This window comes from Cannabis sativa, chromosome 8, assembly GCF_029168945.1.
Source record: "Cannabis sativa cultivar Pink pepper isolate KNU-18-1 chromosome 8, ASM2916894v1, whole genome shotgun sequence".
Taxonomy (NCBI): domain Eukaryota; kingdom Viridiplantae; phylum Streptophyta; class Magnoliopsida; order Rosales; family Cannabaceae; genus Cannabis; species Cannabis sativa.
Genome location: NC_083608.1, coordinates 37870948 through 37992581, shown reverse-complemented (window position 1 = coordinate 37992581; position 121634 = coordinate 37870948). Strand labels below are relative to the sequence as shown.

General features: G+C 35.2%; 9 protein-coding genes and 1 non-coding gene across 11 annotated transcripts in view; 6 read left to right on the top strand and 4 right to left on the bottom strand.

Moving 5' to 3' along the window:
- Window positions 1-5344: 5344 nt before the first annotated feature.
- Window positions 5345-7652, top strand: LOC115701056 (protein trichome birefringence-like 1). The gene is made up of 4 exons (XM_030628747.2): window positions 5345-6110; window positions 6232-6406; window positions 6504-6685; window positions 6888-7652. The coding sequence occupies exons 1-4, from the start codon at window positions 5617-5619 to the stop codon at window positions 7369-7371; spliced, it is 1335 nt and encodes a 444-aa protein (XP_030484607.2). The 5' UTR covers window positions 5345-5616; the 3' UTR covers window positions 7372-7652.
- A 135-nt stretch (window positions 7653-7787) lies between these two features.
- On the bottom strand, window positions 7788-11213 carry LOC115701061 (uncharacterized). Of its 2 annotated transcripts, XM_061102896.1 has the most exons (6): window positions 10803-11088; window positions 10308-10407; window positions 9929-10085; window positions 8958-9681; window positions 8381-8553; window positions 7788-8253 (listed from the first exon to the last, which is right to left on the bottom strand). In XM_061102896.1, exons 3-6 carry the CDS (start codon window positions 10013-10015, stop codon window positions 8059-8061), a joined length of 1179 nt encoding a protein of 392 aa, XP_060958879.1. In that variant the 5' UTR covers window positions 10016-10085; window positions 10308-10407; window positions 10803-11088; the 3' UTR covers window positions 7788-8058. The 2 variants fall into 2 exon arrangements, with proteins under 2 accessions (XP_060958879.1, XP_030484611.2); XM_030628751.2 differs by lacking the exon at window positions 10308-10407 and having other exon boundaries at window positions 10803-11213.
- Window positions 11214-12926: 1713 nt separating this feature from the next.
- On the bottom strand, window positions 12927-16117 carry LOC115701066 (uncharacterized protein At1g03900). Its single transcript, XM_030628758.2, has 8 exons — window positions 15619-16117; window positions 15181-15212; window positions 14606-14706; window positions 14417-14489; window positions 14254-14285; window positions 13808-13898; window positions 13609-13723; window positions 12927-13510 (listed from the first exon to the last, which is right to left on the bottom strand). Exons 1-8 carry the CDS (start codon window positions 15724-15726, stop codon window positions 13196-13198), a joined length of 867 nt encoding a protein of 288 aa, XP_030484618.2. The 5' UTR covers window positions 15727-16117; the 3' UTR covers window positions 12927-13195.
- Window positions 16118-32974: 16857 nt separating this feature from the next.
- On the top strand, window positions 32975-35567 carry LOC115701053 (ABC transporter G family member 10-like). Its single transcript, XM_030628744.2, has one exon. It carries the CDS (start codon window positions 33343-33345, stop codon window positions 35356-35358), a length of 2016 nt encoding a protein of 671 aa, XP_030484604.2. The 5' UTR covers window positions 32975-33342; the 3' UTR covers window positions 35359-35567.
- A 1606-nt stretch (window positions 35568-37173) lies between these two features.
- Window positions 37174-38828, bottom strand: LOC115701068 (transcription factor bHLH30). The gene is made up of 2 exons (XM_030628761.2): window positions 38255-38828; window positions 37174-37864 (listed from the first exon to the last, which is right to left on the bottom strand). Exons 1-2 carry the CDS (start codon window positions 38528-38530, stop codon window positions 37430-37432), a joined length of 711 nt encoding a protein of 236 aa, XP_030484621.2. The 5' UTR covers window positions 38531-38828; the 3' UTR covers window positions 37174-37429.
- Window positions 38829-43642: 4814 nt separating this feature from the next.
- LOC133030596 (uncharacterized) lies at window positions 43643-44434 on the top strand. The gene has a single exon (XM_061103389.1). It carries the CDS (start codon window positions 43643-43645, stop codon window positions 44432-44434), a length of 792 nt encoding a protein of 263 aa, XP_060959372.1.
- An 11815-nt stretch (window positions 44435-56249) lies between these two features.
- LOC115703463 (small nucleolar RNA R71) lies at window positions 56250-56356 on the top strand. Its single transcript, XR_004009225.1, has one exon. It is a non-coding gene; the product is annotated as a small nucleolar RNA R71 (small nucleolar RNA).
- A 17458-nt stretch (window positions 56357-73814) lies between these two features.
- On the top strand, window positions 73815-77660 carry LOC115701054 (ketol-acid reductoisomerase, chloroplastic). Its single transcript, XM_030628745.2, has 10 exons — window positions 73815-74400; window positions 74761-74853; window positions 75205-75270; window positions 75367-75507; window positions 75654-75881; window positions 75979-76096; window positions 76175-76314; window positions 76465-76632; window positions 76786-76941; window positions 77067-77660. Exons 1-10 carry the CDS (start codon window positions 74116-74118, stop codon window positions 77421-77423), a joined length of 1752 nt encoding a protein of 583 aa, XP_030484605.1. The 5' UTR covers window positions 73815-74115; the 3' UTR covers window positions 77424-77660.
- Window positions 77661-90700: 13040 nt separating this feature from the next.
- LOC115700222 (senescence-specific cysteine protease SAG39-like) lies at window positions 90701-92187 on the bottom strand. The gene is made up of 2 exons (XM_030627787.2): window positions 91731-92187; window positions 90701-91429 (listed from the first exon to the last, which is right to left on the bottom strand). The coding sequence occupies exons 1-2, from the start codon at window positions 92185-92187 to the stop codon at window positions 90834-90836; spliced, it is 1053 nt and encodes a 350-aa protein (XP_030483647.2). The 3' UTR covers window positions 90701-90833.
- A 27356-nt stretch (window positions 92188-119543) lies between these two features.
- Window positions 119544-121634, top strand: part of LOC115701047 (inactive TPR repeat-containing thioredoxin TTL3) — a 3981-nt gene continuing 1890 nt past the window's right edge. The window contains exons 1-2 of the mRNA XM_030628736.2: window positions 119544-120960; window positions 121397-121592. Coding sequence (XP_030484596.2) covers window positions 119933-120960; window positions 121397-121592 — 1224 coding nt within the window. The 5' untranslated portion in view covers window positions 119544-119932. The remainder of the gene's footprint in view (window positions 120961-121396; window positions 121593-121634) is intronic.

Here is a 121634-nt window from a genome sequence, read left to right as displayed (position 1 = left end):
CTTTAAAAACAAAAGTAGGAGCACTCTCCCACATCTTTTTTTTTTTTTTTCCTTTTTTTACTTTAAAAACAAATATTAATTTTTTTTTTCTTAATAAACTTTCAAAAAATAATTTTAATTACATTGCTAGTTATTTTGGCTCAAAAAATATACTATACTAACTTATTTTTCTAAGATGAACATTTTAATATGTGGGAAGTATATATTTTTTTGTCATTAAAAAATATCATTTTAATTTCTTATATGTATATATATATATAATTATATATAATGGAGTTTCTTATATTTTGTTTATTTGCAGTTAAAATATTTTTTTCTCTTCGAGAGAGTCTTTCTTCACAAGCACAAAATTTTCACTATCATACTACTAAAATGATTCCCTCCCGCCCTAGAGTTGTTCTTCGTTGGATCTTTTTATTTCTTTTGTAGAGAGTGATCCTGAAGTTGTCATGAATTCATTCTATTCTTTTTCTAAGAGTGTCTCTGAGTGGGTTAATTTTTAGATCTATTAGATTCTTGTTGTCTGTCTTTTTTAGTGTATGTCTTCAACATGTAATACAAAATGGTAATACTGTAGCCCATAGTGAGTAAGATATGCACTACGAATGGAAAATGAGGTTTCTTAGTTGGAAAAAATTCTCTCCTTATTTAATAACCAAGACTACAAAAGTCAGAATTCGCGACGGTCCTAAAAACGCTTTTTTTAGGGGACCGACACTATAAAAATTAAGTAACTATTTAAAACCGTTGGAAAAATTAGTATTCCTGATAGTTTATAACAGTAATTACAAGAATAGGCGACGCTTTTAATTATAATTTGTAAATTTATTAGGCCATATTATATCTGAGGGTTTAAAACTCTAGTAAATCCCAATAAACTCTCACTTGTACTAATATAAAACAAAAGTGCATTTGAATTTAATCTCATATACTTGATGTCTTGATCAAATGTAGTATTTGGCATAATCTATGTAATAGGATATGATAGGTTATATTCAATATCAACCTTCTCTACTATCATATTTTCCTTAGTCACAAAATTCATGATCTTCCCACTACGGGCCTTGTCTCGATTTCTATGTTTTGGTACTGCAAGCTTCGCCCGGATGAATTGGGTTGTGTGTTAGTCATATTCCTTAGGTTTTCTATAAGTTCCTCTCATGCAAGGCATTTTCGCTATCAACTCAGTTCTCCTCAACTTTGATCAACTGAATGACAACTTAATTCAGCTCAAAACAACTTTTTTCAAGCGAATTCAGACAAATTGCACCTTGTAGGAATGGAGAGCTTCAGCTCAAATAACTCACATGAAGATCTTTTTTTCAGAGGGCTTACCAATGGAGTTTAAGGATTTCCAACAAGATCTACTTCCTTAAACTGAGCTTTACAAGAGAAGAATAAAAAAATTGAAAAAAATCAAAATTTTTTAATTTATTTTCACCAAAAAATCAAAGAACACTAGAAGAACTGATGGAAGCAGTATTCTTAGGCTCTCTATTATTACTTTGGGCATTAATCTCCTATATTCCAAAGCCAACAAGGAGTAGATTTAAATTTAAACTTAAAAAGAAAGATAAAGAGAGAAAAATCTGTCATCTTTTCTCTTTTCCCTTCTTTTTTTTCTTATCTTTAATTTTCTAATTTTCCAATTCAAAAGGGAATAGGTTTTAAAATTCCTAGTCCCACTAGAAGTCATTGAAGAATAGAAACAATTGTTGAGATTGTCAAAATTGATGTCCACTTGGTAGTTTCAAGAGAAACGAGATTAGTTCGCGTCATCAAGTCAACCTCACGCAAGTGTAAAGTTGACTTAGGGGAAAAATATTTACCCAGAAACTGATCCTGGTGACGTGGAAATCAATGTTTGACACGTGAAAGGAAAGAAAGCATCCCGAAGTTGAGTAGTCCCGAGTCATAGCATTCCACCTGGGAAGGGGCCCTAGCCTTGCGCCCAGGTTGACTCTAGGAACTCTAGAATTGGTGTTTAGATCCTACCAAGTTGTTTTAAACTCACCATCTTTCACTATTCTAAACCAAGAAGACAAGAAGAATCCAAGTCAAAGGCTTGGGAACTGAAAAAAGATGAAATAGCACCCCGAAAGTCAACCTTGGCGCCTAGGGTTTTCACCCAATGCCCAAGTTGACATTCTAACTAGGGTCTCAATTTTTGGGTTCGTTTTAGTGCAAATAGAGCAAAATTTGTACTTTGACATGAATGAGACATGTCATGAACATATTTGAGGCACCAAAATTAAAATTAGAACACATTTAATTTTGCGCACCTGAGGCACCAGGCGCCTTAGGCACCTAGTGCACCCAGGCGCAAGTTGACATATTTTTAACCTAGGACACTTCCAATCACAATATTGAAGAAGTATCTCGAGCATATTATTTTTCTCCATCCAAAACGAAGAATCAAGTGCTTTCGAGAAAGAAAAAAATCAACCCAGAGACTAAAACGAGGACCCAGTGCCCAGGTTGACCTAGGCGCTGGGCCCAGCGCCCAAGTTGATACTTTGTCAACCAAGGTCATCTCCAATAGCAGTTCAAAAAAATTCCTCTGGGCAAATCCTTGTTTTCATTAATATTAATATTTGGGTGCTTTCGGGAAATAATGGAGTCATTTGGGACCCAACGTGTAAGTTGATATTTTGTCAACCTGGGCCACTTCCAACCAGATTTTCGAGAAGTCTTCCAGGCATATTCTACATTTCTATAAACAACAGAGATACGAGTGTTTCCAAGAATCAAACGAAACCAACTAGTGGAAAAAAGTTAGACCTAGTGCCCAGGTTGACATTTTGTCAACCTAGGCTATTTTTAGTAATTTTTCTCGAAAAGTATTTCGGGCATCTTTTTTGTTTTCGTAAATGACGAAGATACAAATGATTTCGAGAATAAAATGAGATCATCTGGGAATTGAAACTGAGACTCAGCACCCAGGTTGACGTGGGCACTAGGCCTTGCACCCAAGTTGACATGCTACTTGGTTCGCATGTTTTCGCTCATCAAACACAAATTCTTCTTTGGGCATTCTTCTTATTTTGGTCAAAAACAGGATAGGAGACCTCGTTCGCAATATCAAATTCCTTATAAGTGTTAAAACGAGCCCCAGGAAGCACCCAGCGCCTAGGTTGACTTATGGCCTAGTGCATTGGGTTGTGCTTATCAGAATTTGATTCCATCTCAAGCATCTAACTATTTTTTCATAGTAAACGAGAACTACAACTTGTGACATGTCAAATTCAGACTTCGATATTTCATCCTTTCAACAAGGTGGAGTATCGGCAAAATTAAGAAGTTTCGAGTCTACCTAATTTCACTAAAAAGTGACATCTCTGAGAACTGGTAAACAACTTCACTAAAACTAAGAAATTGGCTAAGTGATGTCAGCATATCACTTAAGCATCAAAATATACAAGTCTAAGACATTTTTTCACTTACCCAGTGTTTAGGTTGACTCCAGGATGTCAACCTGGGCACTAGACGTCAACTTGGGCACTGGGTGCTGAATAGTTTTTAGTAAAATGGCCATAAATCACTCAATATTGATCTGATTGCCACGATTCAACTTGTGTTTTAAAAATCTTTCAAAGCTCTTTCAAGTCATGTATCACACTTATATCACAATTCTTAATATTTTGAGTTCAAAATTTGTGCCCAAGACAGGTGTGATTTTTCCTACAAATCACCTGAAAACAATCCAACGCACGAGATTCAAACTCCAAAATTGACGATTTTCATCAAGAGTCAATTTCACCGTTAGATTATCATCAATGGAGAAGATCAACCCAAAAAGAATTTTTTATATTTTTTGTATTATTTTATTAATATTTTAATAGGACCCTCTTCTCTATAAAATAAGAGCTTATCTAGCTCATTTTTTACATTCTTCTAAGTCCCCATAAAGTTAGAGCACTTTCACTCTCAAAAAATTAGAGCTCTTGCCTTGGTCAATTTTCTTATAATTGTCGTGAGAAATAAAAACTGAAAGTTAACGTAGTTCAATACCGTCGCAATACGGAAAGTAAATTACTATAAATTTCTTGTATCTTTATTTACTTAAACTTATATTTCTTCTTGTCAATCTAGCGCAATAAGTGTTAGCCAAATTTTTGCATTTAACAATATATTTACATATAATTAAAGAGTGCAAGAAATAATGTTTTTTTTTATGCTGAAAAAGAAAATAAGAACTATTTATTTTATTTTAAATTATGTTTTTATGGCAAGAGGAGAAATTGATGAATACACGGCCTTATCTTACGTACGTACAGATCCATCTTGGTCAATCTCAGATTAAGGGATATTAATTAATCTTTGTTTTATATCTGTGTAATATTGTTGGGTCACCTATATATACAGCTTCTGATAATTAATAATTTGAAGCTAACTAGCTATTAAACCATAGGAATGAAACCCTTCTTTTTCTAAGGAATAACATATTATAAAGTATGATCGGTTATATCTACCATTCACCAAACACATATACAAGTCAAGCCACAGACTTACAAATCACTTACGTATAATTAATATATTTATATTATATTATATATATATATATATATACATACTTACACATATGAGAAGTTTTACGTGAACCAATCATTTGTGTTCAATAATTCACATCCCTTGTATTTTTCACACTTCCACGACATTTTTAAATCCCAAGTCATCATTTGGCCGTACAACAGTGATCATCCTTTACTATTTACAACATTTTTTTTTTAATAATAAGTAAAGATTATGTCAAAACCTACTACTTTAACAATAAACAATTAGAAGAATATGCCCTCTAAATTAAATTACTACCAATTATGCACTCAGAATTAGAATAATTAATGCATATATTGTAGATAATTAGAATCCGATGATGCATATAAGGTAGACAAAGTATATACAAATCTATATATAGATTTAATTAATTTACGCATTTATATATATAGGTGTATGTCATAGAAATTAATTATCTATCTATACTATATATAAAAAAGTGAAGTTTGGGTCCAAAATTTGGTTTAAGTTATTTTGTTTGTTTGTGGTTTTGTTTGTTAGTGCATTAGTTCAATTACTCTCCACTTTGTTAATAAATTATTTTACATTAATCAATATTTATAATTTATTTTCATATTTTGGACCAAAACCTACTCTTTTATATTTAGTATATAAATTAATCAATATTTATAATTTATTTTCATTATTCCACTTTTAAATAAAACATTAAGAGATGCATTAATTAAAAAAAAAATCTTAACTAGTTGAAATTATGAAACTTGACCAGAGTTTCCTTAATTCGGCTTTTGTTCTATTCTTCAAATTAAGGCTTGCAACATCCACCAAATACAAAAAAGAGAAATATAATCTTTACCTAAGCCGCCTTCACCTGCTACACCTTCATTACAAAAACATATAAATATATACATATATATATAATATATGTGCTACGCACATAATTCAGGACAGTTTTTAGATATATATATACTTACAAATCAAAGTATATATATATATTTATATATTTTCTTTTTGAGTGATCACTCTCGCTCTCTGTCTTTGAACTTGACTTTATTTTCAACCAACAATATTAACTGAAACTCTCGAGCTCGGTCAACTTTAGCCATGGAGACTACATCTATCATCAAAGAAGGGTGGAAATGGTGCAACTATTTTTGCATCATATGCTGTATCATCTTTGTTTCTCTTTTCAACAGTAATCCCTACAACTCAAGCTTTTTTGATGTTCAAGAAATGAGTTTATCACCACCATTAGCGCCCAATGCATCGTCACACACTAACACTAGTACCCTGCCATTATTGGAGATATCAAGATCCCTTGGTAATAATAATGAGCAAGGCAACAGTAGTGACCAAAGAGAAGAACATTTATCAAGATCCATTGGTAATAATAATAATGAGCAATTCAGTAGTAGTGACGAACGAGAACATTGTAACATGTTTGAGGGAAAATGGATTTATGATCCGCAGGGAAGTCCTCTCTATGATAATTCGCGGTGTCGGTTCCTTAGCGAGCAAGTTAGCTGCAGGAGAAATGGCCGGTCTGACCATGAATATGAGAAATGGAGTTGGCAACCAAAAGGGTGTAACCTCCCAAAGTACGAAATTATATCTATCTAATTTGTTCAAGAACTTCTTTCTTTGTTTCTTGTGTTTTTTGAATGGATTTGTTTTAGTGTCTTGAAAAAAGATTAACAAGGTTGTTTGGTTTCTTTAAAGATTTAATGGCACGCAAGTATTGGAGAAGCTAAGAGGAAAGAGAGTTATCATTGTTGGAGACTCACTTAACAGAAACCACTGGGAATCATTGGCTTGTCTTCTCTACAGTTCTTTACCTCCTTCTCAAGCCTATGTTAGCCACGGTAGTAGCTCCTACAAAGTCTTTAGAGCAAAGGTAATATAGTTTGATCATTGCTTTCAATGCATAAATTGCTTTTTGAAACGGTGTGTTTGTTGACATGTTATGTTTCTTGCTATTTCATTATTTATAGGAGTATAAATGTACTGTGGAGTTTTATTGGAGCCCATACCTAGTGTATACTGAAGTGAACAAAACTAGTGGAGAACGTTCTCTGAGACTTGATAAACTTTCTGACTCCACTAAGTGGAAAGGAGCAGATGTCATGGTATTCAACACCGGTCACTGGTGGGATCATGGAGGCAAACACAGAGTGTGAGTATTGTTCACGTCTTCTCTTTTTGCTCTTTGGATTATCCTCTGCTTTCTCTGTTTCAGTCTTGAGATTTATAAGATATTAGCATAGATGCCCTTGAATTTTCTTGAAATGAGCTACTTGTTACCAAAATTTAGACGTTTTTCCTTTTGAAAAAATTATGGTTAAAGAAGCCGTCTTTAAGGTAATAAAAATGTGCAGGAAAAACATGTCGAAAACCTGGAAACAAATGGAGGAGGAGGGTGAGTTCGAATTACAGATGGCCATGGAGACTTGGTCTCGTTGGGTTGATACAAACGTGGATGCGACCAAAACAAGAGTCTTCTTTCGTAGCATTTCACCAGAACACAAAGGAAAAGTATTTTGCTACAATCAAACACAACCCATCATGGACGATTCTTACCTCCCTCCCTATCCGAAACGAATTGTAGAGATTGTGGAAAGAGCCATTCTGACAATGAAGACTCCAGTAACTTATTTGAACATCACCAACTTGTCTGGGACCAGAAAAGATGCACATCCAAGTATTTACAAAGCAAAGCAGGGAATGAAATTGATGGAGTCTCAGCATAAAAAGCCTGAAACTTTTGCTGATTGTAGCCACTGGTGTTTGCCTGGAGTACCAGATACCTGGAACAGGTTACTGTTGGCGATTCTCTTGGAAACCCCAGACAGCACTAGTTAATATTTAGTTGTTCCTTTTTTTTTTTTTTTTTTTTGGTTCAGAGCAGTAGTCAAAAACAATAAAAGTTGTGCATACTAGTTGGAAAGCTTATGCCAAAATCATTCCTTGATCTAAAACATAATGCATAGCTTTCCCATAATAAAGTTTACTCATTCATTTGACTTGTACGTGCACAGTGAAAAATGGAATCAAACCATGCTTCCTTACTTCACTACCCTCTTGTCTACTAATACTGTGTTTAATATGATTCAATGTAATTCATCAGCAAGGATTACCTGTCAGTTTTTTACTATATAAAACACTGTTGCCCATTTAGGCAGCTTTGAATGAATAAAAACGAGTATAGGGTATGGCGTAAGCTTCATTACTCACTAACCTTAGCTAATCACGAGTTAAAGCATAGAGCAGATAAGGGGGACCAGCAAACGAAAGTACTTACACAACATAATAAGGTTGAGTCAACAAAGTCGAAAACAGGGTAGACACTAGAGTAGTTTTTTATCAGGTTCCTACAGTAAATGGAACTAGCAAACACTCTCGATCATAGGAGTCTTAGTTGCTAAAATTTATTTACCATTTTAGGGAGCTTTGCCCTGTTTACTATATATTAAGCAGGATGCCAAAATATGGCTCTCAATGCTAGTGTCCAGCAAAGCAAGGTAGAAATATTATTTACACATGGTAAATCTAAAGAAGTTCCCATTCAGATTCACAAGAATCACGCCGTGGTAATATATTCGTCCCTGCATTCATCGTTGCTGTTAAAGCCTCTCGAGATTCTTGACTCAATCTTTTGTCATCCTCATACTGCAAGGCAAGCTTTTTATACTCCTGCTTTCTTGATGACCTCATTCTAGAATATAGAGCTTCACGAATTTTCTTCTGAAACCGAACAAAAAGGATATATATATATATATATATATTAATTTCAGATGACTAAATAGGGTGTGTGTGTGTGTGTGAGTGCATGTATCGGTATGCTTGTCTGTGTGAGCAAAATGATAAGAACCTTGTAAGGCCTCCATTTATGTTCTGGTTGAGGAGGAAAACTTAGTTCATTTTCATAAACCAGCACACAAGTTTCCTCAAGTTTCATCTTATCACTTTGTTGAACAGTCTCTGCTCCGTTTTCAGTAGCAGTCTCAGTTTTACTTGCATCAAGATTCCAGTCAAATAATATCCCTGAAGAATTTAACAGCGATCAGTTAAAATTACAATGAAAGAAAGGAAAGATATGGAAAGTACCATGCAACCATACCCAAAATAGTTTAAAGAAAGCTAAAGAAGACATAATATGGAAATAATTTTGTACTTTGAAGATTTCGTAAATGAAAAATACTACAAATTTTATAAGCTCTTAAAGATTGACATCAGACATGGAGAACATACAATATGACATTATTGAGAAGAAAAGAAAATGCATTGTGTATAACATTTGTAGGGGTGAGCAAGGTAGTACATGGATGAGATGCAAAGGCATCCTCATCAGTACATTTTAATGATCTGCACTTGCCAATCTGGAAATCAAAACAGAGCAAGCAAAGAGACAAAAACAATAAAGTTATATACACCCAGGGAATAGTTACCATTTGATTCTGCTGATAAGCCACTATTGAGTTGAATTAGCATCTCCTCTCCACTGTTTCCAACTGAGTTCAGCGAGATGATCTCAATTGATGATTGACAGTCCTCAGATATACATTCCTTTTCATTTTCAATTTTATCACTACTTTCTACCACAGAGTCAAGCTTCATACCATCCTCCATGAATGGGATTGTCATTGTACCCCTTTGATCCCTTGAAGCTTCATGAATTTCTTTTATAAATTCACAGCATGATACTCCGCTCAAATATTTTTCTGGTCTGCTTGTATATGATACATCAGTTAACTTTTCTTGACTTAGACTAACACCCATGTTTGAAGTATTGCGCTCATCAAGATGTCGTCTTGAACCCAACTCAGAATATACGCCTTTTACACAATCCTCAGAAGGTCTACATGAATCATCTACATCATCACGTACATGAAAAGATGGTGCAAGGCCAACATCTTCGCCAATATCAGGAGTTATCTTTGATGTCTTAGTTAACTGCTCATCATCAGCCTTAGCATGCTCTTTTTTCTTCATTACATTTGGTTTTCTACCATTTCGTTCACCAGAATCTTGTTCAATAATAAAACCACATGGTGATATTTTCTCAGAATCTAAGGAAGATGGTGGAAGCAAATCTTGCAATACATCTGAATAAAACCTTTTCATACTAGCCCCAACAGTCTGCACCTGATTCTCAACATATTTGACTGTATCCTGTCCAAAAAATAAAGCATGGACCGCAACAATGTTAATGTTAATGAAAGTATAAGGGTCCCTAGTTCATAATTGCGTACCAAATATGACATTAAAACTTAAATATATTCATAATAGATGAGATAAGGGCTCTCATAAACTATCTTCCAATAACAAATAAACAATCACATGAGAACAGGTCAACAAAAGGGGAAAAGGAGGGACAGTCATGATATAGATTAGCCTGCAAAGACCATGAAAAGCATACCTGGTACATAATTTCTTCCACCTCTAAGCACATAGCTTCAAATTTCTCATATACATTCCCAACCCAAGTTATTCCTTGTACATCCATTGTTGAACTTTCCAAAATTCTGCTATTCTATACTGATAATTAGTTTCTTCTCTGAGTGGATACTTTTCATCTGAAAGAAATTTCAAAAAGATCAATAGAAGCTTCAGCCGAAAGAATTCTAAAATCTTTAAAAATGGTTTTAGTGCAGCAGAGAATAAATGTAATGACCAGTTTAGCATAACAACTGATACAAGTCAGGCACCATGTCAAAAGGTAGAACAACTGTAATACAGAAAAGAAAATTGTATCAATAGCATCTAACAGATACTGCTGAAAGAAAACAATTGTCAACCTTAGTATAAACAGAAGCAAAGAAAATGGGTTTTCCTCCCTAAAAATTCCCAGCCTCAAAATCACATCATTCCATTAACAACCACTTGAACCTTGATTCCCTGTATGAAAACCCTAAATCATTATACTATTCATCCCTGGAAACTTCATATTTCCACTAACAGAAAAAGTACTATTTAGTACTCTCCTGTCTATTTGGCAGATAGAGCTATTTATGGACAATAGTACAAAGATAAGAGCAATAAGAACCACACGAAGTTCAGGAATAACAAGCCACTTAACACACAAAACATTACATCAATATCAAATTATATATAAAAAGTTAATTTACAAATGCAATTCAGTACCCAAAGTATAATTTAATCAGAAAAATAAAATATAAAAAAAAAATTATCAGCAAGAACACAGGAAGAAGAAAGAAAAATCCCTTTTGTATATTTTCTCTTTGATAATGAAGCTTTGATGATAACTCAGAAAATTAAAGCTTAAAACTTACACGTAATGAAAGATGAAAGCCCAGAAGCCAAAAGCTTGTGAAGTCATAGATTATGGCTAAAACCCAGTTTAGCTTTGCTTGTAAAGCTCCTAGGTATGAAATATGATCACGCGAAGTAGAAAGAGAATATATATAAATATATATATTATGTGTGGATGATTAGAGGAGGGAGGGGAGAGAGAAGCAGTAAAGCAACAACATTATACAACAAACTACACAATAATAGTCTTTCAATTAAAGAATCAAATCAAATATCCAAAGTAAAGGTAAAAGGTGGCTTGGGCTTCTTCGACCTTACATCTGACACGTGTTGATCAGAAAATAACTAAATAATAATAAAATGGTGGAATTGTTTTTTTTTTTTTTTTTTTTGAGGAAAATGATGGAATTGTATATGATTATTGAGATGAGAAACTGATAAATGAAATGACGTAGTAATTCATTTAAGCCTAGTGGGTGTGGGTCCCCTTCCCCTCTTCAGTTTCAGCAACTTGGAGTATTGGAGTCTTGATAGTGGCTTTATTAATTCATTTGTGCCTTTGAAAGATTGGTTTGGTGCTCGTGTCAAAAAGGTTTGGTCTTTAATGGGAAAGGTTCAATTATTTTTTAATTTGTATATAAAATGGTATTTTTAATAAATTAGAGGCTTTTTTATATGAAAAATTAAAATTGGAAACTCAATAAGTGGGAGTACTAGGAATTGACCCCCCCTATCTTCACAGGGCCAGGTTCTCATGCCCTACATCAATACAAAGTGTCATATAGTGGGAGAGGCTTGTTACTGAGGAGTAATGCATGCTTACTGTCTAGCAGCGTGCTGTTTCATGCCACACCCACAAAGGGTCATTTTGTAAGATGAGTAATTGAGTATGGTGCTTACTTGATCACCTTATTGAGGTTGGGTTGGGAGATACCTTGGTGGTGACACTTTCTATTTAGCTTTATTTGTAAAAAAAAAATCACTTAGCAAAGCTAATATCATATATGTTTCTTGAAATTTTTTAAAACCTTTCAGGAGTGACTTGGTGACTTGTGAAGCACTTTGTAACCAATTGTATACTTATTTACCTTATTAAGGTCATATAATAATAAAATGATATTTATTCATACTTCTTTGTGTATGATTTTATGCTGTCTGTGTGTTGTCTTTGTTAAGTCATTGTGTGTCATTTATCTATGTGTCTACTTATAAGTTGTGTAAGATTAATTATTAGAATAACTTATGTTGTGTTTGCTCATACATTAATTGTAGTTGCACTTAATATATATCGTGCCTAACCTTTGAGTTTGTTTGCCTCTCAGCATGTTTCGGTTGACTTGCTAGTTCGATGTGCCAGCAAGTGTCGCACGTCTCATCTACTTGGGAGTGTCTAATAGCTAGTCCGTGACACCTAGCACTACTTTAAGATAGCGTCTTACAAATTATAAATCACAAACTTCTCACACATTAAAAATTTTGAGAAGTAATTTTTTTCTAGTTCTTAAATTTATCAAATTTTCTAGTTAATAATTATAGTCTTTCCCTAAAATTATTGCATTTGTGGATTTTATTTCTAAGAATTCACTTTGAATTATAGTAATAGTAATTGTAAATGTATCTTTTTTTTCTTTTTCTTTTTTGAACATTCCATTTATTTTTATCATTAAGTTGGTATGTCTAAAAATTTCAAATTGTACAATATTAACATCACATCAGTATTAAGTAATACAATAACAACATTAACAAGCAGTTTAAAAATGATAATCAGAATACAACAAAAGAAATACATTTGCAATGATTGATATAATTCCAATGAAATTTTTATAACATAACAAAGTTCAAAAGTCAAGATTCTATGAAATTCTAATAAAGATGATCTTATTTCTCCTTGATAATATAATTTATTGTGAAATCAAGTTATTATGTATAATTATTTATCAAATACTTGTCAAAAAGTTGTTTTGAACTTAGCTTATTAGTATTTACTGTTGCTGTGACTAATCACTATTAATAACCTATTCAGACATCTTTCTTTTTTTTCCTTTTTAACAAACTGCTAAGAAAGTCACTTATTTTCTGACTTGATTAGCAAAATAAAGCAACAATAATTGTCATATTTAGGTTTATAGGGTGAAACAGTGAAAGACACCAAGTTGCAATTTATGTTTATTTTTTCTGGTTTGCCAAATTGTACAATATTAGAAATTTCTATATCACTTGGGTTGGGTGGGCAGACTTATTTGTCTCAAAGTAAATTCACATTGGTAATATTTAGCCTGATATACACCAAATCAACAAGATCTTTGAGGGTGTTAAACCACCACAAACACCAAATCTAACAGAAAACCACAGTGAAAGAAAAATTCGGGTATTCTTAGTATGGTTATGTATGTTCCCCCCTAATATTTAAATATTAACCAGCAGTTTGAAAATCTCCAAAATCATCATCTGGTACATCTGTGCTTTGATTTTCTGATGAATCTGTATTGTTCGAATCATCTTTCTTTGGTACTACAACTCCATCTTTAGAAGCTTCCTCGAGATTGAAAGATGTTGGAAAGTTCGGAGAAGACTTCTGACCAGTAGCAGAAGGTGAAAGCGGAGCAGGGGGAGGTGGCGGAGGTTTGATACAAATCTTGGGCTCTTTTTTGGTATCACCCTTATTCTCAGGTGATGAATTGTTCGAACCTTGCTCAAAAAACTTGGACTTGACATTTTGACCACTTCTCTGTTAAAACCCAAACCAGATATTCAATTAGCATACTCCCAAGGAATATTCAGTCATCATTATAAAGACATTTACAGGGAAATAAAAATGCAGTTTACATTGTTTTTTAATTGCAGAACAAGAGTCTCGCCATCTTTCAAGCTGTAATCAACTGACGATGTTCTCTGAAATTCCTGCTCCATCTTCTCTGCAGTCTTCTTCTTGTCCAGGTATCTTGAATCAAACAGGATGGTATTAGTTGATCATTAAAAAGTTGGACAAAAACCATAAGTTTAAAAATTAGGAAGGGGAGGATACTTCATATGATCATGCAGAGCAGCTTGGAAGTCATAAGCTTCTGTTCTTTCTCTAAAACCAATGCCAATAAAAGCATGCCGAAGACGACCATCTGCATAAATTTCAAACTATTACACTGATAGATGAAAACCGAACCCGAAATGAAAACTGGCAAAAAGTGGCATCATCGAGTGGGGTTATTACTACCTAGAGAATCAAATCCAAAAAATTCGGTTAAACAGTTGGAGAAAAGAAGATTTAGAAGGGCCATTGAACATCGCTAAGGTATACAAAAAGTTTCTTCCAGAGAAGCAATTATTCAATTATGATACGTAATTGATTTTGTTGACAGATAAATTTAGAGTATACAAAAGAAAGAAATCCCTATGTTATTTTGTTTCACAAAATTTTGTCTCCCATGGAACAAATGGAAGATCTCAAATTATAATCCCAGGAAACTAACTCACCAATGTTCTCCTCCACTCGAAGAACAAAATATCTGCATATAAAACAATAAATATTTAGACATTCCTACAGATAAATTTCAATGAAAATAAAACTGAAGTACCACAAGCTGAAGAAAAAATGATTTCCAAGTATTGAAATGAGGATCTAATAAAAGAGCCTAACCTACTGCTATCGATTACAGGTTCCACTGGATGCGGCTCTCCGTTTCTCAAAAATGCCCGAGCATATAATTCACCTACCATGAAAAATAGCAAGTTACGGTAAAATAATCAAACATATTAATATATGAAAAAAGAAGAAGATAACAATGGATTATATCTCCATCTTAGAATAAGTACAGCAAATTCTCACCAGTCTCCTTATCTTCAAGTCTGATGATGCACTCCTCTCCTTTGCTACTGACTTTCAATACACCCTGCCATGCCCACTTGTTCACATCCCACTCATCAGCCCTGAAATGAACTTTTTGGACATAAAAATCCATCTATATAATATAACAAGTGTAAGATTATTTCAGTAGGTTCCATTGCTGAAGACTATTTGCAGCTTATTTAAATTTCTTTTTTACAGGGTTATGCTGAAAAATATATTACCCAAAATGAACAAAATAAAATTCTGCATATGAAACAATGATAATCAAGACACAATATGGTTATGGTCTACATGTTACCGAAATTTCAAAGAAATAAAGAAGCAGACCTCGAATAACAGGTTTTAAAAAGCACTTCTACTGTTCTACAGTTCACATTTACAATATTAACATTGAATTTAGTTTTTGTTTTCGTTTTTTTTTCTGATTTGGGCCTTTCTTTGGCAGATCATAAGATGTTTAGCCTAGTCCACGAAATCTTTTTTCCATCATTTCACACACAATGTGTCTAATGCATAGTAAGTATCCTCAATTTTAATAAAAGCATAACAAAAACCTGTAGGAAGCTGCTGTTTTCCTCGGCGGTATCTGCAGAAAGAGCATAAAAGAACTCAGCTTAACACTTTCACATTCATTAATATTTAAAAAGAAAATAAAATGGAAGACTGAATAATTGCCACTATCAATTACTTGACCCACAACATTCAAATTATTATGTAATTTATAATGACATAACATATCAGTAGTTCAAGCAAATAAATGTTGCCCACATTTCAAGTTATCAACAAGTACATAAAGAACCCTATGATCCAATCTCCCAAAAACATCTTGTTACTAAAATACCACAATCAACTAAAAAGCTTGAATCTTGATCTTGTAAACGAAATGCATGCAATTATAGCTGTTCAATCATGAGGAAACCTCATCAAATTATCAATTAACAGTTAGGGTCGAATCTCGAAAAACCCATTGAGGAAAATCCAATAAATCTTACCATATAGACATAACACTCGGAGACTTGATAGAGAACAAGCTCCAAAGCCTCCGTGTCCTCCTCTTCTACCCTTTCTTGATCATTTGGACCCTTCTGTTCTTTCTCCATTTCGGAAAGACACCCAGATTGATCTGATTCCAAGAAGAACTTTCCTGAGGTCGCAATTAGATGGGTATTTCTCGAAACCAACTGGGTTTTTCACGAATTAACAAATCGATGTGAAGAAGGTTCGGTCTCCCTATGTGTGTCTACTCGGTTTTACTAAGACCATCATTAGAGACTTGTGTAGTACTATGTTACTCTTCTAAACAACTGTACGCTCGGGAACCGTTTGATCGATGGATAATACAATCAGAGCCGTCAGATTCTACAACTTTGTGTTGCTTTAGGGAAGAGAAATGACGGTCCTGATGGGGTTGGGACAGATGGGTTGGTACAACTAGAAGATTAGCTTTGCTTGAATTTTAAGGAAGGCAAATTACAAAAACTAGCAACACACTTTTGGATAACATCCTTCAAAATATACAACTAATTATTTATTTTATTTTTTTTAATAATTAGCAATTTTGCCTTTGAACTTTCGACAATACTGATTTTAGCTCCTAAAATATAGGACTTGTTAAGAATTCTTCCTTGAATTTTTACATTTATAGAAATTTAGTTTTTATGTTAAGTTCCGTCCCATTATTTCGTTTAAATGATGACGTGTCTTTATCAATTAGCAACTTTGTCCCTAAACTTTGATAACTATCAAATTGTACCCCCTCAAAATAAAAATGAGAAAGATTCAACATTTTTTTAATAAATCTTAAAAAATTAATTTAAATCTTAAGAAAAAAAATTATTTTGAATAATTAAGAAAATTAAAAAAAAAAGAAAAAAAATTAAAATTTTAAAACTAATTAAGTGATATAAAAAAATTACTTATTTTTTATTAGAAAATTCATTTAGATATTAATATAAAATATATTAATAATTTAGTTTTTATAAAAACTAAATTTTACGAGAACAAACTTGAGAATATTTTATTTTTATCAAAAATGTAAATCTATTTAAGTAAACATAGCATTTTTTAGTTTAATTTATAACTTTTTTTTTTAAATAATTTTATATTTTTATTGAATTTTTAATTATCTTTCTTTATTTATTAATATATGAGTTTATAAATATAAATAAGTTTGATTTTTTCTTCAAAAATTTTAGTTAATTTAAATTATTTATTAGATTCTTAATAATTTTAGTGTGATTTTTTAAAATACGTATTTATACATAAAATAAAGTTTGAAAATATTTTTTAGAAATAATTTAAGTTTTATTAAATAAAATTAATATTTTTTAATTAATTTAAATTTTTATTATTTTTTTCTAAATTAATAGAATATTATAATTGCTTTAATAAAATAGAATATTATAATTTTTAAAATTATTTTTTTTAATAAAAGGGGGAAAATTGTATTGGCAAAATTCAGTGAGTAAAAATATTAATTTTTAACGGTAAAAGAAGCGGAACCTAACAGAAGGGGCATAATTATGTATCTATTATATTTTAGGGAGAATTTTTAACAAGCCGTATATTTTTTAGGGCAAGATCAGACAATGTCAAAAGTTTTAAGAGTAAAAATGCTAATTATTCTTTTTTTTTAATCTCAAATGTTAACATTGCTCCATATATATTTATTCTTTTCAAATATATTAACTTTCTTCAATTTTTTAAATTTCTATACATTTTATATATATAATATTAATATATCTAGGTATAAAACCAAAAGCAATTAATTAATATATGTTGCTCCAAAATTCGCCCAAAATACGTGGACCAGTCAAGAGGGGACACGTGGATCAGATAACTTGGAAAGATTTGCTAAGTCTTTTTATGCCACCAGGAAGCGCTATTAGCATGGGTCCCGGAGGAGACACCCGGAGTACAAGTTACTCCTGGAAGCTAGTATAGCGTGAAGGCCCTCCGGGATGTGTCAGGTCTCTCCCGAGAAATCAAGTCGCATTTAATGCCGCATGGGAGGAAGCGTGTTGGACCGTAACACGCAATAAAGTCCGACGGCACAACCCCCGAACAAGCGGCTACAAGAATGATCATTTAAGTCTAGCGACGGCTACTCTGCGAAGAGTCACGTCAATCATAAGACAAAAAGGACATTCTCCATAAAAACCCTACAGCACCTAGGGATTTGACCATGCATCACCCATGGTATATTCATCGGAAATGCCCAACTTTATGGATACTTACAGACACATGTGTAAGAACAATTCTAGGAATTATCCCACCAAAACACTATAAATACCCCCTCAAAGCTCATTTAATGGGGTCGGAGAATCTTGGTTGCAAAAGAGCAAGAAGAGAAAAAACTCACCAAGAACATTCTCTGTATTTAAGAGAAAAACATTCTCTCAAGTGTAGAATCTGTATTAAATACATCCATTAATAGCAGTGGCTTGTGGACTAAGGCTCATTAACGCCCCAACCACGTAAAAAGTCTTCATTTCACTTTCTTACAGCTCATTATTATAATTATATTTTAATAGTTGCCGAAAACCTCGGTTAACATTTTGGTGCTTTCATTGAGAGCTGAGGAAAGCTGCTTCACAAAAAGCATTTAACTTCACGATAATGGTGGAGACAAGAGCTACACGTCATCCTCGCCCTCTAGAAGACGCTCAAGATCCCAATGAGGAAGATGTAGCCTCAAGGGCAGCAGAGGAGTCCGAGGAAGAAGAAGAAGGAATAGTTCCCGATGAAAACCACGAGGAACACCTTGACGAGTATGCTTATGATGATGGAAGCTACCAAGAGCTGGTGCTCCTCAGACAAAAAGCTATCGATCATGAAGCTGAGATCGAAGCTCAGAAAGTGCAAAATCAAAAAATGCATGAAGTGATGCTAGCCATGCAGAAAGCCATGGAGGCAAACTCGGTATTCACGTGCATCCCAAGGCGATGGCCGCCGGACTCGACGGGGAGCCGCCGACGTCTTCGCCTAATTCCAAGAAGAAAGGCTAGGGAACCTAGCCCTATAAGGCACCCGGCTGAGGAAAACCACACAAAAAACCCTACTTCTGCCCCTGGTCGAAAGAAAAAGGCGCAGGATCCGCGAAAGGTCCGCTCGGATTTCCCTAAAGGGAAAGGTCCGCAGAGGGGCAAGCCCCAAAGAGGGAGTCTTGGCCCTCAGGATCGAGGGGACCGAAAAGCGTTTCCGTGCACCAGAACCGTGGGTAGGGGAAGAGGAGGACAGAGATGTCCACCCATTGATCTGAGACATCAAATCAATGGGAATCAAGGTGACCTCCGGGATCACCTTGACCAAAAAAGATACGGACCCGTAGTCTCCTCGGGTGCATCAGAACGAAGGGATTATGGCGAGCTTGCCATACTTCGAAAAGATATTGCCCGAGTCTCCCGGAGGCAGAAGGGAGATGACTCCGACTCGGACAGTGAGGATCGGGAGCCTTGTGCCAAACATATCCTGGAGGCGGAGCTCCCTAAAAACTTCAAGATGCCCGAGATGGCGGCATATACTGGGAACTCCGACCCCAGTGATCACTTGTCACGATTCAACCGAGTCATGACGGTCATGCGGGTCGGCAATGACGCCAAATGCTTATGCTTCCCCCTCACTCGAGCGGATCGGCGGAGGAATGGTTCAAGAAATTGGAACCGGGATCGGTAGGATGTTGGAACAAACTCCAAACCAACTTCCGAGACAATTTGTCGCCGCCGGGAAGGTCAACTTGGAGGTTAGTGCCTTGACCAACATCAAGCAACCGCCCACCGAGACCTTGAAGAATTACATCAAGAGGTTCCGAGAGGAAGCCTCGAAGACCAAGAAGGTCGACGACGGACAACAGCTTGCGCTTCTCCAAGCAGGAATCCGCACTGGGACTCCCTTCTGGAACGAATTACAGCAAGAAGGCGCTGCTAGCCTTCAGGATTTCCGAAGCGAGTCCAAAAATATATTAACCTCGAAGAAGCCCGCATCGTGGCTTACGGAGGCTATTATCCCACCGGATAGCAGGATACATGCCGGGAGTATCGCCCTCGGCATCGTCCCGACCGCGACCCCTCCGATAAGTGGCATACGGTTTTACGCTACTCCCGGATACGCCTGTGGCCAAGCTTTGCCCCCGCATCTTCCCATTACGGCAACCCGTCCGGGTGAATGGACGGACTCCTTCACGAGCCGCCCCGACCGCTAGCTTAACGTGCCCTACCCGGGGGTCGAGAAGCAAAAGGTCTTCCAAGGGCAAGACCCGAACGGAGAGAAGCGCCAAAAGAAGGGGTACACACCCCAATACACCCAAGTACACGAGCTCACGGACTCTCGGGAACGTGTATATTTTGCCACAAGGTAGAATACGCACTACGGAGACCCCACCATTGTACAGAGACGGCTCCGGAGAGATCCGAGTAAAAGGTGCGAGTACCACAACGACATTGGCCACAGCACCAATGAGTGTAAAAATCTCAAAGATGAGATTGAGAATCTGATCCGTTTGGGCCACCTCTATGAGTGGATCAAAAATAGGTTGTCCCACCTTAACCCGGGGCAGGTGGCAGGGGGTATGCCTTCGGGAACACCGGGGTACAGCAGAGTATTGCCTCCACCGCTCCCGCAGTGTGACACCCAAGATATACCCGGACTACCGCCCCGGCCTAATGGACGGGTAGCCATGATCTCCGGAGGTCCCCATATCGGAGGAAACACTCGAAAGGAGCGAAAGAGATATGCCGAGGCCGCAAGACACAGTGAGGTGTGGGAGGTCACTCAACTCCCAGCTCAAAGGCCTCGGCTAATGGACCAACCCATAACGTTCACGGAAGAAGACGCCAAGACGGTGCGTTGTCCTCATCACGACCCGCTGGTCGCGTAGACCCCCATCGCAAATAAAGTGGTGGCTAGGGTCCCGATTGACAATGGAAGTTCCGTGAACTTGCTCTTCAAAGAAGCCTTCACCGCGATAGGGTTGGCCGACCGGACCTCTCTCCTAGTGGATCGCGGCTCACGGGGTTTAACGGGACAACGCTAATCCCGATGGGAAAAGTCGGGCTCCCGGTTACTCCCGTGCCCGGATACCCCCAAAGCACATTCAAGTATTGCACCTTCGTGGTGGTAGACCGTCCAACAGCCTACAACGCAATCTTAGGCCGACCGGCCCTCGTCGACTTTGGTGCAATAACTTCAATCCGACACCTATGCCTAAAATTCCCTACCCCGGAAGCCGGAGTCGGAACGGTGAGGGGAAATCAAGGAGAGGCCAGGCAATGTTATAATGTTGCCACCCACTTGCCAGTACTCATGGTCCGGGGCCCCCGAGATAGAGAAGGCCGAAGAAGACGAGCCGGATCCTCGCATAGGATCCGAAAGGGTCGTAGAACCAATGGAGGACGTCGAAGAAATACCAGTGTGCGACGACGACTCCACCAAAGTACTCCGGATAGGGAGAAGCCTAGATCCGGAGGAAAAAGATAAAATAATAAAAACACTGAAGGGCGCCATCGACATTTTTGCATGGCGCCAAGAAGACATGACCGCATCGGCCCTCATGTCATCACCCATGTACTCAATGTCAACCCGGACATGCCCCCGTACGCAAAAAGAGACGCCCACTCTACTCGGTGAAAGCCGAGGCCTTAGAGAAAGAGGTGGATAAACTTTTGTCCAATAGCATGATCCGCGACGTATACTATCCGAATGGCCGGCCAATCCTGGCCCCGGTGCCCAAGCCAAACGGGACTTGGCGGGTTTGTATAGATTTCACGGATCTAAACAAAGCCCGCCCAAAGGATCGCTTTCCGCCGCCCAGATCGACTCGCATGGTGGACGCCACGTCCGGATTTAAGCCGCCGTCTTTCATGGATGCCTATGCCGGGTACAACCAAATAAAAATGCATACGGCGGACCGAGTGCACTAGCTTCAGGACCGATAAGGGGGTATACTGTTACCTAGTCATGCCTTTCGGACTGAAAAACGCTGGAGCAACCTATCAAAGAATGGTTAACCGGATGTTTAAAAGCCTCCTGGGACGAAACATGGAAGTATATGTAGACAACATGCTCGTCAAATCCAAAGCATGCAACAGCCATGCAAGCGACTTAGAAGAATGTTTCGAAGTCGTCCGGAGATACGGCATGAAACTCAATCCGAAAAAATGCACCTTCGGGGTCAAGTCGGGAAAATTCCTGGGCTTCATAGTCAGCCAAAGGGGGATCGAGGCGAACCCGGAGAAAATCCAAGCTCTCCTGGACATGCCATCCCCCAAGAAACATAAGGACGTGCAAAGTTTGACCGGAAAGGTAGCCGCACTGAGCCGCTTTATCTCACGGTCCACGGACAAGTGCATACCCTTCTTCAACATACTGAAGAAATGCCAAAAGTTCGAATGGACAGATGAATGCGAGGAGGCATTCAAAAGGTTAAAAGACCACATGGCCAAACCTCCTATCCTATCAAAACCCGTCCTTGGAGAAGACTTGTTCCTTTACTTGGCCGTCTCCGAGCATGCGGTCGATCGTCGCACTGGTCCGGGAGGAAGAAAAAATTCAGCACCCCGTGTACTATGTTAGTAAACGCATGGTAGGAGCCGAGACAAGGTACCCGGTTATTGAAAAGTTAGTGTTCTGCCTCCTGATGGCATCACGGAAGTTGAGACCATACTTCCAAGCCCATCCGATCAGAATTTTGACCAATCATCCACTCCGGCAAGTTCTCCAGAAGCCTGAAGCATCCGGAAGACTCCTCAAGTGGGCAATGGAGCTGAGTCGGTTCGACTTACATTACGTGCCCGGATTTCCATAAAAGGCCAAGCCTTGGCGGACTTCATCACCGAATGTAATGAAGCCGAGGCAACACCAATACACGGAGCCACCCATCCCCACTTGGAGAGTATTTGTGGATGGAGCTTCTAATGAAAACGGTTCGGGAGCCGGAGTGGCTCTGATATCACCTACCGGGTTGCGGCTCCGGGCGACTCCGATTCAACTTCACGGCTTCGAATAATGAAGCCGAATATGAGGCCCTGATAGCAGGGCTAAAATTGGCTAAAGCTGTAGGAGCCAAGAGGGTGGAAGTCTACAGCGATTCTCAGCTGGTCGTAAACCAAGTTTCCGGAGAATACTAAACTCGCGGCGAAAGGATGGCCGCGTACGTAACAATAGTCCGAGAACTGCTCCACGAGTTCACGGACTATAAAATAGAAAGAATCCCCTGAGAAAAGAACGCTCACGCGGACTGTCTGGCTAAGTTAGCCTCGGACAGCGAAATCGAAGAGCTGGGGGTAGTACCAGTGGAACGCTTGGCAGAGCCAAGCATCAAAATAAAAGAGACCACACAAACGGTTGGGCAAGAACCCAGCTGGATGGTCCCCATCATAAGATACATAACCACAGGTGAGTTGCCCCAAGAGAGGGCACTGTCTCGAAAGATTCAGTATCAGGCTCATCGTTATGTAATGATGGATCAAATTCTCTACCGGAGAGGACTCAGCATGCCTTATTTAAGGTGTGTATCGGACCCTTAAGCTAGACAAATCATGCTGGAGGTCCATGAAGGGTTCTGTGGAGATCATACGGGAGGACCCAGCCTCTCAAAGAAAATATTGAGGCAGGGATACTTCTGGCCAACAATGAAAAAAGATTGTATAGATTATGTCCAAAAGTGTGACTCGTGCCAAAGGTACGCGAACATACCGAGAGCTCCTCCAAATGAGATCACTTTGATGACCAGCCCACGGCCCTTCGCGGTCCGGGGCATAGATCTCATCGGGTCTCTACCTACGGGAAAAGGAGGGGTAAAGTATGCAATAGTAGCAGTGGACTACTTCACCAAGTGGACAGAGGCCGAGCCTATGAAGACAATAATCTGCTAAGAAGGCGTTGGACTTTGTTATCAAAAACATAGTGTGTCGATACGGCTTGCCTCACAAGATAGTCTCGTACAATGGAAAGCAATTTGATTGCGAGGAATTTACCGACTTTTGCAACCAACACGGAGTGGTAAAAAGCTTCTCCGCGTAGCCCGCCGTACAAACGGCCGGGCGGAAGCGATCAATAAAATCCTAAAGGTCACCTTGAAAAAGAAGCCGCCGGCTGTAAAAATAATCGGCCCGAAGAATTGCCAAGGGTATTGTGGGCCTACGGACGACCCCCGTAACCACAACCGAGTCACTCGCCGTTCTCAATAGCGTACGGTTGTGAAGCAATGGTCCCGGTGGAAACATTATTCCCATCCCACGGGAGGACGACTTACGATCCGCCACCAATCGTGCCCCCGCTCCAAGAAGCTCGGATCAAGTCGAAGAACTCCGGATGAGTCCCAAATACGGATGGCCGCTTATCAAAAGAAGGTGACCAAGTATTTTAACTCCAAGGTTAAAAACGAGAAAATTCGCTATTGGGGATATGGTCCTAAGAAGGGTTTTCCCACCACCCAAGAACCCGAGTGGGGGTACTTGGACCAAATTGGGAAGGACCATATGAAATCGAGGACGAAATCGGTTCTCGGCACTTACAAACCGAAAAGAATGGACGGAACTACCGTCCCAAGAGCCACGGAATGCCGATCACCTCGTAAAATATTACCGGTAGCGAATTAAACTTAGAGTTTGTTCAAAGGGTTTGTACCGTCCAAATGTATGCCTCCTCTATATTAAATAAAACCGAGTGCCTTAAAAACAAAGTTTCTATGCCACTCGTGGGGTACTAGGGTATACCGCACGGACAAACAAAAACAATCTAAGTAAAATATCCTGACCCAAAGGGCAGTCAATCTAAGTAAAATATCCCGACCCAAAGGGCGTGTCAATCTAAGTAAAATATCCCGACCCAAAGGGCGGGTCAAAAAATATGCGCAAAAATAAAGAGCGTAAGTATAAAAACCCCGAGCCAAAGGACGTTGAAATATATAAGTGTGAAAAAAAAAGATCGCATATATATAAATAAAAAAAATATCCTAGCCCGAAGGGTAGGTCATACACATGTAAATGGCCCGGGGACAGGCCTTAAGATATAATTGTCTCCCCTTCAAATAAAAGCTGCCGCCTATATGTAAATTGTTCTAAGGCGAAAGAAATATGTACAAACAAAAAAAAGTTATAAGAAGAACGGTAGAATGCGGGTCAATAATACGGCGGCTCGGTCGGCCGCCGGTGGAAGACGAGGTCCAATCCGTGCCTCAAGCTCAGCATCAAGCCTCTTCTTCTTTTCCCGAAATTTGGCAATCATGTCCTCGGGTTTGGGATAAAAAGTAAGCTTGATACTCTGATCATTGGTGGCCCAAGCCATGTAGACACCATCATCAAAGCGCTTCGGGCACCGGCGGGGAGACAGGAGAAAGGAGCTCAGCCCTCTTGGCCTTCCTGGTAGACTGATCTTTGTAGTCCCGAAGCTCCTTCAACTCCGCAGCTAGAGCGGCCTTGGATTCGATATCCGACTGGTGAGTCTCCTCTAGAGACCTCACCTTGGCGGCCATTTCATCCAAAGCCTCCCTGGCCTCCCGAAGATCTCGCCTGGCCTTCTCGGCAGCCTCGGTTTGAGCCCTTAGTTCCTCCTGATGATGGGCCTCCATCCTGCCTCTCCGCTGGGCCTCGGCCTGGATCATGGCCTCCGCCTGAGCCTCCCTCCGGGTGGCCTCCTCCTCCTTGGCCTTGGCCTTCTCTTCCTTGGCCTTGGCCGTCGCCGCTTCCTCGGCGCTCGGCGGCCTCCCCGGTAGATCTGCCTCTCCGCTGTGAGGTCTTGGAGGACCTTCCTGACGTCGTTCATGTCCCCAAAGTCGGACAGAGCGAAGCCATGGTTTATGATGTTCCTGGAGAGGCGACCAGCCTCAGCAGCAAGCTGAACCATAACGGGGTATAAGGAAAAATTTCTCAAAGGAAGAAAACAAAATACAAACAACAAAAAGGAAACGCAAAAAATTGCAAAGTACTTACCACTGTGAGGGAATGGCTGAGGTCCTGGACCTGGAAGATGGAGTTCAGGGAAGCGCAAGTGGCAAACCGCTTGGGCGCACAGCGTGTAAGCTGAGAAGCGAACTCACCGGTCATTTCCGCGGCAAAGGGAGCCAAAGTGGGCCCTAGGAGGGGACGGAACCAGTCCGTTAAAGGGTCCAGGTTGAGGTTCCACGGATCATGATAGTCCGGATGGTTGATGCTCGCCTCAACCTCAGCTCGCAGAATCCTCCTAAGGGCCTCCACCTCGGCATACCCCCGGGAGTACTCGTCCATAGCGTAGTTGTGTTTGGCTATATGCGAAGCTCCTGCCTCACCTCATCCCCCGGAATCGGGGTAAGATCAATGTGAGGAGGAGCAGGATTTTCCTCCATCGGGGAAACCCCGCCGTCTAGGCCATGAGCAGGAGTGTCGGCCCTCCGAGGCCTCTTCGGCTCGTCCTGGGCAATCATCTTGCCCTTACGCTTGCGAATCAGAGCCACTTCAGGCTCCTCCTCGTCCACCTCTGCTACCACTGGAAGGGCTTGAGGCTCTCCAGTACCCTCGGCGGCTTCCTCCAAGAAGTCCCACCCTTTCCCTTGGCCTTCTCCCGGAAGCACCTCCTCGTCATCCACTAAGTCAATGGTTTCGGGAGGAGCGCCGGAAGGAACCTTCAAGGAAGGAGCCGGGGGAGAGGGGGTGAAAGCCGGAGGAGCCACGGGAGTATGAACCCCGGCAAGCTGTTCCAGGATGGCATCCATGGAGGTACCTGTTCCAATAAAATAAGCAAGTGTTAGAAGTTCGTGAGAAACTGCTTATAAAAGGTGCAACAAATAAACTACTCCTACCCGAACTTCCTAATTCGGCCCTAGCAAAGTCCCGAACTCTAATGCTGGCAGCATCATCTCCAAGATAACTGTCCGAGGGCCGAAACCACCGGACGATATGTAAGCCGACGGACCTAAGGGAATAGGTTCGGAGGGCCGAGCCCCATCCGGACCGACCTAGGTAATCTCCTAAGTTCGTAAAATAAAATTCCTTCAAATGATCCCCCCACCGGGTCGACGGCATCTTAAACCTACGGAGACGCTCGTCAAACCCTATGGGCCTATGACTGGTATATTCATCAACAAAAGGAACATAGCGAATTATCAAGGGAGACTTACCACCGGCACCGGAAGTGCTAGCACCGGGAGCACCCGAGTTTTGTTCGGGGGCTGAAGGCTGAGGCCGGAAGTCTCGGTTCTCGAAGAACCTTCAAGACGAAGGGGCCTCCCGCGAAAGGACCCCCAATCTCTTCTTGAAGTATCTTGTCAAAAAATTTAGCTTCGGACTTCACGCCAATGGCTTGGCTCCTTCGCACCACCGACTCCCCACGCGAAGCCCTCTCCCGCAGGCACTCGGGCCTTAGAATACGCCTTCTCCTGGGCCTTCCGGTAGAGATAATCTTGGTACTTCTTCTCTGCCGTAGCAATGAGCTCATCCCGGAAGGCCTTCTTCGCAACCGGCGCCCTCACATTGGGGCAGATGACCTTTGAGAGGTTGGAGTCATCCACGGATTGATGAGAAAGGATAAGTTTAGCCTTCCTGCAATTCTCCGTGGTGACCAGGCCCCCGACATCAAGATCGGCATGATCGTAGGAGGCGAAGGCTTGGGCCCTTCGAAGGAAAGCCTGAGTGGGGAGCGTCCGCTGGTAAGGTGGGATCCGCACCCACTCCGTGAGAAGCTCCGGGTGGTCCACGGCCCTGAACCCGGACGAGAAGAAAAATCGGTGGCGGTACTCCTTAACATGAGTCTGCCTATTATATGGAACCATCCCCTCGTTAGCGGGGGTGGATCCGAACCCGTAAAAACCATCCTTAAGTTTGTCCCCTTTCTTGGGGACGGATACAAGTTCATAAAAATATAAAATTTCCGCCGGGCTAGGAGACCCCCAGCCGCGGGCGGTGTAAAAAATAAATAAGCCTGAGAGCAGGCGGTAAGCTTGAGGAATAAGTTGGTATGGCGCAAGGCCGACAAATACAAGAAAATTCACAAAATAATCTTGGAGCGGGAGCATGGCACCGGCCATCAAATGGGTCTAACTCCAAGCCCCGAAGCCGTCATAGTTGTGATTAGGCGTCTCCGAGTCACGAGGAGGCCGGTGGAAGGTCCCTGAGGTAGAGGGTTTGATCCCAGCCACATTAATGATGTTCTCCAGCTGGTGAGGGCAAGTCAGGGTCGATCGAAGCTCGGCCGCTTCCCAACCAGTGGCGCGGGACTTGTACCCTTCCTGGGCAACGGGTCCCAGAGAAACCTCCTCCAGGGTGGCTATGTTTTTCCCTTTCTTCTTCGAAGATTTTGAGCCGTGAAGCGGACATTTTATGTTCGAGAAAAACAAAAAGAAAAAACCCAGCAGTTAGGCCCCATACCAAACCCTAAATCAGGAAAAAGGGAGTGGGGGTCCCCTAACCGCTGGAAAGAGGCCCCCTCCGGACACGTGTCACCTGGGAAACTCAGGAGAGAATCCCTGACCAAGTGTCGGGTGCAGTAAAATCGCAGAAAAGTGGTTTTGCAAAAAGGAAAAGAAAAGAGAAAAGCCTTCCTATGCCCTAAGCAACTGCTAAATGAAGAACACATGGCCTTCTTCAAACAAAGTTGTATGCCTACAACAGAGGCATGACAATGGCGACTCTACGACTAACACAGTAAACATAAAGCAGAACTCGAAGAACTTAAACACTCACACACCCAGAAGCCTCTAAGTGCGAACCCAGAAAACAAACGAAGTAAATGTAAGCATGTTATTATCTAAAGATGCAAGAAACTTACAGTTGATTGTTGAACTGGGGGTACTGAGTGTGGTTGAGTGAGAGTTGAGAAGCACTGGCAAAATCGAACACTGGAAAATTAAAAGAAGTGTTTAAGTGTTAGAGCAGTTTGTGCTACTTTGAGGAATTTTCTCTCTGAGAAATTCGAGCAGAAATGGCAAGGAATGGAAAGTAACCGAAATGAAGGAAAGGTGGTGGCTTTTATAGGCCAAAGTGCATGAGGAACAGGCGTCTTCACCTACCAATCGCACGGTGGGGGAAACGCACGATTCGAATTCCCAAAAGATCAACAGACCAGATCACTCTACCATTAAGGCGGTGGAAACGTTTGAGTATCCGTCTGACACCATCAATGCGCCGCATCAATCATGGGGCGTGAAACGAATCGACCTCTGCAAAAGTAAATCGCCGCATTTAATGCCATTATTAGACACACCTCCACGCGCCCCCAAGTCGTATCAGAAGACCGAGGAGGCGGCTGGAAACATTCCTGCAAACAAGCATATTGCTGCATTAAATGACATCATTTAATGTGCCCCCACGCGCTCGAGGCTCGAGCTAGGGAAACGAGGGGTCAACCGGAGACACTTGAACAAGCCTTGGTTTATTTTTACTAAGTAAACAAGGCTCGGGGGGTAAATGTTGCTCCAAAATTCGCCCAAAATACGTGGACCAGTCAAGAGGGGACACGTGGATCAGATAACTTGGAAAGATTTGCTAAGTCTTTTTATGCCACCAGGAAGCGCTATTAGCATGGGTCCCGGAGGAGACACCCGGAGTACAAGTTACTCCTGGAAGCTAGTATAGCGTGAAGGCCCTCCGGGATGTGTGAGGTCTCTCCCGAGAAATCAAGTCGCATTTAATGCTGCATGGGAGGAAGCGTGTTGGGACTGTAACACGCAATAAAGTCTGACGGCACAACCCCCGAACAGCAGCGCTACAGTAATGATCATTTAAGTCTAGCGACGGCTACTCTGCGAAGAGTCACGTCAATCATAAGACAAAAAGGACATTCTCCATAAAAACCCTACAGCACCTAGGGATTTGACCATGCATCACCCATGGTATATTCATCGGAAATGCCCAACTTTATGGATACTTACAGACACATGTGTAAGAACAATTCTAGGGTTTATCCCACCAAAACACTATAAATACCCCCTCAAAGCTCATTTAATGGGGTCGGAGAATCTTGGTTGCAAAAGAGCAAGAAGAGAAAAAACTCACCAAGAACATTCTCTGTATTTAAGAGAAAAACATTCTCTCAAGTGTAGAATCTGTATTAAATACATCCATTAATAGCAGTAGCTCGTGGACTAAGGCTCATTAACGCCCCAACCACGTAAAAAGTCTTCATCTCACTTTCTTACAGCTCATTATTATAATTATATTTTAATAGTTGCCGAAAATCTCGGTCAACAATATATTTAAAGTAATTAATAATATTTTATAAATATAAACATAAATAATAAATTTTAAAAATCTTTAAAATTAATAAGAAAAGAAATTTTAGAACATTTGCTATAGTGTATTTTTAATTTAATTATTCAAATATTATAAAAAAAATATTTTTTTTAAATAACATTTATTAAATAAAAAAAAATTAAACATCTTGATCATTACAGATTCTATTTACCAGAATGCTAGATAAATCTAGCACCCCATTTAAATTGAAAGTGAATGTCCACTTAGCTATATTATGAGCTACAAAATTAAAAAATTTACGAACACTAAAGAAATTACAACTCAAAAATCACTGAGAAATTCTTTTACAATGAATACAATCATTATCAATTTCCCATCTACCAATTTGGCCTTTAAGGACTTTGATAGTAATTTCAGAATCACTCTCCACAATAACAAAAGAAATGTCTCTATGTACCGCCATCTCAAGAGAAAAAAGACATGTAGCTGCTTCACCTCTAAGAAGATCGAAAAATTGGTACCTTTTAGTAGCTATCTACAAAATTGCTCCCAAGTGGTCTCTAGCCACAGCTTCAGCACATAACTCTTGATGTTAAACAATAACCTTGTGAAGTTCATTAATCTTACTACCCTTAATTGGTTCTGCAGCGCTAGGGACATAATTAGATTGGGGGGGGGGGGGGGGGCTCTCTACATGGCTTGAACAAGGTAGGCCGATTTGGAAAAAAAAAATAGACCATTCGTCTCCTTAGTCCAAATCCAAAAATCACTACCCTGGCTAGAAGGTTTCCCACCTTCCAAAATAGCGCTCATCGTGGCTTGGTCAAAAAGATAAGTAAGCTTTGGAAGGTCCCAATCCCCATCCTGCCTTCAGAGATCAACCACAAAATTGAGACCAGAAGTGGGTGTGCCATTAGACGTCGAGAAATGATTATCGTTATGGGTCACCCAAGGGTCCTCCCACATCTTAGTGTCCTTACCGTCAACAATAACTTTACAAGCAACACGTAAGAGAATATCTCTAGCCATGATAACCCCTTTCCAAAACCTTAAGAGTCAGAGTTTTTATAGTTACACTGAAGAAAATGTTGCCCTCTAAGGTATTTGGCATTTAAAACTTTGCAATATAGCGACTCATTCTGAGAAATCATTTGCATGCTCCATTTAGAAAGTAAAGCTTGGTTCATTTCATAAGTCTTTCGAAACCCCATGCCTCCACAAGATTCGGGGAGATAGAGCTTATCCTAGGCCTTAAGGTATATCCCTTTATTACCTCTTTCGTAACCCCATTAGAAGTCTCTAACCATACTGTTGATTTTAGAGGCAAGTTTAGTGGATATCTCGGTGGTTTGCATTGTATAGACCGGAAGGGATAGCCCAGCAAATTTAATCAGAGTAACTTGTCCTGCCTTTGACAAAGTCTTAGCTTTCCAACCTTGCAGCTTAGAAGTTACATTGTCCATAATGAAATTGAAATCAACATCTTTTTGCTAGGATATAAACATGGGAAGACCTAAATATTTAATGTTACTAGTTGGATCCTTTACTCCTAGGAGGTCTTTAATCCCTATCTTCATGCATTTACTTGTATTATTGCTAATAATTAAGCTTATCATAAGCTTTGACCAAATTAATTTTTATTGCAAGAAAGTTTTCTTTGCCCTTTCTCCTTTTAAAGGAATTGATGATTTCTTGGATGAGCACATTGTTGTCTTGGATATATGTTCCTTCCTAGAACAAAAGCCATTTGGGTTGGGAAAATGAGGCGAGGAAGGATCGACTTGATTCTATTCTCAATAATTTTTTTAGATCACCTTATAGGTCACATTACAAAGTGAAATAAACCTGAATTGAGAAACCTTCTTTGGATTCGCTACTTTAAGGATAAGAACAATATTAGTAGCATTGATTCATTTCTGTGTGATTCCCGATGTGAAGAATTCCAAGACAAAGTCACAAGAATCCTTTCTAACCGAATCTCAATAGTGTTTAAAAAACAGTACAAACATACCATGAGGTCCTAGAGCTTTATCACTCCCAGTAAAAAAAATTAAAAAGTTCTTTTAATTTCCTCTCTATCAGGGACAAGGGATAAATAATTTTATTCAAGTCCTGACAAAACGGTCATGGATTAAATGATCAAGGCAAGCAAGAGTACTTGGGTTGGTTTCAAAAAAGATGCCTATCAAGAAATTGGTGAAATCCTGAATAATACGACTCCTACTAGTGCACCAAGTACTATTTTTATCTAGAATGTTATTGATGGAATTTCTCCTACTATTGATAGTAGCAGTGATAAAGAAGATCATTTAGAGCATTTATCACTATCTTTAAGCCATGACATCACAGATCTTCACTTCTGTTAGAAAAAAATTATAATTTTATAAATATTGGGTAATTATGCTGCTAAGAATAAACATTGAGATTATATCACTTACAAACTTAAAACTTTAGGTATACTATTTAGTATTTACTCTAATAATAACAATAATAATAAAAAAAAAAGTGTGCCCTGCATCAAAAATATTAATAATTGATTACGTCAAGGATGAAATTAGTGATTCATCATTTTCACCAATAACATAGACCGCAATTTTGAGTTAAGAAACACAGCCATTTGGCCATCATACATATATATATGTACAAGGTATAAGTGTGACCTAGAAACTGCCCTTACAAATCCAAGACTTATCCTCATCAGCCATCACTCCTTCCTTCCTTGGTTTTACCAAAACCACAACCCCATTCAATTTTTGACGACCGTTTCAGAACAAAGCTAATAACTGCAAATTCAATAGTCACGACTCACACACATCACATATGGCTGAAACATTCTACTCAAACCAAAATTTTCTTTCATCATTCCTATATTATTACTAGGTCAAAATTTCAAACTAACATTTCACTTACCCTTTTACCTAAACAATAGCGTTTTTAGTATCTTTTGTCAAGTGGTTTGAAACTCTCAAGTTGTTGTCAAGTGGAGCCTATCGCCTAGTTTAGTATTAGTACAGTTATTATTAAATAATACCGTTTTTATTTAATAATATTCACATGTATATTACTCGTAAGTACTATACTGCAAGACAATTTAGTAACATAATTATGAATTTGATGACAACGATTGAAATTAGAAAAAACTAACATTTTTCTCTCGTTGCAAAACATTAATTACTATATATCATGAATTTCACAAAATAGTACTATTTTTATTATTAAAACAAAAAGACTAACGTACTTAATGCATTATCACATGATTATAGATAGCAGCTACTACCTATGGATTCTATATTTACTATAAAAGACACACAATACAGCGAACAAGTAATAAATATTAATCACATTTAACAGAATGATTAGTACTTTTTTTTTCTATCATGAAACGTTACCAAAATAATTTCCCTAAAAACAATTCTCTTCTCTTTCTCCCCCACGCAATTTAAATGACCTTTTGTTTATTTTTATAAATGGTTTCTATAGATTTTTAAAGGAGATCGAATCCAACCATAGAATGGAACACAACAAAGGCTTATTAAAGTTGTAAATTTTCAATGCATGCACACGTTATCAAAATATACACTTGCAGCCTTTTTAAGGTTTTGCGTGTTCAAAGCAGAGTCAGTTTGGTGTGAATTAGTTCATCTTCTCCTCTCTACTCATTCCTCTCATTCCATCATATATCTGATATCACAGTCTCAAAGCTACTTCTTCATGGACTCACACTCATCGCCAGCCAAGAACTCGGTTTATGTCGCTGGAGGCGGCGAGAAAACCCGGTACAGAATTCGAACAGAAAGACTCTCCTACAAGCTGTCACGCCAAGTTGACGAGTACAGCACTTGGTTTTTCAAGAGAGAAGTGAGCCCAACTACTTATATTTTGAAGAACGTAACATGTGAAGCTAGACCTGGTGAGATCACAGCCGTGGCTGGGCCGAGCGGAGCCGGAAAAACTACTCTGCTTGAAATACTTGCAGGAATGATCCCTTTGAGCAGAGTCAGTGGCCATGTTTTGGTCAATGATCAGCCAATGAATGTCAAGAATTTCAGGAGAGTTTCTGGCTATGTCACTCAAGATGAAGCTCTTTTCGCTCTTCTTACAGTTGAAGAAACGCTTATGTATAGTGCTCGGTTGAGGATGCATGGTGGGTATGAGAAGGCCGTGAGCAGAGTGAAAGAACTGTTGAAGGTGCTTGGTTTGGAGCACGTTGCCGGTGTGAGAATCGGTAGTGAATCGAGCCGGGGAATCTCTGGTGGCGAGAAACGACGCGTTTCCATTGGTGTTGATTTAGTTCATGACCCGGATGTTCTTCTTTTGGACGAACCAACTTCGGGTTTGGACTCTGCTTCGGCTCTCCATGTGGCTTTGTTACTCAAAACCATGGCTGCAAATCAGGGGAAAACCATCTTGTTGACTATTCACCAACCGGGTTTTCGAATTCTCCAGCTGTTTGACCATATTCTCTTGCTCTCAAATGGTGTTCTTCTTCACCATGGCTCTCTCCATATGTTGGAGGAGAGGCTTAGCATTGCTGGTCATACCATTCCTCGCCATGTTAACGTGCTCGAGTTCGCCATTGAAGTGACAGAAACTCTGTCTTCAGTCATGGAAGAAAGTGAAATAGATGATAGTGAATTTGAAGAACTGAATGACTCATTCAGAACAAGTCCACTTTCAGCTAGTGATATCGAAAAGAATCAATTTCTCTACGCGAATACACCCTTTCGAGAGGTTTTGATACTGAGTCAAAGATTCTTCAGCAACATTTTCAGGACCAAACAGCTCTTTGTTGCTAGAATAATTCAGGCATTGCTTGCAGGGTTCGTACTTGGTAATATTTTCATGAAATCTGCACATGATCATGATCCAAAAAGAGTGGTATTCCAAACCCGAATAGGGTTTTTCGCATTCAGTCTCACCTTCTTGCTTTCTTCCACAACAGAAGGATTGCCGATTTACTTACAAGAAAGGAGAATCTTAATGAGAGAAACATCCAGAGGAGCTTACAGGGTATATTCTTATGTGATATCAAACACGTTGGTTTTTCTTCCATTTCTGTTAGTTGTTGCTGTTCTTTACACTACCCCAGTCTACTGGTTAGTCGGATTAAGAAAAGAAATGGATGGTTTTCTCTATTTTTCACTGGTGGTTTGGATGGTCATTTTGATGTCCAACTCTTTTGTGGCTTGCTTTAGTGCACTGGTCCCAAACTTCATCACTGGAATGACCTTAGTCGCAGGGATTATGGGGTCTTTTTTTCTGTTTTCAGGCTATTTCATAACGAAAGAAGATTTACCCAGATATTGGATTTTCATGCATTACTTGAGTTTATTTAAGTACCCTTTTGAGTGTTTTATAATAAATGAGTATGGAGGAGAGAAGGGAAGGCAGAGATGCTTGGCAAATCTGGGAGACCAATGTGTCTTGTATGGAGATACATTTTTGGAGCAGAAAGGACTGAAAGAGTACCAAAAATGGAGTAACTTAAGTGTGATGATGGGATTCATTATTGGGTACAGAGTACTTTGTTTTCTTATTCTGTGGTTCAGAACTCACAGAACCAGGATTTAGATGTTAGAACGTATCCTGTCAGTTTGTGTAAAATAATCACCAGTTTATGATGATAACTATACTAATAATGAAGATAGCTTTGTGTGAAAGTTTTTTTATATTTCTAGCCTATTTAGCCTTTGTAGCAGCCACTGTGACTATCAATATCGATGTCACACAATCCAGATTGGACAATTGCTCTAATCTTCTAAGTGAAATTACATGATCAATTAACTTGGAATATTAGAACAAGTTTTCAGCCTTCATTTTTATTGTCTTTCCATTTGTTGTTTTTATAGAACAAGTAGAGTAAAAAAGTGTTGTTGAGGAATTAATTCAAGTCCCACGTTGGAAGAAGGATAGGCAAGAGTTGTATTAGATAAGTGTTTCACTTACCCTAATGGTATGAGGTATTTTGGGAAGATATCCAAAAATAAAATCGTGAGAATCTAGTCCCAAAGCGGATAATATCATACTAATGTGAGAGTCAAGGTGAGGGACCTAACAAGTGGTATCAAGCCAAAGGTTCAAGAGCACTAAGATAGTGAGTTGTATTAGTGATGTGTGGGAGAAACCCTCAATGTGATGACCTCTGATTGAAAATCTATATAGTGCCTTGTATTGAAAGTCTATCTAATATTGTGGTGGTCAGGCGGCGTGTCTTGTTGATGATTACAGTAGTACAAGATAGAGATTGGTGTTAGGACCTGTGTCGAAAGTCTTCCCAACAAATGTGATGGTCAGGCAGTGAGTTTTGTAGGAGGCTACGAGTATGTGATCTTTAGTTTGAGGGAAGGATTGTTGAGGTATCAACCTAAGTTCCATATTGGAATAATAGGCAAGAATTGTCTTGGATATAAATGTTCCACCTACTCTTTTAGTACGAGAAAGGTCCCAAAAACAAAACCGTGAGAGTCTAATTCAAATAAATAATATTCAACCTAAAATAATCACCCAACAAAGTGGTAGAACGGGACCTAAAAAGTGTTAAGAGTGTACAATGTTTTTGCAGCTAGCACTGTTTATGCTTACTTATTTTACAACATTATCATTATCTTCTACCTATTTGAAGAATTAATGCTTTATTTCAACAACATAAAGTTGCAGTTCAATAATGAAATGAAGGTCTCCAAAAGACTTGCCAATATTAGAAAAATTAATATCCATGGTAGTAAGTATGAATAATTAAAATTAGACTTATGAATGAAAATAGTCTCATAATTAATAGTAATAAAAGCAACAATGACAACTACCTGACACGATATGGGTAAATGTGGCAATGGTGATGAAGTCTCTCTGATCTGAATCACGGCAGCCATACAGCTGTTTCATCAAAGGTTCTAGGAGGCAGTCGTATTGTATGTAATGTTTTTGAAACTCGGAATCTTCTTATCAAATTAATCATAAGTCAATAGTTTTATTATTATTATTATTACTGCTATAAATGATGGTAGTTGAGACTTTATTAACATTCGTATACTAAATTAGTGAAAATTATTTCATTCTCTGTTATGCAAAACAGAGTATTTGTGGCTAGTTAGGTATTAAAGTAGGACACCATTATAAAATTATGGACTTCAACGTGTATAAAACAGGTCAGAGAATAAATAATATTGATACATCATCAGTAATCTTGATGATTGTACTTATCCATCCTAATACATTGATCATGGTCATACATTTAAACCCCTGATTGTGACTATATTTTGTAATAATAAAATAAACATTTGTCTTGTCTATACGATTTTCCTTTTTCAATTAAAAATGTAATTAGAGATTTTGTTAGTTTACCATTGTGTTAACAAATTCAGAATAGACATCAAGGGCAAGATTCCATATGCAAATTATGTCCAATACAACAAACTTTCTTTCTACTATTCAATTCATATTACAACAAATTATTTTTTAGAGAATAAGACATTGGAATATACATCTACATGAATATACTAAAGAAAGAAAAGGAAAACACAGATATTTCTAACTATACCAGTATCAATATCATTCATGTCTGAAGTATATGCATTTGGTTGACTAAAATCTATGCAATTGGATACATACATACACCAAATATCTCCTCATGAAGATAAACTCTTTAAGGAATGAATACAGAAGCTCTTCTCTTCTTGTTAGAAAGTGTAGCTCCAATGAACTGTTCTGAAACAGCAAACTTGTCGAGTACAGACCTAAGAGCCTGGTAGATAGACCTTGCATGAACCTTGTCTTCGTTGCAGGCGGTTATAACAAAGACATTCTTCATTCTACATCCTAAGGTTGCAATCTCAGCCCTCATTATTATCAGTTGTAAAGCATCAAGTGCTTGTCTTAAATCAGATAGAAGCCCAGGTTTATAGTCACAACTTAGAGATACTCTAATTGAATAAGGCCTTCCTTCCATTTCATCCTCAGGCTCCACTTTTACTTCATCAAAATCTTTAGGTATAGCACAATCTTCACTCGTTTCTGCTGTTTTCCTCTTAAGATCTTTCAAGTGGCTTATCACTTCGGCAAGCAATGATGCCTTGTCCATCTAAGAGTTAGAGCTAACTATTCAGCTACCCAATTCCACACTTTAATATTTAAAACTCTGAAAAAAGAGTTCACCAAAAAGTCTGCTAGCCATAACTATATATTTATATTTATATCATCCAATCCAATGTGTACTTATCAATGCCTAATCTGTTTTTAACTTTAATCAACTATAAACTGTGTACTTGCTTGAAAGTTTGAACTAATGACATACACAGAAAAATTCGAAATTTTTAGCATCTAGTTTCGTTGGAAAAAGGGAGCCAGTTTTGATGCAATGAATTTAAAAAAAAAAAAAAAAACACAAAAACAATGTCACAAATAAGCTGCATTGGCTCATCACAGATTCATAATAGAAAATCAAACCAGAAACCATAGGAAAAACACGAACCTTCTTTGCACCAGGTGTTAGGTTCCGAAGGGTATCAAAATGTGAATTTATTCTAGCCCTGCGTCTTTTCTCTGCCTCGCTATGGTTCTTCAAAGCCTCAATAGTTCTCTCGGCCGACACCCCTTTTCGCTCCAACTTCGCAGGAGCCTCTACAAGCTCTCCTTTCAAGCTATCCAAAACCAACCCACATCTTATAGAAGAATTTCCCAGGTATCCATCGTTTCTTATCTCAAAATCAGAGTTAGAAACGCCTGAACTCCACGAAAAAGGTTCCATGGCAAGGCAACAAGAGTGAAAAGTGACCAAAGAAAATTAACAAACAGTTAATGATCAAAACTTCAGATGAGGAATGGGACCAGAAGACAGGGTTAAGTGTTAGTGAACAGGAGTTTGAGAGCCAAAAACACGATCTTGTACGACGTAGTTTTGGGTTTATATGATTGCTACTAACTATATAAGTTCCAAAGAAGAATGCTTGAATGGAAAAAAAGTCACCATTTACTTTTATGTCAAGTAATGGTTAAGATGTTTTGACCGTTTCTCGTAATGTAAAACAAAAAACAAACCCAATAAAGAATTTGTGAGCTAAGCAGCAAAATTGGAGGCTTTGAAAGTGGTCAGTGGTCAGAAACAGTGTCCACTATACTATCCACACCACGAGGCTTAAAATATAAAGCTAGTGCTTTTTTCTTTTAGGTTGTTCACATATACACACATTATTTTATTGTGAAAAAACACACATTATTTTAAAGAGTATTACTATATTCACCCATCTATATAAAGTATCATTTTATAATTGGACAATAAATTATAATATTTATTAAAAGAAAGTAAGTAAGAGTTAATATTAAATTAAGTCCATAGTAATATTACACTTCACAAATTTATAAAATTCAGTACTTAGCATTTCTCATACCCTCCTTCTTTGCTTTCTTTCGCTTTATCTTCACCTTTTTCTTTTCTATTTATTTATTTATTTTTCATTTGAGCACTTATATATACATATATGTCATTATTCCTTCTCTTAGTTCTATCACACTAATTAAATAACTAACACACTATTATTACTAGATGAATTAATATCATTTGTGTAATTTTAGTGTAACATCTATGTTCTATCTTTAAATAAATATATTTTTTTACTTTTTATTTTTGTTAGAATTTTAGAATGAGGTGAATGGGGTTCTATTTTAAAATTAATTGGCAATGGGAGGAGTAACTCATTCATCTTATATGTCACAATTTATTTTTACAAATTAGCAATGTAAGACTAACTCATAATAATTTTTGTTTAAGAAATACATTTATTGATTTTAAAATGGTGTGAATCTTAAAATGATATGGGGAAGTGTATGATTTTAATAAAATAGAGCAAGTTAAAAGTAGGGACAATGAAAGGATAAAGGTAACACGTAATACAATTTTGGAGAAAAAACAATTCATATTAACATGATCCGTGAGCGTGAGCAAAGTATCAAAACTTAAAATTTTTAAATAAATGTTTTTGACAAAACTTAGTTGTAAATGACTAGAATGTAAGTACAACATAAAAATTATAAACCGATATTCAAAAGATCCTTACGCAAACCTAAGGCCATAATTTTCGCTCATTGTTATGCGGCGGCCACTAAGATTTAAATTTGCTTTGGCGTTTTAGTAAATGCTAAATTACTAATTTTGAAATAATTGTGCTATTTATCTATATGACTTTTAATTAATTTTGTCTTTTTGGTAATTGAGCCAGCTCATGGCTTTGCAATGGCCAATTGCCCCTTTCTTCTGTTTTTTTTTTTTGATAACACAATTGCCCCTTTCTTCACCAACCCACTTTCCAACTTTTTAGCTTTCTATATTATTATTATTATTATATTATAATATGTAAACACAAAGTTTAATTGATTAATTAATTAATTTCTTTAATTGAGATAAATGTACACTCAGATATACGAAAACCCCGTCTTCTTTCTCTGAAGAGCTTACAAAACTTTTGGCGTTTTCACTTTTATTTATTTTTTTTAGGGAAGGGATGTCCTTAAGCGAAAAGGAGAGCCTCAAGATTACAAGGGTCATCACCAATCCAAATAGCAGTTTCATCTAGCTCCAGAAATAACTGTGCCAGATTGTGAGCAAATGTATTTGTTGAACGATTAACATAATGGATTGTGGCATTGGGGAGGTGAGACAAAACCGTCTGAATTTGCTTGATAAGGTCTCCAAAGAGGGAGATATCTTCTTTACTGGCAGATAACGTGTTTGTGATCCTTTTGCAGTCCGTTTCTATTTGATGAATAGGAGAAGATTCTTCAATGCACGAGGGGAGCACTTTGAGGATGGATTTTGCTTCGAGAGTTGCAGCTTCTCCTCCTCCTTTATATGGGAAAGCAATTGCTGCAACAACTCCACTTTCACTGTTACGAATTACACCGCCGAAACCTACTGAAAGTATTTATAGACATAAAAAAATTAAATAAATTGAATAAATAGAATGAATGAATTATAATAATTCTTTTCTTACTATTTCAAAATTAATATATAAAACTCTTGATTTTTTTTTGAAAGAATAAATAATAAAAATTTAATTAAAAGCATTCTATTAAATTGATGTTTTAATTCAAGGACTTTATGATTATATATATATATATATATATACTAAAAAATTTATCACATGCATAGATACTTTTATGAAGAGCCATTATACTACGGATTTTATTGATATAGACTATCTCTATATTGAGCAAAAGCTTCCTAATAGTATCAGTTAAATACAATCTAAAAGTAACTTGAAAGTATCATTATAGAGTTTAAACAAAGTCTACCTTTATGTGAAACATAGAGAATTAGTCTGTTGAAACATGGGCTTGCCTATAACAAACTCCTCAGCTCTGTAGAATTTTCATCTTCCAACTTCAATGAAAAACAAACTTAGATGTAATAATCTGAGCATCCAAAGTCTATAGCATAATCGGTTGCAGAAACTACAAAGCTTGATTTCTTCATCTATCAATAATATATATGTATATATATACATGATAATATAGAGACAAACATTTCGTTTCAATAAAATCTCACAACATAAAGTAAGACAATAAGAGAAAAAAAATCACATGAAAAAAGAAAAATAAAACTAATAAATTTGAGATTGACCATCACATAAATAAGAAAAAACAATAACTAATTACAAGCAGAGTTTATCAACTACAAAATTACAATAAAGATCATACGACATGTGGAGATTTAAAGATTGAGACACAATCTAGCATAATCGAAAGAAAGAGAAAACCCTAAATAAGAATAGATAAAAAGAGAGATATGTTAAGAAAAAGGAACAAGTGTGAAGGGTGATTGTTATCAGAACTTTTGCCTACGCCAGAACTTCGTCGGGCTTCGCTGGACAATGTACAGATGCGAAGGCTGGTTATGATGGGTTGAGTGGTCTGCAGTTAGTGATTACTTCATCGGCCAATATATAGCTTGTTTTGCCATGTCGTTATGGGTGGGAGAGACACAAAAAATAAAAGAGAATGAGAAAGGTCAGAATTTGTTTTAATAACGGATATTACTAATAAAATACTTGTAATTAAAAGCTAAATAAAAACTAAATTAACTCAATTTGTGTGTGTCGCTCTCTTTTGAGTGTGTAAGATTGTCCTTTTGTTGTTTTTTGGTATTGCTTTTTTGGTACTGTTTCATTGCTACTTCATGGCGTCTAGCAGTAAAAATGATGGTGATCTACAAATGAAATGGGCTGATATGTGCCTGGAGGACGAAGAAGAAACAAAGGTTATTTTTGAAGACGACGATGATGATGAAAGGGAACCCGATTTAGATGATCGTTGGTGTTTGATAGGAAGACTATTGACAGGGAAAGTTTCGGATTTCCTTATCTTCCAAAACATAATGGCAGATCTTTTGGAAGCCCGGAAAAGGCATGTATGTGAAGATTTTAGAGCAGAACCGAATTCTCTTTCAATTTTACCACGAAATCGACATACAGAGAGTTATCAACGGTAGTCCATGGACTTATGACAGGAAACAACTAATAATTGAACGCTTGAAACCGGAGAATAATCCTAAGAATGTTATGCTGAATACACTTGATATGTGGTTGCAAATATATGACCTCCAAACTGGATTTCGAACAGAGAAAGCTGTTCTTGAGGCAGGGCGATACATTGGCGAGTATTTGGAGTCTGACCCGAACAACTTCACGGGCGTTTGGAGGGAGTATTTCAGAGTGTGGGTGCGGATCAATATTACTCACCCACTGAAACGGAGAATGAAATTTCGACGCAGAGGGAACGATTCCTATTTTTATGCAAATTTCAAATATGAGAAAGTCCCCACATTTTGCTTTATTTGTGGATTGCTCGGACACTCAGAGAATTTTTGTCCTAAACTCTACGATACACCAGCAGATAAGATTGTGAAGCCCTATGGAATGTGGATGAAGGCTCCTAATCGAAGGCAGAATTTCCTTACCACCTCACCGTGGCTGCGATCGGGGAAGATGGCGTCTCAGACTGATAATGGGGTGCCCGAAGATGAAGCATTCAACATTAATTCTCCCTCCCAATTTCTACCTGAATCAAAGAAGACAACTCACCAAATGGATTCGGCTTCTAATCCCACCGTGAATGAAGGGACAGTTGTTATCTTGAAGGAAAATGGTATTAAATTTGCTTCTGACTTGGAATTTGAAATATCAGAAGGTAAGAGAAAGAGAATGGATTCTTTATCCATTGGGCCTGGTGCTAATTCTAGTGGGCCGGTTGATACAAGTGGTTTTGTCACTTTGATAAATACCCCAAATGTTGAGGGCAACTCAAAAAACGTTCAAAAGGTGGGTGCTGGTGTCCAGGCCCACCAATCATCATGAATACACTAAGTTGGAATTGCCGTGGGCTTGGGAACCCACGGGCCCAACAATTCCTAGTAGACATTTGTTGTCAAAAGAAACCCAAATTTGTATTTTTGTGTGAAACTCTTTGCTCTAAGGAAGTGGTGGACCGAATGAAAACTAAATTGGGCTTTGAATCTTGTTTTTCTGTTGAAGCAATTGGAAGGTCTGGTGGGCTGGCATTTTTTTGGAAAATTGCTGAGGAAGCCCGTCTTCTTGGATACTCTCAGAATCACCTTGATTTTGAAATCACGGTTACTTGTACGACTTCTTGGCGCTTCACCGGATTCTATGGCGAACCCAACCGTTCCTTGCGACATCGGACTTGGACTCTCCTGCGCACTCTTTTCTCCGAATCGCACCTCCCATGGTGTGTCATTGGTGACTTTAACAACATTGGTAATCAAGCTGAAAAATGAGGAGGACGTGCTTATCCCACTGCTCTTATTGCTGGATGCCAATCCGTTTTGAGCGACTGTTCTTTACACGACATGGAGCTCCGTGGATATCCCTACACCTGGGAACGAGGTCGTGCGTCTGGAAACTTGGTTGAGATTGACAAAGCCTTAGTTTCTCAACGATGGCTTGATCAATTTCATCAGGTAACTCTGTCTAACCTCCCTATCTCCTCTTCGGATCACACTCCTATATTGTTGGAATTTCATGACAGCCCCCATAGAGATAATTATCATTTTCGGTTTGAAAACTCCTGGTGTCGTGAACCTATGTGTGCTCAGATTGTGAAAGCTTGTTGGGAAAATAATAGTCACCTTTCTCTGCTTGATAAGATAAAAGTGTGTAGTTCTCAATTGGATAGTCGGGGGAAAAATCTTACTGGTAACTTTAAGAATCGGATTGCTAAAAGTAAGAAAAAGATGACTGCTATGAAACATTCTGGCTTTGACAACTACTATCAGGATTATGTAACTGAGAAAAATAATTATTTTGAGATTCTTGCTCAGCAGGAAATCTATTGGAAGCAGAGATCCAAGCAGTTTTGGTTAAATGCAGGAGACAAGAACAGCAAATATTTTCACGCCACTGCCAGCTCTCGTAAACGAAACAATCAAATTTACCAGTTGCAAAAGTCGAATGGGGATTGTTTAGGTTGGGATACCGGTCTAAATGAGGTGATTTCTGATTATTTTGTTGATCTGTTTACAGCAAATGGCACCTTTCAAAATACTGTTGCTAATGATATTAGGTGTAGTATTGATGAAGATCAAAATAACATCTTACTACAGCCTATTTCATCTGATGAAGTTAGACATGCCCTTTTTTAAATGCATCCTGATAAGGCTTCGGGGCCTGATGGTATGGGGCCAGGTTTCTTCCAAAAACACTGGGATATTGTTGGGCCGGACATAGTAAACATGGTCACTGATTTCTTTGCTTCTGGTGTCATTCCTATTGATCTGAATATCACAAACCTTGTTTTGGTTCCTAAGAAGAAAAACTTTGTCTCCATGAGTGACTTGAGACCGATTGCCCTTTGCAATGTGCTATACAAAGTGCTCTCTAAAGTCATTGCCAACCGAATGAGGGGTATCATTGATCAGGTTATCTTTGTGAATCAGAGTGCTTTTATCCCTGGTAGACTTATTTCTGATAATGTGATGATTGCTTTTGAGGTGATGCACTATTTAAAGCGGAAGACAAAAGGTAAGAAGGGATTTATGGCGCTTAAACTTGATATGAGTAAAGCATATGACCATGTTGAGTGGGACTATCTCCATGCTGTTATGTCTCATATGGGGTTTCATTCAAAGTGGATTGATCTTGTTATGTCTTGCATTACTTCGGTCAGTTATAATGTCATCCATGGAGGTCATGTTGTTGGCCCTATCATTCCATCCCATGGTATTCGGCAAGGTGACCCCCTTTCCACTTATTTGTTCATCATGTGTGCTGAAGGACTTATGGCGCTTATTGTTGGGTTTTATGCCCTAAATAAAACTCTATACAATCTGATTAGTAATCAATATAAGAAATTTGAAGTGATTAATGTTTGCATGAATTTTACATGCTAATGGTTTAATATGTTTATTACATTTACACACAGAATCAGTTAAATCCAGATCATATGTTTATTCACAATTACAGTATTGTCAACACAGTAGAATGTGATTATGATGATATGAATCAAAAGACTAAGTCCCTATTTTATCAGTGTTTTGGATTTACACTAATGTAATAATCAGCGATGATGTGTACTTACACTTGGAGTAAGTGTTATGTTCTTTCCAGGACATTAGTAAAGTATACTAGTTTCGAATGTATGGAGTATACATTGGACTGGACCGATATTGCAACTAAGTTAAGATATTACAAACTTACCGTTATATATATCTTTCCAAGTCAATATCAGTAGTTGATCTTAAGATTAAAAGAATCTAAATCCAGATATGCTTAGGCTCAACTCAGGAGTACTATTCATGTTCTTTGATTTATTAGTTAAGCCTACTTTTGGGTCAGGGTGATACGTATATTTTGGGAACATGATAGTATGATTGAGTGGGAGTACTGAACATAAATATAGAATCTATAGCTTCTACTGGTGTATAGAAGTCAAGTGATGATTCCCTTCGAGCTTAGCAAATAGAAGTAAATGGATGAGCTCTTGTTTAAGTGACTAATTCTTAGATCACTAAACACCATTTACAGGTAGCTAAGTGTTTTAAGGGGCAAAATACATTGAGGGGTGAGAACGGTAAAATTATCCCATCTCGATGTAAATCATCTATATAGAGGATCTTTGATCACAATAAGATTATAACAATGGTTAAATGAGATAGCATATCTATATCGTGGAACATATAATATGCTCTAAGTCTGAGAGTGGATTCAACGAAGAATTAATAAGTAGGAATTTACTTAGTAAATTCGGTTCACTTATTGGAAGCTCAGCATATAGATCCATGGTCCCCATTCTAGTTGAGAACATACTGCTTGTAAGACTCAATAATTGATTCGTGATTAGTCAATTATAATTCTAAAGTTAGACTATGTCTAATTTGTGAATTTTCACTAAACAGGGGCGAAATTGTAAAGAAAAGAGATTTTAGGTTTATTTATTTATTAATGGACATTATATGTCTAATTAATAATTAAATTAAATGACAATATTATTTAATAATGTATTTTAGTTATTAAATAGTTAGTTTTGGCATTTAAAATGTTAGAATTGGAAAATAGGCGTTTTTGAGAAAATAGAAATAAAATTTAATAAATCTGCAAAACTAAGTGAGGCCCATTACTTACACCTTGGCCGGCCACTTTATGTAGAATTTCAAATTGATATTATCATTATTTTAATGCCAAATAATTCCTAACCTAAACCTAGTAGTTGCCTATAAATAGAAAGTGATGGCTCAGTCAAAATAACAAGTTTTCATTTATTCTTCTGACAGAAAATTCTCTCTTCAGAAAAACTGAGCCTTCCCTTTTCTATACCTTGGCCGAACCTCTCTCTCTCTCTTCTCTTCTTCTATATTTCGAACCTTAGTGATAGAGTAAGTGCCCACACACAGCAAGTGGTAACTCAATCATAGATTGGAAGACTGTGAAGGATCAAACACAAAGAGAAGGACATTCGGGCTCAGATCTTGATAATACTCTGCGACAGAAAGGATACAAGGGTTAGAGATCTGAGTGGAAGAAGACATTAATTCCGCTGCATCAATGTAAGGTTTTCTTAACTTTATATGTGTTTATTTTATCGTTTTAGAAAGTTCATATTTAGGGTGTTAAACAACATACTTGTGAGTAAATCTAAGATCCTGGTAAAATAATTTCCAACAACTGGCCTCAGAGCCATGGTAATTGTTACGAATTTTATGTTTATTACGCAAGTGTACGCAATCAAGTAGTATCTCACGCAAGTGAGGTCGAACCACAGGGAATTGGATTAAGTACTACTGAACTATACTTATGATTCTATTCGGTAAAATAATAAGTTTGCAATTTGAAAGTAAATAACTCAGAAATTAAAGAGAAAATAAACGAAGATTAATCAAGATGAGAGATTAGGGAGGTGAATCCTGTTGATAAGCTACCAATGTTAATACCTAATTGCTATCCTTATCTCAATGTGAATGACAGATTATAAATTAACCTAACTCTTTTCAGATCTTTTAGGTTCTAAATAATATGTTCTCTAATTAACTTCTTAATTAAATCAACACAAAATCAGCATTAAGCAATAATCTATTAGTCACTGAGGCTATGTAAATACTTTCGTTTTACATCAGAACCTAGACTATCCAAATTTTAGCATTCTCAATTCTCACTTTTCAAATTTCGAATTGAGATCATTAAACATGTAAAAGGTGATCAAGCTTGCACATGGAATTAAACACAAATAAAGATAGTATTCACACATAAGATGAAGGAATGGCAATTATTTATTAACTAGGCATAAACTTAAACAACAATCATCATCCTCCCTTATTGGGAAATTTAGTTCATAATAACTCTAAGAACATCCATGATTAATTCAGAAATAAAAACAAACATAAAGAAGAATTAAAAGGGTAAAAGAAAGAAACTAAAAGGTGGTATCGCGGGTCTTCAAGATAGCTTCCTCTCCACTTGCCTCCACTATTAGGTCTGTTTTTGCTTGATTCTGACCTTCAGTGTCGTATTCCTTATATAGGGATGAGTGGTGTGCCTCCAATTGAGAGAAAAATTAAAATTAGGTCAAAACCACGACGTCCGTACCAAGTCGCGACTAGCCCTTAAGCTGGTCGCGACTACAGGCAAACCTCAAAAATCGAAGGTTCTGCCAAACCTCGAAGTCGCGACTAGGGTCGCGACCAGGAAAAAGGGTCGCGACCTGGCTCAATTGAAGTCGCGACTACTGTAGCTTCTGGAGACGAATTTTTCCAATTTTTTCCAATTTATCCCAGTTTTTCGCCATTTGACTGAATTTGAACTTTAACACTCCGGGAACCTGAAATAATAAAAATCAAGCGTAAAACTGCTCCAAAAGACACCAATAGACGAGATCATGCTAACTTTAAAGACCCGAGACATAGGCTAATTATAACCTAACAAAATCTCCCAAACTAGATTCTTACTCGCCCCCGAGTAAGATAAAAAAAACTAACTACGCTATCAGATAATTACTATGCTGCTGACTCATGCTCTGTTTTCTACTTGCATAAACTAGAATTTTGATCCTACTAACTCTAACAATTAACTCGGATGCTCCATTAATAACACTATGTACAACTGCAACAATTTACTCAAATGTGAAACATTGATATAAAAGTTTTACTCTTTCCATTAATTCCACAATCCGATAACTCATAAGCTTGCATGCTTACCTTTCTCCACTAATGTTGACAGTGTTCTTCGGAATCATTAGGTCTTTTAAAGGCTTAAGTATAATGGCTCAGATATTCAGAGATAGGTAAAAGACAATCTTTTTGGCTCAACATATCATAAGCACACAAATAGAACCCACAAGCTTTTCACTTTGTTGTTTTTTTTCTTTAGAAATCCCATAATGTTCCCCACATTTACCAAGATTGATAGAAGATATCTCTATTATTTTCCCAACATCACTGAGTCTCTTTTTTCAAACACATTTTTTTTTTCACTTTTTATTGTTCTCTTTTTTTTTTTTTTTATCAGTGACATTGAAGTACAATTTTTCCTCTTCTCAATCTTACAAGTTTTTCTCCCTCTCACTAAGTGTTTCCTCTCCCCCAAACTAATTATGTAGCTTATGATATCATGGATAACATGGTGAAGAAAAAATTAATAGTGTGGTTGCAAAATTTTTCAATTCAACGGGTGAAAAACAAAACAGGTTTAGGCTCAAAAGGTTCACTAGGGATACACATTATTATGGTAGGCTTGAAAGGCTCAAACTATCCAACAAATGCCTAAGTCATGTTCCAATTGAACACTATCAAGGATTTCGCCTCAAAAGAATAAACATGCAAGTTCTAAGCTATCATGTTAATCTTACCACAAACCATAGTAAAACAGTTATAATAATTTTCACAGATTGAGTAATTACAATTAAACACAGGTTTCTAAGCATCCAAACTAATCCAAAGAGTTAACAGAATCAAGCACACAGTTATTTTACAATTTCAGAACACATCGCACTAATCAGCAGTATACAACTATCATCAAGCTTATTGCCATTCCTTAACTAAAACAAAAAACTAAAACAGAAAACTAAAATGCAGAAATTAAAGTGCAGAATTTAAAATTTTTAAGTCTCTCCCCCCAAACTAAATATTACATTGTCCCCAGTGTATACAGTAATATGCAGAGAGAAGAAACTTACCTGAGACCCTTTCAGAAAGGGTTGGGTGGTGGCGGCTGGTCATAGGGATAGAACCGAGGAGGTTGTGCTAAATAGTTCGCGTCATCAATCCCAATATTCATTCTGTTGATAAGAGAGTTGAGTTGCTGAACTTGTCCCTCATCATAGATACTCCTTTGCACCATGTATTGTTGCATGTGGTTGTTCTGCTGAATTATATAACTCAGCTGTGCATGAGTGTATTGTGTTGTAGGATCGATGGGCCCAGGCAATTGTAGGGGTTGCTCCTCTTCTTCTTCAACACTAGGCTCGCGTTGCCGCCTACGCCCTTGCGGTGCATCAGGTGGTGGCTGGCCATAGGGATGTGGCTCTTTCAGCCTGTTGACTAAGGCGATGTCCATCTTGCGAAGTGGCAACACCGTGTTGTCATACTCTAACTGGGGAACTTCATATGCCCCGCAGAGTTCTGTGATAACTCCTGCCAAACCAAAACCACCTCCCGTGGCTCCTTGCACGATTTGCTCAATGCTTTGCCTTATGACTTGTCCAATGTTAATGTTGTACCCCTTCATTATGGCGTACACATATTTCAGGCGATCCATTTGGACATCGGAAAAATGCTTGTTGGGCACTAACCGAGCACTCACAAAGTACAGCCATGTTTTTGCCACCGGGTTCAGCTCACACCGGTATAGAATATTTGGCGACCCCTCAGTGCCATCATTGTCATGGAACCTCAACCCAAGAAATCCCACTGTCTCCGCCACATCCACCATATCAAACTGCTCTTCCTCCTCAAAAATTCGGAGGCGTTGTTCTTCCCTAGTGTAATCTTGGACATAGAACATCACATTAAATGCATCAGCAGTAGCGAGAACTTTCTTTCCACACACCTTCACTTCCCCATTCCGGCGGTCGGGCCAATTCGCAAGGAATTCACAAGCCATAGTAACATTAGCCCAACCCCGAGCATCTACAAAGCTCCCCCACTTCATTCTTTCTATTTGAGCTCTGATTGTTTCAAATCGAGGTTGGCGCCTCAAGGGATTTTCTGGGAATTCAATACCCCGATCTTCAATATAAGCCCTATTCTTTAGCCTCACGAAGCGATTTTGGGCCTCAATGTTTCCAAAGCGGGTCCTATCAAAACCCGTTGGTGGTGGGTTTGAAGACGAACCCTCCTCTACATTCCTAGTCCTCTTGGGTGCCATTTTTTTTCTTTGCCCCTTTTTTTTCGAATATATATATATATATATTTTTTTATATTTTCTGAAACTTTTTTTTTCTAAAAATTGGGCAGCACTTCCCCTTAATTTTTCTCTATCCCAAAAATAAAAAATTCACTCAAACAATATTCTCAAACACTCAATACCACAATACAATAATGACAAACCCAATATCAACAATATTTTTGCACAACACACATTTATATCACTCAAAATCTAGAAAAAGTTAATCAAATTCTTTAAAGATTGAAAAAAGTGATACTTACAAACCCGAAAAAGCTTTACTCCACCTCCATTGTTGAATGTTCTTGAAAGCTTGAGGTTGAAGTTGAAGACAATGGTGATTTTTGGATTTGGGCTATTATGGGTTATTTTTGGTATGGGTTTTGATGATATGTGTAGATTGTTGGGTGAAATTGGGTTTTTGAATGGATTGGGTTTAAGAAATTTAAGAAAAGATGAAAAGATTGAAGATTGGAGATGAAAAATTTGAAATTTTGAGATGAAAAGGGGTAGGGTTCGGCTGAGAGGATTTAAATTTTGAAATTTTTGGTGTAGGGTTAAATGAGGGGGAAAAATTTGAATTTATAGAAAATTCGTAAGCAAGTCGCAACCTGGCCTAGGGCAAGTCGCGACTAGCTTACGATTGATTTTTATGCCTCTCTGGAAAATCAGGAAGTCGCGACTGGGGTCGCGACTTGGAAAATAGGTCGCGACTTGGCCAAAGGCTAGTCGCGACCATTGGGCTCCAGGTCGAATTTTTTTTTTCACGCTTTTCATGATTCAATTAAAAAAATAATGTCTGGTACTAATCTAAAAATTGAAAATACTAACAATACTAAAGCATACTAAAACATAATCAAAAGTCTGAAAAAAATTAAAGAAAAACACTTGGGTTGCCTCCCAAGAGCGCTGTCTTTATCGTCATACAGCTGGACGCTGAGCCTTGTACTTCAAAGTGGCGCCAGGATCATGGCGGACTTGGCTTGGTCAAATTGACCTCCCAAGTAGAGCTTTAAACGCTGTCCATTAACTTTGAAAGTTACTGGACTTTCACCTTTTAACTCCACCGCTCCATAAGGAAACACCTTGACCACCGTGAATGGTCCTGACCACCTTGACTTCAACTTTCCAGGAAACAGTTTCAGCCTTGAATTAAAGAGTAACACTTGCTGCCCTGGTTGAAACTCCTTCCGTACTAGACCTTGATCGTGCCACTTCTTAGTTCTCTCCTTGTATATTTTTGCGTTTTCATAGGCTTCGTTTCGAAACTCCTCTAGCTCATTCAGCTGTAACAGTCTTTTCTCCCCTGCAGCTTTTAGTTCCATGTTAAGAGTCTTCATGGCCCAAAAAGCTTTACGCTCTAACTCCACCGGTAGATGACAAGCCTTTCCAAACACCAACTGATATGGGGACATGCCAATCGGTGTTTTGAAAGCAGTTCTGTATGCCCACAATGCATCATCTAATTTTCTTGACCAATCTTTCCTTGATCTTTGCACTGTTTTCTCTAGAATCATCTTAATCTCCCGATTAGAAATTTTAGCTTGGCCATTACTTTGGGGATTGTATGGTAAAGCAGTTCGATGTCGGACACCATATCTTGAAAGAAGTGCTTCAAACTGCTTGTTACAGAAGTGACTCCCTTCATCGCTTACTATTGCTCGAGGAGTACCAAACCGAGCAAAGATGTTCTTTTGTAGGAAGCGGAGAACTGTCTTACCATCATTCTGAGGTGTAGCTGCAGCTTCGACCCATTTAGACACATAATCGACAGCCAAAAGAATGTACTGATTGCTAAAGGATGAAGGAAAAGGACCCATGAAGTCTATTCCCCACACATCAAACAATTCAACTTCTAAAATTCCTGTTAAAGGCATCTCGTTGCTTCTTGAGATATTACCTGTTCGTTGACAATGATCACATGCCTTTACAAAGGTAGTAGCATCCTTGAATAGCGTTGGCCAAAAGAATCCACTTTGCAACACCTTTGCAGCTGTTCTATTTCCACTAAAATGTCCTCCACATGGTAAAGCATGACAATGATTTAGGATAGAATACATCTCCTCTTCAGGCACACATCTCCTAATTATCTGATCAGCGCAGTGCTTGTAGAGGATTGGCTCTTCCCAATAGTAATGTTTCACCTCAGAAAAGAATTTCTTCAATTGTTGACGCGAAAGCTCGGGAGGAGTTATTTTTGCAGCCAAGAAATTAACATAGTCAGCGTACCACGGTACCATCAGGTTTTTCCTCACACTAAAGAGTTGTTCATCAGGAAATTGCTCATTTATCTGTACCTCCTTTGTATTCTGACTCTCTTCCAGCTCTAATCTTGACAAGTGGTCTGCTACCAGGTTTTCGGTGCCCTTTTTATCTTTTATCTCTAAGTCAAACTCTTGAAGTAGAAGTACCCACCGAATCAGTCTTGGTTTTGCATCCTTCTTGGTCATAAGGTATTTAATTGCTGAATGATCTGTGTAGACAATTACCTTATTTCCAATCAGGTAGGGTCGAAATTTGTCACAAGCAAACACTATTGCCAGCATTTCTTTCTCTGTAGTGGCGTAATTTAATTGAGCATCATTCAGAGTTCTACTAGCATAGTAGATTGTGTGGAATACTCTGTCAACTCTTTGACCCAAGACCGCTCCAATGGCATAGTCACTTGCGTCGCACATCAACTCAAACGGCAATTCCCAATTTGGTGAAGTTACTATCGGTGCTGTAATCAATCTCTCCTTTAAAATCTTGAAAGCTTTTAAACAATCTTCTCCAAACTCAAATGGAACACCATTGACAAGTAAGCTAGATAAAGGTTTTGAGATTTTGGAGAAGTCCTTGATAAATCTGCGGTAGAAGCCAGCATGTCCTAGGAAACTCCTCACTCCTTTTACAGAAACTAGAGGTGGCAAATTTTCTATTGTTGAAACTTCAGCCTTATCCACCTCAATTCCTGCCTTTGAAATTTTGTGCCCAAGAACAATTCCTTCTGTTACCATAAAGTGGCACTTCTCCCAGTTTAACACCAAGTTAGACTTCTCGCACCTTGTTAGCACTTTTTCCAAATTTTCCAAACAATGATCGAAGGAAGAACCAAAAACTGAGAAATCATCCATAAAGATTTCAATACAAGATTCAATCAAATCTGAAAAGATAGCCATCATACACCTTTGAAAAGTAGCAGGGGCGTTGCACAAGCCGAAGGGCATTCTTCTGAAAGCAAAGGTACCGTAGGGACATGTGAAAGTAGTCTTCTCCTGATCTTCAGGTGCTATAGCTATCTGGTGGTATCCAGAATATCCATCAAGAAAACAGTAATATTCTTGCCCCGCCAATCTGTCTAGCATTTGATCAATGAAGGGCAAAGGGAAGTGATCTTTTCGTGTTGCTTTGTTGAGTTTCCTATAATCGATGCAGATCCTCCAACCAGTGACTGTTCTTGTAGGAATCAACTCATTCTTTTCATTCTTGATCACCGTCATTCCACCTTTCTTTGGGACCACTTGCACCGGGCTAACCCACTTACTATCTGAAATAGGATAAGAAACTCCAGCATCCAACCACTTAACTACTTCTTTTCTGACAACTTCTTTCATGGGTGGATTGAGTCTTCGTTGAGCGTCAATTGTCGGTTTGGCATTGTCTTCCATGAGAATTCGATGCATCACTGTTGAAGGACTGATTCCTTTGACATCACCTAGTGTCCAAGCGATGGCCTTATTATGAGCTCGGAGTACCCTCAGAAGTCTATCAGTTTCCACATCAGAGAGAGAAGCTGAAACAATAACTGGCAGCTTTTTATCTTGACCCAAAAATTCATACCTCAAGTGACTAGGAAGCACCTTCAATTCAAGTTCTTGAGGCTTTTCAGTAGATGGCTTTAGCTCTTTTGGAACTGCTCCCAATTCCTCAAAATATCTTATGTTCAAGGGCCCATAGGAATCAAGCCACTTCACATAACCCATGACCTCTTGTCCCTCTTGCTCCGTCAATTCATCTTCAGTTAGACTTAGTTCAAGAGGATCATCTAGCAGCTTTTTCTCACCCACCATTTCATCAATCAAGTCAATGAAGAAACAGTTATCACTTGCCTTTGGGTACGTCATAGCCTTTAGCACATTAAAGACCACTTCTTCTCCTTGGACTCTCAGCTTTAATACACCCTTCTGAACATCGATCAAGGCTTGGCCAGTTGCCAAGAATGGTCTCCCAAGAATGATTGGGATATTGCTATCTTCTTCCATATCCAAAACGATGAAGTCAGCTGGAAAGATGAACTTGTCAACCTTAACTAACACATCCTCAATGACTCCTCTAGGATGGGCTAGTGATCGGTCCGCCAATTGGAGAGTTACTGTTGTTGGCTTTGCTTCACCCAGCTGCAATCTTTTAAACACCGATAGAGGCATCAAGTTAATGCTGGCTCCCAAGTCACAAAGTGCATTTATTCCCTCAATTCTCCCAATAGTACAAGGAATAGTGAAACTCCCTGGATCTCTGAGTTTAGGAGGGAGTTTCTTCTGTAGGATGGCGATGCACTCTTCAGTTAGAGCCACTGTCTCATAATCCTCCATCTTTCTCTTCTTTGACAGGATTTCCTTCATAAACTTCACATAACTTGGCATCTGCTCTAAAGCTTCAGCAAAGGGAATGTTAATGTGAAGTCTTTTGAAAACTTCTAGGAATTTGGTGAACTGCTTGTCTAAGCTTGACTTTCTAAGCCTTTGAGGGTAAGGTATTTTCACATGGTGATCACTATTAATTGGTGGAGACTGCTGTGGTTGTGTTGGACTATCAGTAGCCTTCGTTGAAGTGGGTGTTGGGGTTGACATTGGTTGAGCTTCATTCTCCTTTTCTCCATTCACTAGTTGTGGCATTTCAGGACCATCATAATTTTTACCGCTTCTAAGGGTAATTGCTTTGCAGTTTTCTTTGGGGTTTACTTCAGTTGTGCTAGGCAAATTCCCTTGAGGACGAGTTGCTACTTGAGTTTCTAGTTGGCCCATCTGTGGCTGTAGGTCTTTGATTGAAGATCTAGTTTCAGTCATGAATTGAAGCAATAAATCTGTTTGCAAACTAAAATTTCCACCAGAGGTTTGTTGCTGATTAAACTGTTGATTCTGATTCTGGTTCTGATTTCGTTGCTGATAGAACCCACTGTTTCTTCGGTTATTACCCTGGTTGAACCCATAATTGTTGTTGTTCTGTGAATAGTTTCCAATGGCTTTAGCTTCATCCATTGGCAAATCATCCACATCTGCTTGACACTCTGAAAAGTGATGTCTTCCTCCACATAACTCACACACAACTTGGGCTTGTTTAGCTTGCCCTGCAATTATCTTTGTCAATGCCTCAACCTGAGCTGTCAACTTTGTGATGGCATCCACCTCTAACACACCAGCTACCCTCTTTGATTAGCTTCTTTCAGTTGGCCACTGCTGATTATTTAGAGCCATCTCCTCCAATAGATCATACGCCTCATTAGCACTTTTTCTCATAAAGGCTCCACCAGCTGCTGCTTCTATTAGAGTTCTAGTGTTTCCTACCAACCCATTGTAGAAATTGTGGACCAGCATCCACTTCTCTATACCATGATGAGGGCACTTTCTGATTAGATCTTTAAACCTCTCCCAAGCCTCATGGAGAGATTCATTGTCTTGTTGGCAAAAGTTATTGATTTCTCCTCTCAGCTTTGCAGACTTGGCTGGAGGAAAGAACTTTGACAAGAATTTCGTTGCCAGATCATTCCAGGTGGCAATAGAGTTTGGTGGCAAGGAGTTTAGCCAACTCTTGGCTCGTTCTCTGAGAGAGAATGGGAACAGTCTCAATCGAATGGCATCATCACTAACTCCATTAACTTTAAAAGTTTCACAAAGTTCCATGAAGTTAGAGAGATGCAGGTTAGGATCTTCAGAAGGGAGGCCACCAAACTGAACTGAAGACTGCACCATTTGAAGTATGGCAGGTTTGATCTCAAAGTTATTTGGATCCACTGCCGGTGGCCTGATACATGACTGCACTCCCGTCAGAGTAGGGAGAATGTAATCTCTCAAGCTGCGGCCATTAGCTTGATCTTCTACGGCGCCACCATTATTACCGTTATTACCTCCATTGTTTGTAGCATTAGCAGCCATGATTTCTGAAGTTTCAGCAGTTGCTGAAACTCCTTCTTGCCTCTTGTTCTTTCAGTTTCTCCTACAAGTTTTTTCGATTTCAGGATCAACTGGTAATATGACAGCTTGTCCTTGACGTCGCATACACTTATGATTCCTGAAATGGATCACGAAAATATTGCAAGAAAAAGGTTAGAAAAATCAGCAAGAGACCTATACCAAAGTAGAAGTTAGTATAATTTGTGTAATATTAATCTTTAAACAATTCCCCGGCAACGGCGCCAAAAACTTGTTACGAATTTTATGTTTATTACGCAAGTGTACGCAATCAAGTAGTATCTCACGCAAGTGAGGTCAAACCACGGGGAATTGGATTAAGTACTACTGAACTATACTTATGATTCTATTCGGTAAAATAATAAGTTTGCAATTTGAAAGTAAATAACTCAAAAATTAAAGAGAAAATAAACGAAGATTAATCAAGATGAGAGATTAGGGAGGTGAATCCTGTTGATAAGCTACCAATGTTAATACCTAATTGCTATCCTTATCTCAATGTGAATGACAGATTATAAATTAACCTAACTCTTTTCAGATCTTTTAGGTTCTAAATAATATGTTCTCTAATTAACTTCTTAATTAAATCAACACAAAATCAGCATTAAGCAATAATCTATTAGTCACTGAGGCTATGTAAATACTTTCGTTTTACATCAGAACCTAGACTATCCAAATTTTAGCATTCTCAATTCTCACTTTTCAGATTTCGAATTGAGATCATTAAACATGTAAAAGGTGATCAAGCTTGCACATGGAATTAAACACAAATAAAGATAGTATTCACACATAAGATGCAGGAATGGCAATTATTTATTAACTAGGCATAAACTTAAACAACAATCATCATCCTCCCTTATTGGGAAATTTAGTTCATAATAACTCTAAAAACATCCATGATTAATTCAGAAATAAAAACAAACATAAAGAAGAATTAAAAGGGTAAAAGAAAGAAACTAGAAGGTGGTATCGCTCCGGGTCTTCAAGATAGCTTCCTCTCCACTTGCCTCCACTATTAGGTCTGTTTTTGCTTGATTCTGACCTTCAGCTTATATATGGATGAGTGGTGTGCCTCCAATTGAGAGAAAAATCAAAATTAGGTCAAAACCACGACGTCCGTACCAAGTCGCGACTAGCCCTTAAGCTGGTCGCGACTACAGGCAAACCTAAAAAATCGAAGGTTCTGCCAAACCTCGAAGTCGCGACCAGGGTCGCGACTGTGAAAAAGGGTCGCGACCTGGCTCAATTGAAGTCGCGACTACTGTAGCTTCTGGAGACGAATTTTTCCAATTTTTTCCAGTTTATCCCAGTTTTTTGCCATTTGACTGAATTTGAACTTTAACACTCCGGGAACCTGAAATAATGAAAATCAAGCGTAAAACTGCTCTAAAAGACACCAATAGACGAGATCATGCTAACTTTAAAGACCCGAGACATAGGCTAATTATAACCTAACAGTAATTAATTTGCTTGCAACAAATTTGGACTTTAAAACGATTGTTTGATGTTTTGGATGGTATCATGTTGTATTGAGTGTTATATGATGATTGATTGATGTTTGTGAATTTTCGTGAAAAATAATTGAAATTTTGTTTCTTGAATTATTTTTATTGGATAGTATGGAAAAAATTAAGCAAGTTACTTTTTTACAGAACTCAATTTCGATTTAATTTGAATTAGTTATGATTTTTTAAAGTTTCGGAAAAATTTCAGGATTGAGCAACAGGGACACGCGCGCGGAAATCATGCAATCTCCTCCCTGCGCCGTGTCCCCTCACCCAAGCATCCCTCATACCGTCCGTACAGCTCGCATTTTTTTTCGTTTTTCTTCGTTTTTTCATGCTATTTCATGGATTTAAGCTCTGATTTTTTGTGTAGTTATGTATTTATACATTTACTATTCCTAATTCAATTCTAATTATCATAATTAATTTAATTAATATTTTTTAAATTTAATTCATTATATTAGTGTAATTTGAATTTGAAAATAGTAAAAATCTATCTTTTTTGCTTAATTATCTATCTTATTTTTAAATTTGATTATATCTTATCTTATTTTTTAAATTTAAGGTCAGATATTAATTTTTTAAATTAAATATTTTTTTTAAATAATTTGACCTTATTTAAATTTAAAATAAGATAACTATAATCATGATATTTTAAATAGTTGTAAGATATTTTGCTAACTTTTAAATTTTGTTATTTTATTTATTTAAATTAAATCTAAAATCTGAAAAAGATATTTATTTATCTTTTTTAATTTTTTATTTAATTTTTATTTATAAAATAACATTTAATTTTTTAAAAGTAATTAGCAAATTTTGAAATGATATTTAGGTTAGTTAAAACCTAATTTTTTAAAATTGTAGGTTTAATTTTAAATATTATTTTATTATTATCTTCGAAAATAAATAAATATTTTTTTTATTTTTCAAAAAAATTAAATATTAATTTTATTTATTTATTTAATTATTTTATTTTCGAAATTTATTTATTTAAAATTAAATAAATCCTACATCGAACTATCCAGCTAACCTTGTTGCAGGAGTATGTGGTTTTAGCTTGTTTGTAAGTTTTTTAAAACCTATTATTACTTGATTGTAAATAGCTATGGTTAACTTGTTGACAGATCCAATGATCTGATTTTAACTCATGGCTCCCTTGGTCAAGTAAATAATTTGTAACAGGTAAATTTTACAATCTTCTTTCATCTGTGTATGACCTAGCAACATGATAGGATCCATCCAAATGTGTGCCTGTGTGAGCCTATATGTTTATTTTATTATATAGATGCATATAGGTTCTTGCTAAATAAAATGTCACACCCTGATAGATTTTATTTAGGTCCATTTAGTTTTTGGACCTATTCAATTAATAACAGTTATTTATTTTAAGGTTAAATTCCTCTCTTTTGGGCCTTGTGTGAGAGTTGAGAGCCATAGAATGGCTACAACATACTGAACCCAGCAACCCCTCACATGAACTACCCCAATTGTGAAGGCGAATTTGCCTGATTTGAATAACTGTGCTAGGTTAATTATATTAGTTTGACCTAATAAAATTGAATTAGCAACATAATTAACTTTTAAAATATATGAAAATTTATTTTCATTTTAATATTTTAAAGTTAATTTTAAGAAAAACACTTTTAGTTTTATATATTATTTCTAGACAAACTATTTGTATTTTTCTTGTATTTAATTAAATAAATACTTTTAACTAACTAGATTCTTTCTGGAACTTATTTAATTAAATATTCCTATTTAAGTTATAAATTAGTTATATTAACTGATTTTTCATATCTAACTTAAATTTGAATATTTTATTTAAATTTAAAATTAAGTTGAGGAATCCTAGGCATTAGTTATTAAAGATTCTTAAGATATTTTTTAAGTTAGTTTTAAACTTAAAATAGAATATTTTTCAAATTAAGTGGTTACAACTTAATTTTTGATATTTAATCAAATTTAAATTTAAAAATATTTAAGTTTTAGATTTTTTCTATAAGAACTTAAATAAGATACTTTTTTAAATTTTTTTGTTGAAAAGATACTTAGTCAAATAAGATATTTTCTAGATAGTTATTTCTAGACTACTTATTATTTCTAATATTTAAATAGGAAAATATTTAAATAATTAATTTTGGTACAATTTATTTTAAGTATATTTTTTCCTAGTATTAAACTAGAAATTAATGATTAAGCTTTCTCTACACTTAATTATTTATTTCTTGAACTTAATACATTTAATTAAATTGAAAAATTCAAATATCTAAGTTGATTTTCATCATGATACTTAAATATTTATTTTTCATGACACTTAATTAAATAGAAAATTATTCTTAGGTTGAAATTTAATTTTTCAACTTAAATTTAAGTAATTTTCAAAGTATATTTTTTCTTTATTTTATTATTCAATTTCGAAAATTGCATTTTAATTATGCAATATTTTGAATTTTTCTTGAAAAATAGATTAAGTTGTAAATTAATTATTTATTTTAATTAATTCTTGGACCAACTTAAATCAATGATTTTTTCATCTATTGATTAATTTAAAATAAATGAATTAAAATATATTATTAGAAATTGAATTAATTAGTTAAAGGAAAATCTAGATAGGTGATATTTTTGCTTGAAGTATTTTTTTTTCTAAGCATTTATTATTTCTGTATTTTCGAAAATTTAGTATAGTTTTATACTTTATTTTTCAAAATACAATAAATATATTCTTATGAAAATTTATTTTAAGTTGCTATTTAATTTAAATTAATAAAACAACTTAAATTAATTTTTCTTAATATTTATATTTAAAATTACTACTAAGATGAAAATAATTCAATTTATTTCAATCACCATCTAAGTATAATTTTATAAATATTAAATTAAATTCTTATTTAGAATTTTAATTCTACATTCGATATTTTAATGAATATATTTATTAGAATAATAAAGAAAATACATTTTAAAGAATGAGCTTTATTATTATTAAGATATTCGATCTCCATTGTTGGTTTTACATCGCGTTTGTTTTAGTGAGTGATCCTCCCTAATGGAGGAACATTCATTAATAATTTCGCACCGTTTAATCTCGAAAGATAAGTAGTTTGTAAGTGTTTTATATGGTATGGATCACCCTAATGGTGGCGACCATATTTGACTTGCAAATTATGAAACAATGGTAGAAGCTCATAAGATAGAATAGCCTTGACTCTCGCCTAAACGGGACAACGCTGGATTCCAATCTTGATCGAATAAAAGGTTGCTAGAATGTTTAACATTTTAGATGAGCTGACAACTCTATTCAATGGATGGTAGCTTTGACTCTCGCCTAAATGGGACACTGATATCAGTTTGTTGAAAAACCTTGGAAATTATTTAGGATTGTATTTTTTTTAGTATTTCTCTTATCATTCCTACATGCTATGTGCTTATAATTTCTGAATTGATTTTGTGTTAAACCATTATTGATTTCTATTTGTCGATTTCTATTATTTTGTAGTATCCTGTATAACCATGATGAATTCCATGTTATCACTGTTGACTGAAAATAAGCTGAATGGATCTAACTTTCCTAAATGGAATGAAAACATTAATGTCGCTCTCATAGGAGAAAGTGCCTTGTTTGTTTAACTGAGTCGTCACCTGAAGTGCCTGGGGATAATGCATCCAAAGCTGTGAAAGAAAAGTATGAGCGTTGGCAGAAAGCAAATGACAAAGCTCTATACTTTATGCTTTCCAGCATGGTTGACACCCTCAAAACTCGGTTTTCTAAAACCGAAAAGGCTGCTGAAGTAATGATGAAGTTAAATGAGCTATTCGGTAGGGCATCACTTCAGTCTCGCTTTGACGCGACTAAGAAGTACATCAATGCACGGATGGAACCCCATCAAAACGTGCGTGATCATGTTCTCCTCATGGCAAGTTATTTCCAAGAAGCCCAGGATCATGGTGCTGAAATGGATCACACTACTCAAGTAAGCCTTATCTTGAATAGTCTGACTCCAGCATTTCTGCCCTACACATCAAATTATGTCATGAATAAGAAGGACATAGACTTTCATGAGTTAGTCAATGACCTTCAAACTTATGAAAATTTGATTGGAGGACCCAAGAAGAAAGGGAGTAAGCCTCACAATTCTGGGAATGGTAATGGGACGATTAAACCTGAAGCAAATATTGCATCTGCTTCGAAACCCAAAACGAAGAAGAAGTGGAAGAACACCAAAAAGCGTGCAAAAGCCATGAAAAACAAAAAGGCTGCTGCTTCTGGTGATGCTGCACTCAAAGGAAAGTATTTCTACTGCAATGAGAAAGGTCATTGAAAACCCCAATGTCCTAAACTTCTTGCAAAGAAACAAGGTATTTCTATTTATAAACTTTAAAAGTTTTAGTGAATTATTATCCAATTGGATTTATGATTCTGGACTAACTTTGTTTATTTGTTTCTTCTGCTTATAGGCCAAGCTACTTGAACTCAGATGAGTTGGATCGGAAAGCTGGACCAAGGGTGGAATCGTCCAGATGAAGATGAAGCTCTTCTATCTATTTTGAATTAATTGTTTTAGTTTAAAGATAATTTGGATTTCGAATTTTAGTTAGGGATTTTTATCCCTGTTTTTCTCATATTGTTGCAATATTTTTTTTATTTATTATTAATAAAGTTTATTTTATTTTCGAATTCAAACCAATTGCAATTAATGAGATTGAGCTTCATTTACTTTATCTTAAACACAATTACCACACTATATTTATATGTTTGTATGTGTAAGTATTTTTATTATTGATGCAAATTCTATAATATTTACAACTCTTCATATAGTTATATTAAATAAACACTAGAAATTAATTCTATGTTTATTAATAATTGTTAATTCTAATACAATTATTAAGAATTTATTTAATAAAAGGATCTTTTGATCTGATAGGGGTGGAGAAAGTTAAGAAAACTATGTAGTTCAACGATCTTTTATATCTAATGAACTCTGGATAGTATTCAACTCCACATAAACTCTATTACACTTAGAGAATCATGATCTTTACAACCTTTAAGGGTGGATCATAATCTCTATATACTTAGGGGTGGAGTTTATCTACAATACTCTATATGTATATTCTTAGGAGTGGAGTTTACTCCATAATACCCTATGTAACACATATTTTCTTTAAATATGGAAGTAATATAATGACTTAGCTATTATCAATATAAATCCTTGATCTTGATTGTATGTTCTAATTTAGTTTTACTGTTGTAGTAAAAGTTTGATACCTATAAAAGTTCTTTGATAATGTTTCACGCTACCTTAATTGAGTGGGAGAATTTTAAAATTCTTTACCCATCTTCATTAGGTTGATACTTGTGATAGGTACTTAAGAACACTACGGAAAAGCAAATCTAACCATTCATGTGGATAGATATAACTTATCAGAATTATGAGAATAGGATACAAGAACTCTAGTTCAGTCTATTCGAATGACTTGAGCTATGAATTCTTAATCCTCATAAAATTTTATGGTATCTTAATTTTGATTACTTAATCTCTGACATGTATTTTTCACTTCAAATACTAGTCTGCTATGTTGATGACTTAGTCTTAACTTAAAGTTTCAGACTAAATAAGTCACAACTAGATAACTCTCCAAACATTAAAGAGGTTAAATGCATTATTTAACCAGACATCTGCTATTGAGTGGGAGCTATCTGAGATGTAATCAAATAAGGAACATTAGAAAATATTCAAGAAAGATTTATGAAAGTGATCTATATGTTAGATATTAAGGAAATGTGTATCACTTATCCTTGTATCTCACCAACTCATTCGAAATTTATGAGATGGTGATTACTTTCGGGGTGGAGGAATTATTCTATAATAATTCAAGCTCTACCAGAGAAGAATTATAACTTTGTAAATTTGAAATTACCAGAAAGTTATATTACTGAAGCAAAGTCTACACTGTATTATCTCAATTCCATATTTTAAAATATGAGAGATATGTCTTCTGTTTATTCAGATGTACTTTAAAACAGTAAAGATTTCAGTATCCCTTGATGAGTAAAGCATATAGTAAAGGATGTTTCATAAGTGTATTTATGAACTAGTTTCCAGAAGTTTGGGTGGATTCAAATATACTACACTTGATCTGAAGATCAAGACATCAGATTGACCTATTTGCACACTTTGTTTTATGTTAGTGCAAGTGGGAGTTTGTTGGGTTTTATGCCCTAAATAAAACTCTTTACAATCTGATTAGTAATCAATATAAGAAATTTGAAGTGATTAATGTTTGCATGAATTTTACATGCTAATGGTTTAATATGTTTATTACATTTACACACAGAATCAGTTAAATCCAGATCATATGTTTATTCACAATTACAGTATTGTCAACACAGTGGAATGTGATTGTGATCATATGAATCAAAAGACTAAGTCCCTGTTTCATCAGTGTTTTGGATTTACACTAATGTGATAATCAGCGATGATGTGTACTTACACTTGGAGTAAGTGTTATGTTCCTTCCAGGACATTAGTAAAGTATACTAGTTTTGAATGTATGGAGTATACATTGGACTGGACCGATATTGCAACTTAGTTAAGATATTACAAACTTACCGTTTTATCTTTCCAAGTCAATATCAGTAGTTGATCTTAAGATTAAAAGAATCTAAATCCTGATATGCTTAGGCTCAACTCATGAGTACTATTCATGTTCTTTGATTTATTAGTTAAGCCTACTTTTGGGTCAGGGTGATACGTATATTTTGGGAACATGATAGTATGATTGAGTGGGAGTGCTGAACATAAATATGGAATCTATAGCTTCTACTGGTGTATAGAAGTCAAGTGATGATTCTCTTCGAGCTTAGCAAATAGAAGTAAATGGATGAGCTCTTGTTTAAGTGACTAATTCTTAGATCAATAAACACCATTTACAGGTAGCTAAGTGTTTTAAAGGCAAAATACATTGAGGGGTGAGAACGGTAAAATTATCCCATCTCGATGTAAATCATCTATATAGAGGATCTTTGATCACAATAAGATTATAACAATGGTTAAATGAGATAGCATATCTATATCGTGGAACATATAATATGCTCTATATAAGTCTGAGAGTGCAATTCTAATTTCTAAGAGTGGATTCAACGAAGAATTAATAAGTAGGAATTTACTTAGTAAATTCGGTTCACTTATTGGAAGCTCAGCATATAGATCCATGGTCCCCATTCTAGTTGAGAACATACTGCTTGTAAGACTCAATAATTGATTCGTGATTAGTCAATTATAATTCTAAAGTTAGACTATGTCTAATTTGTGAATTTTCACTAAGCAGGGGCGAAATTGTAAAGAAAAAAGATTCTAGGTTTATTTATTTATTAATGGACATTATATGTCTAATTAATAATTAAATTAAATGACAATATTATTTAATAATGTATTTTAGTTATTAAATAATTATTTTTGGCATTTAAAAGGTTAGAATTGGAAAATTAGCGTTTTTGAGAAAATAGAAATAAAATTTGTTAAAACTGCAAAACTAAGTGGGGCCCATTACTTACACCTTGGCCGGCTACTTTATGTGGAATTTCAAATTGATATTTTCATTATTTTAATGCCAAATAATTCCTCACCTAAACCTAGTAGTTGCCTATAAATAGAGAGTGATGGCTCAGTCAAAATAACAAGTTTTCATTTATTCTTCTGACAGAAAATTCTCTCTTCAGAAAAACTGAGCCTTCCCTTTTCTATACCTTGGTCGAACCTCTCTCTCTCTTTTCTTCTTCTATATTTCGAACCTTAGTGATAGAGTAAGTGCCCACACACAGCAAGTGGTAACTCAATCATAGATTGGAAGACTGTGAAGGATCAAACACAAAGAGAAGGACATTCGGGCTCAGATCTTGATAATACTCTGCGACAGAAAGGATACAAGGGTTAGAGATCTGAGTGGAAGGAGACATTAATTCTGCTGCATCAATGTAAGGTTTTCTTAACTTTATATGTGTTTATTTTTATCGTTTTAGAAAGTTCATATTTAGCGTGTTAAACAACATACTTGTGAGTAGATCTAAGATCCTGGTAAAATAATTTCCAACACTTATCAACAAGTTTGAGGCAAGACGGGCTATTCAAGGGTGTAAGGTGGCTCGTGGTGCCCCTTCTATCACTCACATGTTATTTGCAGACGACAGCTATCTCTTTTTTCAGGCCAGTACAGAAGCTACTACGAGTGTTAATACTCTTCTACATAACTTCCAAGTGGCGTCTGGACAACAAGTAAACTTTTCCAAGTCCTCTGTCTTCTTTAGCCCTAACACTACTACCCAATCTCGTACTGGTATTTGCTCTGTGCTTGGGATGGTTGAAGCGTCAGATGGAAGTCTGTATCTTGGTTTACCCAACATTATTGGCCGAAATAAGACCTCTATTCTTGGCTTCTTAAAGAATAAGGTCATGTCTCACATCAATAGTTGGGATGGTAAGTTCTTATCTCGAGCTGGCAAAGAAATTCTCCTTAAGACTATGATCTAATCTTTGCCAACCTATGCTATGAGTGTCTTTCTTATTCCGATTGGCATTTGTGAGGATATAGAGAAGCTTATGGCAAGCTTTTGGTGGAAAACAAGTTCAAGCAAGGGTCGAGGTATTATATGGATGTCCTGTGATAGAATGGCAAGTCCAAAGTTGGAAGGTGGCATGGGATTCCGACACCTTCATGATTTTAACATTGCAATGCTTGCTAAACAAGGTTGGCGCCTCTTATGTAAACCGGACTCTTTGGTGGGACAAATCTTCAGAGCTAAATATTTTCCTACTAGCGATTATCTCTCTGCTGAATAGGGGAATAATCCCAGTTTTGTCTGGCGTAGTGTTTGGGCTGCTCAAACGGTGGTTCGTCAAGGGGTTGTTCGTATTATTGGCAATGGTGAAACAACCAGAATTCTCTCAACACCATGGCTCCCTGATACTAACAACAGGCTTGTTACTTCAACACATCCAGCTCTCTTGCAGAACAATGTGAGTTCTCTCTTTTCCATGGAAACTCGTAGTTGGGATTCTGATGTTGTCAATGACTTGTTTAACAACCGGGATGCACGTTTGATTCTCGGTTTCCCTTTATCACCAAATGCTGCTTCTAATTTTTGGTCTTGGTCGGGAGACCGTACTGGGCTATTTTCTATTAAAAATGCCTATTTACTGCTTCAGAAAAACAAAACCCAACATGTCGGCTCTGATAATTCTGGATTTTGGCGTAAACTGTGGCAATTGAAGATCCCGCCCAAGGTCAAGAATTTGTTATGGCGTGCCATCACTGACTGTCTTCCCACCTGCCTTCAACTGGTGACAAAACATGTAAGCATCTCTGCAATCTGCCCCGTTTGTACTGATCAAGTCGAGTCTATTGTCCATGCCCTTCTCACTTGCCCTTTTGCTATGTCATGCTGGCGTACTCTTGGTATCACTTATGATCCGATATGCCCTTTATCCTTTGGTGGCTGGTTTGAGAAAGCTCTTACAACTCTTGATGAGGAGATTGGATCACAGGCTGCTATGCTTTGTTGGGCAATTTGGAAAGCCCGAAATCTCGTTGTATGGAAGAATAAAGCATCCTCACGAACTGAAGTTATTGCATCAGCACAAATAACTCTTGACCGCTGGCGTAACACTCACGATAACACTTCCTTATCTTCTCTATTTTTTGAGAATAGAGGAGATGGAGGTGAGCTTTGGACTACACCTGAAGAAAATAAAATCAAGATAAATGTTGATGCTGCACTCTTTCCACGGGATAACTCTTATGGATTCGGGATTGTTGCTTGAGATAGCTTGGGTAAGCTCATTGAGGCCAAATCATGTTATTATGGAGGTGCCTATGATGCGGAAGTTGCTGAAGCAATGGGAGTCAAAGAAGCTCTCAGCTGGATCAAAAGTAAGAACTGGTCTGATGTAGAGGTTGAGACAGATAGCATGCTCACTGTGCAAGGCATTCGTAGTAACCAATTCTTAAATTCTATTTTTGGTTTGATTATTCATGATTGTCAACTTTTATTCTCTTCTCTAAATAATGTTAAGATTTGTTTTATCAGACGATCAGCAAACCAAGTTGCTGTTACGAATTTTATGATTACTACGCAAGTATACGCAATCAAGTAGTATATCACGCAAGTGAGGTCGAACCACAGGGAATTGGATTAAGTACTACTAAACTATACTTATGATTCTATTTGGTAAAACAATAATTTTGCAATTTTAAAGAAAATAACTCAGAAAATTAAAAGAATATACGAAGATTAATCAAGATGAGAGATTAGGGAGGTGAATCCTGTTGATAAGTTACCAATGTTAATACCTAATTGCTATCCTTATCTTAATGTGAATGACAGATTATAAATTAACCTAACTCTTTTCAGATCTTTTAGGTTCTAAATCTTATATTCTTTAATTAACTTCTTAATTAAATCAACATAAAATTAGCATTAAGCAATAATCTATTTGTCACTAAGGCTATGTAAATACTTTCGTTTCACATCAAAACCTAGACTCCAATTTTAGCATTCTCAATTCTCACTTTTCAGATTTCGAATTGAGATCATTAAACATGTAAAAGGTGATCAAACTTGCACATGGAATTAAACACAAATATAGATAGTATTCACAAACAAGATGAAGGAATGACAATTATTCATTAACTAGGCATAAACTTAAACAACATTCATCATCCTCCCTTAATGGGAAATTTAGCTCATAAAAATTTTAAAAACATCCATGATTAAATCTGAAACAAAACAACATAAAAGAAGGAATTAAGGGTAAAAGAAAGAAACTAGAAGGTGATATCGCTCCGGGTCTTCAAGATAGCTTCCTCTCCACCTTCATCCACTTTTTAGGTCTTTTTCTGCTTAGGTTGACCTTCAGAGTCGTATTCCTTATATAGGGATGAGAGATGTGCCTCCAATTGAGAGAAAAATCAAAATTAGGTAAAAACTGCGTTTTCCGTACCTAGTCGCGACTAGCCTTTGAGCTGGTCGCGACTACAGGCAAAACTCGGAAAACCGAGTTTCTGCCAAATCTCGAAGTCGCGACCAGAGTCGCGACCATGAAAAAGGGTCGCGACCTGGCTCAACGGTGGTCGCGACTACTGACGCATCTGGAGCTGATTTTTCTAATTTTTTTGCCAGTTTGTCCCATCTTTTCACCATTTGACTGAATTTGAACTTTAACACCCCGGGAACCTGAAACAATGAAAATCAAGCGTAAAACTGCTCCAAAAGACACCAATAGACGAGAAAATGCTAACTTTACAGACCCGAAACATAGGCTAAATATAACCTAACAGTTGCCCATGTTGTTGCAAGGCACTCTTGTTTTCTATCTGGTCGTAGTATTTTTGAGTATAATGCTTGGGATGAGTTAATCTCCCTCTTGTATTCTGAATGCTAATTATTCAATGAAGTTGCTATTTCATATTCAAAAAAAAAAAAAACTCAATTTGTCTTTCAAAATTCATTATATTTGTCTATTAAAATTCATTATCTTTCAATTCATTGATTGATTGTTCATGTTAACACTTTTTTTCTCTTGTTATTGTCATAATTAGTCAAATCTAAAGTCACCTCAAAATATATATTTTTCAATGTATATATTAAAATGCATATTGTAATGTATTAATAGTTGGTATTAAATAGAAAATGTATTAACAAAATCTAAAAAAAAATAATAATAAGAAAGCAAGAAAATTATAAGAAAGCTTGTCGAGATCTTTGTCTTCAAAATCATTGTCTTTCAAAATTCATTATATTTGTCTATTAAAATTCATTATCTTTCAATTCATTGATTGATTGTTCATATTATCAGTTTTTTTCTCTTGTTATTGTCATAATTAGTCAAATCTAAAGTCACCTCAAAATATATATGTTTCAATGTATATATTAAAATGCATATATGTTACTTTTTTTATTTTAATTGTAATGTATTAATAGTTGGTATTAAATAGAAAATGTATTAACAAAAGTCTAAAAATTATAAGAAGGCTTGTAGAGACTGCCACATCATCTAGCCTAACAATAGCATTATAGATATATATAGATAGATAGATTCTTAACTAATATTAAAGAGAGAGAAAATATTATTTTAGTGTAAAATAATATTTATTTATGTTTTTTTGTTGGGGTAACCGATAAAAGTTAAAATAACAAGGGTAACAAAAGTTACACAAAAGGTGTGGAGGTTTTTTCATCCAAGAAAGTTCATTGTCTATCCTAAAGGCATGCTTAGCCAATCTATGAGCCTCAATAATAAAGTTGTTGAGCATGAGAGACAGACAGGAAAACTAGACAATAAAACTTTAATATCAGAAAAGATAACCCCCAGATCATGCAAATACATTGTCTAACCCTCCAAAGTTGAGACCTAAGAAAGTGAATCAGAAAAAACCCTCTCCACGGGATGTCCCACATCTTGAGCCCAACGCAAATCTACTAGTAACGCAACTGCTTTTGCCTAGAAAATTGAAAAAGAACCTGCAACTGAAATAGTTTAAAAACAATAAGTACTTTTAATTTTTAAAATCGAAAATTATTATATTAGCACAATATTAATGTTGGCAGATAATTACTCTTTAAATAACCTATTCTATTAACCTGTCTATAATAATTTTTTTAAGGGAAACCGATACAGGTTAAAATAACAAAGGTAACAAAGTTACGCAACCAGAGGAGGATTTTCTTCCATCTAAACCATTCATTATCTATAATATTTATTATAATTCTAATGAAACAATAGATTAATGAGAATTAATCAATTATTATTTATTGTTAAAATAAATAATAAATATTATTTGTGATAAAATTTAAAAATCAATTTTGAGCTTTAAAACATGACCCACACGTGTTGGGCTTAGCCCCACACGTGTAGGTGACATGTAAAGGCCCATTTAATTTTTGTTTGATTATTTTATTTATAAAATAAATCAAATTAAAAATTATCTTTTATTATTTGAATTAAATATATTAATGTATTTAAATTAAAAAGATAATGTAAAGTAAAAAGATAGATCTGAATTATGTGTAGTTATATGATATTATTTTGAATTTAATTTTTAAATTTTAAATTAAAATAATATTATCTTTTATTTTAAAGGATTAAAAAGAATTTTTAATATTAATATATATGATATATAGGGAGATAGTACGGTACTAAATTATAACTGAAACTGTGAAATAGAACAGAATTGAAATTCAATTCAATTTCAGTCTCCCCCCTCCCTCTCTCTCTCTCTCTCTCTCTCTCTCTCTCTCTCTCTCTATCTCTCTCTCTCTCCACACGCCACACACATACCAACACATACCAAGTGTGGTTGTGTAATTTTCCAAATCTCAAGTTATAATGTCTCATGAGTTGAGTACACTGTGTAACATAAAAATTTGTTCATCTTGTTAAATCTATAAGCTCATTCTTATCCTGAGTGTTAGAGCTAGTTTGGAAGATCTAGTGTGGATTCTTCATCAAGCTCATTACTGGATTGGATGATCGATATATTATACGAGAAGATTCAAGGAATTCATGATAGGCAATAAGAGATAATTTCATAATCTAACTAGTTAGATTTAGCTTATGTATTTTTTGTGTTGAGATCTAGACTTTAAGGTTTACATTGGATTCAACAATTTTTTTTTTTTAAAACTTGAATCCTATTTTCTACTTCTGCTACAACTCTGATATGAACCTTAAAAACCAACAAAGATGACTTTGAAAGCTCAAAGTCAAAAGTCAAACTGAAAGTCAAAGTCAACTCTCAAAAAAAGTCAATTTTAGATCAAAACATGCAAATCAAGTTAGAAAGCTCATCTACATAAGGACTACATACAATCAAATGGTATAAGTTTGCTTTAGTCTTGCTAAAGTGATTTGCATAGTACATTAGGGTTTATAAGTTAAAAGTTTGGCTCACTAATTTGTACAAAAAGTTACTTTTCAAAAATGACATATAATTTTTCTAAATTGAATTTTAAGATTATTCATATTTTAACTATGAAAATGCAACTGGAATTTTTAAATCAGATAAACTAGTTATGCGTTATGCTCGTTTTAAGTCAAAAAATTTGCATTTGGCCACTTTGCCCAAATAGTTTCGTGCACAATGGTTATAAACGACTACTTTCTTCCAAACACTGTATAACTCATTTGTATCACATTATTGAGATTGGGTTGAGCATCTATTCATCATATAATATCATTCTAAGCATTCTAAACTAAAGGCTTATTATCTTTTTGTATACACACCAACCACACAGAGCCAAACTTGTTCTTATCTTCTCTAGTGTGCTTACAATTCTCTCTAGGATTTCACATTATATTTCATCTTATTAGAGAGAATTTGCTTTGTATTTCAAAGTCACATATCCATTGTATTGAGAGGTGAGATTGACACCGATAGAAAAATAACTCGGTTGTAGGTGAGGTTAACATCGATTTTGTAAATAACATGAGAAGAGTGAGATTGTCATTACAACAATTCGAGAGTGAGATTGACACTCCAACAATCCAAAGTTGATAGTCCTTTAGAAAGCTATTGGTTGAGGTGAAGTTGACACCAGTGGAAAAACAACTTGATTAGTGAGATTGGCTTTTCAATAATCCGATGAGGTTGACAATCCTTTGAAGAAAGCTATGTGAGAGGTTTGGGAAAGACCTTGGTGAAAAGTTCTCCGATTGTAAGGGTTAGTCAAACCTGTTAACTTGGCTCGATAGTTTAACTCAAAGTTAGGTCCATAGTTTTGAAGACTAAGGATGTAGGTGGCTTAGTTCTACCGAACCTTGTAAAAAGCGAGAGTTTACAATTTCTATCCCTAAACTCTTTGCATTTCAAGATTATTATTTGTTGATACTTGTGTTTATCTATGTGATTGCATTAATTTTGAATATTTACATAAATTGTATGTGGGATTTTTAAATTTCTAAAATTAGTTTAAATTTTCAATTCACCCCTCTTGGAAACTTATCTTTGGCTAATAGCCTAAACACAAGGAAAGGACAAGTAGTGGAGGCGCCTCACCTACAAGTCCAAATATCCCGACAAAACGTTGCAATCACTACTCCTGCCCCTTGAGACCACCTAACACCTAACAACGGTACATGTCGTAAGACCACCTCCTGCAACTGCTACCTGTATGGGCAAGACGTTCTTCCTCTGTCATTTGGGGACCACTAGGGGATCATTATGTAAATGAGAGCCCCTTTCTCATATTTAAAAAGGATTGGAAAATTATTGTAAGTGAGGCACTTTGAGAGCAATGCAAAATTTCTATTTTATCTTTTCCATTATTTTCTGAAATTTATTTCATGTTCTTGAGTTTATAAACACTTAAATTTACTCTCGTCGAATTTTTTTGATTTTCGGTCATAGTTTGGTTGACGAGTTTTCACTGTCAAGAGATTGGATTTAATTAGATTTTGTTGTTTAGTTAAATTGAATCAGATGGTGATTTTTTAAATTCAATTCTTAATTAAAATAGATCGAATTAGAAAAAAAAAAAATATTGGATAAACCCTTAAAAATTTGGAGAGTAAGAAAAAACCCTTAAAAATTTGGAGAGACAAATAGAAAAATGAATAATATTTAATAAAAATTGTCTTTTTTATTATTTTAACATTACTTGCGAGTGTGTGTGGCCCTGCAAAATATAAAGAGAACTGTTGTTGAGGTGAGACGCTCTCTGTCTGCCACAAAACCCTTACTCTTCTCTCTCTCTAACACTCTCTTCATTTTACTCTGCTACTGTCATCAATGGCGGCGGCGGCTACATCTTCCTTCTCTCCAGCCATCTCTGCTCCATCCTCCTCTCCTTCTACCCAAAACCATCTCATTCCCAAATCTCTTGGCTTCGTGTCCGTTGCCTGCAAATCTCTCAGGTCTCTCAAGACTGCAGCCTCTCGTGCTGATAATGTCGCTACCGGCTCAGCTCTTGGAGCTCGCATGGTCTCTGCGCCCGCGATCAAGTCTCCGATCTCTCTCGATTTTGATACCTCTGTTTTCAAGAAGGAGAAGGTCAACCTCGCTGGTCACGAAGAGGTCACTCTTTCCCCCTCTTTTTCAGCTTCTGAACTCCTTAATCTTGTCTTTTGGAATTGATTTTTTTTAGTTTTTCTGTGGATTTTTGGAAATGGGTTTTGGAGAGGAAAGAATATTTTGTTGAACCATTCCGTTTTCTGATAAAGAAAAACAAACCCTTTTTAACTATAAATATATTTACATGCAACATGATACCATATCTGTACGATAACTTGGGCTAGCTTACATAGAAGTACTGAAATGTTTAAAACTTGACTGTGTCTTTTTATTTGTGTAAAACACTAACTATTCTTTTTATTGTTAATGTTTTTATTTTTTCAATATATTTGTTAACGTGGTTTCTTGATTTTTTTGTTGCAGTATATTGTAAAAGGAGGAAGAGATTTGTTCCATTTATTGCCTGATGCTTTTAAGGGCATCAAGCAGATTGGTGTAATTGGTTGGGGTTCACAGGTAATTTCTCACATTTTGTGTCTTACTTTTCATTTTGAATCGACTGAATACATGTTTCATGAGTTAGCATTTCGATTAACTGTTTTGGTTACTCATGTTCTGATTGATCTACAAGTTCTTATAAAGCATTGTTATGTGATTGAGAAATGGAGGCTCTTTTGTTATCCCTATAAACTTGCGTTGCATGTCATTCATTTTGTTGAATAATGATATGTGCTTCTGAAGGAAAAACGACTTGTACATATATTAATATAAATATATATTCATTCTCTTAAGCGTAATTGATCGTAAGAATTTGTAGATACGTAAAGAGATTCATATTTTAATTTGGAAGTACTACTATTTGTTCAGGGACCTGCTCAAGCTCAGAATTTGAGAGACTCTCTTACTGAGGCAAAGTCTGATATTGTGGTGAAGGTGAACTTTTTTTTCTCTTTGTTTGCTGTGTGTAGTCATGCTTCGGCTATTCAACTCATTTTCGACTGTACTGATGTTTTGCTCTTTGTTTGATAGATTGGGTTGAGGAAGGGATCTCGCTCTTTTGCTGAAGCTCGTGCAGCTGGTTTCACTGAGGAGAGTGGGACTCTGGGTGATATTTATGAAACAATCTCAAGCAGTGATCTTGTTATGCTACTCATTTCTGATTCTGCACAGGTTTGTTAACTTGACCAAGCTAATTGAAGTATTTGGTTAAATTATGTTTCTTGGTGAATTAATTGATTGTTTTTTAGCAGATGGTTTTTCCTTATCATAACTAATCTTGTTTGACGGGTGGTATCTGCTATGATTATATGATACAGGCTGATAACTTTGAGAAAATTTTCTCGCACATGAAGCCAAACAGCATCCTTGGTCTTTCCCATGGTTTTCTTTTGGGCCATTTGCAGTCGGTTGGGCTGGATTTCCCCAAGAACATTAGCGTAATTGCTGTGTGTCCCAAGGGAATGGGTCCTTCCGTGAGGAGGCTTTATGTCCAGGGCAAAGAGATAAACGGTGCAGGAATTAATTCCAGTTTTGCAGTCCACCAGGTGATGCATCTGCATCTCATCTTCTTGATAAAATAAGAAGTTTTGGATTTTTATTTTTATTTTTTTTTACTGATCTATAAGTGCTACTGTAATTCAGGATGTTGATGGACGAGCTACTGATGTGGCCTTGGGGTGGTCAGTTGCCCTAGGCTCTCCTTTCACATTTGCCACTACTCTGGAACAGGAATACAAGAGTGACATCTTTGGCGAGCGAGGTAGATCTAGTTTATTGTGTCACTTCTATTCCAGCACCTCACAATATCATGTTTTCTGACTTCTACAACAATTTATAGGCATTTTACTTGGTGCTGTTCATGGCATTGTGGAGTCCCTATTCAGAAGGTACACTGAAAATGGAATGGCTGAAGATCTGGCTTACAAGAACACTGTTGAGTGTATTACTGGAAATATATCAAGAACCATATCGACTAAGGTAATGCTCTGCTGTGATTTTATAATTCTACTTTAAGCTTTAGATCTCTTTGTGCATCCTTATTTTTCGTTTTTACGTTCTTTGCATTTGTTAAAGTTTTGGAGTTGACAGCTGATGCTTATAATGATTTTTCTGTTGAAATTATGTCAGGGCATGTTGGCTGTGTACAACTCATTATCTGAAGAAGGCAAAAAGGATTTTGAGACTGCTTACAGTGCCTCTTTCTACCCTTGCATGGATATCTTGTACGAGTGTTACGAAGATGTAGCCAGTTGTAGCGAGATCCGCAGTGTTGTTTTGGCTGGCCGGCGGTTTTATGTATGTTTATGTTGCTCTCATCTTCTGTCCACTGTTATATTTTCAAATTTTAAGACCAATGTTTTGTTTACATTGAAATATGCTAAAGTCTTTACCATTTAAGAGTGTTAAAATAACCACGTGACTGATTTTGGATATGGTTTGGTATTACAGGAAAAGGAGGGTCTTCCAGCCTTCCCCATGGGTAACATTGATCAGACAAGGATGTGGAAGGTGGGTGAGAAGGTCCGATCTGCCCGACCAGCTGGTGACTTAGGTCCATTGTACCCATTTACAGCTGGTGTCTATGTTGCATTGATGATGGCTCAGGTAGAAACTTCCCTTTCATTGATTACCACGAGTAACATAATAAATTAATATTAACATAAGAAATAAAACAGAAATTTGTTTCATTTCTAAATGTTATTTTTTTCTTTTGGTACTTGGAATTCCAGATTGAAATCTTGAGGAAGAAAGGACATTCCTACTCAGAGATCATCAACGAAAGTGTGATAGAGTCAGTGGATTCATTGAACCCCTTCATGCATGCCCGTGGAGTTGCATTCATGGTTGATAACTGTTCAACAACTGCTCGATTGGGATCAAGGAAATGGGCTCCACGCTTCGACTACATTCTTACTCAACAGGCCTTGGTCGCAGTTGACAATGGCTCACCAATCAACCAGGACCTCATCAGCAACTTCCAATCAGATCCGGTTCATGGAGCCATTGAAGTATGTGCACAGCTGAGACCCACCGTGGACATTTCTGTCCCGGAAAATGCAGACTTTGTGAGGCCAGAGTTGCGTTGAAGGTGAAGCCAACCTCCTTTATTGTGGCAGTTGAATCAATCATAAATTATAGTGAGGCGTTATTTAGAATCTGAAAGAGTTGAGTTGGCCAGCTATTGCTATTAGTTGCATGTGTTTAGCATGGTAATGTTATGTTCTGTGTTTCTTTCTTAAATAAGACCAAGTGAACCTAATGTTTTAGTAGTTTTGAGATGACATTGAGTAGTAGTAATTATAATAACGATGATTTTATCCTTATCTTTGTTTGTGTTTGTGTTAGTATAATATTTGAGTAGTAACTTTATAAATCTGTATCAGCGGAGATTTTCAGATTAGACTGAATTTATATATCATGTAGGCTGAATAAGTGATTTTCTAATGTTATCTATATACAATTTGCGTGGAAGCCATTGAATTTGAATTTGTGGTGAGGTTTTTTCTGCTATTATATTGGATCCTGAACCACATATGTCAAATGACTTGGCGCACATAAATTGAACATTCATTAAAATAACTATATATAAATAATACAACGTTAAAATCGAGCAGTGCAAACAAAATTTTGAGTTATGAGTCGAACATAACAAAAATTCAAAATTAAAGTTCTTATGCTTTCAAAAAATAATAATAATAAATAAATAAATTAATTAAAGTTCTCATAAATATAAATTTCATATAAACACAAGACAACCAAAGTCTGAACAACACTAATAAAAATTTTAAACTATCAAATTTTCAACAACTCAACAATTTCAACAACCAATTTATAGTCTATAACGAAGAATTTCTTTGCGAAGAAATTATACAGAAATTATAACTAAAAAGTAAAACTAAAAAAAATTATAATAATTTTTTTATCTAAATATATTGATTATTTATAATAGATTACTAAATGACAAAATAGACTATGTATTTTATTAAATGACAAAATGAACTTTGTATCTTTCAAAATGATAAAAATAAGACTCTAGTTTAATTTTTGACAATTTTTTTTTTAATATAACCAACTTGAAGATAATTCCTAATACGAACAGATACAAAAAATGTAAACAACTTTATCATAGCACTTTTAAATCGGATTATAATAAAATTTTATTTTGACAAAAAATCAATTCAGAGTCTTATTTATAGCACTTTAAAAAAATGCAAGGTCCATTTTGTCATTTAACAAAATAGAGGGTCCAATTGGTAATTTTTGTAAAACACAAAGTCCAAAATAATATTTACCGAATATTTAATATAAATCAATATGCTAATAAAATAAATGATAAGTATTATTTTAGACTATGTATTATACGAAAGTTACAGAAATTAGACACTATTTTATTAAATGAAAAATTGAATCCTGTATTTGTTGGGGTTTATGTCCTAAATAAAATCGAGGTTTAATATAATCTTATTTATTATCAATAAAGATCAGAAATAATATTTTGACATTGTCATATGCTTTGTTTACATGATTATATGTTTAATATATATGTTCTATTAAATCTCGAATATATAGTTTGAAATTCCGTATTTTAATATTCCCAGTTTAATTATTTAATTAAGTGATTAATTAAATGCGGAATAATGAAACTGGTACTAAAAACAGTTTTTTCGTAGTTACAGAATACAACTCTGTAACTCCAGAAGAACCCAGAAAACAAACAGTGCATAAAAGTAAAAACACACAAGGTTTTTGTACGTGGTTTCAACAATCCTTTCAGATTGTTACTAGTCCACGGGGCCACGCCCAAAGATAAGATTCATTAGATCGGTATCAAAAATACAAAGTAATTGACTTATGCATAAATAGACTCCCTCTTATTGTATGCCGCAAGCTTGATGCATTCCACCTACTAACCGAATCTTGATAAAACTCCAAGAGCTCGAAATCCCTTCGATCACCATGAAGAGTGCTTGAATCCTCCCGATTCAAGACTTAAAAGTAATCTCCCGAAAGCTTGTAAAACCTTCTCTTGAAGGTTGAGTGCTTGAATCCTCCCGATGCAAGACTTGAAAAGCAATCTCCCGAACGCTTTGAAAAACCTTCTCCCGAAGGTTGTGTGCTTGAATCCTCCCGATGCAAGACTTGAAAAGCAATCTCTCGAAAGCTTTGAAGAGCCTTCTCCCGAAGGTTGCAATGTTGTTCTTCTTCGTTGTAGACTTGAATACAGACTCAAGACAATACAAACTACAAATAAACTGAGTAAGAGTCGAACAACTCTTCTCTACAAAATAAAGACACTTTTTCCTTAAGATATGTATACAATTTTAAGTGTATGAAAGAGATCCAAAACCTAGCTGTTATAAGGTGTATTTATAATCAATATACACCTTATTGACAACTTACACACGGTCTGAACAAGACCCCAGCCCACTAGAAACTTCCCTAAAATAACTCTTCAATCAGCCCAGGAATTTCCATTTCTGTAATTACAGAATCGTGGGCAGTACGTACAACTTTCCTTTTATAGAAAAGGAAAGTTTAGCTCCGGTTTTCTCTTCAAGAAATCTGATCTAAGAAAATGGGAAACTCACACAAGATCAGAATATACCAGCTGGTTAGATAAAAAAGAAATGAGTAACCAAACTTACCATTTTTACCTTTTTTCAAAAAATAAGAAAGCTAGACAACTTTCCTTACAAGTTTGGATACACACAATATGGTAACCAAATTAAACACACCAGTCGAAATATACAATAAATAATAAAATATTTTTGTCAATTAAATATGACAAAAATAAATTAACATAATTATTCACAATTATAGTGATATTAACACATTGGAAGATAATTGTGATTATATGCTTCAAATTTATTTAGTCTCGAGATTTATCAATGTACCAGATTTACAATGACATGATAATAAGCGATGTGGTTTACTTATACTTAGATAAATGGAATGTCTTTTCTAAGGTATTGATAAAGTAAACATGTATCAAATGTATTGGCTATACATCACACTGGACCGATATTGACAGTGGAAAAGATGTCATAAACTTAGTTACATATTTTCTAAGTTAATATCACGTAGTTGATCATAGATCAAATGATAATATTAGTGTAGCACTTTAATCCTTAGGAACGCCACATGTGTACTTTTATAAATTAGTTTATAATAATAAACTAACTGTTTAATAAAATATGTGATTTAATTAAATACTTTACTAATTAATTTGAATATGAAATTATTTTAGCATTATAAACTATTTATGGTTTGGAATCTCCTTTTAAATTTTTTCAAAAGATAGCTAAACAATACTATATCAACATATACATAAGTCAAAAGCGCCATAAACAAAATCCTGACAACTTAGCACTACTAGCTGGATGAGCCGATATGTATATTTGTCTAGGAAGACTTTTAACTCATGGTTGTCTTATCTTGCCATTTTCTTTACCTACACCACAAAGTACATGTGAGTCACAAAGACACAACAAGAAAAGTAATAACACAAACATACATATCAATAGACAAATATAATCATAACCAAGTAATCACATACTTAATCCATAAGCAAGTACAGCAATTATTGATATTAGATATTTGCCTAATAAGACAAACTGATACCGTTAATAAAATAACCATATTTTTCATTGCCTAATGAGACAATCTTCTAAATATCGTTGCCTAATGAGACAACCTTTCTAATACCGTTACCTAATGAGACAACTAATGTCAATACCGTTGTCTAATGAGACAACTGATATACATAGATATGTAACGACTTTAAAATAGAGCAATAACTATTCTGCATTCACTGACTTAGGGCCACCCTCAAACATAGGAGTATTCTGCTTCCTGAACCATTCTTACAACAGTTCCAAACAATTTCCCACGTCTTGTGGCACAACCAAAGGTGTAGAAGGAATAGGAACATGAGAAGATCGAGCTTGTTGCTCCCTCAGTTCTCTAGTTTGATCACCTTGCTGCTAGATTGTTTCTTGCATGACAACATACATCTATTCCCAATTCTGAAATAGTGGAGGATTCACATCCTCACCGCCACCCCCGAGCCCAGACAACTCGTGACTAAGTCTGTTGGATCGCCTCAAATGCATTGCCCAATACACATGTGACCACCAACTTACAATAATTTAGAAGTTCCAACCAAATAACAATGCTAATAAGTCTTTTCACACATAAATAGATACTACATCACTAATACACAAACTCCTATCATATTTTTCTAATAATACATATTTCAAATTATCATATAATAAACAAATGAGCAAATAAACAAATAAAAAATAACACTTACTATACTATGAGTCAAAATTGTCTTCACAAAAAAATTACATATCTTGCCAGTCTTTAGGACCTTTAAAATTGTGGTCGCTCTGATACCAAGTTGTAGAGCCCTATCCCTTAAGGACGCTACATGTGTGATTTTAAAAGTTAGTTTATAATAATAAACTAATGGTTTAATAAAATGTATGATCTAATTAAAGACTTTACTAATTAATTGAAATATAAAATTATTTTGGCATTATAAACTATTTAAGGTTGGAGATTACCTTCTAATTTTTCTTTCAAAAGATAGCCAAATAGTACTATATCAAAATATACATAAGTCAAAAGCGCCATAAATAAAATCCCAAAAACTCGACATTGCTCTCCGGATGAGCCGATATGTACATTTGTCAGGAAAGACTTCTAACTCATGGTTGTCCTATCTTGTCATTTTCCTTACATGCACCGCAGAGCACACGTGAGTCACAAAGACTCAAGTAGAAAAGTAATAACAAAATATTACACAGTAATACACAAATATACTCATAACCAAGTAATCACATACTTAATCCATAAATAGAAAATTTCATCATACAATACAAACAATTATTAACATCCGATATTTTCCTAATAAGACAAATTGATACCATTACTTAATAAGGTAACCATATTTTTCGTTGTCTAATGAGACAACCTTTTAAATATTGTTACCTAATGAGACAACCTTTTAAATATCATTGCCTATTGAGACAACTAATGTCAATACCATTGCATAATGAGACAATCGATATATATATATAGAAACTTAACAATAGTTTCAAAATAGAGTAATAACTATATGTTATAAATGGTAATTATAATATCACATTTTGACATGTTATGCGGTACGATTGTACTATATGTTATAAACGGTAATAATTGTATCACATTTTGACATGCTATGCAGTACAATTGTATTTTTCTTACCTCGTGTCCAAATTTAGGTGTGTCAGTCAACCTGTGTGGAAAATGCATGACGATTCAAGGACCTATGTCACAACAGTTGTAAATTGGTAAATAACTCGTTTTAATCTGTTCTAAAACTTAAACTCAAACTAGAGGCTTCCCTATCAATAAATAGCGTAGAAATACCATAAATATCGAGAAAACACGAAAAATCTTGGCACTCGAGAAACACCCTAAACAATTAACCAGATCCCCCAAACGGGTAACTGGATAACTGAGGAAACAGTCTACCGTTTCTACAAAAACGGTTAACCGCTTCCTAACAGAGTTTTGAGATTTTACACTTCAAACCTACCCCAAAACTTTCTCAAAACCTACCAAAATTTCCAAAACAATCCACAATTATGCTAAGAATCACAATTCACCATTGTTGAGTGAGATTTATGTTCAAAAACTCAAACTCACCCAACACTAGCTACAGTAGCAAAATCCTTCACAATTCAGCATAAAACTCAACAACAAATAGTTAACAAGTAATTCTAAACCCAATCAAACACTACTGAACCTAATTCATCAAAACACAAAATTCTAAGTTTTTTTAAACAAAATTCAAAGAGAAGAGGGTAGAGTTAGGTTACTTTGATTCTTTCCTTTCAATTCAACTTTATTTCTATGTAAGGATTAAGGGCTAAAATTTAAAATAAAATATTTATATTGAAATAATTTTAGTATGTTTAGTATCTTCAATATTTTAATTAAATAAAACATATATTTTAATTTTTTAAAATTTGACAACACTAAATTATATTGTTTTAGTAAAAACTTTAATTTTATAATTTTATAATTTATATTTTGCCTTTTGATCTTAGATCTCCTCTATTATAAGCTATTTATTTGGAGTTATGTCTAAATACAATTTTGGGTTTGGAGGAAATGGTATGTTAAGTAGAGAGTTAGTTAGCACATATTAGTTAGAAAAATCATTATGTACAACTGTGTTGTTTTGTAGTTAGTTAAATTTATTTCATTATGATCTTGTATTTATAGAGATGATACTCATTCAATTCAATAACAAAAATTCATTAAAACTCCCCTCTCTTTCTCAATATTTAATATAGTATTAGAGTAATATTTTTTTTTCTATTTCGCCATTCTTGATCATTTTTCTTCATCTCTTGTTCGTTCTCTCTAGTTTTCTAGTGGCATCTATGGCTAAGGCAACACCTCAAGCATTCAATCCTGTTGTTTTTGCTCATAAAGTGTCTGTGAAACTAGATGATAACAATTTCCTTCTCTGGCACCCTTAAATATTATTAGTAATCAAAGGTCATCATCTATAAGACTGTTAGTTTTATGGTACTAAATTAGGTAACAGGAAAAGAGTTGTTACTAATTATTATTGTACCATATGTCCAAAATCACCGTATGTATTATATTAAATTGAAAGTAAATAGATGAAAAGAACCTTTTGAAGCCTATCAGGGTATTCTTGATTCTTTTTGTATGTTGTATATCCTCTGAACGGTGATGACAAAATTCATACCTTGATCTTCCAGACCTTCCACCACACACATGGACTAGTGTGGACTAGTAGGATAATAGTGTATAGAAAGTTCTTGATTAAATCTCAACACATGAGTAAAAACTATTTCTTCGGTGATAAAGAGAAAAATATTTATTGTTTAATCCTTTTTACGCTTTCAGAAAAGTTACGTACAAATTCTTCTGTTTCAAAAAGTATAGAATTTTGATTTATACGATATATTAAATAAACCCAATAAATATTTTATTTAATTAATTATTTAAATTCAAATTTTTTATTAAGTCATATTTAATTATTTGAATAAAAATATAGCTGAATTTTGTTATAGATATTTATATTCTATAATCGATTAATGGAATCTCTCAACCACTTAAGAGAATATCTCAACTACTTTTTATATTCAAATATTTATCTATTGAATTAATTAATTAATACAAAAAGATAAAACTAATGGGGACACCTTATAAAGGTGGCGCATGCACTGTGTTTGGACACAATGCATGTGGCGCCTCCTTTGTCTTAGTTAAGACAAGATGTATGTCTTTTGTCTTGTTAACTTTTATCTTATCTCAATTTAATTAATTTGAAATAATAAATTATTTATTACAAAATAAATTATTACTATATTGACAATTCAAAATCAATTTTTCTGAACTTCCATATACAACTTTTATCCCACCCCTTGATAGTGTTTCAAGGTTGCAATCTGGGAATTATGGACCTATAATTCTAAGCTCCAATAAACTATATTATTTATTGAATCTCATCAACAAAATAATCATGTTTATTAATTCTATAATTACTCCACTATAAATATGAAATTGAACTCTTAGTAATTACAGAACTATATATACTTAGTTTTATTGTGATGCCCATTGATATAGTTAATTCCAGTGATTAGCTCTCCTTGTGTCGGTTCCTAACTAGTTTTGGTCAAATTTTCATTTTACCATTTTAATTACTTTTTTTTTATTATTTTGTACCGTTAATTCACTAGTGAAAGTATAGTTTAGATTCAATCTAAATTTGTGCACAACTTTTCAGTTCCAAAATTTTAACACTTAAACAGAACCAACATTTGATCCGTTAGGTAAGTAAGGATTCCATACTTGTGGATCATATTCCCAGCTATTCACATTTTTAGATTTCTAAATAAAAGTTGTAAGAATCATCTCTAAGAAACTTTAATGAGTGAATAAAAGAAACTAATAACTTAAACATGAGTTCATGATTACTTAGGATTTAAGCTGATCTACCATTGATCATTTTTATGATATGAATCAGGTATTTATAGTAAACGACATGTTTGATAAAGATAGCTTAACAGTGGGATTAAATATTACAGTACTTTAAAGTTTACAGGTCGTTGTCATCATCATCATCATCATCATCATCATTAATATTACATTATTTTCATTATCATTATCACTAGTGTCTTCATCATCACTATAATTAAACAATAAAATTATCTAAATATTGACGGTGAGGTTGAGGCTGCTCACGGTCCCTACTGGTCACTTCAATTGGGTTGACATCATCACGAATATATCCAACATCGTCCAGTTGTGAAAGTTGAACGACTAACTAGATTCCCGAAGAGTTTCTTTATTGTATAGTCGTGGTCTCATCATCATCCTCATCTAGGAAATCCCAGACATTGCAAAGAGTGTAAACATTGACAAGCTTCCAATAAATTCCATTCTTTAGGTGGAGAATGTAATATATTAAATTTACTTAGGATGCAAGTATGAACGGTTTATTTTGGTACCATTGATGGGCGTTGTAGACACTAGTGAAAAAACCACCACTTTCTGTCCTGTTACCGTTTGTATCCCACCACTTGCACCTAAACATAATAACACTACAATCCTTCAAGTAAGTGAACTTGTAGACTTGTTTGAGTATGCTATAAATTTTTTTTACCACCTTCTCCAGGCACCAAAATACCATTATTTTAGGTGTTACGATTGTCATCCTAATCCTCAACTAGAAATTTTACACTGTTAACAATACATCTAGGATAATAATAACATGCTGGATTAGAGGAATTTGCGATGGCATATAACTCATCTAATACTTCCCTAGGGTTAACCGCTCGGAGTTGATTGATCTATCATTGAGTAAAAATGTAATCAATACTAGTACAAGAAATTGTATTTGAATTGTAAAATTAGTAGAAAGTAAATACTTACTCGAGACTTGAACCAACTGGGAAACTCGTTCTCTTGAACTGTGTCAAGATTTTGATCACCCCTAAGTTGTAGCTCGTTCATATGCTCAATACACATAAATATATTTTTGTAAGAGAAGATCGTGACTGAAGAAAACTAAATTAAGAAAGCAAAAAGTATCTTACGTGATATACTTCTCCACTTCATTAGAATTGTTCAGAATGTACCACTCTGCCTTAAGCGTTTCTTGCATTGGTAAAGACATGATGGTCTTCTTACCAATGGGTCACCCAACATGCTTGAATATAGAGAATTCCCTTTCAGGCTTATTTGGGAGGGCATATTTCGATCTGGTCGGTTAAACAAGTTTCAACTTCCTAGAAGTACATGGAACAAACGCTTAATGCCTCATTAACTGAATAAGCTTCACAAATAGATCCTTAAATCTAACAATCTGAATAGTTCAGGAAGAATTTTTAACGGCCAAAAAAGTTCAGGGGGCATGATTTGGTACATGTCAAAGTTCGAGGGAAAAAATCCTAATTAGCATTTTTTTTAATTAAAGTCTAAACTAAAATATTACCAATTTAACAATTTTTTTAATGTTTTTAGTTAAAGTCTAAACTAAAATGTTACTAATTTACTAAGTTATTAATTTTTTTAATTAAATTCTAAATTAAAATGTTATGCTACCGAAAATTTAACAGCATAACAACTTAAATTGATCATTCTTAAATTTTCAATATCTAAAAAAAAAAAAATTACAAACATAATAATATTTGCCACCCATCTGAATGTTGTTTATTTTTACAAAACTTACTTCACTAGGGATGAATATATAAAATATTTAAACTTTACTAATAGATATTTTCAGGTAAATCCATAACTTGGTATACTTGGCAAATAAAGTTTAGAACAACGTTATTCTATGGTGTATGACCAAGTACACCAAAACTATAAATTTGTTGAATATAATATTAAAACTATTTTTTATTAACATATTATAAAAACATATTAACCTTCAACTATAACAAGAAGTGAATTTTTTCAAGCAACAAGTAAAGCAACACCTAAAACATATTTACTAAAAAAAGCTTAAAATATAAAAATAATAAATACAATTCTACACTAGTATACATATATATTTATTGATGTACATATACATACATATATTTATATATACGTACATATATATACATACATATATATAAGTAAACATATATATTTAAATACATATATATACATATAGTTATATATATTTAAGTACATAAATATACACATAAATATATATACATACATCTATATATACATACATATATATACATATATATATATTTATATACACATACATATATATACACAAAAATACACACATTTACATATACACACATACATATATATACATTTTAACTATACATACATATATATATACATAAAATTAAACTTAAATCTATACACATAAAAATAAAAATAAAAATTAGAAGTTACCTTGACTAAAAGCGAGAAATCCGACAGTGAAATCAGAGGCTCGGACAGTGGTGGCCGAAGGTGTGGGCAGTGGTACATCAGAGTTACGTTTCAATTTTTTTTTTTTTTAGAAAAAAATAGAGTTGGATAGAGAGATTGAGGGAAATGTATGTGTGTGAGAGAGAGAAAGAGACGGTGGTGGTGGTGACTGTTAGAGAGAAAAAATGAAGAGAAGAAGAAGAGAAAGAGAGAAAATGGGAAAAGAGAGTTCGGTGCTAGGTTTTATTCAACATCAACTTTTGCCGGCGCACTTAGGCTTACTGGCAAAAATCAATGTTGAAAAATTTTTTTGCCAGTGCACACAAATTTTTTACCCTAAATAAAAAATGAAACACATCGTTTCATTAATTGTAAAAACTTTTTTTGGCGCACTTAAGCTCGCCGACAAAAAATTTCTCCTAATTTTCTGGGCGTATTTTTACTGCGCCAATTGAATCGTCAAAATTTTCAATACTTTTGTCGGTGCATTTAGTCACTGGAAAAAATAAAATTAAATTGTAAAAAATTAATTACCTTTTGCTGGTGCACGTACTTGCGCCGACAATAGTGGAATTGAACCACCAAAAGTTCCCACCTTTTGGCAGTTGAGTTATCAACTTTTGCCGGTAAAACTAAGGTACTGAGTCGACAAAAGTAACTTATGTCGGCAAAATAAGTGGTTGGTATAAGTATTAGCTGAGGGAAAAAATTGGCCATATTTTGCCGATGAGGTTTGTTAGCTGCACCGAAAAAATTGATTTTTGTCGGCGCAGTTAATGAACTACACTTGTAAAAATCCTTTTTCTTATAGTGTAATGATGGAAGATCAAAATCAAGTTTCTCTATCTATTTAGGTTCCAATATGATCTCTAGGAGCTCAAAACGCAAATGATAATATTTAGATTCAGCACTGAAGCGAAATATAGGAGTCTTATCAATGCTACTACTAAAATAGTTTGGCTTCAATCCTTGGTTACTGAAGTTGGTCTTTCTTAATTACCTATTCCCACAAATTGGTGTGATAATCAAAGCATTGTACTAATGTCTGCCAAGCTTGTGCTTCACTCTAGAACCAAAAATATTGAGCTTGATCTATACTTTATGCATGAAAGGATTCTTAGTCACTGGCTTTATGTCAAGCATACTCCTACTCAAGATCATATTGCAGATATCCTCACTAAAGGTCCATCTACTTCTCGTTTTGCACACTTAAGAGACAAATTGAGTCTAGTTTCTTTATCCCAGCTCAGTTTGTTGGGGGTGTTAAGTAGATAATTAGTTAGTTTATATTAGTTTAAGAAATATGTTTTGTACAATTACAATCTTTTACTAATTTTAGTTGTAGTTAATTGAAGTTATTTCATTCGAATCTTGTATTTATAGAGCTGATGCTCATTCAATTCTATAATAAAAAAATTTTATGTTAGTAATTTTATGATTTATTTTTATTTTTTTTACACCATAAGTTGTTTACAGCACAGAAAATTCAAATTTACTATGAATTAGTTTTTGTTTTCAGGAATGAGAGTTTTGGAGGTCTAAGCTGCTTCCAATGATGAATAGTTATTTTTTTGGGGGCAGTATAAAGTGCTGATGTGACAGGGTATAAAAAATATATCATTAATATGCACTATTTTTATGTAATTTTAATGTATATATAGTATATTAATAAAAAAAAAAATTTAAAAAATACCATTGTGATCTGCTTTTCAACGTGAACATTAATTTCAAGATGTCGGAAGTATATATTTTTCGATATTCTAAAAAAAACTATTTAATTAATAATATAGTGATTAGTTACATTTTTATAAATATATTTTTTTAAATTTTAGTTAACATTCATTTTATAATTTTGTTAATTGAATAATTTTATATTATACTATAATTAATTATTATATTTCAGAATAATAAAAATGTATATAAAATAATTGGTATATAAAAGTGGTAGCTTATTATATTATATACAACTCATTAGTTTCGAAAATAATTTTTAAGGTTATCTAAATGTATTTTAAATTATAAGCTACCATAATATAATTAACTTAAAAATAAATAATTAATTACTAAGATGTATACAAATAAACATTGAAGGTAACCAAAATGTATCTCAAATTATATGATATAAAAATAATTTTTAATGCAAAGGTAATTAATTGGTTTCTTATCAACACTATTAATAACTAAAAAAATATTTTTAAAAATGCAGAAAAATAAAAATAAATTAATAATAATAAAAAAGAAAACATTAGGTACTTCAGATAATGTTAAATTTAGCTGACGTGACATGTCAGTAATAATAGTAACATTATTATTATAAATTAGATGTTGAAAAATGTATATTATTGCAAACTTTATTAAGCTTTGCCTCTCCATGTATGTACATGATATAATAATCATGTACCTCAGTGGAGAAATCTTGCAATTTGGATACTATGTTGTGTCCAAGCCATTGGGATGATCTCTTAAGATCAATCTGCATGATATTTAGTGGTACCCTCAAAAGATATTCAAAATCTTTTTATTGGAGGACTTTATCTCCAAACTGGCCCAATGCATAAGCCGAAGATATTTGCAAAATTAAGCACACGAAGATAACTTTGCCATTTTACAAGGTTTGTGAAGTAATAATAATAGTAATAAATTTTTTTTTATTTTTTTCAAAGACAATATTCTCTCTCCTTTGTTAGGTTAGATTAGAAAAGTATAAAAATTTGATAGATCTGATTATACCTCTTAAAGTCCTTCCAATTTCACTGTGAAAAATCGAGAAAATATTAATGCTTATTTTAGGAGTACAAGAAATTTAGAGAAAATAAATTAAAAATGTTAGGTATCCTATAGTAATAGTGCTGAACATTTCAAGCTTGTGTAGAAAATCTAGAATATCCAAATGGTATTTTATGTAGATTCTGAAAATTCTATGTATATAGGATTTTAAAAAGTCATAATATCATGTATTTTTCAAGTAGAGTATTCATACACACTATATAATACACAGTAACAGTAGGTTTGAAGAGAGGATGTGTATATATGATAAAATAAATATATCAAGCAGTGGGGTAAGAGGGTTCGATAGCAATCCCACAAAGTCCTTGTTTGGCCTCAATATCTCTTTGCATCCTTATGTAACCTTGCTCACCCCATTGCTCACCCCATGAGTTTTTGACCAACCAATACTTGGTCCCATCAACCTCATCAACCCCATACCCAACAGCTGTGACACCATGGTCCAAGCTGGTGCCACAAGGCCCAGTGAACACTCCACCAGAGTAGAACTGGAAGTCAAACCCCCCAGCATCGATGGCCACCGAGACTGGTTGTTTGGACACCGCTTTAAGCAAGTCCTTTTCACTGTTTGTTGGCACGTCTTCGTGTCCACTTATCTTAGCAGCGTGTTTGGTTTCACCTTTAGCATTACAACTTCCATCAACTCCCTTGTAAGGATACCCTGCTTCAGTGTTTAGTCCTTGGTTTGTTTGTATGAATTTGAAGGCCTCGTCCATTAATCCACCATTGCAGCCTTGGTCCTCACCTTTGGTATCACAGTCAACCAACTCTTGTTCAGATAATGAGATTAGTTTCCCAGTTGATAACTTTGTTACTCCTTCCATGGCTGCCACTGCTGAAAATGCCCAACAACATCCTACAACACAATATAATAGTTTTTTATTTTAGTTATAAATATGAAGTGGGGAGTTGTCAAATAGTTAATTGGGGAATTGGCGTTTTTTTAATTTTTTTTTTATAAATTTATGGTTTGAGTTTCTAAAGTGGTTCCAACGCTAATTGCAATAGGGGTTTCTATTCGATTTTTTGTTACAATTTAAATTGCAGCGCTAGTTTCAATAAATATTTTTATGTAAAATTCCATAAAAATAAAAAAACTGTTTTGAAATGTAAAAATAAAAAATCTTCTATTAATAAACAATTTTAATGAAAATTACCACAATCGCCTTGATCCTTGATAGGAGTGACAGCTCCTAGTTTTCTCCAGTCCAAAGAGGAAGGGATAGCAGTAACATTCTCATGAATAAACGACGTCGTTCTAGTGGAATCACAAACGTGGGCCTTGTATCTATTTCTTGAGGCCCCAAACTCTTCATTAGTAAGGTCCGCAAACTGGTTGACACCAAGCTTGTAAGACTTATTAGAGGCCCGGTTAAAGTCATCGATACGGCCCACGTTTCGCTTGAATATCTCGAAACGTTTTTTCTCCTCTTCCTCATCTTTGTACACACGCCCATGGTGGGCCATCCAGGTCCGGTACCTGTCGTACATGGACACCTCTTGATCTTGGAGTGTTCGGGCCGAAGCTTCGTTATAGGCCCAAGCTCCCAAAACGACAATTAGGCCGAAAAAGATTAATTGCCACTTGTTCTGATTATTACTCAACAACCACATTTTGTGATATCTCTTTTTTCCTTCCTCAAGTAATTAAGGATGAAATTTAAGGTTGGGTTTAGATGTTTATATAGTTGAGATGAAAAGACATGTAACTATAATTATATTCTATGTATTTGTATGTATGTAGATATTCGTGCTTGAAAAGTTGTTCTAGTTAATCATCTCGACCTTGACTTATAATATGGTGTCAAATTGTCAAATAAATTTCCAGTGCTCTAATTACGTTTATAAGGGGAAAAAAAAAAGAAAACAAAGTAAGGTCTTGACGTACGGTATTGTATTTTTTTTTTTTTTGAGGTAAAATGGTGACATTTTATTAGCAAATTGAATCAACCATTACAATGTTTAAAAGATCAACCGGAGCAGTACTCTCGGTAAACATACGAACTGAGTGAAAACAAGAGCTGCGAGCCATATAATGGGCAGCCTTGTTAGCAGAACGTTTAACAAAATGAATCTGAACAGATTTTAAAGAATCAAGCAACTCTTTGCACTCTTGAATCACCACGCCAAAGGGGGAACGTAGAAGAACTGAAGAGTGAACAGCTTGGACAACCACAAGACAATCGGTTTCCAGCTGAACATCATGCCACTGCTTGTCTTTGATCCAGCTAAGCGCTTCCTTAATGCCCATCGCTTCCACCACAGCAGCCTCGAAGTGTCCCTGTTTACTACTTGAAAGAGCTTCAAGGAGTTGGCCATGGCAATTACGAGCCACTAAGCCAGTCCCATACCATCCTTCCGCCTCAAAGATAGCTCCGTCTACGTTGACCTTAATCGTATTAGTAACCGGTTTAGACCAATGCTCACTTCCTTCATTTTCACCCGAAGCCAAAAATAAAGGACCCTTCTTTTTCAATTGAGCATTTTTCCATTGATTAAGGTTGACTCTAGCAGACAAAATTACATCTGAAGCTGAGGTGCTCTTACCTTTCCAAATGAACGCATTACGGGCATTCCAGATGGCCCAACAAATCATGACAGCTTCTTCTCTAACATCAGGGCTAGAGGGCATGACAAACAATTCAAACCAGGTTGAGAACTTTCCATCCAATAAGGCCGCTACATTTAAAGATGATCTATGCCAACAGCTTTGGGCAAAGGAGCATTGTATCAATAAGTGCACAATAGATTCATCCTCAAAATTACACATGGGACACTGCAGATCCAAGGGAACATGTCTTGAGGCCAACTGAACCTTCGTGGGAAGAGTTTCAGAAAGGGAGCGCCACAAAAAATGAAGTACCTTTGGTGGGACATTGATGTTCCAAGCTATCTTCCAAAGTCTCCTTTCTTCAGCTGAGAGGAGTAAACCATCATCCTTGTGTAACAAGTTATAGGCCTCTTTCACTTTATAAACACCAGAAGGATTAAGAGACCAATACCAGAAATCAGAAGGAGCCGAAGAGATAGGGGTCTTACATATCAAATCCCGATCACGGTTATTAAACAAATCATTCAGCACTTCCAAGTCCCAGCTTCTATCATGATTATCCATTAGGCTAGCCACTTGACAGTCATCTAACCCCACCAGTTGAGTTGTTACAAAGGGATTGGATGCGTCAGGGAGCCAGGGATCCCGTTGAATATTAATGGAAGTTCCAGGCCCAATATTACAACGCACCCCTGATAAGACAAGCTTCTGGGTATCAAAGATGCTCTTCCAAATGAAACTTGGATTGTGACCAAGTTCAGCAGTAAAGAAAGAGCCTCGGGGAAAGTACCGAGCCTTGTATAGACGGCTGACAAGAGAAGACTCATTAACAATCAATCGCCAAGCTTGCTTACCCAGCATGGAGAGATTAAAATCTCTTAAGTCTCTAAAACCCAGACCACCAAAATGCTTGTGCTTTGTCAGATGTTGCCAACTCTTCCAATGAACTCCATGTGACTTTGAACTATCAGACCGCCACCAAAACTTGGCCATCATCCCCTCAAGTTTGTTACAAGTATCAACAGGAAGAAGAAAGACTGACATAGCATATGAAGGGAGAGCCTGGGCCACAGTCTTCACAAGAACCTCTTTTCCAGCTTTAGATAAAAGACGACCCTCCCAACTTAGAATTCTCTTTTCCATCTTATCCTTAAGGAAACCAAGGATAGCATTTTTATTCCGGCCCATAGTGCAAGGAAGACCCAAGTAAAGGCTATTTGGCGGGGCCTCAATCATACCCAAGAGAGAACACATTCTAGCTTTGACAGATTCTGTCGTATTCGAACTAAAAAAGATGGTGGATTTGGCTAAGTTCACCTGCTGACCAGAGGCTTGTTCAAATAACTGCAGCAATCTAATGACATTCAAAGCTTCCTTTTCAATAGCTTTACAATACAAGTAGCTATCATCCGCAAAGAGCATGTGTGATATAACCGGAGCACCATTACATACCCTACAACCATGCAACTCACCTCGAGCCTCAAAAGACTTAATAAGAGATGAAAATCCTTCAGCACAAATCAGGAATAAATAAGGCGAGAGAGGGTCACCTTGTCTAATACCTCGAGAAGGAGTGAAAGGATCCAACTCATGACCACCATGAGTGACCGAATAAGTGACTGTGGAAATACATTGGTAGATGAGATTAGTCACACGGCTATCAAAACCCATCTTAAGCATCATATCACACAGAAAAGACCACTCAACTCGGTCATATGCCTTGCTCATATCAAGCTTTATAGCCATGTACCCTTCCTTTCCAAGCCTTTTCCTTTTCAAGTAATGCATCACTTCAAAGGAAATCATAATGTTATCAGTGATGAGCCTTCCAGGAATAAAAGCACTCTGATTGTCAGAAATGACCAAAGGAAGAGCAACTTTTAACCGGTTAGCTAACACCTTAGAGCACACCTTATACAGGACATTACATAAGGCAATCGGTCTTAGATCAGACATATGAGAGGGATTCTTCTTCTTAGGAATAAGCACAATATTAGTATGATTCAAACCCTCTGGTAAGGAGCCAAACAAAAAGAAAGAACGAACTTGTTTAATTACATCCTTACCCACAATATGCCAGCACTTTTGGTAGAAAGCAGGAGTCATCCCATCAGGACCTGGGGACTTGTCAGGGTGCATTTGAAAGAGAGCATCTTTGACTTCTTCATCAGTAATTGGCGCAAGCAGAGCAGTATTATGATCTTCAGAAATCGTAGGACTAATTCCAGTAGTAACATTCAGAGAGTTGCACGTCCCACTAGAGAAGAGAGTCTTGAAATAATCAGCTATTACATCTGGAAGACCATTGTCCCAATCTGCCCAAGAACCATCATCTCTCTGAAGCTTATGGATGAAATTAGAGCGACGGCGCGAGGTAGCAGTAGCATGAAAGTATTTCGTATTCTGATCACCCTCCTGAAGCCACAACTGTTTGGATCTTTGACGCCAGAAAATTTCTTTCTGATTAAGGACTTCGAAGAGGTTATTCTCAGCATCTTTAAACCGACTCAAAGACATATCATCACGCCCAGCTTTAAACTTTCTTGCTTCACTCTTCCAATGTTTCAACCGAGAGTGAAATTTCCCCAAATAATCACTATTCCATGCTGTAAGTTTGGTACCACATAGCTGGATCTTCTCCTGAATCCCACTCAAAGCAGACTCCACCCAACAATCATTGATAACTTGGAAGCACATGGGCTCTCGGAGCCAAAAGTTCTCAAATCGAAACTGCTTATGCCGAGAGATATGAGTCTGACTAACCATATTAAGTAACAAAGGACTATGGTCAGAAGAACTCAATTCCAGGTTCAATAACTGAGCTGAAGAGAAATAGACCAACCATTGCTTAGAAACAAGAGCCCGATCAAGGCGAGATTCAATCCAAGCATCCGAACCACGACTCTTTTCCCAAGTAAATTGATGGCCAATAAGCTCTAAATCACTCAATTCACACTCTTGAATTGTTTTCTGAAAACCCTCTATAAGCCAGTTAGGGTAAGGAGCGCCTCCACGTTTGTCTTCATGAGACAATATGTTATTGAGATCCCCAATAACACACCAAGGCAAAGAAGAAGCAGTAGCCAATGTTTTCAGTTGATCCCATGTAGTCATCCTTGCACTACGGTTAGGCTCCCCATAAAAACCAGTTAACCGCCACACACCTTGATCAAAAGATGTAACCTCCACATCAATGTAATTATGAGCAAAATGTAGAAGGTTAATGTCCCCATTATTTCGCCAAAGCATAGCTACACCACCACTACGCCCAATAGCATCCACCGCAAATAAGCCATCAAAACCAATAGCAACACGAATTCTTTCTACAACTTCCTTTCGACACAAAGTTTCACACAAAAAAATAAAATTAGGCTTCTTTTGGATTACAAGATCCTTAAGGAATTGAACGGTCCGAGGGTTCCCAAGCCCACGGCAATTCCAACTAAGAACACTCATAATGTTTGGTGGGCCTGGACACCAGAACCCACCAAAAGCCCATTTTTTGAAGGAGTAGCATTATTGGGAGACATAAACAAATCATCTTCCATAGCATCATTCGGCCCATTTGAATTTTCCACATCATTAGGCCCACTTTCCATAAAAACTACCTCATTTGACCTCCTCCTTTTATGGTCCGAAATTTCATTGGCCAAAAATAAAGTAGTGGTATTTGGCACAATCAAAGCATTCTGACCAATATTCTCAATAAATGAATTTTTATTAAAAGAGTGAGGAAATAAAGGAGATTGATTACCTCCCACAAAATTAGGAGAAATTGTTTTGGGGTGTAAACTGCCGTGATTCTCTCCATCAGATAAAAAAGGCAACTTTTCTTTGCCTCTGTTAATCGCACGACTGGACTGCACCTTCTCCTTCCCACTGTTCATCGCCTCCATGGACGGCAAGGGCTGGTTCTCGGCTTGGACTTCAGCAGCAGTTTCGCGTGGTCCGAATGTGTGTATATCAGCCTCCGTACCAGTGCGTAAGTATTGAGAGTGAAGCATATAATTCTTACGACGAGTTTGAGCCCTCATCCATTCACCATACGGCTTAACAATGGCTTCCTCCGGTGTGTCGAACAGTTTGTGACAGAAGTTTTCGGTATGGCCAATAATACCGCATATATAACAGAATGTTGGTAAGAACTCGTATTTGAATGGCGCCCAAAACCATTCACCGCCAGCCTTCTTAAGTTTCATTCTCCTCTTGATCGGTTGATCGATATTGACTCGGACTCGAACACGCATAAAATCACGCCACAGTCCATTGTTGTTCTTCGGATCGGTTTCAACAAGCTCTCCGATCACCTTCGCTGCCTCCTTCACCACTCTCTCCGTCATGAAACCCGAAGTTAAACCATGAATTTGCACCCACATATCCAACTTATTCAGCGGGATCGATTTCGGATCTCCACCGCGCGGCACTCTTCCAAACAGAAAAAGTAGACGATTGAACGTCCACGGGCTTCCATTGATGACTCGTTTGATATCGATTTCATGATAGAATTGAAAAAGATAAAGGTTGGGCCCCAATTCCTTAACAAACAACCCTTTACCGGGCTTCCAAAGTCCCGCCAAAGTGTGTCTCATGGCTTCGAAGTCCACCGTTCTAGCGTTCAAAAACCTTCCCACCAAACAAAACCGATCATCAAAAACCACCTCCTCCTCCGAGTCGAGAACGTCAATCTCCACACCCTCCTCTTCTCCTTCAATATCGATACCGGCATATCTCTCCTCCATCTCCTCCATGGATCGGCTGCTGGAAGCCATGCTCAAACTGATACGTATAACTTGTAATACTGTTGTATCAATATGAACCCAGAAAATACAATAACCCAGTAAAAAACAATAACCCAGTAAAAAAACAAAAAAAGACTTTAGAGAGAAAAAACCATAACACATGCCAATAGGCAAGACTTTTGACGTACGGTATTGTTTGATCAATGTATTTATATAATAATAAATATAAGATAAATTTACGTGGAATGTTTGGACTTTGGATCATCTTGTTTGGAATTATGTTACTTTTAAATATTAATTAATTTTCCTTGGATGCCATGAAATATGATATATTATATTTTATTAGTGCAATTTAAAATCGTCTTTTTGTTGAAATATGATGTATTATGTTTAGATTTTTATAAGTTTTTATCTAAAACTCAAAGAATCTGATGTGATAACATTCCTAAACAAAGTATTAATTTTAATTTCCTTTGCATTCCTTTTCTGATCAAAGAATTTATTAAAAAATATGAATAATTAAAATTTTCATAATTAAACTTCAATCTTAAATATATAATAAACTACATAATTTAGGATCCCGTTAATAAAGTTACATAAGTTTGTAAAATCTTAGTACTACAAAAGTCATCGGCATCGACTATCAAAAGTGAGCCTAAGCTGTCCTGAAGACCCTAAACACTCCAAGTATAACCGTCTTGATATGTACAATCTTCATCCTTAACTTTAGACTCATCTTGATTCGATTCTAGTTCTTACCTGCACATACACGTACTAACTGTCAGTTGACAAACTCAGTAAGAAAATCATAAATATAAACATAAACGTATATCCAGACTGTAACCAAGCACTCATACACCTAATCACGATCAGATAACTGGGTCAAGAACGTTCTCGATGAAAGTATGACAAATCATGAATCCAACCTATACTCAGTACTCTAGTTGTACTGATGTGGTAGCAATTAGTTCATATTATTAGGAAGCCTAGCATATGTCTGTTGATATCTTAGTGCAACTCTATGTATACTTCACCAATATCCTAATATGCTAATTTGATGGCTACTGATTGCCTGACATATATTTGTAGACATCTTAATGTAACTCTATGTATACCTCACTGATATCCTGATATGTTATTCTAATGACAAATAATATGACGCTAAACATGCATACACATATGCAACTATTATCCTAATCTTACCTTGATTCTAAATGCAAGCGTGTCGGTAACCCTAAGTGGAAGCTGCTGCTCGACGATTTAAGACCCTAAGTCACAATTTATATAAAACTGGTACATGATCTCCTAAATCACTTTTGGAGACTTAAACTTGAAACTAAAAATTTCTCTATCGGTAAATAGCGTGACTAAACCCTAAATCCTGAGAAAACACTAAAAATTGAGATTTGGGAAAAGTAGCCCCCAAAAAATGGCAGGTTATTTCTATAAAAACGGCAGGCCATTTTTTGGGTTTTCTACCTAGAAAAACAGTAGACCATTTTCCCGGACACGACCTGCTATTTTTACAGGGAAAATGGCCAAAAACCTCAAAACTCAACCAAAACGATTCCAATATTTTTCAAACTGTCTAGAATCTTAAATAATTCATCAAACAAATCCAACCAAAAAGCCTTGAATCAAAAACTACCATTAATGAGCTAAGCTTGAGCTCAAAGCCCTAACCTAGCCCAAAACACAACAAACCAGCCTAAAGCTTCTCACTAAAGCTTAAACAAACTCAAAAAAAAATCCTAAAACTTTGCTCTAAACTTAGCAACACAAAAAAGAACTAAAATCCCCAAAATCCTCAATGAAATCATATAACAACCTTAAAATTAAAGATAGATAGAAGAGGAATTAGTTTATCTTAACATTGTCAACAATTAACCTTAAAACCTTAACTTCCTTAGATTTTGATCTGAATTTGAGAGAAAAGAGGTTGGGTTTGCTTATGCTTTCTTGTGGCCGAACCCGATGAGAGAGAAAAGAAGAAGAAAGGTGTTGATAAGTTCGGATAATTTAAACTTAAATTTTGTTTTTATTCAAAAATAGCATAACTTATTTGACATAGAGATTTTTCTAGAATAATTACTTATTTCCATCTAATAAATAAAAGCCAAAAGACAATTCTTCCCTGCTTTAATAGGAAGTAACATCACCTTCTAGGGGCAAAATGGTCCAACATTATAACCCTAAATAAGTCCCGACATTCCAAATGTCTAACTATCATGGTTTGCTAATTCTAAGATATTTTTTTTTTTTAAGAAAAGCGTAGATATATTAGATTCAGAAGTAGTTAGACCTCATGGTCATTACAAAATAAATGTTCCGGGATAGAGGAAATCGGGATAAAACCGGACCTCTTGTGGTTAAACGTCCACTTAGCTACATTATGGGCAGCATAGTTACAATTTCTACTAATATTCGAAAAGATACAACCAGCAAAATAAGAAGAGGATTGCAGACAAAATGAGACATGGTTGTCAATCTCCCTATTGAGAGCATTGATGACCACCCTCGAATCACTCTCAACAATAATAAACTTGTCTCCTCGGTTCCTCGCAGTGTCCAAGGCAACGCAGCAAGCCACTGCTTCACCACAAAGAGCATCGGCATACTCCAAAAAAGAGGTTTGGACCCAGATGGTCCTACCAAGATGGTCCCTAGCAACAACCGCCGCACACATGCAATCCAACCCCACTCTAACGTCACAGTTAAGCTTTATCCAGTCCAGTGGTAAGGGGGGCCTTACCAGGCGCTCATCTGACGCGGAGGCACGTCTGGAAAGAAAGAGGTATGATAAATTGCAAAAGAAGAGCGAACATTGTTAATAAATTTAAATACATCAATCAGACCATTATTATGGACCTTATCATTACGTAACCTCCAGATAGCATCCACCGTAAGTGATGCATATAGGAAGATCTCATCCGCATTGATGCCTTTATTTTTAAGATACTTTACCGTATTTAAGTGACTCTATTGGCCAAACCGTCGCATTATATCGTTACCAGACATAAAACATGAAAATCATAAAATTTCATATACAGTATATATATAATACATCTTGAATTTGAATATATCTCCGTAATTGAGAATATATTTTCCTAAGACCTATTTTTGACAATAATCCTAATTTCTACTAAAAAGTACATAATCATACATTAATATTTAAATTATTAATTATCTGCTAATTAAAGGCTCTGGATTTGACCTTGCGACAGTCTCTGTTGAAGCTGTGTGCTTCTTGGTTTGCTTGGAGGAACCGGAGGGGCTACACAAGACATCTTCAAAGTCCAGATCCATATTTGTGAGACAAAAGATGAAATACCAAACACTTGTACAATTAAAATAGGAAAAAGGTGGTGAGATGATCTCCCACTAAACAATATTACCAGAATCATCAGATGAGGAAGAAGAGCTATATAAATTACTAAATTTCCTAGAGCCAGTAATCATGAAAAGATCAAAGAATTGAGTGGAGACAAGTCCCAATCTGAACTTCCAGCCCTATCAAAATTGGTACCGTATTGGTTAGCGATCCTATAGTAAGAACTATTATAGCTCAACTTGACGTGATGTTTAGGTACCAACTATCAAACCTAATGACGATGAGGTCTACATAGGTCTAGATATAGAAGTTATATTAGCTATCTTTAAATTGAACTAATGTTGTTCGTTCAGTCCTAAGAACAGTTGGGGACCATCCACAAGCACCAAAATTATTACATCAAGACGCATCATCTTCAACTTCCCAAGGGTCACGTTCCTTAGATAGTGGCTGCGAGCCACATAATCCTTATCCTCCTTGTCAGCAAGAACTAGAACTTGTTGCTAGTCTAAAAATTTGGGGATCTTAAAATTATTGGTAGATTTTTCTTTGCCAAGAAGGGCACAAGCCTTTAGGTTGTTCTCATGCAATAAGAAGTCAGGTGCTCATACCTGTAGGGAAGGCCAAGGAGAATCTTGTGCCTTTTCTCGATCTCAAGAGTTGCGACGAGTCTCTTGGTGATCACTGTTAATATAACAAAGAACAAAATTAGTAAAGTATGGCATAAATATATTGAACTGAAACTCATATCCAAGTTTTTGAGAAGAGCTATACTTACGTATAATTTGAAATTTTGTTGTGTTGATGGGGAAAAGACCAGTGGTTTAAAAGAAGTCATCCTTGAACTCCTTTTTGTTGGGTAACCTCACAATAATCCTATTATCATTGGTGTGGGTCCTGAGATAGTAGAAGCCTCCTGCACCTCATTTCCTTGCAGGGCAGGCTTTGACAGAATAAAAATAAAGAATTTCAAGTGGGGTTAGACACTCCCACTTCAGAATATGATAAAGAGACTTTAAACAAGCCAATATCTTGTATGAGTTTGGAGCCAATTGGAATGGAGCAATACCAAGGTAGTTGCAGAATTCTTTAAAATAGTCTTTCAGAGGAAGAACTGCCCCAGCTCTTATATGCTCGAGGCTCCAAGTGCCTAATCTAGATGGTTCGCTGGTGCTGCAACCTTTGTCTCGGACTAGACATTTAGGGGGATAATAATTGAACTCCTTCTTAGCAACAGACCTAATGTGACATCCTTGTTCATTCCTAATGCCACATGACCTTACGCCGTCCCTAACATAAGGTCCAATGGACTTAATTTTGGACTCTATTAATTCAGCCTTGAAAGTGATTGTAGGATCCTGAGGGGTCTTAGATTTACGAGCTTTTTGAGCCATTATCTCAAAATCTAAGTCATCTGGTGAAAAAGCAACAGTAACCAGAGGTAAAAACATGGGCCTCACTAAGGGTATATCAACTAAATTGGAGGGTTCGGGCCAAGCTGCTTCTCGCAAATACTGGCGCCTACCCTCAATAACTTCTTACAATAATTGCTTATAACGGCTAGAGGTTTCATCTTGACTAGATTTAATGAGGTAATCCCTAATTTTCTTATCATTTATTTCAAGAATGGTTTGAGGTCTTCGAGTTTTAGGCTTAAATTCTATGGCAGAAAGTTTAAGACAAACAAATTCTAAGGGTTCTGGGATTGTATATTCTAGGATAAATTGGGACATGATTGAAAAATAATGCCCCAATTCCTGGAAAACATAGCACAAATGAAACCCAAAAAATATGTGAATTGTATAACCTTAAATTTTCTAGCTCTAGAAATATCCAAACACTCGAAATTAAATTACCCAAGCAGTAAAATAATATAGACAAGAAAAACACATACCAAGAAATTAAAACGGAAAGCACGGAGAAAAAAATCAACAAAGAGAAATGCCACTTACTGGTTGGATGAAATGTTTAGTGTAAAAAAAGACTTTGCAATGAAGATTTTGATGATCAAAAAGCTAGGTTGTGATGATTTTGAAGAAAATGAGAACAATTAGATGAAATCCGTAAGAAGAATGTGAGAGACAGATAAGGCATGCAAAGTCAGATTAGAAGGTGGTTGAGATTTCTTTGAAGTTTAATTCGTGGGATAAAAATGACGAAGATGGTGCACAATTTCAAATATATACCTAAAGGGTCCGGTGGCAACCGTTCGATCAAGTGAAATATAATCAAACAGATAGAAACTGTACAAGAAATGGAATAGTCGAAGCATTAAATGAGAAATGACGTGCCTCAAAGTTTTGAACCACCAAATTCTAAGCATGCAAGTTTTAAATGAGAAAAATACAATTATACCTTTGAAGACATTTAAAAATTCCTTTTAATTAAAAAATACTTTTTAGAGGACAATTGTTATATCTAAAATTAGCTATCAACCAGAAGCTAATACGTGTACTTCAAAAGGAATATGAATTAGCTCAATGATTATAATATTAAATTACAGTTAATAGAAATATTGAAACTCGTTTCCACATAAGCATATGCGAGATAAGAATACTAATTATTAACATGTAAACTGACGAGACAATATGTCTATCTCGGGAAAAACAAAGTACATAATAGAAGTGTTCAAGATGAGATAACAAAGAGCTTGTAGCTCATTGACCCACATACTTGGGAGTAAGAGCTTGCAACTCATCGACCCACAAATTTGTACATGGAGAGAATAACTACATTCATCCATCTCGCCATCTATATGATAGAATAACTACCTCGTTGATATCATTATAATACAAGAACATTGCGAGGAAAAGTATACCTATACTTAGAATTTTTTCTTATAAAAATGGTAAAGAAGGACAACTCGTACTCAGCGAGAAACAACCTACATAATCAGCATAACCGTATAAGGATAAAGACAAAAGAGTGGTTGGACAGTTATTAAATATTATCCCATGTGTATAAAAATAAAACGTGGAGAATATCCACATTTCATGAACAGATGTAAATAATTAGATCTCGATGAAGATAACTGCCACCCTATACACCTATAAATAATGACATAATTCAGGAAAAATGGATAGAAAACTTAAGAGAAAAAGCTACCTATTAGATTGATTGAGAGAATTTGTACTTTGTATCCAGATTATCATTCATAATAAGATGGATTAGTAGAGTATGTTGATTTTAACTACAAAACTACATAAAAATATCTGGTGTTCATTCATTGTTATTATTAACTGTGTAGTATATTTATTACATAAAATGATCATATATTTGGTTAATAAAAATCTGCGTTAACAACCCTCTTCAAGGGTAGTTATATTACTAATAGAATAATATTGTAAGGTTAAACCCTCAAAATAAATAAAGTAATGTTTCACATTACCATTCTCTTGCTAATATTAACCCATTCCAAATAGTTACTTAATATTTGGAGAGAAAACCAAAAACTTAAAAAAATTTATTAATTGATCAGTATAACTAGAAACAATATTTTTGATAGTGGCACAAAATTGGGGAGAAACAATATTAAAAAAGATACTATCATCAACAGATAGTAAATAAATGTGTAATATCAACATGGATAGAAAAATTAATTGATATATTACATGGAGAGCAATTTGAGTACTAAAGAAAGATGAATGAGAGGGAATTTGTTTTACTTAATTTTATTTTTGTTTGTTTACAAATTTTTTTTCTTCACGTGTTTCTTTTTAGAGGTTTGTTTATTAGTATATCATATATATATATATTTAAATATATAGATTATTGAATTTATATATAATAATGAGCAGTGGCGGAACTATGTTATTGTATGGGGTGGCCATGGCCCCCCCTAATATTTTGGGGAATCATTTTTTATATATTTATAATTTATAAAAATTAAATTTAGTTATTAAAGAAATACAATTAGTTTAGTTTACCTCAATGTACATAAATAGATGGTGTATTATTATATAGGGTTGTATAGGTGTATTTTATTTCTTATATTAATTTAAAGGCTATGTGTAGAATTTGTCCCTCGAATTAATGCGGTTATCAAATCGTCTTTTAAATTTATTTACTATTCCCTTTGAACTATGTCACAATGCTGAAATATAAGTCTTCTAATAAGTTTTATCCAATGTTGCTAATAAAATAGTAATGAGAATTGTGTGTTATTGTCACATAAGTGCCACAAGTATAATTTAAATAAAAAATAATTTAAAATTTAAGAAATTTATTTTCTTATCAATAATTTTTAAGAAAATTTAAGATTAATTTATTTTTATTCATATAATTTAGGGTAAATACTATTTTGAATCTTGTATTTTGTAAAAAGTTACTAATTGGACTTTCTATTTTATTAAATGATAAAATGGACCCTATATTTTTTGAAAAATGTACAAATAGAACCCTGAATTGATTTTTTGTCAAAATAAAACTTAATAATAATCTAATCTAAATATGTTATAACAAATCTAGTTACATTTTTTGTATCTGTTTGTGTTAGAAATTATCTTAAAGTTAATTATATTAAAAAATAAAATTGTTAAAAGAGTTCAGGTCCTATTTTACCATTTTAGAAAATATAGGGTCTATTTTGTCATTTAACAAACATAGGGTCCGAAATAGTATTTATCCTATAATTTATAGGTAATAAGAAAATATTTTTTAAAATTTTAAATTAAATATGTGACACTGACAATAATATATCAAATACATTGACATGTTTTAGTAGAAAATTTTTTAAGGGGTATGATACGATCATTGATCATTGTAATAATTCAAGGTTATAAAATTTTTAAATAGCCTAATTTTATTATTATTTTCTAAAAAGAAAAAAGGTAAAATTACAATTTTCTTGACCTTCATGTTTGGCCCCTCCTTGGGTCTTTGTCTAGTTCCGCCACTGATAATGAGCCACAAAAATAGATATAATATACTATAAATACCTATCTGATGATTAATAAATATTGTTATGTTAGGTCTTAATTTTTTTTTATACAATGCATACTTCCATAAAGTTGTATTAGAGTAGTTATTATTTAATTATTAATTTAAAAAATAATAATAAAATTTAAATCTAATACAATTCAATTATAATTTTTAAATATATAACATTTAATATAGTTTTAAATTAATTTATGAAAAAATATATCTAACTAATTTTATTAAACAATAAATTAAGTATATAAGTTTAGATATTTTAAATAATATAACTACTAAATTTGTTATAAAATATGATTAATTAATTTATTTACGTCTTATTTAAATTTAAATTAAGATTTATATTAAAAGAAATAATTATTTAATTTTATTGATACTTTTAAGGGGAATCACTCTGTATACTATTTTTTTAAAAAAAAAATTACGTTTTAGGTTGTTTCGGTAGTTTTTATGTGAATTTTAGTTGTGATTTAGGTTGCTTAGTCGGTTGTTATATAGATTTATGTAAAAATGTAAAAGAAAAATTACTTTAAAGTGTAAAAATAAAAAAATAATAAATAATTATATGTCATATTTTAATAAATAAATTAAATTTAAATATTTAAAATTATTTTTTTTTAAAAAAAAATCATTAATTGAATTATTTAACAGTGTATGTTTAACCGTTAACTTTAAAAGAAAATAAAAAAAAATCATTAAATTATCAATTTTTATTATATAGTCACATTATATAAGAGTAATATTCTCAAGTTCAATCTCTAAAATTCAAATTTCAAATTATACAAAAGAATATTGCCTAAAGTTGTATAAAAAACTTTTATGTAATTTATTAGTGAAATCAAACATATAATCAATTAATAATTGTGATCAATATGAAATTATATTTTCGATAATATCTTTATAAAATTCTAAAATGCACATATACAATTTTTTTTTAAGTTAATTATTGGGAAACATAGGATGCCATTGGTGTATCTAATGAATATTGTGGCTTAATAAATAAATGTCAGGCAAAATCATATTTAAAATTATAAAGTAAATAGTTTATGGAGCGCACATGAAGGAGAATAATATAATGTACGAATTCGTTACTTCATAATTGTTTGTTTATAATTATTAATTAATACATAATATTAATATAAGCATGCATGTATGTTTCTACTTGTTTGTCTTATATAATTGTACTGCCGGTTTTTACCAAACAGATTAGTAAAAAGAGACACAATTCAGAAATATAATTGCAGATTTTATTTGGGCATGACTCTTCCTAATTTTTTACTTAATTAGAGTTAGATCTAATTGGGTGCTTTATACACACATTTCATCATTGCGTCAAACAAAATTAGTGGTCTTCCTGTAAAAGTGCATTTATCTCATCATATATATTTTTTTTATATATACATTTATCATTTTGTTTAGTTTTCACCATCTTATGTTGTTGGTTCTGCCTTATAAAATTCACTTCTAATTTATTGACGAGTTCGTCCATTATTTGGTTTCATGACACTCTTGATTGATAAAAATGATAAGGACGAATCAACTTTTGTCAGTAGATCTTTAATTATTAGGTCACTCTTGATTGTAAAATTAATAATTATATATTTCCAAAAGTGGGTAATTTTCCTGTTAAAGGCCCAACTTTGCCAGATTTATTCTTGCATTGGATGAACAAACGGTTTTTCTTTTAATTGATTAATAATGTATGTATTTATATGGTTGTTTTTTATTTGTAGAAAGAAAGGGAAATAAATAGTTAATTAAGTAATGAATATGTTTTGTAATGCTGGACCTAGATGGTAGCTAGGCCTAAATAGGCCTATATTTATGCAGTTAAAAGACATTGACACCATCATCATTATGGTCTAATCAAATTCTAATTTGTGAGCTTACTATTACGTATTAGTATGGTCTTGTAAGTATTCAACAATATTTTATAATAATTATTAGATTAAATTATGTAAGACTTAGTGCTAGACAACATATTTTAATATTTTTCTTATTTTGAGAACATAAATCTTTAGTCTTATTTCCCTATTGTGCACTACATGTACATACATAGTAAATTTTGAGGACTCACCGATCCAATGATAATTGACTGCCAAATATTGGATATCTAATTTTAATCAAATCGGATTAGATGTTATTTTCAAATATCCAATTGGATCGGATCGGATGTTGGATGAGATGTCTAAAAATCCAATAATTAGTATTTTTATTTATTTTGGATGAGTAATTGTATTATTATACATAAAATCTATATTTATATAATAAAATTAACATTAAAATTATACTTTTTTTTTTCTTAAATTGGATGGATCTAATTCAATCCAATATATATTGGACCTAAAATATTAGATGGATTTGATACAATCCTAAAAATACTAGGTCTAATATATTAGGTAACCCAAATTAAACTAATAAGTATATATAAAATACATCCAATGGATAGAACCGATCCAATCCAACATCCAATGACGTTGGTGTTAGGATTTATGCCCTAAATAAAACTCATTTCAATCTAATCTGATTTGTTATCAATGAAAGATTAGAAGTCATTTATGTTTACATGTAGTTTTCGTGTTTATGGTTTAATATATACAAAATCTGGTAAGTCCAGAACATATAGTCATTCACAATTACAGTGATGTCAACACAGTGGAATGTGATTGTGATTATATACTTCAAAAGACAAAGTCCCTGTTTCATCAGTGCACTGGATTTATACTGATGTGATAATCAGCGATGAAGTGTACTTACTGTTAACTCAAACTTTTAGATATCCTTGTTTTGATTATTAACAAATATTTGATTATTATTTGTTACTAATGATTTGTTGATTTTGTAGCAAAATTAAAAGAGAAAATAAATCTTTCATGATAAATTGGTATGTTTACCAAACTTTTGAAAGCAACCCTAAATGAATTCAACAAGCATATTAAGAGCAAAAGATTCATCAAGGAATCAACAATTCAAGACCCTATTCAAAAGCTCAAAGTCAAAAGTCAACCCAAAAGTCAAAGTCAAAGTCAAAGTCAACTCTCGGGAAAAGTCAACATGGGATCAAAAAACATGCAAATAAAGCTAGGAGGCTCATCTACATCAAGACTACTCAAAATAAAATGGTATAAATTTACGTTAGTCTTGTTAAAGTGATTTGCATAGCACACCAAGTTTTATAAATTTAAATTTTGGCCCATTCACTAACTTGTGCAACAAGTTTTCTCACACGATAGTTCAAAATTTTTTTGATTGAATTTCAAAATCACATTTTGTTTAACTAAGAGAACAACGTTGGAATTTCTGAAATCGGATAATCGAGTAAGAAGTTATGCGCGTTTTAGTCCCGAAAAATGGCATTTTTGCCTCTGGTTAGCCATCCGGAATTCCGGTTGGAATCCGGAATTTCGGTTGGAATCCGGAATTTCGGTTAGAATCCGAAATTCCGGTTGTCATCGATCCGGAATTCCGATTCCCATTCGGAATTCCGATTCACGGCTGACTTCGTCTCGGGAAACGTGCTAACGGCTATAAACGGCTACTTTTCTCTTAAACACTATATAAACTCGATTTTTCTTTCAAAAAATAAGTTGGTTGAGCATTTATTTCAAATATCTAACCTATCTAAGTGAGATTAATGAGCTTCCAAGTTTGAAATCCAACAAACACTTTTCACACACTTTGAGCCAAAATTTGATTTTTATTCATCTTGAGTGTGCTTGCTTTTCACTCTAGGTTTCCATTGTATCATCATATTTCTAGAGTGATTTTGCTTGTAATATCAAACACATTTCCATATTGTGGTTGAGGTGAGATTGGCACCGGTATTGTAAACAACCCGGTTATAGTGAGATTGACACTTCAACAATCCGAGAAAGAGGTTAATAGTCCTCGGAGGTGCGAAACTATTGTAAGAGGTTTGGAAATACCTTGGTGAAAATTTCCCGGTTATAAGGGTTAGTCAAGCCCGTTAACTTGGCTCGATATTAGAACTCAAAGCTAGGTCCATAGCTTTGAAGACCAAGGACGTAGGTGGCATAGCTCTACCGAACCTTGTAAAAATCGAGAGTTTGCATTTTCTAATCCTTAAACTCTTTACTTTACAAGTTTAATTATTTGTCTTAATATATATTGCTTGCCATATTACTTACTTTTATTTGATTAAGTGACTAATTGCATAATTTTGTGTTAAAAGTTTTAATTTACCGAAATTAGTTTAAATTTCCAATTCACCCCCCCTCTTGGAAACATATCTTGGGCTAACACTTACACTTTGCAAAAGTGTTATGTTCTTTCCAGAATATTGGCAAAGTATACTAGTTTCGGATGTATGGAGTATACATTGGACTGGGACCGATATTGATCTTGGTTAAGATATTATATTCTTACCGTTGTATCTTTCTAAGTCAATATCACTATAGTTGATCTTAGATCAAAAGATCTTAATCCTGACATGCTTAGGTTCAATCTTAGGAGTGTTATTTATGTTCTTTGATTTGTTAGTTAAGCCTACTTTCTGGTCAGGGTGATACGTACATTTTGGGAACATGGTACTGCGATTGAGTGGGAGTGCTAAACATAGATATGGAATCTATAGCTTTTATCAAGACATGGGAGTGAAACGATGATTTCCTTCGAGCTTGGCTTAATAGAGGTAAATGGAAGAGCTCTTGTTTCAGTGATTATATTTTAGTTCACTGAAATATCATTTACAGGAAGCTAAGTGTTTTAAGGATAAAATACATTGAGGAGTGAAACGGTAAATTTATCCCTACTCGGTGTAAATCATATATAGATGATCTTTGATTATTGAGATTAGAACGATGGTTAAATGTTTATAGCGTATCTATATCGTGGAACATATAGAGCGTTCTATATGACTGAGAGTGCAATTCTAAGTTCTATGAGTGGATGCAATAAGGAATTAATAAGTTAGGGAATTTACTTAGTAAATTCTAGTTCTGCTTATTGGAAGCTCGGTTGTATAGGCCCATGGTCCCCATACTAGTTGAGACCATACTCCTTGTAAGACTCAGATAATTGATTTTAATTAATCAATTATAATTCTAAAATTAGACTATGTCTAGTTTATGAATTTTCACTAAGCAATGGCTTAATTGTGAAGAAAAGAGATTCTAGGTATTATTTATTAATTAAGAGACTTTATTATGTCTAATTAATAAATATATTAAATGGAAATTTTATTTGATAATTAATTTTAATTATTAAATAAACATTTTTGGCGTTTAAATGGTTAGAATTGGAAAAATAGTATTTTTGAGAAAATAAGGAAAATTTGTCAAAAGTGAAAAAAATTCCCAAGTGGGGCCATCACTATGGCCGGCCACTTAAGTGGTATTTTCCACTTAATTTTTCTATTATTTTAATTCCAAATAAATCCTAACCAAAACCTAGGTGGTTGCCTATAAATAGATAGTGATGACTCACACTTAAAGATGATGAAATTTCTTGCCTTCAGTAAAAAATTTCCTGAGCCATCCTTCTATTTTCGAACCAGCCACTTCTCTTCCTTCTTCATATTTATGGCACGACACATATATATTTACAGTGTCCAACAATGGTGACATGATATATTTTTTAAAAATACCTATTTTATGCCCCTGGATATCACGTGTAGCAACAAAATAGACATGAAAGACTTATCATGTCTAAGTTTAATGATTGAGGGAAAGGGAATTAACGTAGTAGTGACTAAAAGCGCCAACAAAAAAGATATTTCGTGTAGTGTGAATTTTAAAACATACTAAGGGTGAAAACGCATTTAAGATTTGGGTAATGAAAGGGAATAACTATTGAAGTTTTGTTTTTAAGTCGTAGGTGACATTGTCAGCTATAAATACGTGTTGTGCCGATTCGGCTCGTATTTTAAAAGTTCGCAAAAATACAAATCGTGCTATGCTAGACCATAAAAAAATATGGGTTGGACTGTATTGTACCAACAACTGATAGGTCAAGTCTTTTTGTGTCATACTTGGATTCATATTGTTCTTTACTTGAGTTAATTTTTTTTTTTTTTTTAAATAATAATAGATTAACCTATTTTCTTATACCTTCAATGTTGTACGCTATTTTTTTTTATATTTTCTATTACAATTTATTAATGAGTTAATTATTAAATTATATATATTTTTTTATAGTTTTAATTAATTTAATATAACTTTTTCAATAATACTTACACATAAATATATGTAAAAAATTATTATAAATATTAAATTTTAAATATTTATTATTACTTTAATTGATATATAATTAATAAATATATTTATTATTATTATTATTATTATATTTTGGAATTAATCTATCAACAGGTATATTATCATTCCAAACATTAGAGTATATAAATACATATATATTTAAAAGCTTTTTTTTAAAAAAAAATAAAGAAAAAAAATTGTTAAATTGGCAACTAATTGACAACTACGTGTGAACGTGTTAAGCACCTTACAACCGACGGAGTTCATGAGACGGAATAACAGAGCTAAACATTTTTGTGTGTGGGAATTATATTACACCATCTTCACCTTGTGGAAGATACTAGAGTAGACATAATTCATATATAGATATACTATATATATTATTATATAGTTCGATATATTGGTGCTATAATAAATTAATAGAACGTCACATGAGTTTTGAGCCTCATATAAATACATTAATAAAATTTATCCTCAAATATTTTTGGGTGTGGTGGCTTGATGAGGATAGGGCTTTCTTTTCTAATAGTAAAATCCTCTCACAAGTCTCACTATTTTCATGATAATAAATAGATGAGTTGTTGTGTACTACTGTGTACTCTCCAATGACCAACGGAGCAAGACTCATTCACAACCGGCAAAAACTAAAGACAAAAATATATTATTAGAGACCATTATTTGGCATTTCAATTGTTCAACTTCATACATATATATATATATATATACTATTTTTGATGTTATTTATTAAATTAAAATATATAGAGCTTAAGAGAATTCAAGAAAAAATAACTAAGTTTAACTTTTTACTTCACAATTTTTAAAGAGTAAAGAAAGAGAAACTCTAATCTTGTAGAGAGAAAGTGAAGTGTGAAAAATGAGTTAGGAAAACTCTCTTTTTATAATGAATGAGGTCTAATTACAATAAAATAATAGAAAAATTGGCACAAAATTTACTAGGAAATCCTACACTAGCTCTCGAATCAATTTTAAGGTCCAAAAGTTTAGAATTGTCGTGGGGTGTGAGACACATTTAGATCCACCTTGAAAATAGATTTAAATTGACCACATTATTTGAAAAAAAATATGAGAAAGTTATGGACATTTTAGTGAGCTGTGTGCACTATAGAAAAGTGACTGCGAAATTAGTGTGACTTTTGGGTCCCTAGGTTGACATAAACGTTAACTTGGGCGCACAAAATTTGGTTTCGTGGGCTTTAGGAACATTTTGAGATGCATGAATAATGTGATATCTATCCTTAGTTCATTCTTTGACATTGGGAAAGTTCTCTTTGAACTTTTACTTAATAGGCATGGGTGATTCCCGATGATCCAGTAGTGATGACTAGGTGACGCCCTGGTGATCACTAGTGCACATGGGTGTCGGTGGACTTACGCGTGACATATGTACATGAGATATTGAATTGTGAAAGTGTTCCGATTTTGTTTTTGGAGAAAAGTAAGAAGAATGTTCGAGACGGAATCGCAATCAGATCAACAGAACCACCAACGGGGTGGCTATGTCAACTTGGGCGCCTAGTGACTGGGGTGATGTCAACCTGGACACTCGTCTTTCCAATTGGGGCCTAGATGGATTTGTTTGCTTCTCAAAAGCACATTTATCTTCATCATGGATAAAAATAAGGGAAATGCGCAAACAACTTCTTAGAAAAGAAGTCTTGGAGTGCCCCTGGTTGAGATACGTTAACCTGGGTACCCACTATGGCCTTAGGGCATGCACTAGGCGCCCAGGTGGGGTTTAACATCTTCAAAATTTGTTTCGTTGATCCTCAATCTTCTTTTTGTTGAAAAGTGATCCATGGATTTTAGTTTCGTCAAATTTGCATGGGCATTACTTAGTAAAACAAAATTGGTGCCCAAGTTAAAATGTCAACCGTAGCGCCCATAGTTATGTATGGGCTCGTTTTCTATGTTGTTGATGAAATATCATGTCCTTGCAATGTTCCTTGATGGATTTGAGGAATCCAAGTCCAAGTATGTACCTAAAAACCTAAACCCTAGCCACGTGTGTGCCTAAATCATCTCTAAAGTCCAAGTCCAAGTATGTACCATTAGAGCTTTTAGGTGCCCAAGTGTCATTTCATGTAGACTCATCTCTAAAGTCTAAAACTTGTCTAGGGGATCTTAGGACAATGGCTAAGCAGATTACCATTAAGAAGTTGATGGGAACTAAAACAAATGCGAGATGGCGCACAAGATGTCAACCTAGGCAACCAACACTGATGTTGGACCCAAGTTGAGCCTTGGGTTATCCACGTGACATCCTCAGCTTCATGGTTCATCGTTTTAGGGTCGCTAGGACCTATTTACTTCAACTTTTCCAAAGGATGACAACTAGAAATGTGTTTGCTGGATCATAGTGCCTACTTGGGCACCCACTAGTGTCAACCAGGGCACAAATACACTTCCAATGCCTAAGTGGACCACCATTAGTCCCGGTGGCTAGGGCCCAGGGTTGTTTCCTTCTCGCCACGTGTCAAAAGAGTTGTCCATGTCCTGAAGTCAAATTTTATGGTAAATATTTGCCCCTAAGTTAGTGTGATATATGTGTCATGATGTGTTTCTAACACAAACTATGCTTGTTTCATGCATAACCACCATTTTGGCATCACTTTTTGGCACATGACCTTTGTTTTTTGCCTTCAGCTGAGATTCTCTGTGATTTGGCAACTTTTGAAAATTTTCATAAAATGATAATTTTTTTCATAATTTCCTAGTTGCATTAGGAATAGGTGAGATCTTGCTATAAATACAAGAGTTCATCATTCACTTCCATTGACATTACTCTATTCTCCTCTCAACTTCTAGTCTACACGCCTATAGTAGTTTGGAGTGCTCTGCTAGGGCTTGCTTCAACTTGCCTTAAGATATTTCATATCAAGGTAAATTTTAAATTTATTTAAATCTCGAAGAACGCGACTCACTGATTTCAACAAAATTGACAAAACTCTATTCTGACAAGCATTTTCCTTTTAAATTTGAATATCCATTCTGACAAGCATTTGCCCTTTAAATTCAAAAAATAAGAAAAAAATTCTTCTATGTTGAAGCTTAATTTACATTTCCAGCTTTTTGAAACGTCTTCGTTTAAGTTTAACTGTGTTGAACTAAAGTAAAGGTAGTTGAGCTGAGATGAATCATCTCGTGGTGAGAAATGCGTCGTTAGAAAAACACTTGAAGATTATCAGCTCTTCTTGACCCACATATTTCTCAGTACATCAGAGCAAAGCACACATTGTCTAGTCTGCAACCTTTGAAACTGCAAGAGGTGGAAATAGAGTAGCCTTAGAGCTTCTGACTTCAGCTATTGAGAGTGAGAATTCTGTTGATAGGTATTGTGATCTTGAACCTCTAGTAAAGAGCACACTTAGTGAAAAGAAACTTGACTCCATCAGAAAAGGTTACGACCTTCCGCATGAAATAACAAAGAAACCTACAATAGATGGTCCCTGCACCACTAAGAGCACATGCTGCAGTCTTTAGTCTCGCATGCACATGAATGCAGGAGCCCGTCTACCCTTGCATCCATTGTTTATATCCATTGTTGACTTCTTTAGAGTATGTCCATATCAAACTCATCAAAATAGTAATCGAAATTTCTCTACTCTCTTCATCTTTTACCGCCTTAGATGTTGGCTTGTTCCCTACCCCCATGAAGTCATCTTTCTATTTGACCTAGGGAGGTGTAGTACCATCAGAAGGAACTACAAATTCTACTACTTATCCCAGTTTGCACCATTTTTGATGATGAGAAAGAATGAAATTGCAAACGGTATACGCATGAGTACTTCTTCACATCTTTGATTGGATCAAGACATGTCTCCTTTTCGAAAGTACGACCATTCACGAGGCCAGCCATATTTCTTGATATGAGAAAATGAGGGGATGTCATGCTCTATGACATTCCTTGAGAGGAGAGGAATGGGAAAGTGTTGTTTACTAACAACAACCTCCGTTAAGTTGGACTAATAGCGTCTTACGAACGAGTGTATAGAGACATTCTGGTTGAAGATGACTCCTCTTTGTGTAATGCCAGGGAGAGTGAGCAGAGTGCTACTCTCATAGTGCATGATTAAGCTATGGAAGAGAGTGGTTATTCTTTCCAAGGCCTCATGTATTCTTTTAGAAGAATCACTGTTTCCCATGATCAAGACAAAGTCAAGGGTGACACCTAGGCCCGTGTCCTCAAATTGCCAAAAGAAGAGGAACTTTGCAGACACGGGCTGCGACATAGGAATTGAGTGTCATGGCCCACACCTTTAAAATTTCAAAAAAATGATATTTTTTTGACCTTTTTATCTTTTTTCAGCTATAAAAGGAGTTAGACTTTCATATTTTAGCAAACATTCTGAGAGTACAAAAATTAGAGAGCAGAAACGATTGAGAAGGATTTTTTCGACGAAGTTTTCAATATTCTCTTCTTTTCTATTTTCTTCTTTTATTCTTAATTTATATGTGTGAAGGTGTTACGATGAACAAGAGTAGATAAACAATTTATTAGGATACTGGTGAATATTGTTTGACATCGATTTATGGTTTTAATGTGATTTAATTTTCTCACAATTTTCTATGTATTTTATTTCATTCGTGCTTAATTATTTTTAATTACTTGATCACCAATTAAATAGGAATAAATTTTGACATAGGACAAGAGTACCTATGTGGTTTGGATAGCTTATGGGGTTTCTGTGTTTAATGCCTTTTACATGTTTAATTTATCATGAAAGTAGAAAGTTTGCATGTGATTAAAATTTATATATTTGAGAAGACTATAAATTACTTGAGTAAACATGCTATGGAATAAAATTTAGTAATAGGAATTGAATCATGTTAGACCATAATAGATATATACAATTAAAATCAATAACTCTAACCTTCAATCATCGTTACTTTAACATATCAATTTACTTGCTTATTTTATTATTTTTATTGTTTTATTTTCAAGTTCTAATTTCTTCTTAAATTTGAATAACCAACTACAATAAAAAAAATTTAATTTTAAAGTACTTAACTACAATTCTTGTGGGATTGACCTCACGTTTTGTGAGTGTATAACTTGTAACGATACGTATACTTTCATGTTGAAAAGAACCACAGCAAGTTTTTGGCATCGTTGTTGGGGATCGTTAGTTAATATTTATAAAATTAAACTGTAACACCCTGTCCAACAGGGATGCCACGTGTGTGTATAAATATAAAATTCTTATTTAAATACTATATAATTATATCAAAAGTGTGGGTAATTAAATTTTTGATATTTAAAATCAAGCATAAAAAAAAACTTCTTTATAGTAAAAGATAAGTAAGGAGAACTATGTGGACCCCATATTTTCAAAATATTACAAACTAGTTTATTAGTTCATTTACAACATAAACTTTGCAATCCCAAAATACTATTTAAATGGAGCATCCTGTTCACTGGGGCGAGCCACTGCGACTGATATGTACATTGCTGCTACAACCTCAAACTCATGGCTGCTCAACCTTTGCTTTCCCCTTACCTGCACCATAAAGCACCCATGAGTCACAGAGACTCATCAAGAAAAGTGAATAAAATAATAACCTGTAATATTCAGCAATTCAATCTCAAATTAAGTTGCACACACATTTACACAATATTAATATTTTATATTTTTTAATATGTGTTTGTACTTTTTTAGTATATTAGTATTATTTTTTATAATTTATTAAGTTAGTGTTTTTGTATAATAATTAGGATATTTTTTTTGTAAGATATAATAATTAGTATGTTGAATGATAATTAACGTGTTATATTTTAATTTTTAGGTAATTGAATAAATTTATATATTTAATTTTTTTAAATAAATCTTATTTTTACATTATAGAATTTCTTGTCTCATTCTTAAATAAATGAAGATGAGACTAGAGTGAAGATTAAAATTCTTAATAGGCATGAGAATGGAGGAGGACTCCCCATTTCCCTCTTGTGTGCATCACTAATTGCAATCATTAAAGAATTTATGAAACAATTTAAGATTTTTATTTTGAAACAATTTAAGATTTAAAAATAGAAAATCTTATATTTTGACATTTTTGTTTTGAAATCAGCATATTTTGACATTAAAAGAAGGGAGATTCCAACTTGACCTTTTTTTTAGAGAAAAAAAGAAAAAGAAAAAGAGAGAGAGATGTATTATCTTTAAGTTATGCCTATGATTAACATGAACATATTTAAGGTTTTTTGTTTTTCTTTTCTTGTGTGTAAATACTAAACCGTCTCTGCATATATTTTAATGCTAAAAATCAACTTAACTCACATTTTAAATATTTTATTATTATTAGTAAGGTGCAAAATAAAATTTTGAGAGTATTGTTAGGCTTGTTTTTTAAAACGATATATCACATGCATACAATAATTCTTTTTATTTAAATCTTATAAATAAGTATAAACAACACATTCTATAATTGTTATCGGCCTATGAACATGTGCAATATTAATTTCTTATTATATTTCATTATATAATAAATTTTATTTTGTACATATCACTAATGATTCTTTTCTAAGTAATTACATAGAACAATACTTAATTGTAATTTGTTTATACATGATAAAATTTAGAAGATATAATTTAAAAATGAATTAATTTCCAATATAAGAAAATGGATATGAAGTTATCTTTTCATTTGATGAGTCATACTCACACACACATGTATAATAAATAATTTTATTACCATAATAATAATATTGAATTTTTTTATGAGAGTTTTACTAAAATCTAATATGAAAAAAATGAATTAAAATATAAAATAATTAGAAGTAATATTTTAATACCTTCTTTACTAATCTAAACTGAATGGAAAGAAATCAGATTATTAGATTGAAAAAATCAGATTATTTTATTTTATTTACATAATTAAAAAAAATAATCAAAATATATATAATAAGAAGAATGCTTTAATTTAACTAAATTTCCTTTCTAAAGAACATAATTATCTTTTATACATAAATTTTTGCATAATACCTTTAATTTTTAATTATTAAAAAACTAAATTAAGAAAGTTCATATTCTTTATGAAAATGGTCATCAAAATGTGAAGGAAACATAAATTGATTTCCCTTTTTATTTTATGAATTTTCATTTTCTTTAAGTAAAGCCATTAAATTAAAAAATAAATACTACTTAAAAAAATTAAAAATAAATAAGAAATAAAAAGAGAAAAGGGAAGGGAGAAACTAGAAAAGGGTTGAGTACGAGTTGAGGAGTTAAACACAGCCATGTACTGTCTCTCGTGAAGAACCTGCTCTTCTAAAAAGATTGTATTTTTATATATATATATTTTTTCCAAATCTCATTAAAAAAAAAAAAAAAAAAAAAACTGAGAAAAATTCTTTGCTTGCTTCTTTTACATCACGGGATCCATCTCCTGTGTCTTCTCTTTTTTCGTATCTCTCTGTCTTTCTTCTTCTTCTTCGTTGAGACTCTCACATTCTTTCGGAACAGAGAGAACTAGATTCTTAGATAGATATAAAGACACAACCAAACCCAGAAACAGCTTTTACTTTTTTTTTTTTAATTTTTGTAGTTCAATATACAGATAATTATACTGGAAAAAAATGTCGCATGCTGGGAAATCAATACAAGAAATGGGTTTTGATTCTCTCACAAACAGGTTTAGAGATGCGTTGAGCTGCCGTGGTAATGGTAGTGAGAATGATAACAAGCCGGACTTTAAAGAGCTCGATCTAGGCTCACCCGTTTCGCCCTTGAGAACTCGGGGCTCGGCTAATGCGGCCGGCGGAGGTGGCGCTACTACTTCGAGTAGTAGCTCGAGCTCTTCCGGTTCGGCTTCGGGAAAAACTAATAATGCCCAATTGGGTAGAAGATCGGATGCCAAAGAAGTCAAAAACCACTCCGGTGAGCTATCGTTCTCGTCGGAAACCAGTCCGAGTGTCCACGAGAGTCACCGATCTGCTTCCGCAACGCGTAATTTCAAGCCGGGTCATCGGAGATCGGTCTCGGCTGGACCCCCATTGATCTACTCTGGTGGAAGCTTTAGTGCCATTAACAGTGCTAGTAATGGCGGCGGCGGTATTGGTGGTGGAGGCAGTGGGAACACCGCAACTTCGTCCCCTTCAAACTCCGGCGGCAGCACTATTTTCCCGAGCGGCAATATTTGTCCCTCCGGGAAGGTTTTGAAGTCTGGAATGGGGTCTAGAACCTCCACTAAGACTGATGTGTTGGGCTCTGGTACTGTGAACTACGGCCATGGTAATATCATGCGGGGGGGCGCAAAATTGAGTGGAGGTGCCGGAGAATCGAACACCACCGTTGGCGGACCTGGGATTGTACAGTTTTCCGGAGAACCAGGAACGATGAAGAGGGCATTGGCGAATTCTGATCCAGAGGAGGTGAAAAGGTCAGGAAACGAGCTTTATAGAAAAGGATATTTTGTGGAGGCATTATCGTTGTATGATCGAGCTATTTCATTGTCACCGGATAACGCCGCTTACCGGAGTAACAGGGCGGCGGCATTGACGGCTCTTGGGAGGTTAGGGGAAGCGGTGAGGGAGTGTGAGGAGGCTGTGAGGTTGGACCCTGGTTATGGGAGGGCCCACCATAGATTGGCTTCTCTCTATCTCCGGTAAGTGTCAGAAAACAGTGGGGAAGTGCTCATCTTGATATTATCTTTTTTCTTATCTTATATGTTTTCTAGGAAATATATTTGTTTATTTTGATTCCTTTTTCTTCGATTAATGTGATTGGTTTATGAAATCTTTGATCTATCTAAACTTTGTTGTTTTACTTGTTGGTTTTGGTGCTTCTCATATGGGCTTTTTTTCTTTTTTTCTTTTTCTCTTATTTGTTGTTTATCGTTTTCCCTGGTTTTTTATGTCATTTTATTTTTCTCTTTATCGGTTTGTACTAACTGGATTGGGCAGTATTGGCGTTGCTACTAGTAATGAATAATTTTGCATTGTAATGTTAACATTCCTTTTGGTCCTCCTCAGTAAATTTGCATCTATTACAAGAATTTGAAAATTGAAAAGTTCTTGCAAATTAACTTGAATCAACTACAGCATTGGGCAGGTTGAAAATGCACGCTGCCACCTCTTTTCTCATGGCCAACTACCAGATCAATCTGAATTGCAGAAATTGAAATCACTAGAGAAGCATTTAAAACAATGCGCAGATGCCCGGAAGCTTGGTGATTGGAAGAGCGTGATAAGGGAATCAGATGCAGCCTTGGCAATTGGGGCGGACTCCTCTCCTCAGGTATAAATATTACATCAGCAAGCTTTTTAGCTTCTGACTTAT

Bases quoted from the DNA above. Each gene is read 5' to 3' on its own strand.
- LOC115701056 (XM_030628747.2), top strand. From the start codon at position 5,617: ATGGAGACTACATCTATCATCAAAGAAGGGTGGAAATGGTGCAACTAT. The intron at 6,407-6,503 runs GTAATATAGTTT...CATTATTTATAG, and splicing joins ACAAAGTCTTTAGAGCAAAG to GAGTATAAATGTACTGTGGA. The intron at 6,686-6,887 runs GTGAGTATTGTT...AAAAATGTGCAG, and splicing joins CATGGAGGCAAACACAGAGT to GAAAAACATGTCGAAAACCT.
- LOC115701061 (XM_030628751.2), bottom strand. From the start codon at position 10,015: ATGGATGTACAAGGAATAACTTGGGTTGGGAATGTATATGAGAAATTT. The intron at 9,682-9,928 runs GTATGCTTTTCA...TTTTTTGGACAG, and splicing joins TGGAAGAAATTATGTACCAG to GATACAGTCAAATATGTTGA. The intron at 8,554-8,957 runs GTAACTATTCCC...TAAATTCTTCAG, and splicing joins CTTATCAGCAGAATCAAATG to GGATATTATTTGACTGGAAT.
- LOC115701066 (XM_030628758.2), bottom strand. From the start codon at position 15,726: ATGGAGAAAGAACAGAAGGGTCCAAATGATCAAGAAAGGGTAGAAGAG. The intron at 15,213-15,618 runs GTAAGATTTATT...CTCTTTCTGCAG, and splicing joins CCGAGTGTTATGTCTATATG to ATACCGCCGAGGAAAACAGC. The intron at 14,490-14,605 runs GTGAGAATTTGC...TTTTCATGGTAG, and splicing joins ACTTGAAGATAAGGAGACTG to GTGAATTATATGCTCGGGCA.
- LOC115701053 (XM_030628744.2), top strand. From the start codon at position 33,343: ATGCACACGTTATCAAAATATACACTTGCAGCCTTTTTAAGGTTTTGC.
- LOC115701068 (XM_030628761.2), bottom strand. From the start codon at position 38,530: ATGGAACCTTTTTCGTGGAGTTCAGGCGTTTCTAACTCTGATTTTGAG. The intron at 37,865-38,254 runs GTTCGTGTTTTT...TCTAACTCTTAG, and splicing joins TAACACCTGGTGCAAAGAAG to ATGGACAAGGCATCATTGCT.
- LOC133030596 (XM_061103389.1), top strand. From the start codon at position 43,643: ATGGAGCTCCGTGGATATCCCTACACCTGGGAACGAGGTCGTGCGTCT.
- LOC115701054 (XM_030628745.2), top strand. From the start codon at position 74,116: ATGGCGGCGGCGGCTACATCTTCCTTCTCTCCAGCCATCTCTGCTCCA. The intron at 76,097-76,174 runs GTAGATCTAGTT...AACAATTTATAG, and splicing joins TGACATCTTTGGCGAGCGAG to GCATTTTACTTGGTGCTGTT. The intron at 76,633-76,785 runs GTATGTTTATGT...TTGGTATTACAG, and splicing joins TGGCTGGCCGGCGGTTTTAT to GAAAAGGAGGGTCTTCCAGC.
- LOC115700222 (XM_030627787.2), bottom strand. From the start codon at position 92,187: ATGTGGTTGTTGAGTAATAATCAGAACAAGTGGCAATTAATCTTTTTC. The intron at 91,430-91,730 runs GTAATTTTCATT...ATTGTGTTGTAG, and splicing joins CAAGGATCAAGGCGATTGTG to GATGTTGTTGGGCATTTTCA.